Below are 142,557 nucleotides of genomic sequence, written 5' to 3'. Positions count from 1 at the left end.
TGCTGATCCTTGAACGTATATAGCTTGCTACTGAATCATTTCATGGCTGCATTGCCCTGATCAGCACTTTGGCTTCTGTTTGTTTAGGACTCTGTTGGGAGGTCAGTGAGCACTGCGGTGTGCTCACTGCCTCCCAGGGTAAACTCCTTACCCACCGCTTTAAATAAAGTGCCATTTGGATTGAGAAGCTCATTTCTTTTTGTGGGGAAGCAGTTTGCGCAGTAAACAAAGAGGAGAGAGAATAGATTCAGCCTTCATTTATGTGAAGACATGGAAACTATAGATTACTGTTCTGCTGTCTCATTGCTTGAAATGACAGACTTCGAGGGTTTTTTACATAAGAGATTCAAATATTGGCTCCTGAGTCCATATTTAGACACTTGCTCAAGTTTTAAGAGTACCAAATACCCAGAATCTCCCGCTGAGGTCAGACAGGATGTTTCTGGGGTGAAGAGAGGACCAAAAGGCTCAGTCTTTTTTTATAAACAGACTAACTATAGAAAAGGATTCTGACTTTTGGCTTGCTAAATTTTGTAGCTATAGTTTGGAAGCAGCTTCCTCTTCCGAGCTGACCTTGGAAAATGTGTTAGGAGTATTTTCTGCTTTCCATATCAGGAAATGTTATTTGCATCTTAGACTCCTTTTTCCTTTTTAAAAAAGAACAAAAAAGAACCAAATCCTGTAGCAACAAACTGCAAACTAAGAACTTTATTTCATATTTTATAACCAAAATATAACTTTTTACATATATGAACCTTCTTTTTCACAGTGGAGACACTTCAGTCTAGCGTCCAGCTAGTTCTGTGTTTAACTGTTGTAATTTAGTTAGTATAAGTCTGTGTAATGTATAAACTGTCTTTGTGCCTTTGCCATCGCACATACCAAGATCGTAAGTGTTAAAACACTTCTGCATTTTTGCAGGAATAGTCCCTCAGTGCTCTGGGAAGGTACCTCAGGGATCAATCTGAGCAGTGGAAACAAGCTGGCTTGCAGAGAGGCCAGCACCATGCCTGGTGCTTGGAGCCTGAACTGCCACATCAGCATCACTTGCGATGGCAAGTCCTAGAGGAAAAGCTGATGCTGTGGAGGAAGAGGGGTGACAGCCTGAGGCTCAGGGTGATGGATCTCAGGGATGCCCATGGCTGTGACACACAGCTGGATATACCCTGAGCCACATCCAGACCAGTGACATGAGCCACCTTCAGGTAGAGGAGCACATGGGATCATGGCTAACACTGCCTGGCACTGACCCAAGAGCTCTGCTTGTGGATATCCCCAAGTAGGGAGGAGGGATAAGCCACCAAGAGCTCTCCATGCCACATCCCAGCCCAGATGCTCCACGGGCTCCTGTGCCTTTCTGTGGGTGCCGGGCTAAAGTGAGACTGTGTACCCTGGCCACCTCCTCCTGATCCCACAAACGCCACAGTGAGGCCTGAGTTGGCTCCAAGACCAGCCAGACAGCAGATTGCTGTCTTGCTTTCTCTGTAGCACCATCATCCCACATGCTTCTTCAGAAGGTCTCATAGCTACTGTATGAAGTCAATATAAAACCCAGTTTTAAGAGCTGGATTCAACAAAGAAGAATCGTATTAGCAAGATCTAAGATAGACATCAAGTGTTCATCTCAGCCAATTAATTCCTGGCCTGTGCTGTATCTTTGGCAAGACAGAGCAGATCCAGCAAAGAATGTCACCACAAACTAGTATGTTTTAGCAGAGAGATTTTCCAGAGAATGTGGATTGGAAAAGAAGCTCAGAGCTGTATAGCAAAAGCGCAGTTCAATGTTACTAGAGATGCTGCATCATTTTGCAATAAGATGTGAAAAATTTTCTCCTGCTTGTATCACTTCATCCCAGAATTGCTATGTTACTCTCACATGGTTTTTGGGCTCCAGGTCCTAGGAACTGTGAATGTGAAGAAAAATTCAGCTGACACAACCATCTTGGAAATGTTGCTGGAATAAACACTCTTCCTAGTCTTGGATGACTTGCTCCAACCCCAAATGGGGTCCAGAGTTGCTCCAAAAGTTCTGGGATGATCTGATGACCACAATGAGCTGTTCCTACTTTCAGACTTGGCGCATTTTACCTAGGTGTAGTTACTACCTGCACAGGCTCGTACCATCAACCTGTCTGTGATGGCCTGGCTCCTGAGAAGTCCTTGCTCCCAGTATTTAGAGAAAAATCTGTCATTAGTGCTGCAGAATCCAGATGAGTCCAGGAGTTCTCCCTTGCTCTTTGAGGCATGTGAAGAAAGGTGTCATTAATGTTAATAATAATAAATTATGCAAGTCTTATTGCTGTTGAAAGGAGGGTGCTGAATGGACAAGAATTCCCTGAGCCAAATAGATAGCATTACTCACACCTGGGAATGCTACACATGGATATATTCCAAACAAAAGGAAAGGATACAGGATGAGATCCCTTGGAAGACATTCATGTGGGCTGTACATCCTCACTGAGCAGCTCCTGCATCCAGCCTGTCATTGCTGATTGTGCTGTAGCATATTTTCTAGAAGGCCAACAGCCACTCTTTCTGTTGCTATTAATGTTATGGAAAAATTTATCTTCTTTTTGAATTGTCTTAATGATTACCTAGCTTCATTACTAGCTATTTGCATCTTAATTTTAATTTTTGCATTTTAGGTCAATTTTAAAAGTGTTTGTTCTTGAAAATGCATCCTCACATAGGCAGACTGTGATCGAGTCACCCTCCTTTCTTCTCCTGGATAAATAGTTCAGCTCCATGCTGTCATGCTGAAGGTATGTTTCTAGATTGCAAATAATTTTTGTGGCTCTCCCTTGAACCTCTTCCAAGCATTGAGCATCCTGGAATCCATTTACATCAGAATGGGAGGTACTGGATTTTGTTTGCCTGTTTCTCCCCCTTCCACTCCCTCAGCTTTGTAGAGCAAACTTCTGCTTCATATCCACAAGTGATGATCCTGCATGGATCTCAAGTTCAAGTTACCATGAATTAATTTGTGTGAGAAAAGCTGTCTGAGCATGATCTGAGTCACTTGTATGCCTAGCAGGGAGTCATTTTGTTTCCTAAGGAGTTTCCACCGAAAAAGGGGAAAAGCATTTTAAAGCAGGACCTGAGGCTGACAATGAGGTTTCAAACTGCGCCAGCACAAGGTCTGGGTTTGCAGCAGTCTAGACAGCAGCCGCCACATCTTGCGAGGGTGGCTGGAAAGCACTGTGCCCTCAAACCAGAGCAAGTTACCAGCGGTCAACAACTCGACTTTTTTTTTGTCCCATAACCGAAGGAAATATTTCAGCACAATGACATTTAGCCAGGTCTAACAAATCACCTGCCCTGCGTGCCATTTGTCACCTCTTCTGGCATTTGCCTGCTTTACTAACAACCTGTTCTGAATCACACATGTGATGGAGCTGGTCAAGCAGCCATGAAACATCAGTGATGGGACAAGCTCAGCTGCTCCAGTCTCAGCCCACTGGGACTGATGGCAATGGGCAGGAGTGACTGCCCCAAGCTGAATGGGGCCAATGACTCGATGTCCTCTGTTATTTCATTCCTGGATTTCAGGAATTAGAAATGCTGAGTGAGTACTTTGTTAGTCTCCTTGTATTGCTTTTTTGCCTTGCTGCCTAGTATAGGCAGATGGAGAGGGTAAACTGGAGAGGAGACAGTTCTGGTCATTTCCTACAGTCCATGTTCTTGAAGGAAAGTGAAGCCAGTCGAGAGGTTGATAAGTTTTCAGGAAAAGGGCTTCACTGAGACAAAAAAAAAATCTTAACTGTTTGACAGCATATTTTAAAGCTTTCCAGCTCATTAGTGAGAAGATGACTATATGGCATCTGCAGGATTAGTTAATACTGATCTTCCATCACTTTTAAATCTCATTTCATTTTACTTTTTAGCAAAAATCCATAGAAATTACTTGCAGTGGCAGTATGGTACCTTCTCTATAGTTTTTTCTGCAGTAATTCTCCATTTTTGAGGATACTTCAGCTGTTTTTAGGATAAATTCCAGTATGATAACATTTCTTCTCTTTACAGTACACTGTATTCCAGCAACCAAGTCTTATGACATCTCCATAAAAGAAACAGCTGGGTGATGTTGTGGTGTACACTGGAAATGTTTGCCTGGTGTAAACTGGTGCTGCTTCATTGCCTCAAGCAAAGTTTTCCTCTTTTACAGCAGATGAATACTTGTACTTTTGTACTACAAGGAGCCTCCAGACCTGATGACATGGTTAAATTTTGCACAACCAGCACTGAATCTCATCTTAAAAATAAAATATGTCATAGTAGATGGATGAGCTGCTAGAAAACTGTGACACCTGCAGAAAATCCAGTTGATCTGGTAACAGATTAAGACTGTTTCAACTTGTGGTAGGTCTCAGTTCTGACTATACAGAACGACTATGAATATTGCACAATGAGTCTAATGAAGTTTGGGATTTTCATTCAACTCAAATCTTTCCTACAGCATCAATTGATGGTGTATGAGCGATTGGCCTGACCTAATGCTGCAAAATGTTCACTTGAGATGATATGTTCAACTAAGTGCATCACCTTGTCTTGTCCCATTTGTGCAAACATTCAAGCACGCAGGGCTTTGCTAGCATTAATGTTCATGGTGGCTGCTGCTCTGACAAATCAGGACATTTGTGAGACAGAAGGGATGATGGTTATTAGATGTCTTCCAGTATAAATGGGGTCAGACTGCTCCACGTTTGCTCCATGCCTGGCTGCTCCCTTCTCTTCTCTCCCAGAAACCTCTTAGGCAGAGATAGGCCAGTCCAAGCAAACAGCAGCTCACAAACAACTCACCATCTTGAGTACGCACAGGCTTTTTACTGCACAGTTACCGACAACAAGTACATCAATAAAAAAAGTACATGTTCATTTGTGGATAACTCACAGGCAGAGAAAAGCTGGCCTTATGTGGCCTGGTAAATTGTTTGCAATGAATAATTCAACCAATCAAAGTGCATTTGCTAATAAAAGAGAATGGGAAAGGAGATGTGCTAGCGGCAGCAATGTCAAGCCAAGATGACAATGCAAGCAAGAAGCAGGGCACTTTGCTGCCTCCCCTCTCTCCCCTGCATTAATACCCAAGACATTTTAGACCCTTTGAAAGCTTAAGAGTTTTGCACTCTGGCAGGAAACTCCAGAAATAAAAAAGAGGGCACCGTGTCATACTGTTCCTTCCTTGGGATTCTGGAGCATGCACAAATACATCATTTCTGTTATTGCACGTTTCCCTTCAGATGATACCCAAAGGCTCTGGTGGGGCTGGCTCGTGCCACATGAGGGGCTGAGCAGCATCTCCCCCCACAGCCGCCGAGGCTAAGGGTGGCCAGTGAACACGGCGGCTGTGCACAGCAGCAACTGGTGAGACCTGCCCCCTCTGCAGCTGTCAAGCTTCAGCCCAGCAGCAGGATTATGCAAACACTAACTGATTTCAAACATGCTCCAGAGAAATTTTGGAGCAGCTGGTGATTAAGAGGATGGAATTATCACAACAGGTTTCTTACTGCCCTGCGTGACATTATCAGCCGGACACAGCATGCTGCCCGCCAGCTGAATCAGCCAAGGCTGTCCTTAGCAGCTGGGATGCTGCACATTTTTGACCCAGTGCTGGTCAAGGTGCTGCCTCCACTTGGAAATGAATATTAGCAAAACTGACTGGGCATCTGCAGGACAGCATGCCTGGCCTGCAAAGAAAGGGACGTGGGAAGCTGACAGTTTTACAGAAAAGCTTCCAGGATTTTCTTTTCCCTTTTTCTCTCTTTCCAACTTTCACTTGAGCTGCAATATTTAGGATAATCAGATAATTCAGGGGGCATTTCAGATAAGACAGAAGGGACATTTCTGTGTGCGTGTTACATCTCAGTCTCAAAAGATGCAAAAAATAATCTTTGTGTATTCAATGTGCTGCACTGTCACCTTCCTTGTGACAACGTGCTTCCACTGTCATGGCTCATGGTGCTGAGGCTGGTGGCAGCCAGGCTGCAGGGAATATTAGGACTATGTAACTGAGGAATGCTGCTATTTTCATCACACTTTGGACCATATGTGTTGAGAATGAGGATTTTGCTACGCACACCTCTGCAATGGGGAGCGTGACATGGGACAGACCTTGGTGTGGGGCAGCAGTTCAGGCAGAGCTCTCTCCGTCGCTGAAGGCTGGATGTTTTTCCCCAGCTGAGCCTCAGTATTTTTATCTGTTCTTTGGGCACAAGGGGTATTAACCTTGTTGGTAAAGTGTTTGAGATCCACTGGGGAAACCCCCTTGATAAGACAAGAGGTTGTTATTAAAACATTTTAAATTCCTGCATGGCTGTTTTCAAACCCTGCTTTGCCACATAGTGGAAAAAATGTTTATTAATGTCTCTTTCTTCTCTTGGCTGCTCTGCCACAGCCCCGGGTGCTTGCTTTAATACTCTCCCCCTCGTGCTCCAGTCTCCTTCTGTAACCCACCACCTATATACTCCGTGGGCCACCTAACCACAGGGATGTCTTAATTTTTGCTATATGATCCTTGCTCCAAGGGCCACTAGAATAAAATATCGCTTGAGAAAAGCCCTCTTCTCATCCAGTTCTCATCCTGATACCTGGCAATGGCTGGTGCAATTCTGTTTGCCTTCCACAGGGCAGAAACTCCTTTGCAGTGTTTCTTGCTGCCCCATTCCCGAATGCTGCAGCCCCTCTCACGGCTGATGGCGCATTTCAGCACATGCAATCTCAGCTGGGTGGTAGTACTGACTGCTGACTGTTTTGGGCAGAGGATGCATATATGTCTGTCCAATGAGTAATGTGCTGTGTGCACAGCGGGGTACGTTAATTCTTTATTTTATGAGGGCTGGCAGTGTTTGCTGACTTCCTCTCCTGCGGAGATGAGAGTGGAAGTACCGTGTCTTCTCACCAAAGCCGGCCTCCGACCATCGCTGCTGTTTGTTATTCACACACCAGAGACCAAGACTAACAGTGATTATTACATTATTCAGGGGAAGGAGAGAGAAATTGCATTAAACAGAGTGTGGTGAAACAGTTCAACAAGGGGCAGCTTTCCTCAAATGCATCTTAAACATCTTAGTGCACTGCCGGGATGCCCAAAATGCTTCTGAATTTACCGTATGTATTTCTTTTCTTACGGGAGCCAGTCTTTTTCCTTGCAGGGCACACGGATTGAAAGCACTTAAGAGCAACAAAAGGAGGCCAGTTCATTTGCTGACTGAGCACAGGTTGCTGTTGTGAGAGCCAGAAATAACAAACCACTTCTGAAACAAAATTGCAGTCAGAGGCAAGGAAAGAGACATCATCCCTGTCAATTTAACTGCCTCCAGGAGACAGGCAGCAGATCCTGGCTCATGCCTCGCAAGAGTCAGTGTCTCACCAGCCCCATTTGGGGCCAGCCCTGACCTTGCTGCACAGGGCATGGTACGCAGCCCGGAGGACTGAGTCGCTCAGCTCCCTCCACCCATAGCATCCCATTTCCCCAGCTGCCTTTCTGCACTGCTGGTGCTTCTTGCAGACAGATGAGGGTCAAGGTGATCTGCTGGAGTAAGATTTCAAACCTTCTTATGGTACACTTGTTCTCAGTCAGGATTTACGTACCTGGCACGCTCGTTGTTTGGCCTCTGCTTTCTCTGTCACCATTAAAATTAAGGGACCTGTGAGGGTGGCAGCAAAGAAGAGAGCATTCAGCATCTATTATACTGGCTAAGGAAGAAAGCTATGGCAGGACAGCATATTCCCTCCAGGTCTGCAAAATATCGTGTCCCTGTTTGCCTTTGAGACAGCCCAGTGAAGCAGACTCTTCCCTGAGCATCAAAACTTATTGCCCCAAACTCGCAGTTCAGGCGAAGCTGCCAGCCTGAGCTACTTGCCTAACCTAAGCCTGAGAAGAGGCTGCTGTGAAGAGGCTGATTTGCACCAGGAATTGTCAGGGACAGTGCAGCACCCCGACATCCAGCACCCCGACATCCAGCGCTTCCCCCCAGCTGCGTGTCAGCGGCGGGGAGCAGGACGGCACTGGCTCGCTGTGGTGGTGTGGGCTGCGGAGCTGGTGTCCCACGGGTAAGCCTGTCACAGCCACGCGCCAGGACTGCCTGCAGAAGTACACGGTGTTCCCTTGCTCCAACACCACCTCTGCTCTGCTATTTCCTTCAATTAACCTCAAGGCAATTTCCCAGCTGGAAGCAGCTCCCTCACACCCAGCCTGGCCAATGGTTAGCACCATGTTCAGGAACACTAGCACCTAATGCCGTTCCTGCTTTCTCCTCTGAACTTTCCCAGCTTTGTAGCCAATCAAACCTGAAAAGGATGCTTTTTGTAGAGATGTCCTCCTTCTCGCTGGCCCCCTCCCCACATCCACCAGCCCGAACACACGGGCTGCAGAGAGGCAGAGCACAGTTTGTCAGAGCTGCATGGCACTTGAGTGCTTACGAGCTGGGTGGAAAAAATGTTGAGCTGTGGGAAGCAACGATCTTTCAATAACCACTGAAAAGTGTATAGTCAGACATTTAAGAGCAGCCCTGGCAGAAAAACAAAGAGAAACTCTGCGTGAACTAATCCAAAAACAACAAAAGAAGTTTTCCTTTGCCCCTCCTGGGTTAGAGCACTGCCTTTCCATAACATCAGCCTGTCTCGCTGTCTCTTTCTCACAGGCACCCCATCTACTCCTGCCCAAAAAGTGTTCAGAAAGGAAAACAGCTCTGCTGGGGGAACACTAATTTGCAGATTTTTCTGTACTGCAATGCAAGAGGAGGAAGAAGGGGAAAAAAAAGAAAGCCATGAGACAGAACACAGCACGGGGTAGGTCAGCCCGCGAAGGCAGCTGAGGAGCAGCAGAAGCAGTGCTGCGCGGCAGGCACATGCCCAGCGGCTGCACGCTGCCTGCGCTGCCTGCGGGCAGCTCTTCTGTCAGCAGATCTGCCCTGGAGAGAAGGAGGGAGGAGCAGCCACGGTGTGCGCAGAGATAGGCAGAGATACAGGGATGGTCCCTTCTTCCTCACCTCAAACGCCTCTGGGCTGCGGAGGGTAGATTTGCAGCGTGAAGGGGAAATGGCTGTTCAGGGAATGGGGGAACGAAGGGCATGTGGGTAACCGTTACTCAGTCGATCTTAGTTTAGTTACTCAGTTGAGCTTAGTTTAGTAACTCGTAATCATAACACATCATAAATGACACAGGGCATTGCTTCATGAACAGCTTGGCTTGCGCTCCCACCCCAGACTGGATGGGGTTTGGTCTCCTAAATATACATATTTGGCAAGGAAGGAGAGCTCACCTCCTGCCATCCTTTCACAGAGGCATGAAAATAAATGATCCTATTTGCTTTTAGGGTTTAAAAGGTTTTTCAAAGCAAGTCCCAGGAGGGCTGTGATGACTCCATCCCTAAGCATGGCTCTGCACCTTGACCCTAAGCCTATATCCTCGGGCCAGGGGCTGTCACCATGTGCTTCCTATTGCACCCGATAGGCATCTCCAGACAAACTCTGCCTCACTTGGAAAGTTCCTGCCTGCCTGCGGGTTATTTGCAACAGCGCTGGCTGCTGCAGAGCGCTGGATGTGAAAGGCAATGCCCTGGGGAGCGTCTTTCCCGTGGTCCAGACAGCTGCTTTCTGCACCAGGCTACGCCCAGACATCGCCACATCTCCTACACACCGAGGGAGCAACCTAGGGAGACGCCTGGCCATACCTCCATGGAAATGCCCCATTCCTCCTCCGTTTAGGTGTCTTAGGAATGCAGCAGGCATTGCTGCTCTTAGGCAACAGCTCATGTAGCGACAGTATTCACGGGGCAGTTCTGACTCCCTCGCACATATGCCTGCATCCCTCTGCTCCCACTTTAGCAGGTCACCTGCAGCTTGCTGCCTGTAGCAGACAGGATACAGGGGCACAATAAGCCTCTCAGCTCATCCCTCGCTTGCCCAACAATGAACAAGAAAAAAAAATTATTTGCTGTTTAATCAGACAAAATTCACTAGATTTGCAAGATTAGGGAAATTCTAGATTTTTATCAAAATCTTTTGACGTCTGGCCAAATGAACATGATCGTGTTGGAGCAAATCTGAAGATTTAGAGAAAATAGACTGACATTTTTAGCATCCTTTGCAATTACATTTCTGATTTTTGAAAAATGCTGACCACTTTAATCGATTTTTTTTTTTGAAAAGCAAAAAATAATTGCATATGAAAAAATAAGTTTCCTGGAATATTTTGAATCACTGTGGAAGATGAGTTTCCAGTTTCAAGAGCTTTAGAAGAGACAAATTCCTTTGCTCTTCACAGCAGCAGACACAGCTCGTGGCTGGGGAGCTGGAGCAAAATTTGTCCTTCAGGGCAGACAGCAGCATGGCTGAGCTCCAGAGCCTGGGTTGCATGGAGCTGCATGCCTCAACAGCAGATCCACAACCAATTAATAATTATTTCTGCATTAGTCTATGATGGCTATTGTAATATTTTCATTGTACATTTCTGCCTTTTTGCAGGCAGCAAAGCCAACATCATATAAATTAGAAGGAGGTGAACAGCAGGGAATAGCACGTTTCCATGCAAACTTCTCTTCTGTTAGAGAAAGGATGGTGTTGTCCAATGTCTCTGCATGTTTATCTGCTCCTGCCCCTTCCCCAGCTTCTTTCATGGTCGTTATTTTTGCACGTTATCTCTTTGTGCCATTTGTCAGCAGGGAAGGACGCTGGGTTTCCCTGCTGGGTGGGACCAGGCACGCGTGTGTACTCCTGCGAACCCCTTCCCCGAACGCATCGGCTTCTCATGGCAGCCCTCACGCCACATATCTTATGAAATAGTACAAAGATAGTCAGCACACAACTCAAATAACACACTGCTCTTTCTTCAGAAGTGCTCAAGACCTGGACTGGTTTGGGAGGAAAAGATCCTCCGGTGAACCATTTTCCTTCCCAAAAACTGCTCCTTTGAATGACTTCCCGAAATATCCACACGGCTCCAGGAAAAGCTCCAGAAATCTGAATTAGAGAAGCTTTGCTCCTCAGTCAAGACTTCAAACATTGCTATTTAGCAGTCTTCTGAAATACAGTATTTCGGTGTCTCTTTGCACAATAGCAGTAATATGAAGAAATCTCACAAGCACAGCTGGTCTAAATAACTATGTGTATGAAATATAAACAGACTTCTTGGGCCTGGTACATACATCCTGCTGTTCTGGATGATTTCTAAACACAGAACACAGTGAGCATCAATTGACAACTCATAAACTATTGAAAAGGGATGCTGGGCTATTTCTGTGTCCTGAAAGTGTGCACTGTGTGGAGAAAACGGGAAGGAATAGCTTTAGTTTTGAGCTTAGCTTTAGTGAAAGGATTTAGACAGCTAAGTACATTTAAAAATACCCTGGCCTGTAGTTTCTTTTCTTTTTCTGGAATACCTATTAAGTAGCAACTTAACCCTGTATTAATGCAAACATACAAGCAGCCCGAGCCCATAAATGCTCAGTGAATTCTTTCTTAAGAAGAAGAAAAAGGAGACAATCTATAGCTCTGAATTTGGGAGAGAGTTATCTCTCTGCTGGCTTTTCACCCCTCCACAGACTCACCTCCCCGTGCAATGGCCGTAGATGGCTGCAGAGCCGACAGACCGCTGCGGTGTGACGAGCTGCACGCCTCAGGCTGTGCCTGCTCCAGGCCTCGGACTTCTGCGTGACCCATATGCATAACCCAAAAAAATTAGAGCATTGCACCCAGGGGATCAGCCCTGAGCCATTTCTGACAGGAGTTAATATATGGCACGAGATCTGCTGAAGGACAGAGAATAACAGGCTCATTTGTCAGCCTGTCCAAAGCAGTTGTCTTCTGGATATATTTCAGCATCTCAAATATTTTGCAAGCTGCTATCTCACGCAACTGTACTAAATTTTTGTAGACACCACCGTGGTGGCTTCACTCTGGGTAAAGAGGCCACATTACGCTTCATTACTGTCACATTGTAAGCCTGGCACTGCCGCACACGCTGAAATCCTGGGGAGGGACTCTGTACCTTGTCCTGATGATACTATTGACACCAAAGCCAAAAACTATATGTGGCCAGTTATAGAGATGAGCTAAGTGAAGGCTTTAGTTCATTTCTTTCTGTCTTGGAATAGAGAGGGAAATACATATTATATATATTAATTATAATATATATTATAACCATATATATTTGTGAATATTTTCTGTGATTTTCTTCTCTCTCCTCTAAAAATGGTTCTTTACCAGTTCAGACGATCATTATTCGATTCTTAAAAACATGATGGCAGGCAGAGACATGTTCAACATGCATAAAAACAGTAGTTTTGATTTATATAATATACACAAAAATTCTAAGGATTTTGTTCACGTAAGTAAAAGTGATGCTAGAAATCCATTGATCTACTGAAATCACTAGATCTACTGATACATTGGGTGCTATAGTTGGGAAATCAGCTATCTATCTTTTTTAGGAACATAGTATTTACCAAGAAATAAAAGAGGCTGTGGAAGTGTCTGATAAGGGAGAAATCCTTGTTGCGGTGGTAAAGTCCTGGTAACCACATCATCTGCTTCCAGATACCAGGATCAGCAAAACCAAGGCAAATATTGGAACAGCATTTAATGACACTTTTCTATGTAAGGATTCAAAAAGACAGCGCAGTAGAAAAATATGCGTTTCCTTGAGATGTGCCAAAAGAGCGCTGGGAGTATTCCTGGTGTGACTGTGCACCATGCCAAGCGCACGGTGCGGGTACCTGCCTCCGGCACAGAGGGTCACGGGGCACGAGCCAGGGCATCTTCAAGGATCACATTGTCAGGAGGAGATTTCTCCATTCAAAGTGAGAATTCAGTGACTTTTTTGCAGCTTTTTGCCTCTCACCAGACTATTCCTGCCAGCAAACTTGTTTATTTGGATATTTGTGGAAGGTGAATCATAACAAAGGAATCACAGACACAGCTGAAACAGGCTGCTGCCCGGTCCTCGTTCTGGCAGCTCATTTTAGGAGAACGCCACCGATTTACTGCCATTGACATCCAAAATCCTACAGAGGAATCAGGCCTTCACTTCTCAGACACGTGTTTGATTTTTCTGGCTATGCTGGGTAACGGGGGTTATTATTTAAATGGAAACAGTAAGTACAATGTAAACAAAAGCAAGAAAAAGGGAGACAGCATCATGACTGCTGCGATACCTTCAGCCTCAGCAGCCTGAAAGTTGCATGGCATTTCTGCAGAACACCAGGCCAAGCAGTGCTGCTTGACCACCAGCTTTCTCTGGAGTGCTCTGGGAGACCTTTGCAGGGTTAAAAAGGAGAAGGCAGCACTGACCATCTCTCATCCCCCAGGCCAGGGTTGCCCCTGTTGTGCTGCAGGGTTGATACTGGCTGCTGATGATACTCTGAGTATGGACTGTGCAGGTTCTTGGTACTGTGGTCCATGTCCAAACAGCATCACAGCATCAGCCTACAAACCACTTGAACACGTCTTCACCTACTGTGTTGCAGCACCAGGAGAGTAACACGGTAAAGACTGCCAGGAACTCATCTGCTTTGGTGCTGGGTGCTAGGCAGGGTATTGCTCACCTGTATTTCTGGCTCAAAAGCCAACCTACAGTATCAGGAAGATCCACCTTAAACAGCACAGAGTGCTTCCTTATTTAGCTGATATATGCATGTTATTTTGGGGATCAGGCACCTTATTTATGACAGGAGCCATGGTCACTGCATAGTGCCTTCTGTAGAGCTAAGGAGGGGACACAGCAGGAAAAGCCTCTCAGACTGCACAAGGGGAAACTGGATGGCAGCGCTTGGGTTGTGTCCCAGGTTTGTGCATGCAATGGATTTTGGGGGCCAGTTCTCCAGCAGCGGTACAGGAGTGCGGGAGCTCCCCACCGCGTGGGAGCCAGCCCGTGGGTTGTGCTCCCAGGATCGCTGTGTCAGACAGTGGGAAGGGACAGGCGCTGCTGCGGGTGATTTCTCCTCTCTGCCACTTTGGTACCACGGGCAGGAGTTTGTCTTCCTGCTCAATGGTGTTGCTGAAGCTGAAAGATAATGTTTCAAAGAACTTCTGGCATATGATAACTTAAAATCTTATCAGGATCAAAATGCCTCTGATATAAAAAGCCATTACAAGGGGTTTTTTAAGGGCTTTACTTCCTTTGCTCTGCAGTGGATACAGTCCAAGGTAAAGTCCAAACTTGAGACTGTCACACTAGCTGAGGGACACTCTTTTTGCTAATGCTGACACTGCTTTTCTAATGCATCTGAAGCTTTGCTGTGGGGGGAGATGCTAACTCCAAAAAATGAGCCACGGTCACTGCTGCCATCGCAGGGTGGGACAGAATCTTTCCTGAGTGCTCCCCACCGGGCACCAGGGTCCTTGGGATGCACGGCTGGCAGAAGCGATGCCTCTGGGAAGGGAAAGAGAAAAAGCATGTTGTGCCAGGATCTGCCATTCCAGAGCCCAGCAGAGCGGCCCCTCTGCACGGCCATGCTTGCTCTTCTCATCTGTACTCTGGGTAATCAACTTGTGAATCGAAAAGCTGCTCCCCAAAACTCTTCATAACCAAAGATCCCCCTTAAATCAGTTGTTTGCTTCATGCTTTAGCTGTTGGAAAAGTTATATCCCGTTTCAGAACAGGGGCCAAAGTACTGTACACTGAGGTCCAAATGCTCCCGTACAGGGAACCTGCAAAACACCGCTACAAAGTCCACAGGCTGGGAGGCGTCCTGGCAGGGGGGCAGGAAGAAACGGTGCCGTATGTTGCACCCTTCGCCCTCTCGATGCACTGCTGCCCTCAAGCTGAGCCGTCCCTGACTTTGCCAGTGCTAAGGGACAAGTTCCACATAAACACTCAGAAGGAGATTTGGCCCCAGAAGGTGTGTCTGGCACTATCCTGCCCTAAAAAATATGGAAGCCAAAAACCCCAGGCTTCCCTGCTTGGCAGCACCCTTGGCTCCCCCTGGTACCAACAGCCTCTGAGCTGCTGAGCCTGTCTTGCTCCATGGCAAGGAGGCTCCATTTTCTTGTCACTGCCTCCAGCACTGGATACTCCAAAAACTAAGCCAGAGGGGGCTTATCTGGTAGGAACCAGATGCCAGGATCAAGGGCTGATGAACTATAGCCCCACTGCTATTTGCAGTCAGGTGATCGTATGTTCATAACAAATATGCAATCAGTTCAGTGCAGTCAGGAACCTGTTTCATCACGTGCACACCAGTGCACAGGTACAGGCTTGAGCTGCCTCCTTCTTTGTAAAGTCTTTAAGGATTTTCTCTTCTGCTGGATAGCCCCTGAGCTGCTGCCCACGAGTAGTTCACACATCTCCCCTTCACAAAATGAATGCACAAAGGCATTTGGGGAGAACAGAAATTACACATGATTTCGACAACAGACACAGCTGAAAAACATATTTGTTTCAACATCTTCTATTTTCCTCTTTGTTTCACCTTAGGACCTCTGTAACTATTTGGATTTCCAATGGAAGTTTTTAAAATGCATTTTTTCCATTACAAGTGACCTTAAGTATAAGGAGAGTTAAATATAGGGTTAGGAAACACAGCAATGTTCAGGTTGAACTAAGTGCTTTTGATTGCTCAAGATGAAATATTTTTCTCCTCCCGTCTTGCTAATCCAGACCTGTTCCCTTTTTGGTTTGTTCTGACCTCAGAGCTGACAAAAGCTTTCACTCCTGTGCTTGCTCGAGGGCAGCTGTAACACCAGTGCAGTAGGTGCACCTCGCAGTACGTTTCGTGCTTCTCCCCCCGGCGTTCTCATTTGCCTTGAGCTCTTCAAATTTGAAGCCTTCATCTCTGCTTTCCAGTACATTTTCTCCTCTGCCAGCTGAGAAAAGGCATGTTCAGCACTGCGACGGCGGAGGCAGCCACGCTGAGCCCTGCGGGCAAGGGCTGTGGCAGAGCAGGCTCACAGAGCTGCAGAAACCTGCTGTGCCCCTGAGTGCCAGCATCAAGGTTTCTCTTATGAGGAAGGAAGGATGCTTACACTTTTCCTTGGTGGATTTTTTAATTTGTGAAAGAGCCAATCTGACCTCAACAGGTCCTCCTGCACATCTCGCTTTGGGCAAAGCCAAGGCCATGTGTCTGCATGACCCTTCATACCTTTCTTGGGAGTACTCCAGCGGCAGACGGGGACACAGTCCTCTTTCATCGTGAGTTATATTTTGCCTATTCATCCGCTTTCCCAGGGCAACCTCCGCTGGCAACCCGACTGGGTGGGCAGCAGAGGAAGCGGCCCCATCCCCATCCATCATCCCACGTGGAGGGGCAGCGTGGGAGCAGCTCCAGCTCTCACCCCCAGCCGAGCGGCTGGCTGCCCTGCCACACCGACGGTGCCCGGCTGCACAGGTGGCCATCCCTTGCCACACTGCAGGTCAACTGTCACTGCTGACAGCATCCTTACTTTGCAAGACATGAGGATTCAGAGGATTTTGAGCTTGGCAAAGCATTTTGGAGATGTATCGTGGTACAATAAGATTCCTTGGTTTGTGGTTCCTTTGCTGTCTGCACTTCATTTCACATGGATTCCCAGTGCTGTTCACTTTAGGATGGATATTTATCACAGTTAAAGCCTGTTTCCAACTCACCAGGGACAACCACTTTATCCATACCAGCAGTTTGATGTGTGGAAGTTTCAACGTCTGCATCAGTGGCTTGTCTAATTCTCCTTCCCAATCCCCCAGCATGGAATATTGCCATCCCTGATCTTCCTGCCAACACCTGCTTAGGGCACAGAAATGTCATAGGAGAGTGTCCTCATTGACAAAACCATAAACACAGGCAGCTTTACGGGAAAGCTGGCATATTATACTTGCTGCAGATAACTGTGCTGCTAGGAGAGAGATAGCACAGACAATAAAATTCAAACAATGAGTGTTTGCCCAGCAGCTTGTGAACTCGTAGCAGGCCGCTGGAGGAAGCAGGGAGCAGCTCGTATCAACTACTTCACGGTCAAGGCCAGAGAAGCTGTAAAGGAGAACTTGGCGATGATCTGCTGACAGCCGGGATCCCATTGGGTAGACCTGAGTTTGTGGTCCCTTAGAGACAACTGCAGCCCTCCGATCCCAACCGCCCTGCTAAAACAGGCCATGGACCGACCGCATGTGCCTTCCCCTTCTGCCTGTTTTCTTCCACACTCAGCATTTTACAAGGAAAAGGGAAGAGAAAGCAGGTGCAGGTGCAAGCAGGAGTGTGGACCGTCCCCAGCTGAATCATACTGTTCATACAGCAAGTGAGGAAATACTAAACTCTTGCATGTGTGCCACTGAATAAATTATGCTTTTAATAATAGTAATGAGGCTGAAAATCAGTTTTGCACACACATGGGTGTGGAAGAGTGCCGACAGGAGCTGCCTCCCATGCAACAGGTGATTCCATAAGCTGCTCTGGCTGCCCACACCATAGGCAGCTGCCTGCACCCAGGGCTCGACCTGCACAGGCTGTTGTTTTAGTAGTTGTGTCTTCCTAATCCTTCCCACCATGTGTTAGTGCTCCCTTGGCATGCTCAGCGCTACCGGCGATGGCTGCAGCTCCGCTTGGCTGGAGCAGCTGGGAGTGTGAGGAAGGGTGGTCTCCGAGAAGTCTTTATTTTCATGCTGATAAAGATCAAAGTTTTTCTCTCCACAGCTTCACCCAGTTCCCAGCTGGGGAGGAGGGCTTGATTGGGAACTGAGTCATCCGTCCTGGGGTGAAGGCAGCTGCCACACCGATAAGGTAGGGTTGCAATGATGCTGAGGGCAAATCGCAAAGGGCAGTTTGGGACAGAGGGACTTTTAGCCCCCAGCGAATCTGTGTGCAGAAGGTAAAGCTGTTGTTAAAGGTCATTCGGATCAGAGCATACGTGTCACCCAGGGACTTGTCTGTAGAAAACATGGGTTTGCATTGCCATGGCCTTTCCCAGCCTGTCACCCTCCTGTATCCCTCGGTGGTATCACTACTGCCTCCATAATCACAGCTCTGAGAAATCCCGTGTGTGGACCAGCACCCCACTGTGCTAGATGGTACATGGGCACTGGACATGATCATCTTTATCCCAAAGCATCTAAATACTCTGAATAAAGAGTGAAATGTGGCAGATGATAGATAGATACACAGAGAAGTGTATTCAAGGAGGTGGCACTGTGGAGGAGGGTTGAAAATCTTAAAAATTGTGCAAAATGTTGCAAGCCTTAACAAAAATAGTTGGGCTGTGCCAAGGGGAATATCCAACGCGCAGGCCTGAAGGATTCAGCAGCTAGGTGGCATTAGGTAGGGTGGGACTTGATCAGGGACTCTTTAAAAATCCTGTTTTGCTCACTCGGAGATTATTACCATGATGAGAAGAAGATGCCAGGGTCTTAAGCTGAGATTTAAACCTGAGGAGCTGTGCATGCACCGGAAAGATGGATGTATGCGGAAAAACCTTCCTCCCAGCTGGGGATGAAAAACCATTACAGGCTTATTTGCATTGCAGGGCAAAAGGTTTATTTGGTATGTTTCCACAGAGTGCATCTTCCAGTTCCCAGGTCTGTGAGGCTGGTCCCCAGTGAGGAAATTAAATTCCTTTTCCCAGTTACAGGATGGGAAAATAAGGGTTTGGCTGGTGAAATAGAACAGGAAAAGGATCAGTTATAGCTGGACCGAAAAGAAATGCTTCATTTTGCATTGACTTGAACACTTTCAACACTTGCAGCCTCCTTTAAACGTTTAACCTCACATTCAACATGAAGTGTCAAGTGATGTTGCTTTAAAATGTTGCACTTGAATCTGTTGTTAGAATTTGTATTCCCCTGGATTTGGGGGTGATTTGCTGAGTTTGACCTGACTCCACACACTTTCTGTCACTCATCAGAGCCGACCTTTTGGGGGAAGTTTACTATCCACCGTACAGCTTACACCCAGCTTTTATGAGAAGGGCTGGTCTGATGCTGTTTGTGGTTGAGCAGGAGCCTAGAGGCAATAGCAGGGCAGTGCAGAAGGATCAACCAGGACCCATGGGGCTGTGAAACAGAGCCACAACTTTACACCTGTATTGGGTTTGTATGGCAAGGTTTTGGTAGCAGGGGGGCTACAAGAAGGGCTGTGAGAAGCTGCTAGAAGCTTCCCCTATGTCCGATACAGCCAATGCCAGCCAGCTCCAAGACGGACCTGCAGCTGGCCAAGGCCGGAGCTCATCAGTGATGGTGGTAGCGCCCCTGGGATAGTATATTTAGGAAGGGGAAAAAAGCCTGCTGCGGAACAATAGCAGTGGAGAGAGAGGAGTGAGAATATGTGAGAGAAACAACTCTGCAGACACCGAAGTCAATAAGAAGAAGGGGGAGGAGGTGCTCCAGGTGCTGGAGCAGAGATTCCCCTGCAGCCCGTGGTGAGGCAGGCTGTCCCCCTGTAGCCCATGGAGGACCACAGTGGAGCAGAGATCCACCTGCAGCCCATGGAGGACCCCACGCCAGATCAGGTGGATGCCCAAAGGAGGCTGTGACCCTGGGCACAGCCTGTGCTGGAGCAGGCCCCTGGGAGGACCTGTGGACCCACAGACAGAGGAGCCCACGCTGGAGCAGGTTTGCTGGCAGGACTTGTGACCCCGCAGGGGACCTACGCTGGACCAGTCTCTTCCTGAAGGGCTGCACCCCATGGAAGGGGCCCATGCTGGAGCAGTTCATGAAGAACAGCAGCCCGTAGGAAGGACTCATGTTGGAGAAGTTTGTGGAGGACTGTCTCCCGTGGGAGGGACCCACGCTGGAGCTGGGAAAGAGTGTGAGGAGTCCTCCCCCTGAGGAGGAAGGAGCAGCAGAGACAACGTGTGATGAACTGACCCCATTCCCCGTCCCCCTGTGCCGCTGGGGGGAGGAGGTAGAGAAATTAGGAGTGAAGTTGAGCCTGGGAAGAAGGGAGGGGTGGGGGGGAAGGTGTTTTAAGATTTAGTTTTTATTTCTCATTACCTTACTCTGATTTTGATTGGTAATAAATTAAACTAATTTCCCCAAGTTGAGTCTGTTTTGCCTGTGACGGTAATTGGTGAATGATCTCTCCCTGCCCTTATCTTGACGCATGAGGTTTTCATTATATTTTCTCTCCCCTGTCCAGCTGAGGAGGAGGAGGAGGGATAGAGCGGCTTTGGTGGGCACCTGGTACCCAGCCAGGGTCAACCCACCGCAACACCTCAGAGGAGTCAGCAATCCTTTTTGCAGCAAGTCAGTAAGTAAAAGCAGGACCTCTGGGCTCACAGCAGCCAGCCTCAGCATGGGGCCTCAGTGGTGAAAAAAGAAATCAGGAAGGTATAGCTGTGAGCCTGGGGAAGGAACGCGGGGCTACATCTGCCAGCATTGAGTATCGCGTCCCTGTTGGCGGATCACATCTGGATCAGCGGGATGGTGGGGAGCCAGCCTTGCCAAGGAGCTCACCAGGACCTTTCACACTCTGTGATTTCCAACTCTTTGTAAAACAGCTCTTTCAATATAATCTTTAAATAATTGCATTAATAAAGAAATGAAACGCACAGCGAACAAGGCCAGATTTTCCAAGCTGCCTACATGGCTAGCTGGCTTGACAAATCCATCAGACAATATTGTAGTCATCACCACTGCAGAAAGTGTGTTTCAAAAGGTAAAGCAAGTATTAGCTGCTTAGCAGCTACATGACAGAGAAACCTACCTCAGATTTTCTTCCAGTACCAATCTGATGGACCATAAGCATATAATGATTGGAAAAGCCTCTTTTTGTAGATCAGGAGGGGATATTTAGTGGCTGAAAAATGTTTTTATGTGTTAATGCCTTTGACAGTGCTTCATTCTCAAATTTCTTACGAGATACATGTGTGAACACAAAACTAAGTCAATTGTGAAAATATTTGGGGCAAAATCAAACCTAAGGCCAAATGTTGCTCACCCTGCTTCTAGAAGAAGTACCTTTTATTCACAGCTTTCACGCCGCTTGAAGTTGGTCTGGATAGGAACACCAAAAGTATGAAAAGTAAGGACAGATAATGCTAAAACAGCAACAAAAAGTGTAGGAAGAGATCAAAACTCTTCACAGTGCCGAGTTTAAACATGAGATGAGATCTCTGTGGGCCAGATATGTGTTACTCTGTCCATCAGAGGAGCTTCTTACTTCATCTGGGACATTTGGTGCTGGTAGCTCTCAACACTGTGTTTTGTCTCCATCTGGAGCACAGGAGATGCTGAAGTCGGGAGAGCTGTAACCACCGACACCACCCGTCCGAACCAGCTCCAGTGCCTGGAGGCAGACAGCTGGACTGTGTGCTGGTAAGCACATGGCCACGTCTCCTGCAAGTGTGGCCCTTGGAAATGTCTTGGACCATCTACCCCTTGTCAAAAAAGCTGGGTCTCTGAAGAAATGCAGCTTTGGGCTCTTCCATTGGAGTAGCTGCTGGGGCAGGGACACAAAAGAGGTGCAGAGACCCAGCCCTTAAACCCTGGAGTGATAAAATACCTGGGGCAGATGCTCTGGGAAATATCCTTGGCTTGGCAAGGCTGGGAGCAGGGCCCCACAGTGCCCTTCTGAGAACCAGTTTGCCCTTTCTGTAGAGATTAATATGGCCACGGCATGGTTATCTCGGGTATCCTCCACGTGCGGGACCTCTCACTGGTATGATCCACCATCCTTAAAAAAGCAGTGCCTGCTTCAGAAGCAGGAGGACGTGGAGTGCCCTTGTTTGAGGACAACACAGCCTGTTTTCTAATTCTGCCTGTGCCCAGCCCACTAGAGGACCATTTTTTTTTTCCACAAGAGTATTATTTTCTTCTGTTTTTAAGCCACGTTGCAGCTATGAATACCCTTCCATCCCATACGTCCCTATCAGCTCTAAGAAAGAGAGCGAGATGGGCTTCTGGGAGGAATGCCTTTCTGGAACTGATGCTGAGAAGCACTTTTTATGAGCTGTTTACTGTCCTTTTCCAGTAAATGACTTTTTTTATAGAGCGTGTTGGTCAAAACCTGCAGATTGTTGTCAGGATGGAATGTGAAATGCCAGGACAGCATCCAGTTAAAAGTTGCTGTGATGGAAGTTATGTGAGCTCAGAAGACGAGGTTTCTGCTCACCCATCTTAACTGGCACAAATGCTCTTCAATGTCAGTGAAAGCAAATATCCATGCAAAACATGTTTTGCTATGGATTCATAAAGAATTGCCTGTCCAAATGAATTTTTAACTTTATGCAGCTTCCTCATTGCTGAGCACTGTCCCCTCAGCCAGGACAAGGTACAGTCGTGCTCTGGCGGAAGAGCTTTTTTGGGACACAGGAGCTTTCCGTGAACTCGTCTCACAGACTGTCCCGAGGCTGCACACTCCTCGGAGGCGTTGGTGAAGTACTGTCTACAGGACTGGGCTTGCTCTCAGACCTGGCGACTGCTTTTAGAGAAAGGTTTTATGTTTTCTAAGGTGGTTGTCATCACAGTAGAGCTGTCGGTTTGTCCTCATCTCCTCCTGCCTAGGAAACATTAAACATCATTAGCTACAGACTACTGGCTGAAGAGGAGGCATATGGAAAAGACTTTCTGCACTACTGGAAATAAGTGTGGTAATGATTGCAGAATGCAGACCAGAGGGGAAATGAGCTGGGCTCTTGCCACGTGAAGGCCAATCATTTTACAACACGGAAATGCAATTTTCTTGTTCTTTTTGAAGAAAATAGACTTTGTTTTTAAAATGAAGCTTGCAGTTTTGATGCTGATTAGTCATCACTCCAAACGAGGTCTTTAGTGGGTTATCAGCCTGCAGCCCAATGCAAATTATTTCAGCAGCTGACAGTCACATACTGCAATGACCCAGCTACCTAATAACCTTGCCTAGAGTCAGGCACCAAGAGAAAAATTAATTTTAACATGTCTAGATCAGCAAAAACTAGAACAGCAAGAGCTAAGCACAGGGAGTACAGTGGTGGGGTCAGGAAGGAGAAAGCATTGTTGCCAGCTGGATCCAGCACTCCGCACGCTGCTGCCCTGAGGACTGATCCACACTCCTGTGCCAGGGCGGATGGAGCTGAGCACCACTTATGGGGTTGGGGATGAGGCTAACCCCATTGCACCTACATCCTGCAGCTGCTCCATGCACTGTAGCTGCCCCCTGCGTGCTGCTTGGGGTCCTGCACAGATGGGAAAGGAGAGAAACCCCAGCGTGACTGGCCCTAAGAGGTGTTTCCCTGCAACAAACAGGAACTGCAATAGCAGGAGATAAGGCTGGAAGGGCCTTGGAGAAGGTAACTAGTTGGTCCCATGCCCCACAGCAGGATGACCTGAACCTAAACCACCCTAGAATGATTTGTTTGCCCTGTCTCTGCAGTTCCTCATGTTCTTCTCATCCATCACAAGCAGTTCCTCTGCTCTCTGCCCCGTCCTGCACATCAGTTACCACAAAAGTCACATTATTTTCAGCCAATCTCTCTTTCCTGCTGTGACAGTAGCAACAAAGCTTAGGGAATGCAAAGCACTGATACGTGAATGGTGGCTGGCACCCACCAGAGCCTCCGTGTTTTGAAGCAGCAGGATCAGCCCTGCCCCAGGAGCACTCAGCTACCTGGAGATCCAATTCAGCTCAGGAGGGCGAAGCAGCTTCCTCAGATCTGCAGATCTGCCTTGCTGCAACACAAGCCTGTAAGATGAGGGCGCCTGGCCTGTTCTCTGCTCTGCAGGACACAGGAGGAGGCAATAAAGCCTTGCGGTTACTAGACCTGTAAGAGAAACTGCTCCGCTCAGCTTGTCCCGGCCACTGCATTGGATTTCGTGCATGCTGGGCCCAACTGGAGCCACACGGGGTGTTTAGTTTGGCAGGCGTGGTGCAGCCTGGCCTCAGAGCTGGGAACAGTCACCCCCAACCGTAGCCTGGCTGCAAAACTGCAAAGCAACGTCTGTACTGGGCAGGGTGCAAAGGAGCTGAGCGTGTGCCACAGATATACTTCAACACATGATCCTGCCGCCTTTTATACACGGCGTAGCGCCTGCGCAAACACATGTATGGCTCGATAGAGATGTGCATTTAAGGATAACCTATTTTTTCCCCTTGGTAAATATCCTTATCCAAAATCAGCTTATGGGAATTCTGTGAGTCTTATCTTGTTCTGCAATTTTCCTGCTTTACACAGTCACTAATAGTTCCCTATTTATTAGCACTGGCACGTATCCACGCCATCTCCCAAGCCCTGGGCTTGCAGGAATGTAGACAGCCCTGCTCTGCTTCCGCTCACCGTGGATTTTGGAGGCTGTGGGATGGCTGAGTTTTGTAGGAGCTGGGGAAGCTTGGTGCCAGCATGAGTAAAATGGAGGAGGAGGCAAAAGGTAGAGGGGCAAAAAAATAAGAAAAGCGAGAAGAATGTTCAGAGAAAATGAGAACGAAATATTCACAAGTGTATTATGGACTAGAAAGACAAAAAAGTCCAAATTAGTTACTAGCAAATGGGGAAATATTAGGAACACTAGAAATAGTGTCCTTGAGCAGCAAGAACACTGCCTCAGTTATTGAGCACAGCCTCCCGCTCTCATCCTCTAGCAGATTAATATTATTCATGAGCTGCCACACAGTATCTGTGTACCTCATTTTAACTTGAGTTGAGCCAAAGGAAGGCAGAGCAGAGAGAAAGAGGAAAGCGAGGCCATCGCTTGCAAGTCTGACCAACATGAAGGCCAGCGCTGTGCAGACAAGAGTCCTCCTTGGAGGCCCTCTACACTTCCCAGTTCATCCCATCCCAAGCTCTGTATACCATGCAGAAATGCCTGCATCAGCAGCTTTTTTGTTTCCTGCCTCCAGTCTTGTCCCAGTGCAGAACCAACTGCATGAAATATCGACCCGGTCCTAGTTTGCCAAACCACCAGGCTTTTCCCCCTCAAACCCTTCCTAAAAACTCATTCCAGGGTGACGTCCAGCTCTGAGCGGATTGCCAGGACTTAATAATAAGAAGCTGCATGCAGAACTTCAAGCTGCAGTAATAACCAGGTTACTGCACACCAAATTGTCAACCTAGATAAATGACCAAAATGACCTACTGTCAGCTGCACGGGCAGTGACTGTATTTTCCAGAGTTTGCAGCTAACTCTGTGTGGTTCTTCTGCCCGAAACTACCTATGTCTGACCTGCATCTTGTGCTCTCTGGAAACACAATTTTCTTTGGAGACAGTTGTTTGTACCTTACCTAGGAGAAAGGGAGTTCAGTAGCTTTTGAAAGTCTGGTCTTGATGGGTTGATAAGTAAAGAGAAGAGAGAAAAACATCTTCTCATTGCCATCCTGCTTTTTTTTTTTTTTTTTTTTTTTTTTGTCCACAACGATGAAGGAGGGAAGTTCACCCTGTTGATATGAACTGCAAATAAAGTCTCAAGTCACTCACTCTCCTGTGTGCTTCAAAGGTCAATGAGCCCTCTGGAAGCTCGGCCCATAAAAAACCTGTAGTCAAGGGCTGTACAAAGACATGACGTAAATGACTCTTGCTCGCCACTGCTGGGTTGGAAGCTCTCCTTACGCTGCATGGGCAATCGCTTAAGAACTCCCCTTGACAGGACAGAGCACAATTTCAAACAAATCAAACCTATACTGCAGAATAGAGACAGCATGAAACCCTGGGCAACCCCTTCGCCAAAGCACGAGCTTGCCTTACAGCAGAATAAACAGGAGGCACTGGTAGTTTCACAACACAGTCCAGAGTCCCACAGCGTGATCTGTTATCTGGCAGTCAGGACAGCGAGAGGGAAGGCAGCTGGCAGGCAGCTCGCCTACAGCCTGGCAGGCTGATAACTTCGGTGGGTAATCTGCATTCATGTGAGGAGTCTCACAGCCTTCTTTAGACTTTGAATACGGATTCCTTGCATGGGTCAACCTTGCTGGATAAACTCACTGATAATTATTTCCCAGAAGTTGTTTTTAAGTAAAGAAGTGCCCAGAATTATTTGAGTAAATGTTTCTAGCAGGAGGTAAATTCAATTTGCTGTAGTTCAAAATATTATGCAGATTTCCATCTGCTTTCTTGCAATGGAAAAAAAATAGTTCCAGCTTATTAATCTATTCATAGTGCCACTCAGTTGTTCTCCTTGACTGATGACAAGTGTTTTTGACGTTAATATCCTGGTTCTTAGATTCTGTTAATGTTGTGGGTAAGTATTTGCAGAAAACAAAACAAAAGTCTAGTTGAGAACAGATGCTCTAATTCTAATGGAAGAACTTCACACCAACTCCTTTAAAGCCCGTTTTTTTTAAAGGCCACTTCTGAACCCGTATGCTTACCACTCCCCCAGTACGTTTTGCAATTTCTCTGTCTCTTTGGCATACCGCACATCAGAGACACAAGTTTTTAATTACCCCACCAGGCTTCCTCCCATTCTTCGTGATTGTCACCACCCCTCACTTACCGTCTATGATGATCTTGATCCTTAAGCAGCTGGCTTATACATGGGATATCAGGCATACCTTGCAAAGATGCACACCATATGATGTTTGACAGCATCTCTGCGGGCCATTATTGCTTCTTGCGTACCCTTTCCAAAAGGCACCGCCTCCTCTTTAACAGACAATGGGCTTTCTTCTTGTTAGTGATGTTGGCAGGAGCTCTTAATCAGAAATTAGTTAGATTTGCCACTGAGAAGACAAGCATTATTTATCCTCATAGTCCCTCTCTAACTTTATTTCATCTGAGCATTGCCTCAGTACGACACTCTCCCAGGTAAGTGACCATAATTATATGTTAAAAACACATATTATTCAATAACCCAGCCAAGAGCAAAGATGTAACTTTTATACAATGGAAAAGCAGTACATGAGAAGTATTGCTAAGCTGCCAGATAAGAAGCTTACAATTAAACAGACATAATTAAAATTCATTTTACTTCTGTAGGCAGAGAGTCACACTAACATAAATCTGGCAGTGGCAAAGTCTGCTAAGGGCCGGTCCAGCTTCCACTGGAGTCAGTGGCAAAGTCATACTGGAGGCAGGGTCAGCCCTTCATCTGCCTGGTGATGATTATTACAATAAACTGCATTTATGGATTTTCATATCCTTGCAGTTAAAAATGTTCAACACACAAATCCAGCAGGCAGTCCTTGCATTGGGGCTCTATAGCCAGGGCATCTTCTGATACCTGTTAAATTCACCATACTCTGCTGAAGAAGGGAATTAATGAAGCAATGTTTAAATTCATCTTCAAAAAATGTGGCCTATTTCCTTCCTTCTAAGTTTCTATATGCTAGTAGCTTGTGAAGTCAGCATCTTATAAATGCATATTTTCTACAGAAATATTTCACTACAACTTCATTTAAAAGTCATATTAAATAAAACCAGCCATGGTGTAAATCGGGTTGGAAATACCTGTTGCCTGTCGGGCCCTAACCTCTCTGTTCATGCATGCCATTATGCAGAAAGTCCCTCTGTGTGAACAGTGCTCTTTCTTTGTCATTTTCTTCATAGCAATCGTTTTGAAAGGGCTTTAAAAATGTCCCACACGTCTTTTCAAACACTGGCCAACACTGATACTCCAGATCCACCCTGTGCTTCAGTCTCTGTTTAAGATCTCCATGGGACTTTTTATAAGGGCAGTGGGTTTCCCCTGTGACCTTTGCCAAAATTTCACCTTTCCTCTCCCGGCTACATCGCCTGTGGATGCAGTGAAATAAGAATTTGACTGCGTGCTGTCAGGCGCTCTTGAAAAATTTTGTTTGCTGTTTCATAAAGCAGTAATTGCAGAGCCTTGTGTTTATTTTTCACGAGAAAGGGAAGCTAGTATCTGTGTTAATGAGTGTTTTTAACCGTAAATAATCACCTAAGAATGTGGAGTTTTGTGTTTTTGCAAAGAAGGCATTTGCTAGTTATGCGTAAGTGAATCTCCACGTTTTGACATCCCACTCAGAATATAGTAATTATATTGAGTACGCAATAAAAATCTTAAAGTGAGCGTGATGACTACCTCAGGATATTAAGCGGTGGTTGTAGATGAATTAACAGATTTGTCTACTGTAGCTTAACTTTCTTTGTGCATGAAGACATGGGGAAATCCTAATAAAGAGGCAACTGGTAAATGTTCAATATGTTTAATACTTTGCTCCCTCATTTGGAGAACAAAGAGTTGCCTGTTTCATACTACTCGTTTGGACAAAAGCAGGGCACGGAAATGTGTAATCTGCATTTTCTGAATGGTCAAGATCTACAAAGATGATTTCATGTCTCTAGCTCTTTTATGTCGGCATGCTAGCGAAATCTGACAAAAAACAATCTAAAGTATATTTTTTGCTAAGATTTGCAACCAGAATCAGAAATATTCACAGTTCCTTTGTCTTTGTAATGCGATGTGAAGCACTGGCCTAATCTGAACACAGGACTACCACCACAGAGCGTAAAATTGAACTAATCCTTTAAATCAGTATAAAATTACTACTCCTATCTCCTGAGAGCTAGTTTAATAAACTGATGAATATGTAAGAGTTTCTGACATCCAATGAGAAATCCAACTGTATAAAAAGAATAAAAGGACGAAGGGAAGAGAGTCGAATTCTTCTCAGGAAGCTGCTCCTGCTAATGCGATGAGGAAACTCCCACTGCGAACCGTGTCACTTCCATCATGTGGGACCACTCTGTGCGACCTTGTCATTTTGCAGCTTTGGAAAATTAACTGCAAAATGACTTTTCCTGACGGTTTTGACAATGAGATGTGTTGTGGTTTATTCTGTAATGATCAAACTGACAGTCTTTCTGTAAATAATTCATACGAAGTCTCATAATGTGTGACTATGCAATTCAGATCCAGAAATGTGCACCTGTAACATTAGCAACATAGAGAAATAAACACTCATTACAATGGATTTTACTGGGCAGTTCTAGCGAAATATGCCCTACACTTATTTAATTTTTAAAGAGAAGAGAGAGAATGATCTAATGTTGGTGTGCACGTTATCTATTAATAGTTTGTTAGGTAACTGTCGCCTTTCTGCAAGTTTAATTTTTTTGACAGTGGTGGAAAATAGTTAAGCACAAAAAATGGGACATGTGCTATTACTTTATACAAGAGCTAGCACCTTGCCCTAATGTTCCTGTTTTATGTCTGAATTTATTACGTTGTGCTGTTCTCACCTCCAGGCACGGGAATGGCTCATCTTTCTGACCTGAAAAGAGTCTTGTGTGCCTGAAAACAGATCTGCTTTTCTCCTAGAACCAGAAGAAGGTATTAATACCTGAGCCCATGTTTTCTGCTGGGCCTGGTGGAGATGGCAGTGTGGGGCTGCTGGGGAGTGTAAGGTCCCTCATCTGGAGAAACAGCTTCCCCCTTTTCTGGCCCAGCTCTGCAGAGCAGCTCTGGTCCGTTCACCTCCTTCTTCCCCGAGCAGGTTTTTGCTGTTTCTTTCTCAGTTCAAGGCCACTTTAGAATTAACATCTGTTCTCCACCACTTCTATGCAAAAGCATCCCTAAGGCCCTTGGTTTCCTGAGCCCTTCTAGCAATTTTCAGTGTGAATGTCTGTGTGGCAAATGTAGAAATTAGGACAGTTATGAGGCCACCTATCCCAAATCGGACAGCCGGAGGCCGGGTGGGGAAAGGCTGTGGCAACGCTCCCTGCCCAGGAGCACGGAGTACAGGGTGCAAGGGCCCAGGCATCTGCACCCCACGTACTCCTCGTGGGAGCCAGGCTCTGGGCCAGCCCCTGGCTCCTCTGTGCAGGGAGCCCCTTGCCCGGTTTGCCCACCAGCACCAGCTTCCCCTGGGCATCCCCAGCACCACCCAGCGAGGTTGCTCCTGGCGAGACAAGGGGAGATTGCAAGGGGAGCCCAGAGCTCTTCTGCCTGGGCGGCAGGGCTGAGGGAGCCAAAGCTGCCCATGCATGGGAGAAAGGATGCGGTCTTGCATGGGAAGAGGGATGCAAGCACAGGAGGAGGCAGAGATGCTCGTAGGGAAGAAGGGATGCCTGCTTGGAGGAGACTTGCGTACAGGGGAAGAATGAGGGATTCCTGCGGGACAGGAGGAATGGATGCACGGGAGGCGGGATGCACGCAGGGGAGGAGGTGGGGTACGTGCCGGACACGAGGGATGCAGGCAGGGCAAGGCAGGGGAAGGCAGGGCAGAGCAGCCCGGCCACGGGCGGGGGGACGGCGGCGCGCCCTAGGCTTGGGTCGCCACTCCTCCCCGCCCTGAGTGACTCCTCGTCCGCCTAATCGCCGCGCCGGGACGCCGTGATGTGCAGGCGCACGGCCCAATCCGGCCGGGGCGGCGGGGCCGGGGCGCGCCGCGCCGAGCGCGGGCAGCGGGGCTGGGGCACGGCGCGGCAGGACGGCGCGGCGCGGCTCGGCTCGGCTCGGCTCGGCTCGGCTCGGCTCGGCTCGGCTCTGCGGGGCGCACGGGCGGTGAGTGCTCCCGGCAGCTCTTCCAGCGCGCTCCAACTTGGGGAAAGTTGCCGGCGCTCGCCCCGCCGCCCAGAGATGCGCCGGCCCGGGCGGAGCATCCCGGCGGCGGCGGCGGGGCGGGAGCGCCGACCGGCCCCAGCGGCTCCGCGGGGCCCGGCCCGGCCCGGCCCTCGCTGCCGCCCGGCTCCGCTCCCGGCCAGGCGTGTCCCCGCGCCGCCGCCCCGGCGGGGGTCCCGGGACAATGGAGCGGGGGAGCGGGCGCGGAGCCCGGCGCGGAGCCCGGCGCCGAGCCGGGGCGGGCGCGGAGCCCGGCGCGCATCGGTGCCCGCCAGGACGCGGAGTACGTGTCCGCTGGGCGCGCTCCTGCCGCCCCTTCCAGCCTCCCCGCGGCGATGAAGTGGCACTTGTCTGATTCACTGCCCTGGAAAACTTCACCCCCGGGCTGCGCCGGAGCGGGCCCGGCGCGGGCGCGGGAGATGCGCTGCCCCGCGGCCGCTGGTAGCGGGTTTGGGGCGGCCGGGCCGGGCCGTGAGCTCCGCCGCTGGGATGGAGAGGGGCGCGCAGAGAAAGCCCCGGCTTCTGCAGAACTTGAGGCTTTGTGCGAGTTGGTAGAAGCAGAGCCCGGCTGCAGGGGAGGGGAGGTGCTGCTTCCCGCTGCGGGAACCCGCAGAGAAAAGGGGATTCGGTTTGCATTTAACTTTTATCTTTTGTGCAGGATAGTGTTCCCAAAAGCAGAAAAAGTGAGGGAATTGGAGCCGACTTCTCGCCTAATTGAAGTGGGGTGAAATAAAATGAGTTAGTGGGAGAGCTGTGTGTGTTTATTTTTGTACATCTCTAATTTGGACTGGGAGAGGAAGTGTCACCCTGCTCCCCCGAACAATGGCTTCTTGTTGGGAGCCTGCGAAGGGAAAGGGAAGAGCAGGGAACTTTTCAGGAGGTGAAGCTTTAGACTTCCCTTTGCATAGGAAAGGCCAGGGCAGCCTGGCACTGGCTGTGAGTATTCTAATGGATAGCATCAAGTCCCGCTGCTCACAGAGGTAACAAACTCTGCAGGCATGACTGTCCTCCAGTTGTAAGTTTTTCTCTGAGTGGAAATAGCGGTGAGACATGAATGGGAATCTAACTTCCAGTTAGTACTTCCTTGGGACAGGCTGCATGTGTCTGCTCTGTAACAGCATCCATACCTTCAAGCAGGGCATCACTTGAACTCATTTCTTTCTTTTCAGGAGAGCTGTTGGTATAGCTCTGAGCAAATGCCATTGAATCAGCCTCCGAGGTTGTTATTGCTGTTACACAATCCCAGTGGAATGCGTGTGCACATGAGAGCTGGGCTTCCTGTTTTTGGTCAGTCTGTAGAAGAGACTATAAAAGATAATAGATATCTCAGATAAATTGCTTTTGCATGAGAACTTGGAGCCATTGTTCAACCAGTAACACTTGTGACTTCTCCAGTGAGCCTGGTAACCTGAGAAGAAAAACTCCTTAATGCTGGGAGACTTGCTCAGAGGAACTTTAAAGACAACAGCTGGAACCTGGGTATAAAGGGGAATAGTTACAGAGATCAACATATGTTAGTGCTGTGCATAATGATGTATAGAAATTCAATCTGTTTTGAAAAGAAATCTTGTGCAAAGAGGAGCTGCTGGTAGTTTGTCAGTGGGGAGAAGTGTTTCGGGGGGATTAGTGGACACAAGGCGAGTCCCCTGGGTGCAATATGCTGCAGCTGATTTCTGCCCCGGGGGTGTTGGATGGCCTTCTGTGGGGTGTGTGCATGCAGAGAACTTAAATTCCTGATCTGTTGGTTTGCATCTGAATAACTCTTTAAAAAAAAAAAAAAAGTTATAAAATAATTTGCTAAGAGAAATCTTTTTGAAACACTGCTGTTATCACAGCCCGTTAATCTTGCCAAAAGTTTAACAATTTGAGGATGTTGCTTGGTTGTAACCAAGCTCCTTTGAAGGAATTCTCTGCTTGTGAAAGATGAATTACTCCTCCTTTGTCTGGGTTAAGAGATCATAATGTGATTATTAAACTCAGTTATTCAGTCCTAGATATAAAGAATTATGCTTAACCAAGGTCTTTGTTCTTTTATCAAAGCTAATCTGACCAAGTTTCCCCTCCTATAAAGTAGGCAAATATCTCCCCAGATTAAAGAATGCCCAAAACTCCAGAAACCTATTTACTAGTTTTGGCTGGATTAGCGTCACAGTGGGGAGGGCTCTGGGGACTGATGACTGCTTTAGGTATTGGGCCGATGGATGCAGGGATTTGGGATCAATGCAGAGGAACTCCGTCCCCTGGGGCTCCCTCACTGAGGTCTCTGCTCCGGGTTTCAATAGTTGTGAGATTAAGATGGTGAGTGAAGGAATTGCAGCCTTGTTAAATGGGTTTGCTGCTGAATCCACTCATGCGGGATCTTCTAGTAACTCTTTCCTGTGTTTACTTGGCTCTCTAGTGCAGCGACTTAACTGGCTTTGGAGAAATGGAAACACGGCGGTTCTGCCTTGAAGGAAGCAAATGAGGGTGCTGCTCTGTGATTGATTGAAAAGGATGTTAGGGACAGTAATTCAGTAATTTTGCTTGAGCAGCTGCCAGTGATCTAAGTGATCCAAGTGCCTTGTGAATAGCTTTATATGTAAACTTCATGTTGGAAGTACTCTGTCTTTTGTGTAGTAAAACTGCAAGTGCTCCACTTCTTGGAGCATCAGTGCAGGAGTTGTGTTTTTGCTAATGTGTATAGTGTAATGCATCAGGAGAGGAGAAATGCTTTTCTTGTTACTTGATTGGCAGTGAGTTTAGGGAGGGTGTGCCCATCATCTTTCCATACAGATATTTTAATCCACTTCCTTATCAAGGTAGATGGTAGTGATCAGTAGTAAGTACACTGGATCACTTACGAGAGCTTCATTTAGCACTTGAGGTTGTCTTGGTGGTGATGTTTCAGGTGGTAGTAATTTGTTTGGTGACGTTGCCCAAGCACACCCTATCTGTATTCTTGGTAACCTATTTTACATAGCATTAAATGGTAGGTGGCGGAACACAAAGAGGCTGTGTTCGCAGCAAAACCAAAGGCCAAGTGAGTTCTGTTTTATAGCAAATTTTTCAGGTAGGTTTTTGTTTGTGTTATTTTTTTTTTTCAAGTTACAATGTTTTGCATCTCTTTCCTTCTTAAAATGCTGAGTGCTGTGGACCACAGTCCTCTGGGGACGTTTGTCCCTCTTTAGATACAGGCCTGTTACCTTGATTTTTCTTGCATGTGAACTGCCTGTGGCAGGGGGAGTGACGGGAAAGCAGCGCCCGACGTCTTTGCGTTATTCCAGCATGGGTTTCATACAGATCCAGCGCAGCCCTGTGAAGCGCAGGCCCAGCTCGCTAACGGGGTTCGACAGTGGCCTTCGAGGGTGGCTCTTGACCTGTCATGCTGGGAGGCAGGTTGACCCTAGGCAGGGACGCGGTGATGCTTCTGATCAAGAAGAGAGTTAGAAAGCGAACGTGGAGAAGGAAGGACAGGGACGTCAACTACTACAGCGTTGCTTTGCGGTTTGCAGAGAGTTGGACAGGTGAAATTTATGTGGCTACAATTTGGTTTTTATCTGTGTGCCACAGAGTAGCAGTAAACAGCAAAAGAGACACGGTTTTAGTTGGTGTTTTGTTCAGGCTTTGAATATTACCTTTGCCTCCATGTACTGTAGAGCAGTAATTCAGCACAGAAAAGCAGATTCTCATCTCTGAGTGCCAGCTGTTTAAACATGTGACTGACAAGCTTTCAGCCTGCATGCTGCAATAAACTAATTTTTAACTTATTAGTTACTACTGAGAAGTTCCTTGTCACATCGGGAATAGCCACAATATGATGTGTTAATATTTATTAACTAATTACTGACCTTTGCATACTCAGCACTTTTTGAACTAAGTATTGTCATGTGTTAAGTATTCTGTGTATCTTTTTGGACACTGAGCTCATGGAGTAATTAAAGTTGCTAATTACATCAAAAAAGCCAAACATGAATCCAGAAACTTCTATCACCAGATCTGTGTGAAAGGTAGAGTTCAATACTGAATTTAAAAAGTTTACCAAATAACCTTAATGCATATGCAGAGCAAAGCATTCCTGAATATCTTTTAATTTCAGGTATGTTGCAAAACTGAGACCAACTCTTGTAATGAGGGTGATGCAAGGTTGTATTAAATCAGTGTTTGCTGGGTTACTCTAATGAGTGCCACAATATCACCTTGCTCTTTCCTGTCCCTGGTCCCCAAACCCTTTGATAGGCATCTGTTGACATCTTTGCACATGCATTCCTGTTGGCACTTTGGGGATTGGATTATTGCACAAGCAGCAGTGGCTGTGTTTGTGGTGAGCAGGTCTTGGCAGAGCTCTGCCTGCTGCGCTGCTGGTGGGGATGCATGGAAGGACTGCTTCCCCCCGACCATCCCAGAGCGTGGCTCGGGCTCTAACACAGAATCAGCTTTCCCTTCTTGCACCACTAAAGCCCTTTCCCAGCCTGGAGGTACCTGCTGCTCTTGCTGCTGGTAGGTGAGTAGGTGGGAAGGGTGAGAGGTGTGATCTCATGATTGAAGGCAGTTGGGCGATGGTCTAACATCTGGGCTCTGGGTGGTGTGGCTGGGAGAAATGATGTTAACTCTCCATCCTGGAGGTCCTCTGAGCAGCGGCAGCTCAGCTGACAGTGACTGGGCGGCTGTAATCACTTTCAGCCATGTGACTGCTGGCCATGAATGTGCTACTGTTGTGTCCCCTGCTGCACGTACTCAGGTTTGGGTGTTCATATGGGTGTACTGTCTCTCTTGAATTTATTGGATGGCAGGGAATTAAAAGTGGGTATGGGGCGAGTGGTGTTTAGACACAGCAGCGTTTAGTACAGCTTCAGTCTTAGCAGCTGCCTACTTCATGCTCTTCAGTGCTGAAGTTGTAGGTGACAGGTCAGGATTGTCCTGTCCGCCCTCACTCGCGTTTCCTGCCCTGGATGTTCTTCCTGCCTCTAGGTCAGGTTTTTCTGAAGTGGAGTCTTCGATAACGCCTCTCCTACACGTTCTGTGCTGTGAGATTCACTTGGAGCGCTGCAGCGTGGCCTGTGAGAAGTCTCCTGGTTTGTGCGGATCCCTTTCCCGAGTGAAGGGCTAGGTTTGCTGTTGATTTCCTCCACTTTACCTGCAAGCAGCGTGAGCCTGGCTGGGTGGCATTGCCACACTGTGCCATCAGCCTGGGGACAGGGAATCCCAGCTGTCAGAAATCCCCCTTCCCCATCTTGCTGTGCTGCAGCCCCCAGCCCACCCCGTCTCCCTTGGCACATCACACCAGTACACCTCCCGGGGTGGGTGTGCTGTGGCACTGAGTCGATGCTGCCTGTGGAGGGTGTTGGATGCCCACCCTTTTAATTGGTGATCGAAGAGATGATTTGATTACAGCCAAAAGATGGGACTCATGAGTGTCTGTGGCTGCAGAGCCCAACCCTGGGAAGCAGGCACTGTGTGTGAGATGTCAGGTATTTGGTGTGACCCTGTGTAATAAGGTGTTGGTGTACCCTATGTGATCTGCCAGCCACGTAAAGAGCAACCTATCTTCTTGTACCGGCTGAGCAAGAAAACATGATGAGTTGATGAAGCTAGAAGACAGAAGTCTCCACTTAAAAGGGCTGGATAGTGGGGTGAGGAGGAGAGGACATGCCCATCTGCCCTCTGCTAATACCACGCTGTTTGATGCAGAGGTGGTGGCATTGGAGGTAATCGAGCCCTTCCCTGCTGTGGGCATGTCTGACGTCAGTGCTGCTAACAGGCAGCTGCCCTGACAGCAGGACTGCCTGCTTGGCCTGGCCTACCCTCTCCCTGCAGCTCTGTTCCCATCAGAGGGGTGTGGACCTCCCTGGACAGGGTGCTGAGCTGTGGTGGCCAGTGCTGTGCATGGTCAGTGCACTCAGTCGCTGTGGCATCCACCGGTCTCCTGGGAATCTGTAATCTGTTGGCTTTTTTGGTAATAGATTAAAAATGCCAGGAATGACAAGCAAGTCCTGTCTGGCCCGCTTGGAAGAATTATATCATGTGTGCTCCTCTAACAGCTAATGTTTCAGGTTTGGGTTTTGTGGGTTAACACTTGGGCTACTCAAAGCTGGTTTTGTCACTGCGTTTGTGAGTGGTATGATGATGAAGAGGTAGCTTCCATGTCCCCAGGAGAGTTGCTATCAGCAGAGATGGAGCTATCGAGAGCTATTCTTTCCCTTTTCCTTGTTTTGCCGGTTGATTCCTGTTAGTTTATCTCCACCTTTCAGCAGCCATGAGCCATGAGGGTGACCACTGCCTGTGGAAATGCAGCATCCCTGGCAGGTGGGCTGATTGCCTTGGGTTCCCTTCCTTGTGTCCCCCTGTGCTGGCTGGTCCGTGCTCTCCGACACCCTGTGCCGCAGGGCTATGTGCACGTTCTTGGGGGCAAACTGGCTCCTCCTGCACCATCTAGACTGTCCCCGCGGGGCACGGCGGCCTGTGCACTACTGACATTTGGGAATCAGTATGGAAGAAATAAAATAATTATTGGTTTGACGTGCATCTGAGGATGTGGGGAGCAGGACAACTGTCCGAAATGGGAAACTCTGGTTAGGACTGCTGCTGATTGCTCATGTCAATCCATATGGGCCATATGCTTCTAACCAGTCTCCTTGTCTCATTTCCTTCTCTGAAAAGCTTACAGCTGTTTTTCGTGCCTCTTCAGTAGGTTTTTTGTTCCTGTAAAAAGAGTGACAGCTCACAGATGCTGCTGGGAGTCCCCACTGCATAGCTGGGAAGAGAGACTATTACTGTGATCTTCAAGAGAAGATAAGGTGTAGTGTCTCTGCAGGAGGCCTAATTTCTGATGTTTTGAAGTAAGCTTTTTTTGTTTTTTCTTTTTAAAGTTGAAAATAGAGTTTGTCTCATTCACTGTTTCCCCATCACATACTGCCCTTAGTGATGGAAGTGAGAGAGCGGGTAGTTGGTGCTGTCACTTACAGGTGGAACAAGGAAGGAAGAAGTGATGTTGGCTGTGAACATATTATCTAGTATTAAGAGGCGTTCAGCATCCAGTCTTGCTGCTATGCTTATAAAATCTGGGTTGAACTTCACAGTGTTGCTTAAGTGTTGGCTTTTTTCCTAAGAAGTCCATGGCCGAAATGATAGTGGTGCTTAAGGTTCATCATTGCTGGTCCTCCACTCAGCCGAGTACACTGTCTCGTCTGTTCTGCCCTTTTTGCATTCTGCCAAGAGATGTAATTGCAGACTTCTGTAGTGGGGTTAATAATCCAGCCCTGGTCAGGTGAAGAAGGAGCTCTAGAGATGCTGATGCCTATGTGAGTGTTTCACAGTTTATGGATGGATGGATGGATGTTAAAGGGGCATCTGAAGACAGTGAGAGAAGCTATATGTACCCTCTTTTAGACCAATGACCTGTGTACTGCAAGGAAGGTGGGGTTAATATGGTGAAGTCAATGGCTGTGTTGAGTTGGCTTGAATGCTAAGTTGAGACAGTGCCTGTAACAAATAAAACTTAGTCATATGTTTATGTAGGAAGTCTGTGTGTTCTTGGGCTCGTTTAGCTGCTGAGAGCATACAAAACATGTCTGCTCTTAGTGGGTTGGTTGTTTGTTGGCCATAAACCCTAAATAAGCAAACCTTCTCTTATTTTCCAATCCTCACGTCACTTTGGTGGCTCTGCTTCGCTTTTTTGCAGTCCCAACATCACAAAAGATCAAGGTGTCCCAACATCTGTTGTATTGGTGTCTGAGATAGGAAACCTTTTATAGGATCCCGGTGGTATGTCCATGGCTGGTGACCATTTTCCTGCCTCGTCCTCTCAAGAGTCTCATTGCTGTGCAAGGAGCCACAGGTTGGCTCTTCCTCCTGTACAAGATATACTGGGGCTGTACTCTTCTCAGGCCATGTTATAAGTGATACTTTATAAATTGCTGTAGGAAATGGAAAATAAAGTAATCCTGATTTGTGTTCTTTTAGAGCCCTGTTCTTTAGACCAAAATACACAGGATAAGTCTGGCCCTTCCCTCTATTCACTTTTCATAGCCTCCTTTGTTTTTAATTTATATATCTTTTTATTCTAAATTCCTCCCATCCCCAAAATAGAACAGACATCAGCCTGCAAGCAAAGGTTGCCAGACATTGGTCTTGTGGATTATAGTGGCTTTTTGGCCTGGTTGGAGACTGAGCCCCACCCTACGTAGGCTTGGATTAAAAATAGGCTTTCTTTTCAGCAGGCTGAAAACTGTACACAACACGTTCACATCTTGGTTTCTGGGGCACTGGCAGCCACGGGAAGCCCTTCAGCTGTAAAATACCTCAGAAAATCTGTTTGCTGCTAATTCATCCAAAAGTGCTACGGTGACTGGTGTCAGGGAGGTGTACAGCCAAGTGTCTGACTGCCAGCCATGTAGTTATCGTAGATATTGAGTAAAGTTTTAGCCATGCTTCTTGCAGGACCTGAAAGAGTTGAAAACTGTAGACCACAGGCTCTGTAGTCCAGCAGCCTGGAAAGAGCTCCTGCTCCATCCTTGTTAGTGGAGAGAGCTGGCTGGATGGGATGAAGAGATGGATGCTGTATCACTGAGCCTCAGGGCTAGGAAGCAGTTGAGGCCTTTTTTGATTCCTTAAATGCCTATCTTGGCTTAGGCAGTTGTTAAGAAAATAGAGGCAGAAGCTCTTATGCTATCTCTCTAAGATGTTACCATCACAGGTAATGAAGTGTTTTGATGCCTGGCAAAAAGAACAGCAATGTTTTGGGGCTGCACTAGGCATTAAGCTGCCAGTTTAAGTATGCCCCAGCTCAAGTGCTGTGGGGAAAAGTACGAGGGCCAGGAGATTGCTCCTGCCCCACAGCCTCCGGGTCAGTCTTGTCTGTCCAGACCTGAGCTGCACACTCCTCCCTCTTCTTACAAAACAGGAAAAAACATTAAGGGCAAGAGGTTGACCAGTATCTGGTGTGGTGATCTCATTCCCCCACTGCTTATTGGAAAAGCCAAGACTTCTCAGGCAAGTCTGAGTGGTTGGCCGTGGCATAGCAAAAGGGAAGAGTCGAGTGTCTCCTTGCTCTGGGCATCTCTTCTCTGCCTCGTGAACCTCAACTGTTGACTTCTTGCGTTGTGTAATTTGTTTTCCACTGTCCTTGGCCATGCTTGTGTGAGGCAGCAAGTTGTTTTACAGGGTGGTAGCAAATGCCAGCGAGCTCCTGCCCGCTCCGTGGGGGAAGGCAGCATGCGGCTCATCCGGGATGTGAAAGCAGGCGGTGCTGCCTAGCAATTGAAGCCTCCAGCTGAGCCATAAGTCTCTACGGATGTTTAGGGCTGGGGTGGGAATAATTGAGCAGTGGAGTGCAATGGGAGGAGGACAGGGAGACTCTGCCCGTTGCTTGTTCCACGACTGTTTATGACTAGCATGCTCTGTGTGTCTGGAATGGTTTATGTGACCTTGTTGATCAAATGCCTCTCTGAAATGCCTTTTTCTCTTCAATTTTTGTAGACTTCGCCTTGGCCTGTTCTGTTTCTGGTTCTTCTATTCTAGACTAGACTGTAAAAAAACTTAAAAATTTGAAATGCTGTCTGACTGATGAAACTGGCTGTAGAAGGACACTAGAAGGATTTTATTTCTCCCAAAGCCTACGGACAGAGCCTTCAGCCTTTGTCTAACTCGGTTGCATGTTTTAACTTCAGCTGCGAGTGAGGGGGCTATTTGTTCATATCTCAAATTCTTAAGTGGAAAAAACTGACTCCTGCAGTTGTCTTCACTACAGACATTTTTTTACTAGAGGAAATGGAATTTTTCTTGAAAAAAATGCTAGCTAGGCTGCTTTTTAAAATTGTACGAATACAGGAACTTAAGGCAATGTGAACTGTTGCTCACTGCAGGGTCAGGTCAAGACAACGAAAAACCTCCAAACCACCAATTTGGGGAAAAAGAACAAAGAAGAAAATGTGATGCTCTGGGAGATGAGACAGGCTGAATGACATCCGAAGTGCTGCTGTCCTGTATCAGTGTTTCCAATAGCAGGTGCTGAACGAGGCTGTGGTTCGGGGAGATGCTGTGTTTTGCAGGAGGTGTCAGTGACCGCGGGTGCAGTAGTCGGAGTGGGCTCGCCTCTGGTGTGCAGTAGATAATCCTGCCCCTGACCTGGGTCCCGTTAGTGCAGCTCCTGCCAGAGTTTTGTTTGCTAGAACTGCTTCTGTTGCCTTGACTCCAGATGATAGGGAGACTGTCTTGCTAGGCGATAAAAAATGAATTAATTGCAGAGCTCTAGGGACATCCTCTTGGATTCCTACCGAAATTGTTGTGTCTCATTGAGGTGGTGGGAAATGAAGCTTAAGAAAATTCCCCTTTGTTCTCCCTCACTTTTTTTCCCCTGAAGATTGACATATGAAAAGTATTTTGGTACTAGAAGGAAAATAGGAAGGCATGTGGTTCTGCACTCAATTTATATATATGGGATTGATTTTTTTGCCAATATGTCAGGGATTAAATTAGGGCTCTGCAGAGCTGAATGTACAAGATGTTTAAAACGCAGGTTGAAGACCTTGGACAACAGAAGCTTGTACCTTCTCTGGATTAGATGGAAGTGGGTTGTTACTGAAACAAGGTTGCACGGTCACCTGTGTGACATTTACATGTTCTTCCCTGCCTGTTTTGTTGGAATCTGAAAACTATAGCTGAAGTCCCGCTTTCCTGTGTGCTCTTTCCCTCAAAGTATCTTTGCAGCTTGGCATTGCAGGAGCTGACTGGGCAAGCGAGGTGTGATCCTGCTTCTGCATGCTGGAAGTACCACGTAACACTCCGCATTGTTAGTGCCAGAAATAGTGGCTACTGGTGATGCAGTTTGTGCTAACATAGAGTGGTGAGATGAGTGATTTTGCTTCATGAGAGCATCCCACCTCTGATGTACCCATTAGCTTCCAATGGGAACTGGAGACTGGAGCACTTTGGGTTACCATATTCATAGCAATGTGTGTGTCTCTGTGTAAATTTGATCAGGTTTTCATTTTTTTTTTAATGTTTGTATCGGTCTTTGCCCCAGTGATGTTGCTAGTGTACGTGGTACTGTCCCAGCCCTGGCTGCAGAAGCCCACGGTGCCAGGACTTCTGCTTGATGGGCTGTGCTCAAAATAACAGGGGAGGGGGATTGCTGATCTGCTTCTCCCACTGTCTCTCCAGTGCTGTGATGTAGAAGAGTATCTTGCTCTACTTTCACAAACAGTAGGACTGAACTTGCTGCCTTTGACTCTGCCCTGCTTGGAAGGACGGGAATGGTGGATGAGGTCCCGTGCGTTTTCAGTCACTGTCCCCATTTTTCTGGGAGAGCTCACGCAGCCCCTCCTGGCAGGCAAACCTGCTGGGCGAGCACCAAAGTTCTCAATGTGTCCAGAACAGTGCTAACCAAGTGGAAACTTGAATTCAAGCTACCCATCCCTGTAATTGGCATTCATATTTTGTGAAGCAGTGCTTCAGCTGGGTCGCTTGCTAAACAATGCCTGAAAGATCGTAAATCCCGGGTCCTTGTTTACGCTGCCATCGCAATCTTGTGTTCCTTCCTGCTCATTAGCTGGGAAGGGTCTGTGGAGCGTTGTTTGGGTTTGGAGCAGGGCTGTGGTTTTGAGATTCCAGGATGCTGAGTCTTGTCCCAGGGACAGGCTTGGATGCTCTCCTGCCTTGGAGCCTCTGCAGCAGGACGCTAATGAGCAGGCTGATACTCCAGTCTGTCGCTGTTTTCCTTGGGTTTAAACAGTGTTTGCCTTCTGCCATAACTGCTGAGCAGCTGCAGTGCTGCGGTGGTATATACATATATATATTCCACTATAAATTTTGTAGTTAAACATTTCCTTGACCCAGCATAGAACAAGGTGCTTGTCTCCAGCTGGTCACAGAAATAAAGGAAGCGAGTTCTAAAGCAACATTGCAATTACCTTATTCTTCCCGAATTCTGCACAAAATGTTTTGCCTCCAAGAATGGATTGTGAGGACTTTATTTTAGGGAATACATAGGGTGTTTGTAGGTGTATGTAAAGTTATCCTGTTTTGATTGGTATTACGCAGACAAGCAGGGAGAAGGTTGGCCCCTGCTTTTAAGGACTGAGATAGCAACACTTTGAAGGAGGTCAACAGAGAACAAATGGAAATATATTTACAAATGCATTCATGTTTCTCATTGCTCCTGGAAGTAATAAGCAAGTTTCTGAATCCTCACTTAGGTGGAATTCACCCTTCCATAAGGAGAGAGGAGAAACTGGGCCTTGTGAAAACTGAAAATATTTTGAATAAGGGGCTTTAATGTCTAACCTAAACTTTAGCCTGTTCCTTTCTGCACTGTTTGGCCGAGGTCGGGACTAAGCTTTCCTTGGGGACACGGATGGGAGGTTCCAGTGTAATCCTGCCCCTGCCCTTCTGTTGCCCACCCCTTTGTAACATTGTTGTTGATCTAATTTCCAGCTGGGCTCTTGCCACTGTTTTATATAAACCAAATGCTCAAGCAAAGGCAGCATAGTCAGACTTCTTGTTGAAAACTTGGAAAACTTACATTGCTTCTGCCCATCTAAGAAGCTCCTGGAAGTTACTGTAGCTCTCCTGGACAGATGGTTATGGCAGCGCCCAGCCTACTTCAGTTAGATCCATCGCTAACTGCAAGACCTTTTATGTGTCCCTCCCCGCCTCCCCTTCTCTAAGGGGTATATACCCTTTTTCTGGGTTATATAGGGTTGTTTTAATTGGTCCCTTTGCTCCCTGTCTTCTTGTCTATATAAAGAGGTCTTGGAAAGCCATGAAATGGAGTAAGATCCTGCCCTGTACTAATGGCCTTGAAACCCCCTGTTATGCAAGAGCCTTTACAACTAGTATCAGTCAATAATTCACTTTAGCAATTAAGGCTTTGTGCATTGGGTTGATATCAGCTTGGCACATAGCAAGGTATTGCACTTTCTTTTAGTGCATTGCCCTTTCACATGTGACACTCGTAGCTAATATTCTTGATCAGCATGTTCACCTCTTTGGTGTAATCCATGTTGTACCTTGTGGTGTTATTGCTCCCAGCTGTAGATCTTCCCCTCCTGCCTGAGCTGCAGAGTTGCTTCGTGCCTCCTATCAAATAGCATGCCTTGCTTAGTCTTGGCTTTATGTAGGATCTGTAGATTTTTTTTTTTTTGAGTTTTTTTTTTTTTATACTAATTCATGAAGAATTAAACTCAGCAGCAGCAACAGACTTGAGAGTATAAGAAATCTGTGGTCAAAGCAAAGACTGGCTTTGCAGCATAGAGATCAGTCTGCTACTAGTAGCTGTTTTTTATGGGCTGGAAAATGTGAGACAGCTTACTAATTAACAGTGTAATGAGCTGTATGGTGAAGGGTGCACTCTAGGGAGCTGAAGGCTATGGGTGACAACTTGCAGTGTATGTGTGAGTGGTAATCCAGCTCTACCTCATCTTTCTACACATCTGAAAAGAGTGCAATAGTCATGGGAGCCCCTGAAGTTAGCCTCTCCAGCAGGTCCATCCCACAGAAGATTTTCTGTTGGGGTCTGAGACAAAAGGAGCAGTTAGGGGGGAAGCCAACAAATGCAGGCACGAGCTAAATACCAGGAAAAGCTTCAAGGTCCCTTGAGAGGAGATTCTGGACTAGTTCAACACAGCTGAATTTGTAGGCCCACTTGCACAACATGATGAGCCGCGTGCCAAAATCTTCTACCTCCAGCATCTGGCAGGACATCCAGATGAGATACCAGTGACTTCTTAAAGATCATCTTAGGGTGGGCTGGGTGTATGGGCTGCTGCCCAGGTTGGTCTGTGATTGTACCAGCTTTGCCTTGACTCCCCAGCACTTGAAACCTCTCTGATAGTGGGAGGTCACCTGCAGATGAGTTGTGTGGGACTGAAGAGCCACCCAGTGGCAGTCTCCCACAGCCTCCCCACTAGCCAGGAGCAGTTTGCAGCAGACTGGTCTGGACAGTGGTCAACAACTGGCTAAATGTCTATTTGCTGGTTGGAGTAGGCTGTGACTGCAGTGGTATAACCTCTTCTTGCGTATAGGTGGAAGATATTAAGCAGTCCCTGACCTCTGGTTCTGCATAATTGCCAGTCTTGCTACAGTCCACGGATTTATTTTTCGAGCCACATCCTTTTTGCTGTTGTAATCTTATTTTGAAGATTACACCATTTTTATTAGTAATCTAATAGACTGCTTCTGTAGGCAAGTCACTGGTGGTGCTTGGCATTAGAGATAGCTCTTGTTTGCTGTTGACTTTTTAAATCAAAATGAGGTACAGTGCTTGGCTTTGGTAAAAGTATTTATGTTTTAGTATTTGGAAAGTGAGTCTTCTCGGGGGAAAAGTCTGGCTCAAGTAGCTGAAAACTTTGCAGAGCTGTTGCTGCTGCTCAGGCTGCAGAGTATTTATCATTGACAGAAAGTGAAAAGGCTTGTGACGGACTTTTATGAAAATATGAACCTCTTGTGAACAAATCTGTACTTCTGTCATTTGTACTGTGGTACAATCTGCAGTTAAGATTTTTTTTTTTGCTGTCTCTTAAAACTTTATTTTTTTCTGCATGTCAAAAGACCTTAGCACAAAGAACTACATTCTTATTAAACTGCAGCTTTTGTAAGTTAATCTGAAGTTTATTCCATGAGGATGCAGTCCACATGAATGCTTTATACTTCTCAATTGTAAGTGTGTCTAAACTGGATGTTGCCAGAAAACAGATCAGAACAGCTCCCCTGTTCAGAAATTTTGGGCAGTCAACTCATGTTCCGCGGTAGTGCAGTTCTATTATAAAGCACTATTTCTTTGAGTAGTAACTTAAGGTGGATAGTTGTCTAGAGTATCTTCTCCAGGTGAGCAGATGATTGCCTAAGCCTTGTCAAGGACTAGCTTGGGTGATGGACAGACATGGCAGCTGAGGTGAAAGATGGAAAAGTATGTCTGTGCCTGCAAGACCCTCCTACCAGACCTAGTGCCACCTTTCTCCGGTGGCCTCATCTGTGGTGTGGCTGAGCTGGTCTAACGGGGGTGCTGTGCAAGGGTGGTCCGTCTCTGCTCTGCCCCTCCTTCCCTGTGCTCATGTCCATTTGACCCCACAGTGAGCTGGGATGGGGGGACTGAAACGCTGAGGAGGAGGAGGAGGAGAGGGACAGGGTGGCCTTTGGATGGCAGCCTGCAGTGATGTCTGCCCTACTTTGGTGCAGTTTTACTGTGTGTCCAGGTCAGCTCCTCTTTGCATGCTTCAGTCTTCATCAGCCTTTACCTCATTGCTGTTGTAATCACCCAAAGAAAAGTGTTTTCTTTGGAGCGTGACAGGTGCAAGGTGCACTTCATGGTGGGTTAGGTGCAGCTGCAAAACTGGCTTAAAAATATTCTCCGCTCCAAGTTCCTTCCAGCGGCCTCTGTTTTGGCTCAAAGAAGACGTAGCAGAAAGGATTGGAAAGTGCCTCAGAACTGGTGGTGCCCTGCTCAGGCCTGGGACCTGCCTGTGGGACTGACCGGAGCAAACCCCAATGGCACCGCAAACCCCTTTAGCATTTTCAGTGCTGGCTTCTGTCCTGGAAAGCGCAGCACATCTGGCAACTGCTTTTCTGGTGAAAGTGCAGAAGGGGTTTCCAGGGCATCTTTGGTTTCTCTCTCCCTTTACAAAAAAACCCACCCAACCCTAGGCTCCCCATTGCCTGTGATCTCAAGGGAATAACTTGTTCTTTTTTTTTCCACGTATCCCCTCCCCACACCCACCTTTTGTGTCTTTCGAATTTAATAAAATGGGTGACTCAGTACTAAATATAAAGCCTGCTTCCGGCATCATCTGCCTGTGGCTCATTTCCTGGAGCTGACATCAGTGGAGCCTCCAATTTCCTTATGAAATAGCGAGACATGAGATATCCTTTGCTCGGTGTTCTGGGCATACTTGCTGACTTCTTTGGTGACTGCATGGCTCCCTGCTCTGAGCTGGGAATAACTAGTCAGTTAATTATGGAGCTGAGCACTGTTGTAGCACAAGGTAAACTGGGTGAGTCTTCAGATCTGTTTTGCACTGCAAAATTGCACTCTAGTTTGCAAGCTTTTTTTAAATAAAGACTAACTTTCAGTCCCTACTGCATATGCAAGCTTTTTATTAAATAAACATGAGCCTGACTAATGTCTTGCTTTCTTCTTGATAACAGGCTCGCTGGAAGAGCAGCTCAGGAAGCTTTTAGAGGGGAAATCTAGCAAAGATGGATCTTATTTTCTTTAAAAAGACTGATAAATTGAGGAGTTAAGGTCAAATGCTTGCTCCTCAGTGGTCAAATCCTTCCATAGCTGTTTACATTGATGGAATGTACTCTGCAGTTGGTCACAACTGAAGGTGAAGGCAAGAAGTGCATAAAACCTCAATTTGTATTAAGCACAGGGGAGAGTGCTTCTATCCATCTCTGCATAATTTCATTAAAATATTTAAAAATTCATTAAATATCTTCAATAATCTTTAAATCTTTAAAATTCATTAATATCTTTAAAAGAGAAGGTGGACAGAACTGGAGGAGGGGAGTGTCTGACACATGGTAAACGGTCACTGATCCCAGTCTGAGATGGGATGGTGGCTGGCCACTCAGCTTTGCTCTCTAAAACCCTGGTTCATAAAGTGTTGTGTTTTCTTTCTGATGGAGTAGACTATTTAGATTACCTGGTTTCTCTTCCAGCTAGTTAATCTTTTGGCCCTGTCCCCTCTCTTCCCCCCTCCTCACTTCTTTTTTTCTTTAAAGAGGGGGATGCTCCTGAAAACGCTTGATATGCAGCACCAGAGCAGGCAGGGCCAGGCAGAGGCAGGAGGCTGAGCCACCTTTGCTGCTCCTGGAGGCCCACCAAGGTCCGCTGATGCTCTGCTGGCTCTGGGATCTCCTAGGGCTGATGTGGCCCAGCCCTCTGGCCGTAGGGATTTCTCTAGCATGGGGATGCTGGAGGAGGCCAGCATGCCCTGCACCCCCTTGGCTGGATGACAGTGGAGCTGCCTATATCCCAGCAAACAGCTTTTTTAGGCAGGAGCTAGAGGTGCCTGCAGGCAAAACCCTTCCCAAACATCACTAGGGCTAGTGTAGCATGCCCAGGGACTTGTGCATCGCCATGGGTTTCATTAGTTGTCTTGTACCACTTCCAATATTAGCATGGCATCTCTTGGCATTGCTGACTAGGGGTGGAAAAGACTACTTCTGGAGTGGGCAGGAAAGCCTGGTGTCCAGGAGCTGGTGGTTGTCCTCTTCTGGGCAGTGGGACTCACTGGGGAGAGCAGTGGGGCTGCACAGCCTGCTGTAGCCAGAGGCCAATGCATCAGATGTGCTCCCTTCCTCCCCTAGAGGTTGCCAGCGGGTCTGTTCTTGAGGGCTAGTGGTGAGAGGAGAGGGACAAGGTGACTCCTGGATTTACGCTCTCTGCTCCCTTGTCACCTGGAAGGCAGTGGCTGCCACTCCCACAGCTGTTGTTTAGTAACCTCTGGAGGGCAAATATGTATTAGTGGTCTCCCAGTGAAACTTGGCAGCTGGAGCTGGAGAGGAGATGCATCTTTATGCAATGATGTGCTGGAGGGATCCTGTCAGTGCCACAAGTCCTCCTTCTGTGTCAACCTTGGTCCTGATGCTCCATGCAGGGGAGCGGACATGTCACCTGAGCAGAGTAACTTCGGAGCACCTCTGGCATCTTGTGCTTCCCTAAAAGGCTTTCTTAAAGAGGGAGGAAGAGGAAAATACACTGCTATACTGGCTTGACCGTCAAACTTCCTATTTTGGAAGAGAATGGGGAGCGGTGTGTGACCAGCTGTGCTCGAGGAAGTGGGCTGGGGGTGCCCGGGGAGCTGCGTGTCCGCTGCCTGCCAACACCACACCCCGGCTTGGCAAGTCTCGGGGCATGACGCAGAGATGAGTAGTGCTGGCACTGCTGAAATGCTATTTTAGGTTTGAGCGTAATTGCAGGTTGGACTGACAGGACTGGGTTTGGAGTATTCAGAGAGCAGAGTGCTCTTAAAGCTGTGGCAGAACTGGCTATCGCTGATCCTCTGCAAATGTGGAAAACAGGTATTTCACGAGCACTGTGTGCGTATCAGTTAAACTTCTCCTCACGGTGGAGCCATTGAGAATCCGTGCTGACTGACACCACTGGGTAGCAATGCCCTTTCCTTTTAATAGCTGTTAGCCCTGTAGGATGCATTACACTCACCTGGAAAAAGAAAAGTGAGTAAGTGGAGGTTTGAAGACCCACGGGCTGGTGGCTTTTAGGTGCCTGCCTCTGCGGTGTGAATCTGCCACCTGCACACCTGCAGGTAATGCTTTTCTATCCCAGCAACATGGATGCCAGAGACAAGGAGAGGAGGTTTTTCTTTTCCATCCCAAAAGCAGACATTGCTACTGCAGTGGTTCTGCCGTTGATAGAAGAAGTCCCAACCTAGTTTGGGAGCTGGGCTTTGGCATGCTCTCCCCAGGACCTGTTAAGCCCCAAAAGCTCAGCACTTCCTAGACCTTACAGGATGAATTTATACTGTGCAATGTGCTCACACATGGAGCGAAAAGTGGAGGGACTAAACTTCCTGAAATAAGTTTCTTCAGTTTTGTTGCATGTTTGCCCCAAGACTTCACAGCCTGGACACAGACACTGGTTTGGACCAGAGCAGCCAGATGGGCTCCTTGCACCCAGGGGCTGATGCGATGCTGAAGCCGGTTGCTGATGCAAGTCAGAGCAGAGTCAGAGTTGCTCTCTGCTAAACCCCGACTGATGCGCAGGCAACCTGAGCTCGGTGGAGTGCAAAAGTGTTTTTCAAGCCAGCTTCTTTCCTTTTAAGTTGCAGCTGCACTTCTGGGCATAAAACCCTCTATTTTGGTTTCCATTATATTTACCATCCTGAGGAAGCTGGCAGGTTGTGGGTTTGGAGTTTGGTTTTGGGTTTTTTTTAAAACCTCTTTTGAAACTTTACAGCTGGAAGCTAAATTTTCAGGTGATACCCAAGAAATGGACCAGGCGATGACTCACTTTCCTGGCTGATGTAGTTTTTAAAAAGAAAGAAAAAAACCCAATGACCCTATTGGTCAAGAATTTTTAATTTTTAGAACAGTCACGGGTTCTTCAAATTCTTCACTAATTCAAGTATTGTGTTTATTAGTGACATCCTTTCCTTTTAGCGATAGGAGGGCTCAAACATGATAGACTTGACTTAACAGGAATAGAAATTTCTGAAATGTGAGTGTAGTTCGGAAATCCCTCTTAACCTTTTTGGTGATTGATTCTGCTCCTGTGCATTGCATCAGCAGCAACATAGTACATGATGTTTCTGTTGCTTGTGTCTTCCTGGTTGGTAGCAGATGTCTGTCCGTGTTTCCTCTAGAGCAGACAGGGATTAATTTGCTGAGGTAATGCAATATATTACAGTATGGACCAGCTCTGAACTCTGTATTTACCACCCATTCAGACCACTTTTTTTGGTTCGTTTTTTTTTTTTTTCTTCTTTTTAGGAACTGTGGGGTGAAACAGCAGGCAGCATCTTCCTTCAGTGCAGACTGAGGCCAGATGGGTCTGGATCTTTATTTGCTCTGTTTGTGAGCTTCTGGTGGTTTTAAAGACATCCATAAAATAAGTACATAAAACAAAATACAAGCTCCATGTTGCTGTTTGGCTGGACAAGCTGAGAGCTAACCAAGCAAAATGCATTTAATTTAAAATATTAAAGGTAAAAGAGTTCTTTTTTTTTAATAAATTAAAAAAAAATAGTTTGCTTACCAAAAAGCTTTATATCTTACCGCCTCCTGTTCCCAAGTGCCAAGCAATAAAAGAACAAAAGCTAGTTGTTGGGGGAGGATCCCCCCATCCCTGCTCCGTACGTATGTGATGCTTCGAATCGCCTGTCCACTCGCCTTTCTAAAAGCATCTTTTTGTGACACGACCACATCCCTTCTGTGGCTCTCGGGAAGCGACCTCGCATTTGCTGGGCGGGGATGGTGGGAGGAATGCTGGCTGTCCAGATCCGTGCTGTGGGCGTGGGAGACGCTTCAGCGCTCGGGCCGGGCGAGGGAGCGATTTGCCTTCCCGGAGAGAGGAGGAAAGGTAAGGGTGTCTGCTGCTGCTGGCTGACTTCAGGGTGCTGCTCGCAGTGCTGGCTGCTGCTCAGGGTTCTGGCTGGCTGCATGGATGCAAGCCCATGCCGGAGATTGCCCTGCAAGGACTTGTTTTCCTTTTCTTTTCTCTGCAAAATGTCTAGCGATTCCTAATGCTGTAGTAAAGGAAAATAGCTCTAGGCAGAACGAAAAGATTAATTTCAGGTTTTAATGCATTTTAAATTTGGAATGTATCTGTGCATCTGACTGAGCAGTGCATGCAAACAGAGCAGCAGCAAGTGCTGTGACTGACTTTGCATCACCGAGTATTTAATTTTTCAAGTGAGGACTGAGGGTGTGCCTTCCCAGAAATCTCGGTCTGGGGCATGTCTTTCACTATCTCATTCTGCAGCAGGCTTTTAAAAAGCAGAACTGCTTAAACTTGCATGTTAGAAGTGTTAAATATTTAAACATTTGCCTTGCAGAAAGTGTGAGGAGCTCCGAGTACTTTTGGGAAATGGCTGTAGGCTGCTGGCTGTGGTGGCAACTTAACTTTTTGGGGTCTCTCACCTGGAAAGTCTGGGCTCTGAGTGCTGCTTTGCTGTTCCAGTGGGAATGGCATGTGGCATCACAGCCTGGCAGGAGTTTGTTTCCAAACTGAGAAGTTTATCTTGCTTGCTATGTTTTCTGGTGAAGGCTGGCTATGCTTGATGCTGGAAGCTGGCGTAGACCCTCTCCACATGCTTTAGCAGTTGCTACTGGCTGAAATACTTGTATACCAAGCACTTTTAAATATTGGACTGAAATGCTGATTTTTTTGTGCTGAAAAACTTAGACTTAACATGTCTGAAAACCTGTAAAACCCATCTAGTGTAGCTTCTTCATGTCCTGATATTGTTTATACTGAATGTGTTGTTCTGAGGTTTTGCTTAGTTATATTTTACTCTTACTCTGCATTTATTCTGCAAAACATCTGGCTGTAAAGAGTGATTTCCACAGCTGGAGGACTCTCACACCCTCCTGAAATCTGGAGTAGTGATGAGGTTGTGTGCTGTTTACGATCCACACATCTCTTTAACGATTACATCTGTCCTAGGGATATCAGGCACTGGCTGAGCTGCTAAACGAAGGGAGGAGGAGGAGGCAAAGCAGCTTGAAGGGACCCAACGAGAAGTTAGTGCTCGGCTCCAGGAGTGCTGGATGCATTTTGGAGATCCGGCCTGGCCTTGAAACCTGCTAATTAGGGTGCATTTTGCAGAGATTATTAATGCTTGGCCAAAATCCAAGAGTCATGGAGTGGAGGTTGCCTGATCCTGGACTGGTGACTGCTACCTTTTGCTCCCTGTCGCTCCTCCCGGTAGTAAGTTAAATTATAGAGAAGTGTGGGGAACACCCTGCTGTCAGAGTAAACGTGATTTCACTCTCATGGCAGCCTTCTGGGAGGCAAAGACAGCCTCCTGCTCTTCTAGCCGTTTCACATTAATCTTTGAGATTAATGTTTCTGCTTTTGTTAAGGGTAGATAGGATCTGTACCATCTCCTCTAGAGAAAATAAGTGTTGAATTTACAGGGTTTTTTCTTCTTCCAAAAGCCGCTAGGACAGCTATGCAGTGACGCTGATTTATTGCAGTCTAGTGTTGCTTTCTTGCTCTGAATCAAATTATTTTGACTTCTTTCCATTTTTCCCAAGTGCTTTCTAAACTAGATTACAGGCAGTGGGGGAAGCATGGAAAAAGGTTTTCTTCTTTTATCAGTAGCTCTTTCTAGTAAGAGATCAGTTACTGAAATTCCTGTGTTTTAAGAGACTTTTGAAACATAATTCCACTGCTTAGAGTATGGTTTGTAGTTTCTAATGTTTTGTTTCTTATTTAACAAAACATTAGTTGATAGACTTCTCTGAATGTTTATCATCTGGGCAGCAGTGACTGGGCTGCAGGGATTTCAGCCCTGGCTGTGCCATTTCAGGACAGCTCTGTTTATCTTCAAACTGATAAAACAGTCTGCAAAATCACTCGACCGCAGCTGTACCTTCTAAAAGGTTGCACAAAACCCACCCTCCCAAAAATTAATTGCTGAAACTCCCTGTTGTCCAGCTTGCCAGGGATCGGCACCGTCACGCTGGGTGTTTGGCTTGCAGGAGCTTGTTTGCTGGCATTGAATAAGCAGTGACTGTACTGTGATTTAATTTAGGCATGGGGTTGATTCCCCCGCCTGGGCGGGAGGGAAGTTTAACAGATTGAGTAATGCTTCTTGCTTTATCATGGCATATTGAGTATCAGTCACTTTACCTGCCAAGCAAAGGCGCTACCTGAGAGCAGAGGCTGGAGGTGCTGGGGGGATGGAGATGGGTCTGGGCTGCGTGGCCTCTACTCCCTTCAGCCTTTGAAGGGCTTTCTCCGGCTGCTGGGGGCAGTTCCTCGTAAGGAACTGGGCTCCTTTTGGGCTGAATATTGGGAAATCGAGAGACACATGCTGAAAGCATGTTGAGGGTAACCTGCAGGCCTCAGCAAGCAGGTCCCAATTGCTTCGGGGGAAGGAAATTAGCACTGATTCAGCCTTGCGATCCTCATCCCTCCTCACTTACGCAGGCAGGGAACCCGTTGGCTTTCCCACCATCGCTCTGAGGGTCCTGTCGTAAAATGAGGGATGCCTTTTCCCAACTTTTGCGATGGGTGGTAAGAGGTGGGTCCTCTCTTGAAGTCATTTATTGTTAAGGTACAGAATAAGCAGAAGGAAGTGTTTAATGCTGTTCTTTATTTGGGGGACTACGCAAGAGTAAGAATTACGATCAGTGTAAGAGTTTCCTGAGAGGGTAGCATGATTTTTCTGTGCCTGAGCCAGGAATTTAAATTAAGCCTTCTGAGTCTCAGTCCATTAGCTGACATCTGACCCCCACCTCCCCTCTCTTTTACCTACTTGCAGTTAGGTTTAAATTATCTCTGAATGTTATTTGCTTTTGCAAGTTCCGGGCAGGGTAAGTGTTCAGCTCTTCCTTTCCTGAGAGGTCTTGAAGGGATCACTTGTTTCATGTTGTACTAATTAGTTAATGGAGAATATTGCTGTTCTGTTTCCAATGATTTGAACAAACTATTGAAATTCAAAAGTGAGTTAAACCAATCTAGCAGGTTATGATCTCAAATGTGCTCTAATCCTGGAGTAGTTGCTCTGCTAAAACCAGGTGTGCCAAAATGCAACATTTAGGAGAAGTACTTGGCAAAGAGGCTTTTAAGGACTGATTCATTGGTGCCTCGAGCAGTATTTTATCTGGTTTCTACTGTGCCCTGCAGATTATAAGTACTCTGTAGTTACATGTAATAGAGTTGGAGCAGCGAGGCGGCCGGTACGCCGTAGCTGTGAGTCTGCAGCGTGATGGGTGTGTGCGAGTGTAGCTGCAAGGTCTAGCAGGCAGCTGCTCTCCTCCTTGAAAGTCAGCACTGCCCCTGCTTTGACCGTCCATCCAATCCACTTGGCCCTGGTCTTCCACATCAGGAGCCTTCGGGGAAGATTGTAGGTCTGCAGAAAGCTTTCTGTGCTGCTCCCTTCCATTTGAGTCCCAAACCATTTTTACGTTTCTGTTGGTTCAGCCTCCTTGTAGTAAATGCTGGGTCATGAGAGTAAACAAGCATCCATCTACTCTGCTCCAGGATTGCATGTCACCCCTGTCATGCATGTCATCAGAGGCTGCTCTGGCTCATAGTCCTTCAGTGCTGGATGGGGATATGTTGGGGGCGACTGCACTGAGGACTGGGAAAGCTTTTTTTTCCCCTCGCATGTGCAGCTGGAGGCATTTGTGTTACTCTGACTTCTGCTCCCTTCCAGCCTTTGGGCAATTGGATATCACGTGGCCGAGCATCCTCAGCTGCTTGCTGTGTTGCTGTTTTCTGTATCTGCGAGATGGAGAGATTTGTGTACTCAGATCCCTACAAATTTCTGTGTCATATCCCCGGCGTTCAGTATTCTGGATGCTGCCCTGAAGGACATGGCTTTCCTGGGCTTTTAGCAAGGGGCTGATTCCTATTCCATGCTGTGAGTGGGTTTGATGCTGATTTGGGGTTTTCTGTAGGTACTGGCTACAGCTCAGTTCTGGGTCAGGATGCTGAACATGCTGACCGCTATCCAGACCTGGCTGCACCCCAAAAAGCCTCCTTGGGTGTGCAGGGGAGTCAGAGGCATGTGAATTGTCTGATGGGTCAGCAATTGTTTTTAATAAGGATTTAAGATGATTGAAGCTAGTGAATCTGGTTCTGCCTTGAGGCAGAGAAAACACTTTGACCAGCATGCAAAAAGTGAAGGATCATGCTGTCCAGGCTGTGCATGGATTTTGGGGCAGCGGTTGAAGTCTAAGCAGAAGGCATAGGAAAACTGGTTTGCTGCGGTTGTTCCCATACCGTTGGAGTGACTCTGCCTCTGTGCAGCCCAGATCCCTGCTGGGCATCTACCCAAACGTTGCTCAGAAAAATCTCTGACATCGTTCTACCCAGGTCTAGCTAGGAGAAACTGGGTTTTTAACCTGGACCTGCTGGAGGAAAGTGCATGTCCAGAGGTGGATGCCCTATAGAGACATGCCTCCAAATCTGGAGAGAGCCACTGGCAAGCCAAGTGCAGTGACTAACTCCAGCATATGCCTCTGCTCCTGATGGATTTGACAGATTTTTCCCCCGCAGCGGCAGCGAGCTGTGTAACAATGGGAGCAAAGTCTCACAGTCTGCTCCCAGGTGAAAATAAGCATAGCAGGGAGCCTGTCTCTCCGAACATGACAGTTTCAGGCATTTGAAAGAATATAAAGCAAAACCCACTAATGGGACTTTTGCTGATGTAGAGATGCTTCAAAAACACCATCTGGAGGTAAATCTCTCTATGGGATTGGGAAGAAGTGAGCCGTAAGGTGCCTATGCAGTGAGAATCTGCGGTCCTGTGTCCTTTCCCTGCGATGCAGCAAGTGGCTGTATAAGAGCTGGCGGGCTACGCAACCAGCATGGACGAGTCAAAGTGTGTGCTCTGTGCTGGATGTACTGTATGTAACGTAGCTTGAGGAAGCTGGAGAATTGGGAGGTGGGAGGTGGTCAATTCAAACAGCAAGAGAAGCTTAAAGAAATTCAGTATTAAAATTGAATTTTTGTGTAGTTGGTCCTTGGCCTGTTGAGGTGAGTTGTTTGGTGCTGTGCATGGATGAGGACAGCTGGATTAATAATGAAATAAAGCTGGGTTTGGGTGATTGCTTTGCAGGCGTTACAGCCCAGTGCTGTGCAACAGTTAAAGCATTGCAGACCTTGAGAGCAGAGCTGTACCTTCATCGGTGTTGAGCCTGATGTGCGTGGGGCTGGGAAAGCTTGGTTGAAGGGAAGAACCACAGATGAGAGACTCAGCTACTCGGCCAAGTCTGGCACTGCAAAGAAATACCTGCTCAGAGCCTCGTGTGCCCCTTTCGTCCCGAGGCAGGGGAAACAGCTACCTGCGTCGACAGGAATGGCTCCGTGTTTTGCGTGCAAGAGTACTGCATTCATGCAATGAGTAGCAGCAAAGTCATTTCTGGGGGACAGTGGTTTGTAGCAGTGTCACGCTGTTGGCAAGGTGTTAGACACCGCAGCGGTGCAGCCTCTGCGGATGGGGTAGCATCCTCCTAAGCACTGCTCTTATCAGGATGACACCTACCACCCTGTGGTAAGACGAAAGCGTGGTGAAGGTCTAGTTTCAGCCTGTGCCTCTGACTGGCGACTGTCTGGAAGGTAATTGCCAAATAAAAGTTTATGTGCTTCCAGCAGCCTGGTGTTTGTTAATAACCACATGTAATGAGTGGGTGCTGTCTTGGAGGAATTTGGTGAACAAAACATTGTTTGAAACGTACAAACTGATTATGAGCAGGAGAGGATGGAGTGCATGCTAGGTTTTCATTTACAGGCCATCAATCCCTAAACTTCCCTGCCTCCCCCCAAAGCAGTTGTAAGTATTTATCTTGGAGGACTCATCAAACCAAGTCTGTGCACCACAAGCTTTCACTTCCTCCTGTTGCTGTCAAGTTTGAAGATGTTGTCTGGAAAACCCCAAAGGCTTTGCTTGGACTGGACCAGAAAAAGGAGCCAGCAGAGCTGCTGGGTGTGACCGATGATGGACTGTGGCGGGGGTACGTGTGCCCTCTCCTGCAAGCATTTCCAAATGCAGCATGAGCCTAGGGCTGGCCGGTGCCTGTGGAGAAGGGTTCCTGCAGGGTCAGGAGATCTTGCAGCATCCTCTACAGTAACCCAATCACCTGGGAAGGGATGCAAAGAACACTCAGGCTTTCAGCCCTCACCAGTGACTTGCTCCCCTCACTACTTTGCCCTGAGCAGAGCTCGCACAGCCATGCCAGGATGGGCACGGTGGTGCTGGCCCTGTGGAGGGGGTCTGTGCAGCAATGGGGGAGAGGCCTTTGCAGCAGAGGGCTAGAAAGGACTTTGTGGTTACCAAGATTCACACAACATGCAAAAGGAGCTGGGGGGGGAATGGGGCAAAGGAAGCAGGGGAGTGCGGACGGCCGCTCCGTTCTCTGATGAGGCTCTTGGCAGGGCCCAGCCCTACCTACAAAACAGGGAGGAAGAGGAGGATGGGGTGAGCCACAGGAAGCCTGGAGGCCGGATCATTGTACGTCAGCTGAATCACCAGGATTCCCTCCAAATTAGCTCCAATTTAGCGAGGCGGCTGCGTCAGTGCCGTGTGCTGCAGCCCTGGGGGCTCTGGCACTTGCCGTGGGTTGCGGGTTGACCAAGTGCCTGGTTGTCCAGCTCGTTATTCCTAAACCAAGACTGATATTGTGCTGCGTTAGTGGTCGGAGACATGTGGGTTTTGAAGTATTTTTAATTAGCTAATGCTGACTGACTTGCCTTCTAATGTCTGGAGTCTTTGTCATGAAAATGCAAAACCACAGGTTCCTCTGAAAAGGGGAATACGTACAGGGTGAGCCACTGCTCCAGACTAGGCCTAGCTTGCTCTTTTTCTTTTAATCGGATGGAAAAAGGACGTATTTAATAGCTTTTTGTTGACACTTTAACGTGTCTCTGCGTTTGCCTGTTTGAGTAAACAAATTGATGCTGTTAATCAGTCAGTTGTAGAGATATTAAAACAGGGCGCGTCTGGGAGGGATGGAGAAGCTCGGTTTTCAAACTAACATGGAGCTGCTAAGAAAGCAAATTCTTCCATTTGGATCAGCAGCAAATTCCAGCTCTGTTTCTGTTGGAAGTGTTCAAGTGGCTGTCGGGAAATATTTGGTTGCCATGTGCTTTCAAAATTGAATTAATCCTCCAGCTTTCAAGGAGATGTGCAAATGCCTGAATTCTCCTTTCCCCGCCTGGGGAAGAGTCTTGGGGACTTGTTCTCTGGGCTTGAGTGTTTTTAAGTTGCTGTCTGAGCAGTTAATCCACCCAAACGTCCCGGTTAGCTTCTGGCACTTGTGCTGGACATGCTGAGCACTGCAGCAGAGGCATCCCTGCGGTGACAGTCGCCACTGCAATGGCGTGTCTCCAGGTGGCTTACAGCTGTTAAAACACACGGGCTGGGGCAGCTTTATTTGACCTGCCCGTATTGCAGTTCTGTCTGGAAAGCAAATAAACTAACCCTGATTCAGTGACTGCAGTGTGTTTAGAAGCTATAAAACTTGTTTGCACAGCAACTTTATATAGCCCTTCTCTGGGAAGGGAGTTGATATTCGAAAACCTGGGATGCACTTAAAGCAGCTCTGATCTGCAGCACAAAGTGAGGTCTTCAGAGGACAGAAATGGGCTGCACTGTCTGATAGCCACTGTCTTCTGTGAAGCTGCTTTTGTGCATCCGTGTGTTATGGAGCTGCCTTTGCTTTTCTTCTGTGGGGTGAGGGACGAAGGCAGGAGCAAAAGGGATCTGGAGCAGGAATTGCTTCCTTATACACCGTTCATGTGTGCATTGACCGATGGACCATCTGTCACCAGGGTGTAAAATGGGTGTGGGATCACTAGCTCACTTCTGTCTCCTCTTTTCCCCTCGTTCTCCCTTCCTCTCTCTAAAATGGGTCTTTAAATGTGAGTTTGTCCCTGGCTGTCATTGCATGCCCTGGCAGAGACTTTGCTCGTGGTAGAAGCGAATGTGCCGTGGTGAGGCGTGAGCAGCGTGGTGCTGGGTCCCCACAGGGCTTCGAGTCAGGCAGCTGATGTGTGATCCTTCTGCCAGTGTGATAAAAGGGCTTTTTATGTCTGTAAAGACAAAGCCTCTTGTTGAAAAATGCAACTGAATGAAAAACACGATTCTGAATGCCCTAGACTCAGCTACTAAAAACAAACAAATCAACCCACCCAACAAAAAGCTGAAAAGTTCCCCTGCCCCGCAGCCCAGTCTGCCAGTGTTGGTGTGATACTGCTCCATTGCAAAAAAAATCTGTAAAATTGCTTTGGGAGCTTAGTAGTCCCTGTCAACTTGTAACTTTGTGGCCCACTAACCTTTTCATATACTGTTTTATTATATCATAACGTACTTTCCCCTTCTCAAACAGCTCTAACAAGGTCAGGTGTCTCCTGTTTCTCTGTTGGTTCAAATTCTCCCTCTCCTCTCAATCAGAGAAACTGAGAAGGAAGAAGTGATATGAAAACTGAGAGGTAAACCTGTTTTATGGACTTACTGACTGAGCTGAACAGCATAGGGGCTGGAAGGGAAATTTTTTTTAAGTGAAGACCCTCACAAACAGCTGCAGGGCATATCCAGAGCATGATATTTCCCTGATAAAGTCAAACAAAGCAGCTTTTTTAAAAGCTCTCGGCTTATGGTGGTGTTTGCTGCTTGTTTTGGTGTTAAAGGTGTTAGAGATAGTCAGCAGCAAATTAAATTCCAGTGAAGTGGTTAGATAATGATACTTTTGGAAATCCCTTTTTAAGGGAAATCCTCATGGTTTGAAAATGAATTGGTGCAAATGAGGATTAGGAAGAAGGCGGTTGGAAAGAGGGTTGGCTAAGTTTTTGGTCTCATAGCTCAGCCTCTCCTCCCTGGCAGCTCATGCCACCTGCCTGCCTGCGTAGCCAAAACTGTCTCCATTCGCGAAAGTGTTTCCCGAGTGTTTCTGCCAGTTGTGAAATCCACCTCCCGTAGCATGCACCAAGCTTGCGCAGAGCTGATTTTCTTGCTGAGCAACTCCTTTACCCCTGGAAATAACAGCCAGGTTTTGACGGCACTGAGGCTCAGGCTGCGGGGGCACCCGTGGGAGCGCTGCAGGGAAGGGGCTCCTTCAGGAACAGGGGGAGGTCCCAGACTGGCAGACTGGGCATCCAGCAAGACAGGCAGTGCTGCACACAGCATTCCTGCATCTTGCAAGGACCTCCATGGTAGCATCTCCTTGGTCAACTAGCCTAACTTGTAATCTGTGAAACAGTACAAAAAATTTACTGTGGTGCTTTTTTTTTTCCCCCTGTCAGTCTGATGCAGCTTTGCTGCAGCTCCTCCCGCTGCCCCATTCTTGCAGTACGAGCCCAACGATGAAGGTGGCTGTCTTGTGTTTAGTGGCTTTTACTGACTGTTAAACATCTTGTCGTGTCCGCTGGCAGCTCTGCAGATGCTGGGAGGTGGGGTCCGATGTGTTTTCCTTCATGTCTCTGCAGTGATGCAACTTCTTGTTGACTTTCTCTGCTGCTAGCACCTGTCTGAGCTGCTTTCCCAGGCTGCCACACCTGCCCATCGCTCTCATCTCTAACAACTTCGTTCTTTCCAGACTGAGTGAAGTGTTACAGAAAATGAATATTTACGGCTACAGGCAAACTTGTGTTCTTGAGCTAACAAGTGCTTGTAAAGGCAGCTGAGAGCCTCAGACAAAAGAGGCTTGCTAATCAGAGCACAGGCATTTATGAAACTGAGCCTCTTGTTGCTTGAGCAGCGAGCTAGCCTGTTCAGGATCCTGTCTTCTGACAGTCTGTAAACCTGAATTCACCCCTCATCCTTTTGCTTACAGAGAAGGAGGCAGCTGTGTCTGTTCCCATAGGCAGAGGAGGAACCTTTTAGTTCTCAGCTTGCAGTGACTCTAGCTAATGAAGTGGGAGCTGGAAAATCTTAGGATGCAAACCTCATTTGAAGTTGCACTGAGCCTGCCCAGATCCCCATTTTTAAAGACCCTGAGCTAGAGCTAGCATGCGTGCTAGGATGTACTTATCAGTGCCTACCTTTTTGGTCATGCACAGGGATGGCCCTGTTCACGTTGTTCCATCAGTCGCTGATCTCTCTTGGTCATATTGGCCAAAGTGCCAACAGGGCATCTGATGTTGCCGTCATGAATGTTGTGGGAAGGGAACGTGGGCAGGTCACTGGCCTTTTCCCATCCTTATGGTGATACCTCCTGTCCAGGCTGGCTGGGTGGCACCTAATCAGTGCTTGGAAAGGAGAATTATAGCAGATGGGTGTAGGAACTGTATGCTTTGTCCTCTCTGGTTCTTAAACACCAAGCAGATCTGATCAAAGTGGAGTTTCTGCGTACTCAGGGTTTGAGCGTGGCTGATGCCTGCTGTTCTGCACTTGCTTGCGGTGTTCCTGCCGAGCCTCGCTCAGGAGGGTGGAGGGGTCAGTGGCAGTGCAAACAGCCTCTTGCTTACATGGTTTATTCAGAGACTGACTCTGGGGAAATAGGCAGGTGTTTTATTCAAACAGTTTTCTTGTAGGAAAGGTGCCTATTTCCGTTTTGCAAACAGTATACTACTTTGTGCAAAAAGACCTTTTTCAAGTACTATTTAGAATCTTTATTATTTGGGTTTGGTAGCTGTGTGCTCTCGGGGGACAGACAGGCAGGCAGAGCGTTCAGTATCTCTTGCATTAATATTTTAACTCTGGATTCCGATTTTATTCAAAATTGTCGAAAATCCCTGCCGATGTGAGCTTTCCTGACCTACAGAACACACTGGTAGCAGGTGCCTTAATGTGTGCAGAACAGCATTGCCCGTAAAATAAATACACAAAGCTAAATATTAACAAGGCTAATGGGATATTTGACTTGTTAAAGAGTGGATTTCCCATCTTCTGAGTTTTACATATCTGTTTTCTTAGTGGAAAGATAAACGTTGCTTCAAGAACTGTAGTGACCTTGGTACCGATTGTTGCTATACTGCTGTTCAAAACTGCATGCATTTGAATGCAGCCTGGTTTCACACAGTGTCCTTTTTCTCTCTTTAGATACTCCCTAAATTCATGAGATGGCCAACACCACGCAAATCTCCAAAGATGAGCTGGAGGAACTCAAGGAGGCCTTTGCCAAAGTTGGTAAGTCACAGTGCGGAGGGCATCTTTCTCCTGTTTGCTGTACCTTTGAAATGGGTTTATCCCACCCCTATGAGCAGCGGTGCCAGCAGGACGTGGGCAATCTGCTGCTCTCGTGATCTTCTCCATGCCAAGGAGTCCCTTGGCAGCCTTTCTGCTTCTAGCTTGTCACTTCTAGCCAAGGAGCACAAAGGAAGGGACATGGGCAGTCTGGCTGTTGGTGAGCACTGGCAGGCAGCCTTACCCTGCTGCTCCAGGGTGGGCTTTGTTGGCTCCTGATGGCAGAAGAAATATCCAAACAGGTATTGTGTTACTTTGGCCCTGGCAGCACTTAAGGGCTTGAACAGTGCTTGGTTCTGATGACGTTGGTTTTGGCAGATTGGCTGAGCCGTGCAGATGGTAAATGTAGGTGCCATGTTTCTGGTTTGTGCAGGTGCATTGAGGCACCGCATTTGGTGAGCTTGTAGGCAAAACCTAATTAGCGTTTGTTTACCTGGCCATTATGGAGCAACTTGCAGTGATAAATAAAACGCTTTGCGGCTGCACAGCATGTGCATTGCCCTCTGGTGGCTCTGTTTCTTCTCTGGTTCTCGCCTCCCTAGCAGCCTGCGGTGCTCGAGGGGTTGCACAGCCCAAACTGCTCCGCTTGCCTTCCAGCCTTCCCCTGCGCTGGCATTGCAGAAGCCTCTGGCAGGCTGCTTCGGGAAGCTGAAATGGGCAAAAAACTGACATAATGGAGAAAATAGTTTTCTGCTGGTTTAGTTTCCTGATACGGCTTACTGGAGGATCAGAGAAATGCCAGGGAGGGGCCGGATGGGAGCTGGACCGCAGCAGTGTGGGCTGAGGTCAGCGTGCGCAGCTGGGGCACCACACCCGGGGCTGGCACTGGCTGGGAATGAGTTGCACAAGTGATTAGAGCCAGTGTTTCGTTTTCCTAACTGGACATCGGCATCTGTTGAACACTGGTTATAAATACAAATTGGTAGTTGTCTCACATCTGTATTGGGTAAACTGCCCTCTAGAGCAGGGTGGCTCTTAAAAATCTCACTTGCTCTAAATTTGCAGTCGGCAGAGAGAAATATGAATTTCGAAGACAAGATTGTCATGGAGCAGTGTTCCCTGGTGGGACTTGAAGCAAGCTGCATTTTAGGCAGTTCCCTCTCCTGTCTCTCTCTTCCCGAGACTTTTCCAGCAGGTGGAAGTGAGCTGCCGCAGAGGGAGACGAGTGACCATCGTGGTTCTCGCTGCCTAACGTGCCTCTGAGGGCAAACCTTAATAAGGCTGGGATGCAGGCAGCCCATTCTGTCCTTGGATAAACTTAAAATTAACCTGGCTGGAATGTGGCTTTTTGTCATAAGTGTGGGGGGAAATTATTGAGATTAGTTTGGCTGGCTGCCTTTGCACTGGAAACATGGAGAAACCCAAGTCAAATCCTGGTTTGTTTTAGGAAACCAGCTCACCCTGCTCAGGAGGTGGGTCCCTGTTTGGTTTTAAATTATACAAGCACTGTCAAAACCTAGGTATTATTGAGAAATGTGATAATTAGCCGGGGCATACCCACAAGTAAGATGGGATCTGCTAGTCCTTTTCAGCTGCCTTCTGTTTTGTGTGCTTTAGGCATGGTACAGCCCGCAAGCCTGTCAGGAGTGTCTTTAATGCTAGCATTCCTTTTATTCTTGCCTAAAGGAGCCATATTTGCCCTGGGATATAGAACTGGTTGCTAATAGGGTGACTTTCCCTGGGAACTTCTAATGCCATCTCTAGTGAATGTGAAGAAAAGTTGGACTAAGGCTGCTATTTAAAATAAAGCCTTTTTTTTGTCTCCTGGCTACCTGGAAGACTTGGAACACAGCTGAGAAGCATGGTAATAGTGATGCTCAGCTGGTTGGCTTCTAGGATGTCTTAAAGGAGATGTGGGGAGGAGGAAGCATCTCACGGGGTGGTTTCTGCTCACCAAGACGTGCCTTGCTCCAGTGCACAGCTGCATGGGCTTCCCGGAGACCTGCTTTAACTCTAGCATGGGGCAAGTTGCTGCTCTGGATGTGTAGGTTGATGAGACTTTAAAGGTGTGTGTTTGACCAGCTTTTCTGTATGCACCTGGACTGGATCGAGACATCTGGTGATGCTGGAAGGCAGTGAGGTGTGTTACTATGTACTCTGTCACCACTTGCCTTCCATGCCACTTGAAGGTGTCCCCTCTCTCCCATGCTGACAGCCAGCAAAAGGCAAGGGTCCCCTAGACTACCTGTTGCCTACTAGAAGCAGTCCACAGGTGAGAAACCATGGTTTAAGGTTAGCACTGAAGTCAGCTACAGCTCAGAGAAGCAGCTCCCAGCATCCTACAACCAGATATTTGTACTGGATGTGATCCAAGTGGTAAACAGCAGTGGGAAAAAGGCATTTTAACATCTGAAAAAAGTAATTAAGTGGGGCATAAGAACAGTCTAGGCTTTGTACGATCCGCAGGTTAGTGGGAGAAGAGCAGGTTGCTCTAAATCTCAGCTGATCTCCGAATTTGTTCTGTAGAACAGGTGTGTGCATGTATGTACTTGGCCAAACAGTGGCACTTCAGAGGGGAGGCATGGCAGAACAAAATCTGCAAACTGGCTCTGTTTATTTGTCTTCCTACTCCCTGCCTGTGATAGCAGAGATAAGCATCTTTTCTGGAAACATGAAGTACGTAAAAATCGTAACCCAGCTGAACACTTTGTTCGCTGCTGTAAGGTGGTAAAACAATGCTCTGAAATGTTAGCTTAAGGCAAATAGGGATCCCTGATCCTGCTAGAGTGTGTCCTGCTGAGCATATAGCCTTAAAAGGAAACGTGTGGGTTACTTTCCCCTCCTGCATCCTGTTATTTAAGCTATTTTAAGTACTTGTCTGGAGGAAGCTGAGCCAGAGCTTGAAGCAGCTTTTGGGTTCTGTTTATTGCGGCTTTGCTGCGCCACCTGCATATGGGCAGAAGGTGGTGCCGTACATCACTGCAGTGACCTTTCCCAGGTTTAGTACGCTGGCATGCATGCATCTTTCAGTAGAAATAGGAAACTTCAGATGTGCTGTAGTTTCCTTTCCATCAGGCCGGTTATAATGAATCCAGGCTGTAGCTTGTCTGTTAAAACAATTTTGCTTTCTTCCATTAGTAATTCTGGGCCATACGCCGAAGGATTTCATTTGGGATAGCTTCTATTTTGACAGCCTCTTCAGCTGTTGAATACCATTTCAGATTTTGTTAGAGAGGGATTTTAGACCACCTTCCGTCTAAAGTCTGGCCCTGTGGCAGGACATCCAGCAAGGCAGCATATGGTGGGCCTGCAGTAATGCTGGAAATAAGTACAGAACTTGCTGGTACTGCAAAGGTGACTACTTTTTATTTTAATGTCGCTACTTTGTACATTTGACTGCAATGCCAGAGGGGGAACAGAGACAGCGGGAGGGGGAGCAGCTGCCCTGTGGGATACGGGTCTCAGGCCTATTTGTCATGTTTACAGGGCTAAAGGCTTTTTGACATGTTAAGAGAAGAATGGGTCCATATTCCACCACATAGTCAATCACTAGCTAAGGTTACTCGACTCTGCTACCAAGCCAAAACCACGGGCTAGCATATCCACCAGGCTTTAACACTTAAATCTGCCTTTCTGTGGCCAAGAAGCTAAAACTTGAAATGAGAGCATCTTTACTGCAAAACCAGTAACTTGGTGTGGGGTCTTGCAGTTGAACCAACAGACTTGTCTTGCTCGTAAATCCCACTCCCACAGTGTCTGGGACATAGACGCCCTTTTAATTTATGAAGTAAATCAGTGACTAATTTTTTTCCCAGCATACTATGGAAGAGTAACTCTTACAGGTGGGTGTTTGGGATGTTGTTAAGAGTTGGAAGAACTTAGGCCCTGAGACCCAAGGGTTTTGAGTGAGTTAAGGTGTATTACTCAGCAGTGTGTATCCTGCATGCTTGATTATGTGCTGTCTCCTGGGCCCAATGCAGGTGCTGAGAGCCTCTGGTGTGCAGCCCCTCCTGATGGGCAGCATCTTTCCTGGTGCCATGCTCCTGAGTCGCATGTGCTCACATGTGAGCGTGTGTTTCAGACGGCCCTTCGTGCTGCAGAGATGCTAATTTTTTTATTTTTTTTTTTTAGTGAGCAGAGGTAAATCTTCTTTGAACTAGGCACACCCAGAGGACTGGGAAGATGCTGCTTTGCAGGGGTGAACGAAACCCTCAAAATGGGCAGGTGTTGACCCAGACTGCAGTAAATTCCTGGTATCTGCCCTGCAGCCAGGTTTGATGCTTTCGTGCTGAGATTGAGGTCTGCTGAGCAAGTGTGGATGGACCAGGCAATGGCCTGGGCTAACTCCCCAGTTGCATTTCAATCAGTGTTTTTAAGTTATGGTTTCTGTTCTGCAAGCGAACCAATATAAATGCAAGGCTGGGGATTAATTCCTTGAAATCGGTTGTATCCTTAAAAGACTTGCAGGGCTTCATATGTAGAACTGAGCTCTAAACAGGTTTAAGCATCCTTTTACCCATGCATCTCTCCAATGTATTAGAGATGGGGGGCTTTGGAGCTTGGTTCCCTGGTGTCTCACCCAACAGGCTTCTGCCTTGTGAAATACTGCATGTTGTGTTTTTCCCTTTCACTTCTGAATAGGCTCAGACATGGCACATGCAAGCCTGGTTCAGAAGCACTTCTGAAAGCTTAAGCTAGACATGTCAAGAGGAAAATCTTTACCGAAGCTGACTCAAAATCACACCTGTGATCCTGTCAAGGATACAGTATGTATTTTGAAGTCTTATTTTTCTCTGGCCTTTGCCTACTAACATTTGGGTAGATGTAAAACTTAAGTTTTTTAGGTGGTGCATTGGTTGGAAGAAGGGATGAACAGGTGCTTCAGGATTTACCTGCTTCATTTGGCAGCATGGCAAAGGATTGTGGTCAGTTCAGTCAGGCATGGGCTAAAGCAATGGGTGCTGGTTGTAGGCATGCTGAGGGTGAAAGAAAAGTTTTGTTTTGGGTCCGTAGGCCCTGGAGATAAGCAAATCCCTTGTCTGATTTTCTTCACTGGCTGTGAGGCAGGGAAAAGATGCATATTGTGGAGTTAGATTTAGTAATAAGAAAACTGTAACAGAAGAAGCTGTGATTTATCTAGAGGGGAAATAGTTTGCTGATGACATCTCAGGCTGGACTGTTTAATAAAGCTTGCCTTTGTAAGCTTATATTTTTTTGGAATAAAATTCTAAAATTGAAGGCCAGACAGCAGCCTGTTGCTATCATTAATCATTGGCCCAAACTACTTTATTTCATCAGCATTATTGTAAACACTGACATTTCATAAAGTAGTTTAATGTATTTATTAATCCACTGGAATTGATGCTCTTCGTTAGTTTGAGACCTAGGGACTGGGGTGTAGGAGGGAGTACAGGTTTGCTCGGTGTTACTTTGGATGTTTGCCACTAAGCCTTTGAATTTTACTTTCTTGCTAACTTATAAAAATAATTTTTAAAATCCCATATGGATCTGGAAAATGAGGAAGGTTGGAGCGGTGGTGAAGACATGCTGCTTGCTGGAACATTGCTGTGAAATAAAACCTAAAAACTACCGCTGACACCTCATTAAAAGTAAATTGACTTTCAAAATTTGCTAAAAAAAATGGACTTTAGAGCTATCCTGATTGTTTTCATTTGTTCTTGAAAGTATCTTCCTTTAAGCATAAATACTGACCCCTGTGCCTGTGGTGTGGGATTCCATCTTGAACAAAACCAAATACTGGGGCTGGTGCAGCTCTTCCATTGCGCAGCCTGGGGAGCCGGCAGCAGCCCACAGTCTGCAAAGACGTTTGGGCAGCAGAAGCTGTTGCTTGAGTGGAATTTAACTCTACAGCCTTAGGGAGAGGCTGCTGCCTTAAAAAGAGCAGAAAAATCCTCCCATGGGGGATATGGGCAGAATGGTGGCTGGGTGAAGCCGAGCGGGGCTGGGTGCCTTGCAGCACAGTGTGGTTTTGATAGCCAGTGGTGGCAAGCAGCACTTGGCAGTGCACCATCACAGCACCAGGAGCTCTGGACGTGGGGGAGAAGGTAATGCAGCTGCTTGAATGCAGAGACTGCTCTTGTTTAGCCTTGAAGGTCTTGGCTGATGTCTTCAGTACAGGCACTGTGTTGACTTTGCAGAGCCTATGGTTGAATGCCTATCGTAGGAGACTGCCAAATCTCCCACCTCCTCAGCCCATCCAGGTATTCCCCACCAGCAGCGGTAATCCAGGGTTGGTATCTTCCCATGGCCCCAGCCCTGGGGAGGAGATGGCAACTCAGGCACTGAATTAACTTCCCTGGGCTGTCTGTACCACTTGCCTACAGCAAAGGGATTTTAACGTCACTACTGAGCTGGTACAACATGCCCTGAATCCCTGTCTCTCTGTACATGCTGGAGGGTCGTGCTTATGTCTTGGGATGTGAATCTGGGCCATCCGACTGCTTCAAATGCTCTGGCTGCTCATGAACCCAACGCTGCTGAAGCCTGGGTACCAGCCGTGCTGTGAACCACACTGCCTGCTCATCCTGGTTAGCCTGAGGAAGGAGGCACCCAACCCGTGCCTGTTCATGGCGGCAGCAAAACCTTGCTTGCCTGAAGAAAAGCTAGGGCTGCTGGATTTGCCCTCTGCAGTCAATAGGTGTGATGACGTCCCCAGAGGGTTTGGGATCTGTTGATGTGAAAAGCTCCAGATTCACACTAGATTCTCATTTTCTGTCTTCCCAAATCTACTAGGCGATAACGTCTCACTAAGCATGCAGTGCTGTTGTGGCTTGGTGGTTGACTGTCAAAGCAAGTGTCCTTGCAGAACATTCTTGGGCAGCATTAAAATATCTGGCTGCAATTTTCTGTCAGTGATAAATGGATAACATCATTATCAACATGATAAAAAAATGTAAATGCAGAGCTGACTTAGTGTTTTCAGTTCAGAAAGTAAGAAGTGCTGTGTTTCATTACTGTCTATTTTTAACACACAAAGCCAGCTGCAGTTAGATGTAAAAAGAAACGCTCTGAAGATCATTTATGAAAACACAGATGCTCAGTGGTGAAACTTTTACACCAGACTTGGTCGTGTGTGCTGAGAGCCATCCTGGTCAGCTCTTCTTCAAACCTGCCATTGCCCAGAGCCAGAGGCATCTCATGGCTTGCGCTGGGACCCTTTCTGAGGGTGTGCCGTGTGTATTTACTGCGTGTCTTTGATTCCTGGTGTATTCTTGGTGGTGTCCATTGAATAGTGTACTACTTGGTCTTGGTATTTTTGGTGTGGGCATCCTGCTGTGTATCAGTGTCCTGCATGGATCTTGCTTTCAGCAAAGATGAATGCTCTGCGCAATGTGGCCCTAAAACAGGTGTGCTGTGACGGGCCACACTAGGAGATTGCTCCTTACCTCCATGTCTTGTAGATGTCCCCAGCGCGCAGGTTGCTCTCCATAAAGCACTTCTGAGCGTCGGGGCTCTGTTTCTGCCCCGCTGTCTGGGGCTGGTCCTGTCGGGGTACTGGCACATTTCTGAAACCTTCTCCTGCCTCTTCTCTTCCTCAGACCTCAACAGCAACGGGTTCATCTGCGACTACGAGTTGCACGAGCTCTTCAAGGAAGCCAACCTGCCTCTCCCCGGGTACAAAGTGAGAGAGATCATCCAGAAGCTCATGATCGACAGTGACAAGAATAAAGATGGGAAGATTAGTTTTGAAGAGTTTGTCTATGTAAGTGGTATTTCTGAATTGCCAGCAGGCTGGGGGACCTCTTTTAGACAAAGCTAAGGAGGGGGGTAGAAGAGGTTGAACCTGACTTCTTGGCCATTTACCCTAATCCTAGTTTACTTCCTACAAACTGATCACTTTTGAGGACTTGCCATGTAAAAATCAGTTCTTTGTACAGACTTCTGCATATGACCCGTCTTTTGTGCTGTCACTGCCAGCCTTTAGATTTGGACAGAGGGGAAGTATGTTGGTTTTTAAACGAAAACCGAAAAGAATCCACATGCTTTTCCTATATGAAAACTTCCTTGGAGGCTGAAAGACCATTTCCACATGAGGTGACAACTGGAAAAAAGTTCTCCAAGCTTACAGTATTGACTGGAAGCTGCTCAGTTTTTCCAGGCACATAGATGAATGCTTGTTTTCCCAGTGAAGCAGTATAATTTCCTTTCTCAATTTAATGGGACTACAAGTATTTGCTAAAGATTTGAGAAGGCATTTCAAGACACACTTGGAGATTAGTCCTAGATGGTGATCTAGGAAAATTCAGATCCATTTGTTGCCTTAAAAGGGAAGAACAGGAGTAAGGAGGTATGAGAAGCTGGAGAATGTGTTTAACCTTCAGCCGCCTTCTGTAGAAACAGGTCAGAAATTTTAATTATTTTTTTTTATTTTTACAAAGGCACAACAGTTCTTCTGAGATACTGGTTCAATATCCGTCCCTTCATCCTTTTTATACTCTGACTGAATGCTGAAAGAGTAATAAAAGTATATGCAGTACATGGAGGGAGCTTTTTTCATGTCAACTATTTTTCTTGATATTTCTTAATTTATCTTCACCTTCTGTTCCTTAATTGTTTTCAGACCCTCTGAACTTTTGAGTTCGGAGTCAACTAGTAAGTCGGAGTTTGTTAGCAGTTTGTGAACACTTGCATGCTGGGTGCATGTTTCATCTGTTGGTTTGAGCTGGTCCATAACTCTAACTTTGCACTAGGAAGGAAGAAATAAATCTCTTCTGTCACGTTTGAATGGTACAAATGATCGAGTAAACATGAAGTGTCTTATGGGCAACTAAGCTATACAGTAGAAGCAATGGTTAGTTGTAGGATTTTTACAAACAGAACTGTTGCTGTTTTCTAACTCTGAGCACTTTTGCTGGGGTTTATGGTACAGAACATGAACTGACTTGAGGTTAGGGCCAAGTGACTTAGTGGTACCTCAGCATTAAAGATGTATTTTCAAAGAAGGTATGCAATACTAGTAATTAGTCCAGCAAATTTTAAAATAAATAAATCTGTATCAAAATCCTTATGTTTAAAACCAACAAACCAGAAAACCCCAAAATTTTGGGCTCTTGAGTCTTCATTCAGCTCTACCTAATCACTGGGGTGAGCAGAACTTCTGTGTGCCATCAGGAGATAGTTTAACTGCACTGCATCATCCTCTTGACTTGCCACCTTCCCTGTGTTTAAGGGACAGGGAGGATAAGGCATGACAGCCAGCAGGCTGGCCCTGCGGTGACGCCTCCACAGCCAGGTGGGCAAGTCCCCTCCTCTCTTTTTAACAGAAGCACTTTGTTCTGCTTTACAGTGCTGTTTCATTGCCTTTTTCTGGGTAGCGTCTAGAGAACCTGCATATGTTTCGTTTGTCTTTTCAATGTGGTTGAAATGAATTTGGTTGAGTTTTGAGGGAGTTACAGTAGGCTTTCAAGGCATTGAATGTATTTTTTCCTAATAGTTGCTCAGTTCTGTAGGACCTCAGGGCCACTAATATTAACATACAACCTGCACAAATGGCACATGTAATCTTTCTGTGCTAAAGCATCTCTTCTGCCCTCAAACGTGAGGGTGTTTTTTGTCAGTTAGCCCAAACCTACTGTGAGGGGTGGGGGGATCCTTACCTGGAGCTCTTGTTACACGTTATTGCAGATTTGACTGTTCTATGGTTAAAAAGAATTGTTTCTTGTGTTGTGGACAAAGTCTTTTGTGTGAACTAAAGTCACAGTCACATGAGCATCTGGCTTACACAGAAAGGTTAAAATTGCACAACAGCTTTCTCAACTTTGGTCCTGTGGAAACTGCTGCATGCGTACCTGCTCTCAGACTGCTCTCAGACCACGTTTTTTTCTCGTGGTCTCTTGAAATGTACTTGAAAAGGTAAATGTATGTGAGGTACTTCATGCCTAATGCTTCTCTTTCAATAGGCACTTGCAATATGTGTTTGAGAGAGTGGGACGACTCTCTGCCCACTGTCCTTGTTAAATTTAGTAGCACTACACCCTTGCTGGGCCCTTCACATTTGCTGATTTTACTACAAAGTTTGCTTTAAAGCCAAGATGAAATAGCTGCTTCTGTGGTCCTTTCATTTTATGAGGACAAGTTTTTCTTGTCTAACAGAGCACTTTAAATTGTAGATTTTCCAAGAGGTGAAAAGCAGCGATATTGCTAAAACATTCAGAAAAGCAATTAACAGGAAGGAAGGAATCTGTGCCATCGGGGGGACCTCGGAGCTCTCCAGCGAGGGGACGCAGCACTCCTACTCAGGTATTGCTCTGCCTTTCAGCTCCTCTCTTGGGTGAGTGGAGGCTGTATGCCCAAAATAGTAGATTTCTACTGTCCTGCCACATGCCGTGCTTTTGTTCTCCGATAGCTGAATGATCTCACGTCAAGGTGAGAGCAGGACAGAATTAGAGATTAGCAGTGTGTAAATTAAATGTGTTCTTATTTGTTTTGTTAACTGTGCTTGCTGATGAAGTCCTTGTGTCACACCTGAATATAATAAAGTTGTTGAGTAACGAGTAAATAACAGGAATATTCTGGTAGTTGGAAGTGAAAGTCATATTTCTTTAAACTTTGTGTGACTAATAAAGTAGTGTGGTAATGATAGTGGGGCTTTTATTTCCCTGGGCTGTTGTACACTGATTCTTTTGGAAAATCTTTGCTATGTTATGAAAAAGCCTGTATTAAATTTACAATTGGTTATCTTAGAGGAAGAAAAATATGCCTTTGTAAACTGGATAAACAAAGCCCTGGAAAATGATCCCGACTGTAGGCACGTTATTCCAATGAACCCAAATACAGATGACCTGTTCAAAGCTGTGGGAGATGGGATTGTGCTATGGTAAGTCATGATGGCTCCTGAATTTAAAAAAAAAAAAAAAAAAAAAAAAAAAAGACCAAAATAACTTGCCAAAACTGTAGTTAGGGGAATTTTCAGGCTGTTTTTGTGACTAGTGTGTGTGCATAATGTTGTGCACATATAAAAAGGGGCTCAGTCACCCAGGCTTTCATTGTCATTGCGTGATGCTTCAGCTTTGATGCCAACTTCACGAGCTGGTATTTTTGTCTAGTGTTTTGTTTGGGCTTGAGACTGAGTTTGCTAAAGGTGAGAAGGTGCCCTGCCAGAGCAGAAGTTGTCCTGGTGCAAACTCAGCCTGGTGCTAGGTAGCTTGGGGGAGGGCAGATGTGTTAAATAGCTCATTTTCTTGGATGTTTAGACAGACAGTAACCTCTGTGGGAATGTTGGTGACCTTATGAATTAACCCAAAAATGGATTTTCTGGGAATCCTCTTGTTGCTTTTGATAATAGTTGCACTAAGTTAGCAAAGTAACTTATTTTGCTGCATGGTGAAAACAGAAGGCATCCAGGACTGCTAAACACCAGCCACCTTCTATGTATGGGGTTTCTTTTGGGTTTGTTTTTGGTTTGTTTTTTAAATGTAAGGGAATTAATATAGTGGAGAACTGGATCAGCCTGGAATTTCAGTGACTCTGTATCAATACGCAAAAGATGTTTAGTGGGCTGCCCATTGCATTTCTTTTTTTTTTTTTTTCTTTTTTTTTTTTTATTCTTTAGCTTGTGGTCTGTGTGTCCCCCCCGCCCCTCCTTGCACAGTTTCAAGTAATTCAGGTCTTCAGGCAAAGACTGAACCGAGTAGGTAGTAGTTCATAATATAAAGTAAAAACTTGCCATGGTTTCTGTTGACTAAAAATCCATTGCGCTCACATGCTCCCCACTGAGCTCTCGAAGCGTTTGTGCTTTTTTGGGGGCAGATCTTTCTTGCCAGCAGTAGTACACCTTAACAAGAAGAGGAAGCAGGTTGTCTTCCTAGAATCTGCAGTGGATGTCAATAGAGCAATGAGTCTTCGCTAGTTCAGTGACTGCGCTGTGAATAATTCATGTGCTCCTTTTGCTCCAGCAGCTGAGATAGGTAGTGGCCAGTAACCTGTTTAAGGTTTCAGGCTTAGCTATTACTTACAAATACATTCTTGATAACGTAAATATTAACTTCTGATTTACACAACCTTGATTTTATTAAAAAAAAATACACAAAGCCAAACAGGCAAAAGGAAAAAGGTACTATGGTGAGTATTGTGACAGTGCATTGAGTTTTGTTGAGATTAAATACGAAATGTTGTTCAAATGTTATTGTTTTTCCTCCTGCCAGTAAAATGATCAATCTTTCTGTTCCGGACACGATTGATGAAAGAGCAATTAACAAGAAGAAACTCACACCATTCATAATTCAGGTATAGTACATTTCTGTATTTTTGCTGAAATTTGTATTCAGATAGAATTAATGAAAACAGCATGGTGGCTCGAGGCATTATTGTGGAACTCTGGAAAGGAGCGAGTTTTATAACTTGCATTTAATTATTCAAGGCAGTTTTGTACTGCGCATAATTGACAGTGCTGTGGGTATGGTTCGAAAGACAAAAACGCTAACTTAATGACAAAATGGGTAAAATTGCTGAAATGCTGTGTGCATCTGATATTGCTGCGGTGATTATATACAGCGCTGTCTTTTTAAAACAATATGGTTATTGGCGTTGGCTATCTATGAATCATTTCATGGTACAATAGGTTGTTTTTGTGAGGATGCCTGTGTGCGTGTGTTCGTATAACTTAACATTTCTCTAGCCTTATTCTTGACACCACTAGATGCAACTAACTCAGAGGCTGAAACTAAATACCAGAGGCTGAAATTAAACCCTGATGATGCCTGGTTCAGTTCTTATTGATTCAGCCTGCTGTCACCGCAGCTCCGTTAAAACATCAGCCGCAGAGTGGCCGGGAGCGTTTCCTCCGAGCTACTGCTGTTGGAGCAAGGACAAGGGGGAAATCTCCGCTCTGCTGGCGCTGGATGAAAGGCAGAGCAGCATCTCCCCTGGCTGTGTCTCACTCAGCTGTGCTGTTCGCAGGAGAACCTGAACCTGGCGTTGAATTCTGCATCTGCCATCGGGTGTCATGTTGTCAATATTGGCGCAGAGGACTTGAGGGAAGGGAAACCCCACCTGGTCCTTGGGCTTCTCTGGCAGATCATTAAGATCGGCTTGTTTGCCGACATCGAGCTCAGCAGAAATGAAGGTAAATGAAACTATAAGTGATTACTTCTAAAGCATGAACACCACATTGCTTGCTCTGTCACCTCCAGCCCCGTCGCTGCCTCTTCCCTCCTCTCCTCTCTGCTGAAAGGGGGTACTCGCCTTTGGGTTCATCAGGGCATGTGCCAAGCTGAGTGCTCTCCAGCCTGCTTGTAGCTGTGAAGCAGGTTCAGGCGGGTGGGTTGTGCCATCCTGGTAACGCATGTCAGCCTTGGAGGACTGGCTGAACACAAGTCTGTAAGTCAAGATGCATCTTGGCTCAAGCCTTGCGGAGCGAATGAGCGTGTTGCTCTGTGATGCCTTGGGCTGGGCAGGCTCTCCCGGTGTGCTTCGGCTATAGGTACGTAAGGGTGTTGGGAGGTGGCAAAAGCTGCTTACATCCTTTTAGGATTATAGACAACTGCACATCTTCCTCAAAAAAAAAAAAAAAAAAAAAAAAAAAAAAGAGGAGGGCTTCAGCTCTTCAGGAATGTTTTGCAATGACTTGGTTCTCCTAAAATCCTCTTTGCTACTGTCAGTGGTGCAGCTGAGCTCTTGCTCTGTTCTTGATGGTGGGAGAGCAGTGCTGCAGCTCGCCCCCTGTGCTCGCTTGGTCCTGCACGACAGCCTCCAAAATTTGACTTTTCAAATCATTCAAAGAGTGCTATTATTCCTGCATGGGCTATCAGAGCACCCAAATGGATGGAGGGGCTTCAGTGTCTTTTATTTAAACCTCCCAATCATGGAGTGGTAACATTGTTTGGCTTAGGTTGAAAATTCGTGGCAAGGGAAACACCGGCCAGCTGAAAGGGAGCTTATCTTTGCTTCTCTGGCTTTTTTTAACAGTGCATATGAAACTACTTGGAAGCAATTTTTCATAGAGATAGAAGTACATTTACATTTAGCTTACTGTCATCAGCTTAAAAGACTGCACGTACGATCCAGAGAATGTTGTTATACAAGAAAATGGAAAATATTTTTTACACACGGTTTTCTAGGTCAATCATACTCTTCTCTGTGTAACAACCAATTCAGGAAAGCTCCACTAATACCCAGATTATTTTGACTTAATCAGTAGTTGGTATTGTCCCCCCCTTCTCCCCCTGAAATGTTGCTGCAGCTCTAATTCTGGCATGCAGGTTTGCCTCTTGAAAACTCCTTCTTTCCCCTCACACACATTTTTCTTCTAGCACTGGCTGCCTTACTTCGGGATGGTGAAAATCTGGAGGACCTTATGAAACTATCCCCAGAAGAGCTGCTCCTAAGATGGGCCAACTTCCACTTGGAAAACGCAGGCTGGCACAAAATCAATAACTTCAGCTCAGATATCAAGGTACTGAGAGCTCTCCTGGCCTGCGCCTGTCTGGGAAAAGGCTGGGAGCCAGTCAGAGTTGTGTTTGCATGTGTAAATGAGGCCCTTCATCTGTAGACAGGACATTTCTTAACCTTAATACACTAAGCGGGCTTAACAGGGGTTTTATGGATGGGATATTTAAAGGTACTGCAGTGCTGCTTTCTCTTGCCATGAGGTTGAGCCCAGCATTGAACTGTCTGAGTGTTTCCTCCAGTGCTAGTGGGATCCTGCTGCAAAGCTGTTGCATGTTTTAATCAAGTAGGAAACTGGTATTACTCATGTGTTTTCAAATGTTCTTAATCCATCTTTTTTGATGGAAATAATTTTTCAAGGGCATGCAGCTTGCTCAGACAGGGTGGAATGCTTAACTGCGTCCCTGGAGAACATGACTTCCACACACACTTGGCAGGTGATGGCATTTCATCCAAAATGTCATGGGCTGGAGAGAGGAAGGGAAACAAGACCCCTTATTCCCTACACTGGCCTGCATAGAAACGGGAGTGGGGAGTCTTACAGCTGTTTTTCAGATGTGAGGGGGTGGCTCTTTTCTTTCAGTACTAGTGAGAAATGGAGGGTGGTGACTCCTTGTCAGTGTGGGGTTTTTGGATACTGCTCTCAGCAGGTTTCTGGAGCTTATTCGTGTGGCCAGCAGTTTTGAGGAGGAGAAAGAGGACTGAAGTGGATTCCAGGTTAAAGGACTGTTGAGGTAGAAAAAAAAATGGATAATTGAGGTGCATGGGGAGCCCAGAGCTCCCCTGTGTGTGTGCATGTGCGCACATACACATGGTCGCTCTTATTTCCAACGTCAAAATTACTTACAGCTTTGCTGATAGCTGTTGGCTTGTCTGGTGCAACCCACAGGCTGCCAGGATATGCTGAGGTCCTTCTTAGTGCTGCGGTCTAAAAGGACTTGTAGTTGATAAAATAATTACTGCAACTATTTGCTCCTCCTAGTCTGTGACCATCCCTGGCCTCTCTCCTTTTAGCTATTCTGGCTAATGGGCAGGCACAGGAGAAACCATTCAGACTTCTTATAATCATCTTTTTGCCTGAAATTTGTCTTCGCTGAGCCATTTTCATCGTTGCTCTAGCAGTAGGAATGGCTGCCTTGTTTAGGGGTTAGGGCCACCTTGGGGCATCTGACTGTGGGGGCCATGAGAGTGAGAGAGTGAGGGCCATTGGAGAGGAGGCTGCCACACCAGAGCTTCCAGCAAAGGCAGCCTGCAAACAGTTAAAACCCATAATTTTTATCTTAAATATTTCTAACCTTTTCCCTTTCTGTTTCCTTTTCTGCTGCCTGGATTTCTGCCATCATGCTCTCTTTTAAGCTTACAGATTTTGGTAATTCAGTAAAGGTACATAAGCCAATTATGCACAGTGACTTGTTAAAGATGAGCCTGAAATGAATTGTTATGGTGTATTCACTGCTGCGCGGGAGACTGAATTTTCTTTTTCATCCATTTCAGGACTCCAGAGCTTATTTCCACCTTCTCAATCAAATTGCACCCAAAGGGCAGAAAGAAGGAGAGCCTCAGATTGATATTAACATGTCGGGTTTCAACGTAAGTATTCAGGCCATCGTGTCCTCATGCTGTACAGTTGCGAACTACTGTACCCTGTAATTGCCCCATGACATCTAGGTAACCTGGTATCTTAATTTCTGGAGCGTGTACAGTGTCAGTGGGCATATGCGCACCTTGGGTATGTGCTAAATGAGTGGTAGGTGCAGGCCTGATCACTAACTGCCAATTAACATATATGATTGAGAAATTGTTTGTGGTTTTGCTCCATTTGGGAGCGTACTGGCTTCTGCTTTTGAACCACCGAGTTCAGAAAGCGTAGAAGTTGGAAAGCATATAAACTTGGAAAGCACCGTACTAGGAAAAAATACCAAGACAAACCGGGACAATTACATCCACAGCAGCAGGGATTAGCGTGCATGCTTCATCCCTTTTTTTGATTATCAACTGATGCCTAATGAAGGCAGGTGGAGTTGTGACATTGCTCCAGGTAGCAGTCAGGAGCTTCCCATCTGCTTTGTAGCGCAATCTCTTCCACGACAGCTCTTGTGTGTTGCATCCCCGGCAGGAAAAGGATGACTTGCGGAGAGCAGAGTACATGCTTCAGCAGGCAGATCGGCTTGGCTGCCGGCAGTTCGTCACGCCGGCTGATGTGGTCAGTGGCAACCCCAAACTGAACCTGGCCTTTGTTGCCAACCTGTTCAACAAGTACCCAGCACTTACGAAGCCTGAAAACCAGGACATCGACTGGACGCTTCTGGAAGGTGATGGCCATATCAGTCACAAAATTAGCAGGAGGGAAATATCTAAAGTAAACTCTTGTATCACAAGAAGCTGTGCTCAGAAGAGGTATCTCCACTGAAGTAACACTTGTGATTTGAGGCTTCAGTGCTGCAGCGGTTGTTTACTCATCTGGGGCAGATGAGAAGGGTACTTGACAGCCTGTTCAGCTGCTCTGACCCTGATGTGGAACCTGAACCTGCAGGAGCACTGCCAGCAGCCCGTCAGTCCCCATGCCAGGGCTGGGAAGTTGGTTTTGCCATTTCCTGCGATGGGCAGGAGCACCTCAGTAATGCAGTGGGATGTTCATGGGAGCACTAATTGTTGGCAGAACTGGGATTAGGGCTTTTTGGCTGCCTCGCTCCGAGGCAGCAGTTAGCTAACATCTGTGTGAAAGACCTTCCTGCTACTTTTTCTTGCAGAAAGTGCAAAAGGCATGCTCTTCTAAGGCCTGGAGAAATCAAACTGATATCCAAAACTAGATATCAGGGCAACCCTCTTCCTTGGAAAAAATTATAGTAGAAAAAAATACCATTTTTTTGCTCTAAAACCTAATTGATGAGCTGTGCTGCTCAAAGCTCCCTGCCTTGCAAGGTGGAAAACCCTGCACGGCTTTGGGCTTGCAGAAGTTGCATGAACCTGTTTTCTCTCATCTAGGAGAGACACGTGAGGAACGGACCTTCCGCAACTGGATGAACTCCCTTGGTGTGAACCCCCATGTAAATCACCTCTATGGGTAAGCGTTAGGCTCTTGGGAGAGACCCAGCTAGATCAGACTAGAGATGTGCCCGCACCAGCGTCCTGCTGCCACAGTGCCGAGCAAAGAGCTTGAGAAAGGGTGATGGTAGGGAGTGGGAGATGCTCGCTGTACCCTGCCTGCAGTCTGTAGCTTAGGGATTTCTGAGCCAGCACTTGACACCAGCAATTGGCTTTAAGGGCTGAAGACAATTTGTTTATTTTCCCTTAACTTGTGTAAATTGGTACTCTGAGATCCCAATACATTTAGATCTGCTTGAGCAACTGCTTTAGAGCAACTGGACCTAAATTCCCTGTCACCTAATTTTAGGGCTTAACCAAGACATCATAGCTAGGAGGCAAGATACTCTGGGCCCCTGTAGTCAGTGGAGAGAGGTGGCTACCTTTGGATTTTATGTGGCAAAATTCTTCCCTAGATCTGTTGCTGATTACCATGCTAAAAGCTGCTTTAGCTCAGCAGCTAGCTGATGTTAAGCACGGAGCATTTCTCCTGCCCTGAAAACTACAAAATGTTTTGAATTTTTTTCTTTTTAGGGTTGTTGCAATTTCAACAACCTGTAAAGAGTAGTAATTATTCATGATGTGACAGAGTCAGAGTGTATTTAAATCTTGAAACGTTAGGGTTAATCAGTGTTTTCCACTTCAGCGATCTCCAAGATGCACTGGTAATACTACAATTATATGAAAAGATCAAAGTTCCTGTTGACTGGAATAAGGTTAACAAGCCTCCGTACCCTAAGCTTGGAGCAAATATGAAAAAGGTAAGCATTTCAAGAGACTTTAAAAGAAGCCATGGACACTAAAAATTCCTATTTGAGGCTTCCAGTCAGATGAGTGTATTTGTGAGTGATTTTCTGTTTAAACTCTTCTTCTGTGTAGCTAGAAAACTGTAACTACGCTGTAGACTTGGGAAAGCATCCAGCTAAATTCTCCCTGGTTGGCATCGGAGGACAGGATCTGAATGATGGAAACCCAACGCTGACACTAGCCTTAGTCTGGCAGTTGATGAGAAGGTAGGACCTGTCTCAAACATGTAAAACTTGTGAATGGAGTACAGAATTTGGGAAGTTTTTTTGCCATGAAAGCACTGCAGCACTGGAACAGGTCACCCAGAAAGACTGTAAAACCTCTGTTCTTTGGGGATTTCTGAGACACAGATGGACAAAACTGTGGCAGAGCTGATCCTGCTGCACATGGGAGGCTGGAGCAGAAACCTCTGGAGAACCCGCTGGTGGATCTGTGAACATCCTGCTGACCAGGATCACCTCTCTCTTGCCTGCTCAAGTCTGGTCCACATGCAGAAACCCTAAGCAGGAAATATTTATGTTCCAATTTTTAATTGGAAATATATAGAGAAAAATTCCAGGGCTGCTTTATAACCCCCTTCTGCATTGGAATGGGGGGAAGGAGACACTTAATAGCAGATAAAGTTGATTGTCCTTTTCTTATCTATTTCTGCAGAATTATAAGATGATGCAAACATATATCTGCAAAATAGCTGCATGGTAGCTCCTTATTTGGCATTAGAGGTCAGAATGCTAACTCATGAGTTGATCCACACTTTTTAGGTAATATGTTAACCCTACGGAGCAAATGGACAATGGTGAAACAGATTAACAAGTGTCCTGAGTCCAGGCAATTTTGTGGTCTCATATTAAAGGACTTGGAAGGCTAGAAAGACTAAATGCTTTAACAGAAATCATACTTCATATAAGATAGATGATTCTTCCTTTTTGCTAAAGGAGTTTTAAAAAAAAAAAAAAAAAGCAGAGCTGAGACTATGTGAAGACTCTCCAAGCTGCTATGGGCTCACATTGCATCCTGGCTGCATGCTCACCAGGGCTTTGCCCACACTCTGAGCCTAATCTTGTTCTCTCTGCTGGTTCGCAGGTACACGCTGAATGTCCTCGAGGACCTGGGTGATGGTCAGAAAGCTAACGATGACATTATAGTCAGCTGGGTAAACCAGACCCTGAAAGCAGCCGGCAAGTCCACTTCCATTCAGAACTTCAAGGTGCAGGTTCTTCTCTTGCATCCAGAAGGAGAAGGGTGCCCAGAAACTATTTCCTTGGCTGGAGGAACAGCAGGGGCATCTTAGAAAGGGGTTTAAACAGGACAGGATTCAGTCTGTGCTGGGAACAAAGTGGCTTCAAGCTATCAGAAAGGAGACTTTAGGACTGCCCATGGTGGGGAATAGCGGAGGGGCAAGAGAGCTGATGGGGAGGAGGGGAGGGTGGTTGGCCTCTGGGGCAGAGGTGGGGGCTGGGATGCTGGCAAGCATAGGGGCTGGAGCTGGTGAGCATTTGTAGGTGAGCATCGTCCCTTGGGGTCTGGTCAGCGGGGCAGACCTGCTGCCTGCCCATTGGGTACTGCTTTGTATTTTCAGAGCACTTGCAGTAAATGGGCGTAATGATCTTGTACTGTTATCAAAGGAGAAGCAGCAGTTTGGTTTTCCCTGTGGTCCAGCTGGGAATAATCACTAACACTGCTGCTCTGAAATGGCCTGTTTAAAGCTTGTTTTGTTGCATGTTGCAGAGCAGCTGAATTGAGGCAAGAAGTATGCTTTAAGGATTAGATGTTCATCTTTACTTGTCTGTCCCCGCATTCTCTAGGACAAGACTATCAGCACAAGCTTGGCGGTTGTGGATTTAATTGATGCTATACAGCCTGGTTGTATCAACTATGACCTTGTAAAGACTGGTCATCTATCAGAAGATGACAAACAAAATAACGCTAAGTAAGTTTTCTATCTCAAAAGCTGTTTTGCATTGAAAGAGTGTGCTTTCTATGCGCTGGCCTTCAGCTGCAAGTGTTTTTACCACAGTTTATTGCTGTGGTTTTCAATCTCTTTTAACACTGCATTGTTTAGACAGGCAGCACTTGAAATCTAATTGCTGTCCTTGCCCATAACGCTGGAGGGAGTAGTTGGCTGGACTCTCTGGCTTGTTGAGGGAAATGCAGAACAGCCCAAGCAGTTCTTAGCAATGATATTCTGTTTCTCACCTGTTTGTTCAGGCATCTGAAGTGCTCAGGGTTTTGAAATTGAACCCTCGTATGTCTCATGTCTCACTGAATCATCATAGGTTGTCAAGTTTAAAGTATGCCTATTAAAACATGTCTTTGAAGTGTGTGTTCTGTCACTGTTCTGCGGTGGTAGAATGACAGCAGAGTTTCTTGCAGATAATAGTCTCGCTTGATTATTCCTAAAGAGCAAACAGAAGGGGAAATGTAAATGTTAGCTGATTAATCCTTGGTTATACATGCTATCTATTAGCCCTAACAAATATGAATTACAATTTTTTTTAACTGTTGGTAAAGTGGACTTGACATTCAAGGGTCAATTTGCACATTAAAGACACTTTACTGTGGAAAAGGAATACAGCAGAAGATCAAAAAAAAATTTATGAAACAAACAGATGTGGTGTGATTGGACTGTTGCACATCTTGAATCTTAATAAAGAGGATAATAGGTGAAACTGTGTTGGATAGGGCAGGAGCTGACTTGTCATTTACTGGTAGCAGTCTCAGTTCTGACCATTCATCTTTCCATGGTGAATAGGTATGCTGTGTCCATGGCAAGAAGAATTGGTGCCAGAGTTTATGCTCTTCCCGAAGATCTCGTGGAGGTGAAACCGAAGATGGTCATGACCGTGTTTGCCTGCTTGATGGGCAGAGGAATGAAGCGAGTATAAAAGGGTTGATCCATGTAAAGAAAAAAAAAAAAAAAAAAAACCAAACCGCAACAAAAACCCAACCTGCCACCCTGGGTGCATGAGTAAGCAGATCCGCTGTGACCACGTTGAAATGCTGTTGGCCTAGGAACTGTTGAAGTTCAAAGGACTTTGTTTTGCTTTGAAAGACAAACTCTTATCAAAATTCTCAGGGAGAGGAGTTTTAACCAACAGACGTGCTCTTTTCCCAAAGGAAAGTTTAACTTATCAAGAGCTCACAGAAATGCATTCATAACAGACCTGCATCTTGCAATACTGCTCTGGAGCTGTTTTCACCCCATTATTTCTCAGATATTTGGTGCATGTTTTTTTTACCTCTGAGGGCTATAAGGTGGTTAGTATGAGTTGTAATGGAAACAAATCTAATTTCTTTCTGCAATCCAGTTTAATTTCTGTCATACGGTCCAAGCATATTCTAGGTTTGTCCACTTCCTTAGCTTTGCAAGTAAAGCTACAGTACAAGTTGGGACCTGCAGGCCAGCTCGCAATGCTACATGAGAAATGTGTAATTAGGAAGATGGATCTTCCTCTGGTATTCTCTGTACATGGTGCTTTTTTATACATCTAACTATTTTGATTACAAATAAAGCATGGCAGTTTTTTCTCTTTCTGCCTTTTTTTTGTTTTTGTTTTTGTTGGTTTTTTTGGTTTTTTTTTTTTTTTTGAAGTTATACTATATATGAGAATACTACCATGCTTGGACCTCTCACAGTAACGTATCATGTTGCTGATGGCATGGTTACACCTGAGAATGGAAGTGAATGCATTTTTGTATGCATCTTGGTTCAGTTCTGTGCACCTAGAATATAATTTTTACAAAAATCTGCATGAAAACTATAACTTTTTTATTTAAAATGCTGTTGGATATAAAACCATACTACATTGTGGGGAGGTTTTGTGCGGGGAAGAGGCAAATGTTATAAACATCAGGGTTCAATAAACCGAACAGCAAATGTGCTGGAACATAAAACTATTTTTACAGATAAAAGGAAGTGGTGTCGCCAAAGAAGGAAGATGCTGTATCCATAGGATTTAATATTATCTTGCTTTGGCAAGCTATTTGCTATATTTTGAGATCATATTGCTATTCCAGGCTATTCAAAGTGATGTAATATGGTGGCAAAGCATTAGTTGAAATAAAAACATTTAAATACATGCTTCTCTCCTTATTTACACTGACCCAGCATGGCAGCCTGTCTTCAGTTGCTTTTAGCTTTGCTTTGGTTGATCTTTGTTTTGCACCAGGTCCATTGATCTGTGAGATACCCTAGAATCAGGGTGTGCTTGAGGAGCTCTCATTTTTTAAAATGGGCACTGGCAGTGCAGTTATTCTCAACCTGTGTTTTAGTGAGGTTTTGCCTTTATGGTAGCTTCTGTAAAAACTTGCTCTTGAAGTCTTGCTGTGTGCCCAAAGAGGATGTCTGCGGGTGTAGGGGAAGAGCCCTGTTAGGTCAACACCCGGAAGGAGGGAGAAAAATTGTTCCCTGTGTCAGGGATGTGTCATCCAGGCTCGTTTCCAGAAACCACGGGTCTGGGGGTGTAGTGGCAGCTGACACAAGTCGGGCATGATTTGGGTCTTGGGGTGCTGTGGTGGGAGAGGGGATGCCCAGCAGCCACCGGCTGTTGGGGGGGATTTGCCTCCTTGCTGTGTCCAGCAAGGCTGGACCAGGTCTGTGGGTGCTGGAGGGACATGGTGATCCTAATGCACCAATTCCTTCACTTGTGCAACCCATGGATGAGAGCCTGGGCGCCCAGTGAGCTTTGCCAGAACAGTGGCCTGACAGCGCAGAAGTCCCCTGAACCACCGGTGGCTTTGATGAAAATCATGAACAATTTGTGTGAGACTAGTGTCATGTAAAGAAACTTCTGTGACCTTAACTACATCAACATTGTCCCCCTCCTGACCTGTCTGGAATGTTTTGGGATATTTTTTTTTTTTTCACTGGTGAAAACAGGTAGGTGTGTTTTGTGCAAGAGGCGTGTTGCAGCTTATCTGCTGATGGAATGGAGATGAGTTTGTGGATCAACCCAGATTACAGGTTGGTGCCTGGCCTTCTCTTTGGGCATCATCTTGGGCAAACAAGGTGGCACAGCTGTGGGCTTAAGCCACTTCAAAACTCCCACAAGCAAAATGCTTCAGTGAGTGTGGAAACCCAGCTACCCAATATGTCATTCCCCATCCCATGCTCCAAACCATCCTATGGTGTGAAGGTGCTCTGTTCCGATGCTATGTTGTCAGTGCTCCTGAACCATGTACATGGTTGTGTCCTCACTTTTCTTTTTAAAGCAAGGAGGAAAAACAAAAACAAAAAACCCAAGCCCCTTTTACTGTGACCTTGTCCTCCATGAGAGACTGCTGCAGAAGCAGATCCTGCTGGAAAGTGATTTCTGTTGAAGCAGATGTTACATAGATCACGTGAAGCCCATGGTAAGAATTGCATGGCTTCCCTTTATTCCCCTCTTTGCGTTTTTCAGGTAATTAAGCGTAATTATATTAGCCAGATTATTTGGGACCCGCAAGGCTCGGCCTTGGCAGCGCGGTGGGTGACGCGGGTGTCGGTGTGCGCTGGATGAGTCCCGGTGCCGCAGGTGATGCACCGCCAAGGCCCAGGTCGTGCAGCAGAAGCTCCCACCCCACCAGAGCTTTATTTATTCCCAGCAGTGGCAGGCAGGGAAATGTGCCTCTGAGCCCGGCGCGCCAGAGCCCAGGCTGGGGCTGGGCTGCCATCCAGGGGCCGGCGCCCGGCTCGGCAGGCAGCGCCCGGCACGGCAGGCAGCGCCCGGCGGGCGGCGGGGTGACCCGCTGGGGCTCGGGGGGCCGGGAGGGAGTGGGGGCTGTTGGCAGCGGGGAGGATGGGGAATCACTAACGCCTGAACACGTGGAGGGCAGCGATGCTTTGGGAAGCGCAAGTTTGGGACAGGAGAGCGCGGAGATGCAGCTTCTTGGAGAAACTTTTGGGTTTAGCGCTTGAAAGATTATTTATCTATTTTCCTTGCTTGGTTTGAAAATGGTGGTCGGAGTGAGATGCCACCTCCTTCTCAGCCCCCCTTCTCTGGTCAGAAATCTTCCTGTGCCCCTCCTGCAGCCGGTGCCTCGGGGCTGCAATGCCACGTGCCATCTTTCCTCGTCTTTAACGGCCAGACGCAAATCTGCTATTGGGTGCTGGCCCTTCAAAGTGTGTTGAGAGGTTGGTGCTGCTGGGAGCACAGCAGGGAACGCTCCATTAAAAGCAAAGGAGGAACACACTTATTTGAAGCATCAGCTTCTTCTGTACTGTTGCGCCTTGTGCGCTCTAGAAATGAAAGTTTATATGAAGGCTAATTGAGTGATAGGAACCTAATTTTTCTATGTGTAGGAGATGAAAACAGGGCAGGTGAAAGGGAGGAATTTGGCAAGGAGCTGGAGAGGGGCTGGTGCACCTGAGAGGAGACATGCAGGGGTCCTGCCTGCTGCGGGGGTCAGGGCATGGGATGCGACAGCACCGGCTGGGAGCACTCACGGCTCAGAGAGCGCCAGGAGCACCAGCAAACCCTCTCAGGGGTTTATTGCACGAAGCCTCACGTACAGCCAGCTGGGAACTTTCCACTGGTACAATTTTTTCATAAGAAAATATGTAAACAAAGCTTCCCACAGGAAATCGCATATGTTTTCACTGAAGATGGAGCGATATACCGTAAGTAGTCACATCCATCCTGTTAAAACAGTGGTCTAGTGATTTATAGCTCTGGCTGGAGGTAAGGTCAAAATTCTTAAACTTTGGAAGTGACCATGTGCATCTTGTCCTTTCTTGCCTCTTTTGCCTCCTAGTACCAGGTTAAAGGGAGGAAAAAATGGATACTCTGACAATTACTGAATGGGAAAGCACCTCCTTGTGCTGGATGCATTTAAGAAATGGGCTAACTCAAAGAAAAGTTGTGGGTCAAAGCAAAGCAGAGATCTCACGGTGAAGGTCCAGTGCCAGGCAGGCAGGATAAACCCCAGGGCTTTCTCAAAAGCAAGCCCTTGGCAAGCAAGCTTTCAAAATAGTTTCTGTTTTGTCAAACACTCCTAAAACTTTCCGACGGGAGCCAGAGATGTAAGCTTTAGCACATTTCCTTGTTTCTGCAAGTCTTTTTGCTCTTTCATCTTCAAATATTTGTTTTTATTTCTTTAATCGCTTGGTTTTGTTTATTCAATTACATGCTTTTGTTTCCAAGATTTTTTTAGGCGTGTCAGCTTTGTTCATGCTGAATTTTTTTTTTTTTTTAACAGTTGAATTCCCTGCTGCCTTTGTGAGTGCGTGTTGTCCTTAATCTTGAGGATCTCCTTCAAATGGCTTTCCAAGCCCAGACTGCATCTTCAGGGCCTGTGTTTTTTGATGGAAGTTTTTCTTGTATTGCTTGCAAGTTTCATTTTTTGTGGATAAAATTGTATCCTCATGTTCTTCCCGAGCATGCTGTGTACAACTTGTGAGGTATTTCTATCGCTGCTTCATCATAGCACAGAAGAAGCAATTTAGTTGTGCTCCTGTTCAGTGTTTAATGAGGTGCTGGCGTAAAAGTCGAAGGAATATTTTCTGCAAGCATCCAGAGGAGACAAGGCTCTCCTTCATATATTTTCACCAATTTATATTTTTCAATGGAAAAAAATCTTATTTTGTAGGGACTTTGAAAAATTGCTAAGGTGGATTTTGCTTGCTTGTTTTTTACTTCTGCCTTTTTCTAGTGCAGATTGATAGCAGAGAGGAATGCAAAAGCCAGAAACAAACTGGAGAGTTTTTTTCACTACCTCCCAAAGTATGTGAAGCTGAGGAAAGTGAGGATGCTGCTGAATGAAATAAAGCATAAAGCAAAAATGTATTCACCACTGAATACTTTGCACAAATCTAATCACAAATCTGATAACCAGGGAGACACAGCGTGTGTGCTTTGGTTGCGCAGCCCCAGTTTGTCCCTTCACTGGTGCAACAGCAAAGGTTGGTCTTACTCTGCACTCCACGGCAGGTTTCCCTTGTCAAAATATGCTGGTTTGTGTGTTTTCAGCACTAAGCAAAGGTTTATTTCTCCCTTACCTCTTATCAGCTTGGGATAATTCCCCTAAGGACAGGGACAAACGTGGTGTGTCTGCCACACATTCTGTTGCTTCCTTCTGCGAGCGCTCAGTAAACATTGGGCATGTCTTGCGGCAAATCTTTATACAGTGATAATTGCTGAAAATTCGGTCACGTCTCTGTATTATTATTTAGCTGTTCTTGCTTTTAGAAGTCAGGTGAGAAATAATCACTGAAAGCATCTTGGAGAAAAAGGCCAAGAGCCATAAAAAGCGATGTTCCTTAGGCCTGGCTGTGCTGCCACCAGCCTGCATGGCCCATGGCAAGGTGTCCTGGTTTCGGCTGGGATAGAGGTTTTTTTTTTTTCCTAATAGCTGGTGTAGTGCTGTGTTTTGGATTTAGTATGAGAAAAATGTTGATAACACACCGATCTTTTAGTTGTTGCTAAGCAGTGCTTACGCTAGTCAAGGACTTTTCAGCTTCTTGTGCCCTGCCAGCGAGAAGCTGGGAGGGGGCACAGCCAGGGCAGCTGACCCAGACTGGCCCAGGGGCTATCCCATACCGTATGACGCCATGCCCAGTATATAAACTGGGGGGCAGTTGGCCGGGGGACAGCGATTGCTGCTCGAGGATGGGCTGGGCATCGGTCATCAGGTGGTGAGCAATTGCATCATGCATCACTTGTTTTGTATATTCTTTTATCATTATTTCCCCTTCCTTTTATGTCCTATTAAGCTGTCTTTATCTCAACTCACAAATTTTGCTTTTTTTTTTTTTCCTTTTTTTTCCAATTCTATCCCCCATCCCGCTGTGGGGTGGGGGGGTGAGTGAGCGGCTGTGGGGTGTTTAGCTGCCTGCCAGGTTAAACCACACCGGTCCTTTTTGGCACCCAGTGTGGGGCATGAAGGGTTCGAGATAACGGCAGATCTGACTAGAGCATGTTAAAACAAATTTGTGATAAGCATTCATTACATTAGTTTAATAGTCATTGGTCGCATTGTTGATTTATTTGCTCTCAGAGTTGTTGTGGTTGCTGTCAGAGTTGTGTTATGTAGCACCTTATTTGCCATGCACACGCCCTGTGGTGCTATTTATCACCTCTGGGGGCTGGATTTTTGCTGTATTGTGTAACACTGGCTTATGGAATGATAAAATTATTGGTTGTGAGATTGGACTCAGTACCACTGTCATCCCTGTACTGCAGGAGCCATCTCTTGGAAACTATTAATAATTACACTTTTTACCTCTTCTCCTCAGAGAACTAATCTATACGGGAGATGGGGGGGGCACCTTCCCCCGCTCCTTCACCTTCCCTTTCTCCTTCAGGCTAGTTACAACAGCTCTTGAGAATTTTGAATATCCTTGGGATGTTCAAACCAGCATGGTCCTATTGCTCTGTCTCCTGAATGTGGCTCAGGTCTTGTTTAGTGTTAAACAACTATTTAAGAATACCATCCAGAGATCTACCCCGGCGACAGGCACTGTGGCTACTCAAACCCCGGCGACAGGCACTGCGGCTGAACCAGCGAATCAGCCTGTGCTGGTATCAGTCGCCCCTATACACAAGAAGAAATACACAAGAAAATCAGCTTGTTGAGTAAGGGATGAAGATGACCCAGGGCCATCACAAGAACAGGAGGAGGAAGAGGCAGAACCCATAAATGAGATAGTAACCACCCAATCCCTATCCTTGAGTGAGCTGTGAGATACGCAAAGAGATTTCAATCGCCATCCAGGTGAGCACATCGTCACCTGGCTGCTCCGATGCTGGGATAACAGGGCCAGTAGCCTGGAATTAGAGGGTAGGGAAGCCAAGCAGCTGGGATCCCTTTCTAGGGAAGGGGGCATTGACAAAATAATTGGAAGAGGGGCACAAGCCCTCAGCCTGTGGAAGCGACTCCTGTCAGGCATGAAGGAAAGGTATCCCTTCAAGGAAGACGTTATATGTCACCCAGGCAAATGGACCACCATGGAGAGATGTATCCAGTACCTGAGGAAGTTAGCTGTGCTGGAGGTGATTTATGATGACCTGAACAGTGAGCAGTTACCCAAAGATCCAGATGAAGTCAGATGCACACGACCCATGTGGCGGAAGTTTGTATGGAGCGCGCCATCATCACATGGAAACTCACTGGCAGTAGTGACATGGAAAGATGGAGAGGAACAGATGGCGGATGAATTGGCTGGTCAGATCTGGCAATATGAAGAAAGTCTCTCTTCCTCCCTATGGGCCTGCGTCTCGGCTCTGGAAAAACTGTCCGAAAAACTGTCCGAAAAACTGTCCCGTGAGTCCCAGCAACTCAAAGAGGATATGTCTTACTCCTGACCTGCACGGACCAGTATCTCGGCCGTTAGGAGTAACTGTCCCTCTGCTCAAGAGAGAGGATACAGTGGATACACACCACGGGCCACCCTGTGGTTTTATCTGCATGACCACGGAGCGGACATGAGGAAGTGGGATGGAAAATGTACCTCGACCCTACAGGCACGGGTATGTGAGTTTCAAGGAAAAACAATCACAAAAGGGGGTTCTTCCAGGAAAATTGCTGCTCTGGTTTCCAGTGAGCAGTTCCCCAGACAGAGTAGAAGGGCTGATTTTACTTCTGATCTTAGTAAAGGGATTTTTGATGAGCATTTACAAGAAGTAAGTAACAAATACTATGACCAGGACTAGAGGGGCCCTGCCTCCAGCCAGGTGGAGGACAGGGATAACCGGGTGTTGTGGTTTAACCCCAGCCAGCAACTAAGCACCACACAGCCACTCGCTCACTCCTCCCCAGTGGGATGGGGGAGAGAATCGGAAGGGTAAAATTGACAAAACTCGTGGGTTGAGATAAAGACAGTTTAACAGGTAAAGCAAAAGCCGCACGCACAAGCAAAGCAAAGCAAGGAGTTCATTCACTGCTTCCCATTGGCAGGCAGGTGTTCAGCCATCCTCAGGAAAGCAGGGCTCCATGACGCGTAATGGTTACTTGGGAAGACAAACGCCATCACTCCGAACGTGCCCCCCTTCCTTCTTCTTCCCCCAGCTTATATACTGAGCATGACGCCATATGGTATGGAATAGCCCTTGGGCCAGTCTGGGCCAGCTGTCCCGGCTATGCTCCCTCCCAGCTTCTTATGCACCTGGCACAACACAATAAGCTGAAAAGTCCTTGACTAGTGTAAACTCTGCTCAGCAAGAACCAAAACATCAGTGTGTTATCAACATTATTCTCATCCTAAATCCAAAACACAGCACTATACCAGCTACTAAGAAGAAAACTAACTCTATCCCAGCTGAAACCAGGACACCGGGTTTACTGGATTGTGTGGATTCGATGGCCTTGGCACATCAGACCCATAGGAGTATAAGGCTCTAGTGGACACCGGTGCACAGTGTACCCTAAGGCCATCAAGCTACAAAGGGGCAGAACCCATCTGTATTTCTGGAGTGACGGGGGATCCCAACAGCTGGCTGTATTGGAGGCTGAAGTGAGCCTAACTGGGAATGAGTGGCAAAAGCACATCATTGTGACTGGCCCAGAGGCTCCGTGCATTCTTGGCACAGACTAGCTCAGGAGAGGGTATTTCAAGGACCCAAAAGGGTACCAGGAGGCTTTTGGTATAGCTGCCTTGGAGACGGAAGAAATTAAAACAGCTGTCTACCCTGCCCGGTCTCTCAGAGGACCCTTGTATTGGGTTGCTGAGGGTCAAAGAACAACAGGTGCCAATCGCTACCACCACAGTGCACCAGCGGCAATATCGCACCAGCTGAGACTCCCTGATTCCCATCCATAAGCTGATCCATCGACTGGAGAGCCAAGGAGTGATCAGCAAGACTTGCTCACCTTTTAACAGTCCCACATGGCCACTGTGAAAGTCTAATGGAGAGTGGAGACTAACAGCAGACTATCGAAGCCTGAACAAAGTCATGCTGCCACTGAGTGCTGCTGTGCCTGACATGCCAGAACTTCAGTACGAACTGGAGTCAAAGGCAGCCACGTGGTATGCCACAACTGTTATCTCTAATGCATTTTTCTCAATCCCTTTGGCAGCAGAGTGCAGGCCACAGTTTGCTTTCACTTGGAGGGGCATCCAGTATATCTGTAATTGACTGCTCCAGGGGTGGAAACACAGCCTTACCGTTTGCCACGGACAGATCCAAACTGCACTGAAACAGGGTGAAGCTCCGGAACACCTGCAATACATTGATGACATCATCGTATGGGGCAACACAGCAGAAGAACTGTTTGAGAAAGAGAAGAAATCCTTCTGGAGGCAGTTTTGCCATAAAACAAAGTAAGGTCAAGGGACGTGCACAGGGGATCCAGTTTTCAGGAATAAAATGGCAACATGGACGTCGTCAGATCCCAATGGATGCGATCAACAAAATAACAGCCATGTCTCCACCAGCTATCAAAAAGGAAACACAAGGTTTCTTGGGCATTGTGGGTTTTTGGAGAATGCACATTCCAAATTACAATCTGATTGTAAGCCCTCTCTATCAGGTAACCCAGAAGACGAATGATTTCAAATGGGGCCCTGAGCAACGACAAGCCTTTGAACAAATTAAACAGCAGATAGTTCATGCAGTAGCCCTTGGGCCAGTCCAGGCAGGGCAAGATGTAAAAAATGTGCTTTACACCACAGCCGGGGAGAACGGCCCTACCTGGAGCCTCTGGCAGAAGGCACCGGGGGAGACTCGAGGTCGACCCCTAGGGTTTTGGAGTTGGGGATACAGAGGATCTGAGGCCCGCTGTACTCCAATGGAGAAAGAGATATTGGTAGCATATGAAGGGGTTTGAGCCACTTTGGAAGTGATTGGTACTGAAGCACAGCTCCTCCTGGCACCCCGACTGCTGGTGCTGGGCTGGATGTTCAAAGGGAGGGTCCCCTCTACACATCATTCAACTGATGCTACGTGGAGTAAGTGGGTCGCACTGATCACGCAACAGGCTTGAATAGGAAACCCCAGTCGCCCAGGAATCTTGGAAGTGACCATGGACTGGCCAGAAGGCAAAGATTTTGGAATATTGCCAGAGGAGGAGGTGACACATCCTGAAGAGGCCCCACTGTATCATAAACTGCCAGAAAATGAGAAGCTATATGCCCTGTTCACTGATGGGTCCTGTCTTGTGGGAAAGCATTGGAGGCGGAAGGCTGCTGTATGGAATCCTATATGACAAGTTGCAGAAACTGCAGGAGAAGGTGAATTGAGTCAGTTTGCACAGGTGAAAGCCATCCAGCTGGTTTTAGATATTGCTGAACGAGAAAAATGGCCAGTATTTTGCCTCAATACTGATTCCTGGATGGTGGCAAATGGCCTGTGGGGGTGGTTGCAGCAACAGAAGCAGAGCAACTGGCAGTGCAGAGGTAAACCCATCTGGGCTGCCGCATTTTGGCAAGATATTGCTGCTGGGATAGAGAACCTGGTTCTAAAAGTACGTCACGTAGGTGGTCACGTATCCAAGAGTTGGACCACTGAAGAACATCAAAACAACCAGCAGGTGGATCAGGCTGCTAAGACTGAAGTGGCTCAGGTAGATCTGGACTGGCAACATAAGGGTGAACTATTTATAGCTCGATGGGCTCATGACACCTCAGGCCATCAAGGAAGAGATGCAACATATAGATGGGCTTGTGATCGAGGTGTGGACTTGACCATGGACACTATTGCACAGGCTATCCATGAATGTGAAATATGCGCTGTAATCAAGCAAGCCAAGCAGTTCAAGCCTCTCTGGTATGGAGGAGGATGGCTGAAATATAAATATGGGGAGGCTTGACAGATTGATTATATCACGCTCCCACAAACCAGCCAAGGCAAGCGCCACGTGCTTACAATGGTGGAAGCAACCACCGGATGGCTGGAAACATATCCTGTGCCCCATGCCACCGCCTGGAACGCTATCCTGGGCCTTGAAAAGCAAGTCCTATGGCGACATGGCACCCCAGAAAGAATTGAGTCAGACAGCAGGGCTCATTTCTGAAACAACCTCATAGACACCTGGGCCAAAGAGCATGGCATACCGAGACCACTGGGTATATCACATCCCCTATCACGCACCAGCCTCTGGGAAAATCGAATGATACAGTGGACTGTTAAAGACTACACTGAGAGCAATGGGCGCTGGGACATTCAAACATTGGGATACACATTTAGCAAGGGCCACCTGCTTAGTCAACACTAGGGGATCTGCCAACTGAGCCAGCCCTGCCCAGTCAAAACTCTTATGTACTGTAGAAGGGGATAAAGTCCCTGTAGCGCACGTAAAAAATACGCTGGGGAAGACAGTCTGTGTTATTCCTGCCTCGGGCAAAGGCAAACCCATTCATGGGATTCCTTTTGCTCAAGGACCTGGGTGCACTTGGTGGGTGATGCGGGAGGATGGGGGAAGTCCGATGTGTACCTCAAGGGGATTTGATTTTGGGTGAGAATAGCCATTGAATTAAATTTCGTGATGTTAATTGCTATACAATACTGTATATCATCACTTCTATGGTGGCTATATGCCATATCAATGGTCTTACAGCAAGAATCACCCAGATTAATGAAGAATGAACTTTGATGAAACTGAGCAAAGTGCAGCAATGATAGAACCAGACAAGCACAGCAGAACTGGCTTCAGCATGCAACAATCCAACACCACATACCATCTCTCCTGCCCTGAAGGACAGTTATGACAGATGAAGCCCCAAGTCATTGACTAAATGAACTCAACGAACATTTTATAGGGATGGACCTTAGACTAAGGGAATGATATCTGTGTGTATATATCAAAAGACAGGAAAAGTCTCAGTGATTAATGGAATGTATTGGAAAGTGTGGGACCTGGGCATGATGTAGATGGTATAGAATAAGGGGTGGATATAGTCCTGGTTTCAGCTGGGATAGAGTTAATTTTTTTCCCTAGTAGCTGGTATAGTATCAATACTGGCTGGAGGATGAAAGGATTGAGAGCAGCCCTTTGGAGAAGGACTTGGGGGTACTGGTGGATGAAAAGCTGGACATGAGCCGGCAATATGTGCTCACAGCCCAGAAAGCCAACCGTATCCTGGGCTGCCCAAAGAGAAACATGGCCAGCAGGTCAAGGGAGGTGATTCTGCCCCTCTACTCTGCTCTGGTGAGACCCCACCTGGAGCACTGCATCCAGCTCTGGGGTCCTCAGTACAGGAAGGACATGGATCTTTTGGAGCGGGTCCAGAGGACAGCCATAAAAATGATCAGAGGGATGAACACCTCTCCTATGAGGACAGGCTGAGAGAGCTGGGGTTGCTCAGCCTGGAGAAGAGAAGGCTCCGGGGAGACCTTATTGCAGTCTTTCAATACTTAAAGGGGGCTTATAAGAAAGATGGGGACAAACTTTTTAGCAGGGCCTGTTGCAATAGGACAGGGGGTAATGGTTTTAAACTGAAAGAGGGTAGATTCAGACTAGATATAAGGAAGCAATTTTTTACAATGAGGGTGGTGAAACACTGGAACAGGTTGCGCAGAGAGGTGGTAGATGCCCCATCCGTGGAAACATTCAAGGTCAGGTTGGACGGGGCTCTGAGCAACCTGATCCAGTTGATGTCCCTTCTCATTGCAGGAGGGAGTTGAACCAGATGACCTTTAAAGGTCCCTTCCAACTCAAACTATTCTATGATTCTATGATTCTGTACCAGCTTGAGGAAGGCCATGCCTTTGAACCTGTGCTGCTGAAGCTTTTACGACTTCTCTCCATTGGTGTGCTACCATGGGGCACTTATTTGCCAATTTAACAGACCTGAGTGGGATATTTGGAGTGGATGTGCAGGGGACAGTGAGTGAGGAGCAGGGAGAAGGTGAGGATGGAGATGAGACTGATCAGTGTTTAATCACTGAAGAGAGAGGGGTGAAGTTTAACCTTGGCTCTTATACTGTAAATGAAGTTCATCCCTGGCCATGTGGCTGCTTGCAGGTCTGATGCATAACATAGATGGTGCAAGAGCTTTCTAGTGGAGTGTCACATAGTCTGCAGCAGGATTTGGGCTGGTTTTAATATACCTGGAGAAATGGAAGATTCCTTGTGGGAAGATGGAGAAGGCTAATCTGTGTCAGGGAGGAAAGAAAGGTGAATACCACTGTGATGGAGGCATCATGATGACCTGTCAGTGTCTCCCAGCTGCTGGAGGGAGGTGGCTGGGGGGTATGGCACTGGTGTGATGCCATGCCAAAGCTCATCAACAAAATGCAGGGAGATACAACTTGTACAGGCCACTCCTGAGACAAATGAGCTCTTTGCAGGGGTAAACACAGGGTCACGTTAGCTGAGGCTCGATAGTGCGAGGAGCAGCTGGGTGATAAAATGTTTTACCTGGTGACATTTTTGCCCACTCCTGCAACACTGTCATATTCTAACAACAAAGCACCTCATATGCCAGCTGTGGGAAGCTACCACATGCTCGCAGAGATGCTAATGGACTGAGAGGGACTCCAGATGTGCTGGGACATGTGCAATTTATTCCTACTTCAGCAGTACTCATAATATCCCGAGTGTGAGCTGGGCTCAGGAAAGCAGCCCTTCCCTGAGAGATCACACGTGGTTGTGGTCAGTTGGGAAACGGGGAGGACAGAGGCTGTGGTGGGGCCACGCTTCCCAGCCCCGTGTCACCCAGCACAAGCCTCAGCCCTGAACTTGCTAATGTGACCTTCTCCTCTGCACGTGAACATTTACATTGAATTTTGATATTAGTATTTCGGATTTGAGCATTGCCCATGAATGAAAGCATTTATTCCTATTTAATAAAATCCCTCTATTTCCATATAAAACCCACCTGTAATGAAAACCATTGCTCATAAACAAATAGCAAGAACAGAAATAAGCGGCCTCCACTTTATAATTTAAACATTGTCAAAATGTGGCCACGGAGGTGGCCCTCGCAAAATACCATGCATGGCAGACAAGTACCAGCAGGATGACCTTGCCAGGGAGAACGGGAGGCCCAGGAGCCACGCTGGTACCAGCCACCCTGCACTTGTCTTCGCTTGCCAGCTCAGGTGGCACCGTGCAGTCCATCAGGTCCCCTGGACGGGAGACATCGAGTGCCGTCGTATTGTGAGGGCCCAGAAAGGCACAGTGCAGCCCTTCGATCGCTCCCCTGCGTGTTGCAGTCCACCGCCAGAACCAAAGCATCTTGCAGTCGCATTTCCAGGGGTTGTGGGATAAAAACACATACTTCAGTTTTGGCAGTTCAGCAAACAAGTAGATGGGGAGGGAGCTAAGGTTGTTCTTGCTCAGGTGAAGGAAGTGCAGCTTGTTTAAGTATGAGAAAGCAGAGTCTGAGATCGAGGAGATCTGGTTGTTGTTCAGGTACAAGTTTCTCAAGTTCAGCAGATGTCTGAAGGTGCAGTCGACAGCAGTGATTCTGTTGGCTTCAAGGTGCATGGTCTTGAGCTGGATCAACCCATCGAAAAGCTGATTAGGCAAATCAGCGATGAAGTTGTGTCCTAAATTTAACATGCCCAATCTGAGAAGCTTTGTAAAAGCACCATTTTGAATGATCCATATCCGATTCTTCCTGAGATTCAGATCGTACAGGGTTTCCAGGTCCTTCAGGGAATCTCTCCCAATGGCTTCTATGTGGTTGCCCTCCAGGGACAGCCTCGTGAGGCTGGAGAGGTTCCTAAAGGCTTGTGGGACATACCGCATGTTATTGGAAGCTAAATCAAGTCTTTCTAAAGAAGGCAGGTGTGAAAATAGAAGTGGGTGGATTTCGAAGATATTGCAGTGGGACAAATCCAGGCTGATGAGGTTTAATAGTCCTCTGAAAGTGTTTGCGTGCAGGTAGGTGAGGCGTGAGTTCCTGCTGAGGTGCAGCTCTCGCAGCTTGCTGAGAGTGTGGAAGGTCCCCGGGGACAGGAAAGTCAGGTTGTTTCCATCTAGCCAGAGGCTGTGGAGGAAAGTCAGGTTTCTGAAGGTGTTGGTGGTAAGAATCCGCAAATAATTATTGGAGAGGTTTAGAGAGACGGTGGATGCTGCTATTTCTCCAGGGAGGGCTCTCAGTCCGGCTCTGTTACAGTGGATAATCTCTTCAGGTGCACATTTGCACATGCTTGGGCATGAATCAGAGATATTCAGACTCAGTCCAGCCTTTGTTGCACAAGTAAATATAAATATAACAAGAAAGAACATGACCAGCCACAAGTCAGCCACCGCAGCTAATACCTGATGGATAGTAGAGAAGGAGGCAAGAAAAAAAGCATGTACCTTTTGGATAGGTGAACCGTGACCATTGCAGGGTTGGTTGGGCTGTGCGTTTAGTGCACAGTGAAAATAAATTAGCTGCCTCTTCCTGCTGCAGACCAATGGGGATCAAGACTTTAGGCAGATAAAAGCCGATTAAGTGCTGCCCTGCTGTAAAGAGCATTACCGAGAGGCAGGGAGATTTCTCAGCCGAGCATCAGGCTCTGACAGTGTTTTTTCCCACCTCCTGCCCTCTGCAAACTGCAGCAGGTAACAGACTTCCCTTGGGATCTGTCTGGGAGAAGCTCCTGCTCCTAGGTTGATGACCATTCTCAGGATCTGCTTGGCAGTTTGCTCAAAAACCCCTCTGTGTTGGGGGGGCATTTTTGTACTTTTCTTCAGTTAGGGCCTCAGCAAAGGCAGCTGAAAGCAGATCTGCCATCCAGATGCAAGATGGGGGCTCTCCCCCTGGTGTGGCTACACTTGCTGGCAGATGCCCTGGGTTTCAGGCTGTGATCTGGATGCTGAGGAAAGCGGAGCTGCGACTGAGCCCTGAGCACAGCCCTGTCGATGGCTGTGAATCCTCTGCAGTAAAACAGGAGACTGTCAGGAGCTGTGCAAGCCTCACGCTCCCTGCCAGCCAGGAATGTGCAGGGGAATGCTGCGTCCTGGTGGAGCCTCTTCTCGGAATAAGCCTTGAGCCATCTATAAGATGATCCCTGTGGGCAAAAGGCAGAGCACCCCAAGGGCGCGCTGCCCTTCCCAGGGTGCTGCCTGTCTCCAGCAGGTCTGGAGATGTCACTGAGCAGCTAGAGCTGGGCCTGGGTCCCTAAAAGCCCTTGTCCTTGGTCCCCTCCCTGGTTTTCATCCTATATCAAGAGGGCAAAGGAAAAGTGCAACTGGGGGGCTGATTGATGCACCCAGCACCCAGGGATCAGCAATCCACAGTTTTGCTCTACAATGCCAAGAGGAATATACCCAGACCTTGCTCCTGATGTGTCAGCAGGGCAACCAATGACATAGTTGCTGCTCTTGTTTTTTCTCACTCTTTTAATTTTTGTTTTCCCCCTCACGTCTCTCTGCTGGAGTTCTTATGTTTTTGATGTGCTTGAAGCACCGTCTCTCAGCCCCCTCCCTTCACGTGCATTTCCCTGCTCTTAATTTCTTGGTCTGTCTCATCTTTTTTCTTTTTTGTGTTTAACAGATTTGGGTTTCCTTTCTCTCCCCTGCTTTGGCAGCTCTGTCCAGACAGTGGCTAAAAACCCAAATACATGATATGCCCAATGATAAGTGTGAGTTGGACAAATTTGCAGATCCGGTGTTTTCTCAGCAGAAGCAGATTAGGTTTCCTGTGCTGTTAAATTGCTGTGTTGGCTTCAGATAGTTCTGTTTTATTCTTCATTTTTTCAAGCAACAACCTCCCAAAGAACAACTTTTCCCTGGAAGCTTGGCTGGGATGGCCATGTTGTGTAATGGAGACCATCTTCCAGCTGTAAACAACATCATTTATTTAGTAGACAGGCTTTGCCGCAGTGTTACTAGGGGCCAAAAGCTGGTTTTCACCCTGAGAGCAGAGGTGATGGCACCTTGCCACGGGGCTTGTCCTGGGAGCCCCAGAGGAAGGTGGAAGTGTGCGCTGCTCACCCCATCCAGCTACTCACGTTTGGGGCCATGCCAAATGTTTTAGTGGGTGAATCTTTGTTTTCTGTATTCCTGGCTCAGCTGGGATGGCTCCTTTGAGGATATCACTTCGGAGGGGAGTCCTGCTGCTGGGACCTCCACAGCTTCTCTTAGCTCCTGTTGCAGCACAGCTACGAATATCCATTGCTCCACGACTTTGCCTGTGCATCCCTGTGAAGGAGACGGGTTTCTGCTGGTCTCTGTGCAAGATGAGTGAGCTGCTCTGTGTCTGCTAGGAATGGTCTCACCTTTAGCTGAAGTTTTGTAGCTCAGACTGAAGAAGATGGATCGCTTGCTCTAGTGTCCTTTTCATTCTACACAGGCTTTATTTCTGGTTGTAATTCCAGCAGTGTTGCCATGTTCTAGCCCTGATTTAAGCCTCTCTAATTCTCCTTGATTTCATATTGGAAATTTTAAAAGACCAAAAACATGCAGCTCTTAGAGCTCATCGTTGCCAGATGTTGCTTAACTGGACTAAAACATAGTGGTGAAACAGGACCACACAGCTGCGGGATGTCTCCTTGCTTCAGAGCCTGTAGGCCCAAGGAAGCCCGTAAGTATCAAAATGACCAGATTTTTACACCTTGTCATAGGTTTGGCAATTCCAGCTGCTCCCAGTAACGATTCCTCGATGCACAGAGAGTGGCAGCTGCCTTGCCAGGATTTCAGCTGTGGCTGCTGCCTGGGCCACACTTACTGACGGCAGCTCTGGTTGCAGCTTCCTTTGGGGTGGAATCAACGCAGCACTGTACCATCGCTCAACACCGTGGAGAGCTAAACCTTTGCTGGTAGCTGAGTGTTGATCCAAGATAATGATCGCGGGTACGTCTTGTGTGTGCTGCAGTGCCCAGTGCTCCTTTGCAAGAAGCGCTCAGCATTGCTTGTCCAGCTTCACCTTCCTGAGCATCATCGCTGCAGTCAGCAGTAGCCAGCATCGCTACCACATCAGATGCTGCAGAGACAAGGTAAAGACATGGTCCTTGAGAAGAACAACCACATGATTTTTCTCTCTAGCTACTTTTTTAACAACTACTTTCCCACTATGGTCCGTTCAATTACGAGCATTCAGCTCTTGAGCTGTCTTTTCCAGGCTCAGCTCTTTGTGCTCCACGTGCAGGGATTTTGGTTGTCTCACTCCATCTGCTGGGAGGGTTTTCTGGAGTGCATCATGTGTTTTGGCTGAGGTAGCTCATCCTTCTGGCTTTAATGGAAATGCTGAGCCACTGCAGGTCTTCTGTTAAAACGTATTCCACCCATTGCATGACCATGATTGTGTTTTGTCTTTTCTTCAGTCACTGATTTATCTGACATTTGGGATTTAAAGCCCAGCACACCCACTTCAGAAATTGTTTGTAGCTGATGTCAAGAGCCATGACTGAAACTGTAGATTTTAAGGAGCTGTATTCTCTTTACAGGATCAAGGTTTGATACAAGCAGTCCAAACATCTACTTTGGGATGGTCTTGCTGGTCTAATGAGTTAAAGCAGCAAAGTTTGCTTTCTTTAAACTTTCTGGTGGGAAAGTTGGGGTGAGCAGAATCACTTTATAGCTTTATTGATTAAAAGAAGGATTAAATAAGTTGGAATACACGAGTGTCAGGAATATTCTGACTTCCCCAAAACTTTATCTAGCTGGTGAACTCTCTTTCATGTGTATCTCGGCTTTTTTGGTACATAAGAGAAATTCCTGACAAAAACAAAAACACTTAAAAAGTGGGAAATGATGCTTGCAGTGAGTATAGTTCAAAACGGCAAAGGAAGGAAGATTTTTATTTTTAAAGGATCTCTGGAAAGAGACCCCCTGTAGCTCTTTAAAACTGGCCATGGAGTCCTAGCTCTTCCTAAAAAATCACTTTGAGACTCTAAAAAGAAACGTGAAGTATGCTCCCACATCCTTTAAATGCTAAGTTATATACACATATACTAACACTAATAAAGCAGAAGTTAGGCAGGAGGGAGCTCTCTCCCACAAGCTCTGGGCATCAGTCATGACTTCTGCTGCTCATCACAGCAACTGGTCTGGGAGAAGTGAGCGGGAGGAAATTACCTGTGATTGTTCTTTATGAAAGCTGAATGTGGGTTGCCTTTGCAATCTGGCTGAGCAGGTCGCATTTGCTGAAATGCTGTGCTTCGGCCATAGCAGCGTCAGCAGGATTTAGGCTCTATGGCTGTTGTGGGCAAGCCCTGGTGCCTGGTGGTTTATCTTTATCTCGGGCCATGGCTGAAAGCTGTGCAGCACTTGGGAACGCAGCTCTGGCCAAGCGCTGCAGTGCTCGCCCCAAGAGCGGGCAGCGGTGCCAGGGCGCATGTGCACGCGCTGCCTTTAATAGCAACGGGTGCAGCAGGTTTTCAAAGTCACTTATGGGCTTGTTTTCTTTACTACTTTTAGTAACTTGTAAAATGCTTACGGCCAATTATTTGAACAAACAATGTCATGGAGGATAATCTCAGAATTGGCAGTGCTATCTGCTGGGCACAAACGTCTCATAAAAGAAATGCTTTGGAAAAGTTTTCTGCATGCTGGAGGTGGAAAGGGCATCCGTCTTCCCTCCAAACTGCCTCTGCCACACTCTAGACACTGAACTGCTTCAAAAGCTGACTTCTTCCAGCAGATGAATGGGACCAGAGCTCTCTGATACTGTACCCTGATGGGTCCTGGCTGGATGGCCTTTGTGTCCACCGCTGTGCTGCTGTGAAGTGGAAAAGCAGGGCTTTCCCCAGGCCTGCTCAGTGCTTCCACATGAAATCATGGCTCCAGGAGGCAAAGTGAAACACTGACCAAGGTCTTCCCTTTAAAAATGCTAGTAGTTCTCCCTCCTGGACAAACCACTGGCTTTGCAGACACCCACTGTCAGAACTGATCATGCTTTAGAGGTCCGTGAGACAGCGTTAAGACCCAGCATGCCAAGGCAAGAACCATGGATGCTGGGCATGAGCAGGACTCATTGCCTCAGCCATCAGTTTTCAGCTGGTTGCTGCTCACAACTTCTCTTCTCCCAAAAAGGTTGCAAGAAAGCAGCCTTCTCTGCAGGAGTGCTCCAGGGCTGGGGAAAGACGAGGTAGATACTCCAATCTTACTGACTGAACAATTAATCCCTAAAGAAACCCTTAAACAAACAAATGCGGAAAGGAGGAATGCATATAAAAGTTTATGGAGTGCTAGGGGAGCCCAGCTGCAGGCAGGACGGTTTCGGTGTGTGTGTACAAAAGGCCTGTCATTTGGCACAATGCAAACGTGCCATCTGGCACGACGGAAATCATCGCTCCCCAGCAATGTGTGGGTGCCGGGTCCCCAGCTCCTGCCCCCAGCCCTGGAACAAGGGAGTCAGGGCATCCTGCTGTAAACCAGCACCAAAGGGGTTGGAGCCATACTGACCTACGTTGGGGTATGCATCCTGGGGAGCATATTTATGAGAGATTTTTTCCCCTTTTGCTTTCTTCAAAAGGAACAAATCAAGCCCATGAATACAGTCTGCATCTGGATCCCACATTGTTTTGAGGATTTGGCAGGCTGGCAAGGGTTAACCTCAAGAGCTGGCTCTGGCAGTCTGCTGGCCTGTTCGGAATATTCCATCCCTGACAGCAGCACTTCCCTGCAAAAAACAAGACCTAGGACTTGGGGTGCACAAATCCATTTTTTTTTTAATTTGCACAATTGATCAGAAGTTGCTATTTGAATTGTGTGTGTGTGGTTTTGTGGAAGTGATTTTTTTGATTTTTAGGGTTTTTTTGGGTTTGGTTTGGGGTTTTTTTAAACACTTCTCCTGACCTCTTTTGGTGCATGGGCTTGAGGATAGAAAGGTAAACCTGAGTGCTGTGTGTGAACATGCAGCAAAATTTCTTGCTTCTCTTGAATTGTGATTTTTTTCTTGATATAAAACACATGCATAAAATCCTTCCTCAAATACATGTCCCAGGAAGCACTAACTCCTCACCATTTAACATCAAAAAGGTCTTCTTGTGGTGAAAACTCCCCGCTTTTGTAACTTTGCAGCCAGATGAACGGTAAAAAGGCCGAAGACTCTGCCTCGGTGCTGAGCTGTGTGCTGGGCTCTGATGCAGCAGATCCATGTGCTGGATTTACCAGCCTGGCTGTGGAAGCTGGACAAACATGTCCTGCAAGCTCAGGGGGCCTTAGCTCAGCTGCAGCACTACATGGCACAAGGTTGGCTTGTGCATGGACAGCTTGGGCGTCCGTATCGGGTGTACCTTCTATTTCACAACCATTCGTGTACAGGCTATGCTCAGAAATAGTGGGAGGAAGAAAGAAATAGTGGAGGAAATACAAGAGGGAGGGGGTTTGTACATTGGCTAAATGGAGCTTTGGAGTGAGAACTTGGGCTCAGATAAGGAATGTGATGCACTGAACACTGGCAGGGCGAAGAATGGGAGCAGGATTTGGCAAAGTGCAGCCCGAGGTATGACCCCCATTGCACCAGGTGCATTAGGCCCATCTCTCATCTACTAAGAGTTATGAACCCAGCACAAAGTTTCAAACAGTTTTGGAGGTAGAACAGAGTAGACACAGTCAGTATCTGTGAGGATCAAAAGTGCATCTGGAAAGGAAAGCATCATATTTAAATTTAAACAATTTGTGTTTGTTATCTTTGCAAAATAAACATTCTCATGCATTTGACTTTTTCCCCTGCTTACAAAGCATGCTGGATGTTTGATGAAAGAAGGAGCAAGATCTTTCACCAGTCACGTGCAAAGCAACTAGCAGCTAGAATTCCTGGCTGATGGTGTCCTGTCACATACTGTTAGTAAAAAACTGAATGACTATGGGTCAGAGTGAGTGCTGACATCTCAGGTCACTCACCTGAGAGCCAGCAGTCCTCTGGATCCGAGCCAGGGTATATACAGGGGGCATTGGTGGCAAAAGGTGCATTTCTTCTCCTTTGCAGTAGGACACGTGACCTCTGCACTTGCACGTCCCACGTGCTCCTACTGACCTGCTTGGTAGACCTTTGGTTCGAAGAAAGGACAGAGTTCTTGCAGCGTGTCTCTAGAAGGTGCTGTTTAATGCCTCTTGAATAAAACAACAAGTCTCCTGGTAGTGGTTGTAGTTAGTCGGGAACTGAGTGAAAATCTTAAAGCTTTTTGGTTAAGTCTTGACTTTTTCGGCTCCCAAGCTATTATGGATGTTACTGTTTTCTTTACAAATTTTCTTTATTTTTTGTTGAGTGATGCAAATTTCAGTGGTTCCAGGGTGTCTCCCCTTGTCCTCTGCCTTTTTTCATGACAACCTCAAATGAAGGTGGGGAGGAACAAGCAGGAAAAGGAAGAGGAAGGCATGCCCCAAAATCAAACTAAACATTTATGGAAGGGTGAGTGTTTGCATTGGGGAGGTTCACATATATCTCGAGATAATAAGGATGTGCTGACATGTATGTGCTGATATGCATGTTGTCTAACTCTGGCTGTGACAAGCAGTGCTTGAGCCTTTGGGGCAGATGAGGTCTCCCATCCTGTGCAGTGATTTGGTATCACCCTCCCTCAAGATACCTGTGATGTCTGGGTCTGCTTCTGTTTTATCTGCTCTCAGCATGCCATTTCACTGAGCTATTTCAGCTTGCTTTCCCTTCCAGTGTTTGCCCCAAGCGCAGGCACTGTGAGTGCTTGCAGCCTGACAGTCCTGACCACTGACTGCTTTGTCGGTGTTTCCATGAAGCAGTAAATCAGCTGCACTGTGATAAATAGAAATGCTGCATGGGATTCCCCTTCTTTAAATAGCCCAGTCGCCTTTTGCACAGAAAAGGCCAAGAGCTGGACTCTTAATATGAGGCAGATAGATAAAGCCAAAAGCTGCCAAGGACTCTGCTCCCTGCCTTGAGAAGTAGTACTTTCCTCCAGGTGATGTATATGAGTTTGCTGATGAGCTTTTCCAGCACTCCCTGCAGCTCTTTCTGGGTCAAAGACACAGCTGGGAAGAAAGGTGAGTTTGTTCTCCATAGACTGCTTAGCCCTTGGTTCCTCTAAAGATGGTGGTAAAAGGCTATTTTCCCTGTTTCATCTCTCTTCTGGGTCACCTTGGTGTAAGCAGAGCTGGTTACAGAGCCCGTGGTGCCTGTTGCCTCCGGTGTGCTGCACAGTCCCAGAGCAAGGGCAGGCACTGCGGTTCCTCCAAGCCGCCACAGTTGGATACCCTTCGCTGCAAGGCTGTGCCAGTGTTCAAAGAATGGGATGAGCTTGGGTCCAGCTCCTGCTGGTGATGGACAGCCAGCCAGCAGCACCTGGCTGGGGCAAAGGGACATGTCATTGGCAGGGACTTCTGTGGTTGCTTTCCATCTGGCACGTGCAGCCTTGCCTGGAGAGCCCAGCACACGTCCCCAGTAGATGGGCTGCTGCTGCAGAGATCACACTCAGGGTATCAGGGAAAAATGTTTAAGGCTTACGGATGCTTACTTTGTCCCAGTGCTTATCCTTCAGCAGCCCCCTTGGAGCTCCTTCCAGGGAGGGGAGGCTGGGGCCAGGCGGAGCGTGTGACGCGAGGAAGAAGATGTGAAAACTTCAGTTTTGCGTGAATGGGAAGTCGGAGTGAGCATACAGCCTTGCCGATCTGCTTGCTTTGGTCGTGTGCTACCCCAAGGCAGTCTCAGAGACAAGCCTGCTGTCTGCCACGTGGATTTGTCCTGCTGCCCTCCTCGGTTTGAGCAGTGTGCATGTCTTTGCAAGGATTTGGGCAGTGGCTTTCCCGTCCTACTAACTGGGAGACAGAATCAGCCCCCTTACGCAGGCAATGCTGGTGTGAATACTGTGATGTTCCTCTGTTTTCTGTCTCTGTGTGCTCGCATTCTGGTCAGCTCTGCCAGGACTAACAGCCTATTCCACTCTCAAATGTGTTAGCAAGTGCTGGGAGTCCATCGAGTGCATGGGAATCCCCCTGCCCTCAGAGGTGCATGAATCCTTGCGTGGAGGCTAGCACGTGTTGCATGTACACCCTGGGGGGCAGAAGGGGTTGCATGTGGGTGTATCCTCCTGGCCCAAGAGCTGCAGTAGAAACCCACAGATATATTTGTGTGAATTTCCTGTTTCTTGCTTGCTTGCTTGCTTGCTTTCTTTTTTTTTGGGTTGTCTTGTTCCTCTCTCCTGATTTACTGCATGTGCTCACGTGGCCTTGGAAAGGGGGGTTCTCAAACTGTTTTGCTTCCAAAAGGAAAAGAAGCTGGCAGGCATTCATATTTCAGTTCTCGAGTTATGTAGGTTGAAGTCTCCCAGTGGGAAAATGGAAGATATGAGAGAGCAGATTGCTGGTGGTGATACTCGCTAAAAGGAAAACAGAAAAAAGGAGCGTGTAATTCTAGAGCTACATCCAGATGAATGTGAGGTTTCAGAGGTATGTTTTCTATCTACTGTTAGAACATAATTTCCATTGATTTGATTTAATTTCTGATAAAATGCCTCATTGTGTCTTAAGTAATAGTAGGAATGACTAGTTTAGAAGCAGATTCTAAGCCACTGGTTGTTCATGTGCAGAGGGGGAAGCATGTTTGCCAATGAAACCTTGTTCTCAGTAATGTAGCTAAAATTAATTATGGTGTGGTCCCTCTATGAGGATTAAGTCAGATACAAAATGCTTTATGACTAGTTCTGAGATTTCAGCTTCTCTGTAGATTAAAGTGACGGGTTCAGGACATAAGAATTAAGGGCAAAATGGGGCTCCAAACCCTCTCCTGAATCTTTGTCATCCCCAAACAAAAAGCTTTCCTCTGGTTTAAGACCTGTTTGATTACAGAATGCAGGCTTGTGATCCAGTATTTGGGACTTTAAACACCGGCACTCTGCAGAAATGTGCATTAATATTCTCCTATTGAATGTTCATTGTTGAGACAATATAATTAAAATTAATTTTTTTGTCAGTATATTCAAAGTAACATATTGCATATTTTGCATGAGGAAATGATAAGCTATGGTAGACTAAACTGTTAAAACAGAAAAATATGTTTGAAATTATCAGTTGCCTTCTGTTAAATGAGAGATCATTACCTAACTCTGTGTCTTGTCTCGGTCAAAATTTCTGTTATTTTTAGGGCCCGTTGAGAATTCTTAAATGCCTGATTGGTTCCATAAGGACTTAATTAAAAAAGAATTGTCTCTTTCTATTATGTAAAATAAATATTTGGGTATGATATCTTCTTTATTGACTATAAAGTCTTAAAGTTTGAAAAATGTCCTGCTCAGAGTGCAGACACGAGCTGTTGAACTGGAACAAAGACAGACCTCTCTACTAACTCTCCTATTTTAGCTGTTTTGCAGCTACATTTTCCCCTACTGAAACCCAGTCCTGATCTTTCTAAATGAATGGCAAATACTGTTGTTAAATCCAATGCCTGCAAAGACTGAGTACTTGACTGTCTATTGCTGGTATCTACATTGAAAATATTTCTTTGACTGTCTATTGCTGGTATCTACATTGAAAATATTTCTTTTACTTTTCTAAGTAAAAGCTGTCATGAGAGCAGGAGATGCAGATTTGCTTTGAAAAGGACTCTGACAGTAAATGACATTTCACAAAGACCCTTCAGTGTCTTTGTATCCAGCCCTGTGAATTAAAAAAAAAGTCAAAGCTTGCTTTCCTAATAGCCTGGTTAAAAGCCTGCTTTCATGCCTGTGAAGCCCCAGGAGACTCTCATGTGTGAAGTACCTGATCCCTACTGGTGAGTGCTGCCTTTCTACATTATTTTAACTATGCAGAGTGCTGAGAATAGTATGAGAAAGCTGAGAAAAGGATTACAAGGAGCTTCGGTGCTGCCTTTGGTCACAGAAGTTCCTGAAGTGTCTCCAGCTCCTGAGTCAATAATCTTTCAGCTCTGCTGGCCACAGAAAGCACCATCTGTAATCACAGACAAAACCCAGCTGCTCGCTTCTCTGCCAGTCTAATTAAAAAGTGAGGTGACCTCCCTAGGGCTAATTGTGTCCTGTCAGTGGGACGGAGGAAAGGAGTCCAGCAGGGTTGCCTGGTATTTCAGCACTCAGCTTACGGACATAATTTTAAATGGTTTTTATTTTATTGTGACTGTGTGATTCCAGAGCTAAGATGACTGCAGAGTGCATGTCTAACACACGGTTTCTGATCTGCAGGTGAGCGATGTGAAAGAAAAGTGCTGCTAGCACATGAATTCCCTGCAGAACCTCCCTTTCCACCAGCACCAACATGCAGAGCAACTACTCCCTGGTCGTCACCACCAGAGAAACTCTCAGAGTCCTCTATACAGCACCGACAAACTCATCAGCTGCATTGTGCTCACCCTCTCCCTGCCCACTTACCTCTTCAAATTATCAGTTTTCACTAATTCCAGCACTCTTCTCTGTGGTTTTTGTTCTGGGGTTGGTTGGCAACAGCGTGGTGGTTGTAGTGCTTTGTCGGCACAGTGGCCCCAAAACAGTTGCTAATATCTACATTTTCAACCTGGCCCTGGCAGATTTGCTGTGCCTCACCACCCTTCCCTTCTGGGCTACCTACTATGCGCAGGGGTACAACTGGCTCTTTGGGTCTCTCATGTGCAAAATCTCCAGTTCTGTCCTGTGCTTGAACATGTTTGCAAGTATATTTTTCATTACATGCATGAGTGTGGACCGCTACCACGCTATTGTCCATCCTATTCGTTCTCAAAGAAGAACTCCACAACAAGCTTATTTTATAGCACTGGTTGTGTGGGGCCTTGCCTGTTTGTCCTCCCTCCCAACTTTTTATTTCCGTGACACTCGCTACATTGAAAGCTTGGGGGTCAATGCTTGCATTATGGCCTTTCCTCATGAGAATTATGCAACGTGGTCTGTGGCAACAGCCTTCCTGAAAAATGCACTCGGCTTCTTCATCCCCTTGATAGTGATCACCACGTGCTACATCTGGATCAGGAGGCACTTGCTCAAAGCACAGGAGTTTGGGAAAAACAAGCAGAAGAGGGACAAAGTCCTAAAGCTGGTGGCTGCTGTTGTTGTGGCCTTCTTAATTTCCTGGCTCCCATTCCACATTTTAACGTTTTTGGATGCCTTGGCTCATATGGACATCATTAACAACTGTGACGTGACAGGGACCATTGACACAGCGCTGCCGTTTGGCATCTGCATGGCATTCGCCAACAGCTGCATCAACCCTTTGCTGTACTGCTTTATTGGGAACCAGTTCCAGGAGAAGCTCCATCGCTTGTTTAAGCGACGGGTTTATCAGTTCAACAGCCATCAAGAGAGCTCTTCTTTGAGGAAAGGGAGCTGCTTCAGAGATGCTGAGACCCCCATGGGCAGGGAAGGGGGGCCCGAGTCCTTGCTATAGGCACTGAGGCATGATGTGGGGCGATGTCAGTGCAGCTGGCTGTCCCTGCAGTGGTGACACTCCTCTCTCCCATTCGCTTTGTTTTGTGCCCATTCATTCACCAGCTGTTTGAAGGAGAATCTGTTTTTCTCATACATGGGGATTTATTCTTCCTTCCTTTCTGCAATGAGCACTTAAGTTTTATATAGAGGGAAGATTCTGGCAAATAAATATATTGATGGCATTTTAAATATCAGCTTGTGCGTGGCTGAGATCAGGCGAGTGTTTAGTGTTACACAAAAAGACAAAATATACCAAAGGACCATTGCACAATAGCTACAATTGTGTAGATGCTGAGTATTATACCCCAAGCTGATTTTCTAAAAGAGATTCTCAATAGAGAATGTGTTAATAAAGCAGTGCAGATACTTCTGTACTTATCTGTAAGAAAATATTTTGACCTTTATTTTATATATATATATATTATTTTTATTAAATTTATGGCTAGAGATGTCGTATGTAAAATGCATCAAATATACCTCCTGTTTCCTTAGGCATGGGATCCTGAGAACAGGTGGAGACACAGTTCTGCAAACTGCTGGAGGCAGGAGAGTATTCTTGGGGGAAAGTACAACCACAACCATGTTTTTGTACATCTTTTATAGCAGGTAACAGGTTTGCAGGCCAGATGGTCCTTTGCTTTGATTCAGTGTGGTCACTTTTGACATTAATGCCCCAGGAACTGAACATGCTATGTCCCACTTCTACGTGGGCATGCTGAGTCCCACGCACTGTCCAGCACCCTTCGGGGAAAGGACTTGCTGATTGTCTATACTTTTTGCATTTTAAATGTCCATTACTACTGTAATTTTGGGGTACTATGTACAGAAAGCCTAAGTGACTCTGTCTTGACACCCAGAAGCAAAACCATGGTGTGACTCCTAAGACTTACCCACATCTCAGTATGCGAGTTCACTCATTGGTAAATAAAAGAAAGGCGGGGGGGGGGGGGGGGGGGGAAGTATTTGGCAAATACTGATTCTACTTTAAGGTTGCTTTTGATGATTATTTGAAATTTTCTTTTGCTGGAGAGATACTGGTCCTTTTGGACCCTTCAGAAAGGATCATATTTGATAGGCTCAATCTAAAAGAGGGATCTGTTAGCACCTTGCTCAATTGCCAGCAGGATGTCCCCAGGCTGGGTGGCCCAGGGTGACCGAAAGATCATTAGCTTCAGGGAATTTGCTCTGACAAGTTACTCTTGAGGCTTGCATTGGCAGTTTTGGGTCCATGGGTCAGAAATTATACCTGCCGGTTGGGTAACCAGGAATCTGGCCTCCCTGTAAGTCCCAACACTGGCTGGTGCCTGGAAGTCGTGGGAACCTGGTGCAGGAGCCATCCTTCACTGTTAGGGTGGGGGTAACTTTCTTCACTGGTGCCTGTGAAAATGGGATTATGCAAGAAATGTACCAGTCTCAGAGTGATGTGAGATGAAAAGTTTATGCAGAACTTGACAAAATGGGGGCTTGACCACAAATAACCCCTTCTCCCTGTCCTGGTCTGGTGTTCTGTAATGGGGTATGTAGCTGGAGAGATGCTTGTCCCAGAAAGTGGAAGAGCTGCTAATGCATCTCCCCTGGAATGTTTTTGTTGAAAATGTTCCGAGGAGCTAATGGTGTCTGTGGCGTCAGATATTTCTGGAAGGACAAACTGTTAATTGCTTAGCAATGAGCACAACAGCTCAGTCATGCTACAGCAAAACAAATCATCATACTAAGAAAATTACCAGGTGTTCAAGTGGCAGGCTCAGTGGAGTAATAAGAGGTTGTGGAGGCTTTTTACCTTTGCTACAATACAGGTCAGTAATAAACACAACTGTGTCATTAATTGGCATCTTTGTAGTCTCAAAACAAAAGCTAAACTACACCATTTGACCCCAGCGGTACCTGTGCTTCAGCTGTACCCATCCTGAGCATAAGCACAGACTGCACGTCTTCTACACGTCAGTTTGGACCTGCTCAAAAAGAACAGGTTTTAACAGGTATCATGCCTTCTGCCTGGTGTGCAGACCTGTGCAGATAGGGAAATACTACAGGAATCTGAAATCCAGCTCCAGTTACATTTACACTTGTGAGAGGCTAGAGAAAATGAGGACAAAGCTTTTCCGAGGAGAGAGCAGCGATGCAGCATCTCCCACTGCTGCAGCTGGAGGGCAGGGCTTAATGACCTCTTGCTGGGGCTGAGGCAGCTGCACTCTCCTAGAAACAGGGAAACAAAAAAATAGTATGAAATGGGAGGGAAAGCTGCGAGGAGAGGAAAATTCCTTCTTTCAAAATGCAGTTTCAAAAGAAGTCTACCCTGAAGGTCATACACTGCAAGAGTGACAAACCAAGTGACCCCGTGAGCTAAGCAGTGTGACATTTCTGTTTGCCTTGTACCTCTAATAGGTCATGAATTTGAGTAGCATGGTTAAACAAACACCCAAAAAACTCTGTCTGGAGAGGAACCTGAGATGGAAGTGGGGGAGGTGCTGTATCAAGGGGTTTGTTTTAGTTTTAGAGCAAATTGAATAATATTGAGCTCTATGAATTTCTTCCATCATGCTCGAGTTTCTCATTGGATTTTTCAGGGATTTTTAATGGAAAGGCGGGGGGGGGGGCGGGTTTCACAGTTTTGGTGTGTTGTGTTTATTTTTTCAGGATTTTCCACAGAAGAAAGCAGCTAAAAATTTAAGTAGGTTTTTCTCATTGCAAATTTAGAAGCTCCTTTTTTCCTTCCAAGCGAACATTTTGCTGGTATTTGCAAATGATACTAATAGTTGTGCAGTGCCACATCCTCTCTCTCAGACCCCAATTCCCCCTCCCACACCAGTCCTTTCCCTGTGTTCCCTTCAGCACTCCTAGAAAATGCAGCCAGCCTGTTGGAGGCAGGAGCCCTGCAGCCCTTTGGCAGAGTGCGCAAGCCCAGGAGCCCCGCTCGGGCCAGCCTTGCCATCCCGCAGCCCCCTGCGCCTGCCCTGAGACAGTGCCCTGTAGCGATTCACGCAATTTTGGCAGGGGCATTGGGAGTGTGTGTGGTTGCTTGAGGTCTTGTTCACTCTGCAAGTATGACAAGGTGAATTTATGAGCAACAGCTGGATTTTGGCTGGGGCTGCACCCACTCTGCCCTGCCATGGTGCAGCCAACAACAGTGGAGAGGAAAGCCGGCTGGGGAAGGGGTGTGTTGTGATCTACGAGGTGGAAATGCTGATGGGTTCGGAGTCAAAGCTGAGAGTGGTAGCTGGGTTTCTTTGGAGAGGGGAATGTCCTGGACCATTTCTAGGCCTGTCTGTGGGTCTTTCCCCAAAGAGGGATGGGAGAGATGGTTTCCTAAAAGGGTCAGTCAGTCTCTGTCATATTTGCACAGCAAATCCTGTTTGTGGCTTCCTTTTCTAGCTGTAGTTGATTACTCTCAGCTTAAATGAATTGCAGAAAGAGTCTCAGTCCAAGCTGACCATCCTGTGTGTCCCTGAGCTGACTTCAATCTGTGAAGCAGAGAGAGTCACTGGCATTTATTAGCATGAGCTAGCGCTGGGTGGTGAGCTAAATGCTTTGTTTATGTAAGATATACAATAAGAAATGTTTGGTACAGCATGTTCTCCCTGAGAAGTCAACACAGCCTGAGCCTGTGCTGGCACCCACTCAGCACACTTGTCCCATTCCTCAGGACAGATTTTGGGCAGGAATATCATCTTGCCACCCTGCAGCCAACTGCCACAACCTGGCTGCCCTTTACAACACAGCCCCTTGTCCTGGCTGAAGGGCGAGGAGGTGCCATGGAGCAAGTGAACTGCTCACATTTCCACATGAAAATGAGGACTCTTGGATACTGTATTTGAGTGGTCCTAGCGGGAATGCAGGAAACCTGAAGCGTGGGGATTGAGGTGGTCTGGCAGCCTTTCCTCCATGCTGGCAGACTTGCTGCTCTCGTCTCAAATCTCCTTCCCTTGGAGGAAAATGAGGGCTGTTGTTGGGAAGGGCTGCTCCATTCGGCAAGGATGTGCCTTCCTCACGTCTCTCTGCTGCAGGATCCAGCTGGGTGCAACAGAGAGGGGCTTGTTGCTCTGACCCGTGGACTCTGCCGGGAAGGGTTTGAGAGTCTCCTATGGCTTTGTCTTACCAGATACCTGTCTACAGAAGGAGCCTAGGGCTGCTGTCTTCAACATCACATATCCTCTGGTCTGGGTACAGTAGTCAGCCGATCGCCTTGCTGTTTGGCAGAGCATCCAGTGAGGTACCTGGCTGAGAGCCAATGCTCCCCCCAGTTTGCTAGGTTTCATTAGAATCTAAAGAGGTAAGGAAAAAAACCCAAAACCTCAGAGTAAAAATTGAGATTTGTTTATGGAAAACAGCAGGTTTGTGTGTGTGTGTTTAAAGGGAAGTAATACCTAACCCTGTGGGATACCCCGCTGCCAGCAGCTAGCCTGTGTGCATCCACCTCACCTAATGAGGTGTTTGCAGACCTTCTCCCTCACCGGCATTTCCACATCTGTAACTACCACTTTGCAGTATTGCGGTGCCCTCGGCTTCACTGCCCCTGGGAAGCAGGGCTGCGGGGTGCTGGGCCTGTGTTTCAATGGGGGCACACCTGCTGCTGTGGACAGTAAGGATGGGAATCAGGGGGGCTTATGCCTCTTCTGCATGGGAAGCCCAGAGGCACCTCCCCACAGCGCTCCTGTTCTTGATAACCCATAGGACATCCATCCATCCATCCATGCCTCCCTTCCTCTCCGTGCCTAAGCTGTAATCTTGCGCACTTCAAATGTCAGCCCTTACATCTGTCAAAGACCATAGATCGTGGTGTAACTCCTTCAGCTTCCAAAACCAGCTTTTTTGGCTTTGCTGTCTGTCTGCCTGTCACTGGGAGTGATGTGGGGCAAGAAGCCAGGAGACGATTGCACAGGCGTGGCTAAAATGTTTCTGGACCTTGGTCTTGGAGTGGAGAGCCCTGGGACAGGGAGCAAGCCAGCCTCTCTCATTGCCTCTTTCAACTGTTTACTTTCCACTTCCTCTTCAGCTGAGACAGAATCTGAATTTGACACTATAAGCTCTGGATAGAACTCCATTAATCCCCAAAACATTTCACAGGGAGAAAGCAGAGTAATATGGAAGCGGATGAGGGTCATGACATTAATTTCCCTGCCGTGAGATACATTTGAACTTACCCCCGCTGACAACCAGTAGCTCTTCAGTTTAAGCAAGCATAAGTTTGTGAAGCTCTTCTCCATGCCTGTCAGAGAAGCAGTTATGGGAAGCCAGGATCCAGTGTGAGTTTTGGCTTTAAGAATCGTAAATGTAAGTAAGTATTTTATTGTTTTTACAACAAATAAGAAAATCAACAATATCCAACCCAATGAACTGCAACAGTGCAAATGCGACTTATCCAACAACAGCTGCCAAATCAACATGACAGACAGCTAAAATGAAACAGAGGACAAGGCTGTCTCTAGAAATCAGACTCACCTTGTGACAAATATAAGAAGCCTTTCCAGCAGGAAGGAAAATGCTATAATCATTAAATGCATTTAGACAGAGATTTATTGGGTATAGAATATACAATTACTGCTGAATGATGTGTGGGAGAGCTTGCAGAAACTTAATGCAATGAAATGTAAAGATGTCACATTCATATAATATATCCATAAGGAAGCAGAAGCAGCACATAATCACTGCTGTTTAAACTTTGGTTTAACAGTGTCTTCTGCATTCCCTCGGGATGCCTCTGAGGTTGTGCTCTGAAGCTATCTGCCCACAGATAATGCAGTTTATTCATCATGGAGGAAGTACATGCGTGTAAATGTGTTTGCTGTGCTGGAAGCATGGGGCTGAACTCTGAAATAACTTGCCTGTGCCCTAAACTTGCTCCTTTGTGCTTTGCTGCAAGCTGGCACGTGGGCAGCTGGCACGTGAGGCCTGAGGCTGGGCAGTGGGGAGTCATCAGCCACAGCCATCCCTGCCCCAGGCACGCTCGGGTGCCCTGCTAGCTGGGGTGCAGTGCCATACGCAGCACACAGCCTCCTTCAAAAAGCACAGCAAAACATCTGCATTAAGTGTTAGGACAGCATCCAAACATGCAGCTCTTTCGCAACGACAGGAAAGTGAAAATTATGAATACAGCATGTGCTAGGCACACAGCTGTGTCCTGACAGAGTAGAAAAAATGCAGCAACTACCACTGTCTCTGGAGAAAACGAAGCACTCATCTGCAGTCTTAAAATCTGTTGCTTCCCAAAATCTTTGATGAGATGATGTTTACGTGGCATGCAACTGTTAGGGTCTTCACTTGCAGGGGGGAACATGGTAGCTTTTCTTTGCAGATGCTGAGCAGCATGACTCTGTATTGTTTGACTTGCTCTGGTAAGTGCTTTAAGGAGTTTTATACATAATGAAATAGATCTCATGACCCTCACGCTGCTAGCCGCTTACCCTGCAAACACCTTCACTGACCGCAGCAAGGCTTCTTCCAAAGTAAGGACAGTGCAATTTGGCTTTCTATATTAATCTCTACTGTTGTGAACTCCAGGGTTTTAGAGCATCATGAATCCCTTTTTATCACAAAGTGCTGAATGTCCTTGTTTTACTGTATTAACTGTCTCCTTTTAGATGAGCGTGGTGTGCAGAATTTGTTCTTCAAAGTGCTTGTGCTTCTTTGGAAGAGGATTCCTCCATGTGCAATTCAGTATGCAGTAAATATATTTGACAAAGGTCTACTTAAGAATGTACTTTCAGACCCAGATAAACTTTGTAATGTAATCAACATGTTTAATAGTAAAAAGATTTGTTTTTCTTTCAAATCTGTGGTAATAGACTGCTGCAGTTCGGAACATGTGGGCTTTTATTAGGGAAATGATACAACCCAAGGGAGTTGTTTTCAAGGACAAGTCTAGGAAAAAAGACTTTAGAGTATGATACAAAATGTGCTATATTAACGAGGGAGACCCCCACGGACATCACTGGCTCTCAGCCTGGGATCTGGCAATCTTTCATCTGATTTTATTTTGATCTTCATCCCCTAAAGGAATGCAAAGAGATCTTTCTTTCATCCACTGGAACACCCAAAAAAGAAATTATCAGAAGAGTCAGGAATGTTTATTCCTTCAGCTCTGAGTCCAGCATGGATCTGAACTACAAGACAACTAGCTGCTTTTCTAGCTATTAGCTACTTTTCTGCTGAGATTTGATACTTTGCAGGTAACTCTCCCTAGGATGAGCTGGAAACACAAACAGGTAATGAAAACAGATAGGAAAGTTCTTGATGTTGGGCCACCCTGTAGCTAATTCAGCTGCAAGAGTACCCAGAGCAGACTTTATGATGAAGGAGGGAGCAGATTTTATCCATACCCAAGCTGGGTGGGAAATTATGTTGTTGTTGATTGCTAAGACAGCACTTGGGTTAAGCAAGACTCTTAAGGCATACCATCAAAAAAAAATCTGCCATTTGAAAAAATGTCAGAAGTTCATGTGGAACAAACAGGGTGGATTCAGCATGAGGGGCTGTTGAAAGCCTCTGAATAATTACTGAGGAATGTTCACAGGTTTTCCGTGGGTCGCAGAGCAGGTGACAGCGCTGAGGACTTGTTCTGGTGCATTGGGACACTGGTAACACGTGGCCCAGTGAATCAAGCTAGATACGGTTGGAGACACATGAAGAATTGAGAGGTTGTTCCTGGAGCTCCCTCCTACTATGGGTCCTGTCATAAATCTTTGCTGTCTTCATGTTGCCACCTGTGCCTGTCCTATAATCTTTGTCATAACATTACTGCAGGCACACATGTTAGACCAGCTGAAAATATAACAGTAAATTCAGTAACATTTAACATACTTTCTGAACAGCTCACAATAAAGTAGCATAATGCTGGCAGTTAACATCTACAGTGGTCATACAGAGCATTTCCTTTGCCCTTGCTCCCTTTGTGTCTCCAAGCTCTTTATAGACCCAATATTTAATGAAAGCACATAGCGAAAATCTGTCTTCAGCTTCATTGGGATCTTAAACCCTCCCTGTCACTGGTTCAAGAAGAAAAATACTCCAAAGAAGCAGTGGAGCTGTCAGAGGTACAGCAGCACAGCAGGGTGAAGGGAATGCTCTGTGTTCTCCATGTGGTGACCAAAAGAAGTCACTAACCACTTCACGGGGGTGTCCATATGACTGCCCAGAGAAGCAGCCTCTTGTAGATCACCCTCGTCCTGGCTCTTCTTTTAGTGGTTCTGCAGGCTCCAGTCGTCGTTCTCTGCCTGGCATGAAGCATTTACCTGCTCTGTAAAACAATTCATCCCATTTCTACTGATAAAGAAAGATGCTGTTCAGCCACACCATGGCAAAACATGCTTTATTTCCTCATATGATTTCACATAACAGCACATACTGCTCTAGAGGCTGAACGTGCTTGCAGGAATTTGTTTAGCACAAAGCTTATTCTGCAGAAGCACAGCAATTTTGCAATAAAGTGATTGTGCTTTCTGCGGTTGGGAAATACTGAAAGGCAAATTAAGAACCCCTGTCCTAAAACTGCTTTGCCAGAGTGCTTTCTTGCTGAAGGCAATGCCTCATTTCCTCCTTAGCCTCTTCAAGAAAGCTAAATGCTCCAATTAAACCATTATGTGCTGGTCTCTGCATTAGAAACCTCAATTGCATTAGATTGTTTTACCATCCATGAAAATTTCTTAAATGCTTCATGATTCACCACAGTTTTCTGCTTTTGCAACCCACTTGGCAGCAAGAGGACGCACTACTTGAGTGCATGAGCTTCATTCAAATGGGGAGGTGAGGCTCTGAATGCTTTTTTGGATCTCACCTGGGAAAACCTAAGCAGAGTAACTATCTTCACATCCTCTTCCCTTCTGTACCCTCTTGCATCTATGAATTGGATGAAGGGACATTGTTTTTTTTTTTTTTTCAGGAATAAAATACTATGTGTACCTCCTTGGAAGTTGCTATGTGGATAAAACATTGTTCAAGGCTCAGGCTGCAAGCCAAGTTACAGATATTCAGCTCTGTATTCTGAGTTACAGTGAATGCATTCCAGTTAGGAAACAATGAGCTGTTTTGCAATATTCACCTTAAAACCCTACTGAACAAAGTTCTGTAGATTTGCTTAATGATATTTTTACTTTTGGTTAAGTCCTTAGGTGATATAATGACATATCAGACCTTCTCTGAAAGAAGAAAGAGGCCACCTAGTGCCTAATTATAGGCTGCTGCAGAAAACCATCTGCTTGGAAGGTATGAAAACATAACTTCAGTGTAATACTACTACTACTTGTGTTTTTTTTTTTTTTTTTTTTTAAAAGAGAGTTAGACATTGAAAATCAGATTGCAATCAGCTGTACTTTAAAAAGTTCAGCATGTCTATTTTATGGGTGGATCTACTGCGTATCATAAAAGACTGAGATTTGGCAGTCTTTAAGTTACTGAAAGTTCAGTGTAGCACTCAGAAGACCAGTTCCTCTCTGTTTGGTAACTATACTGATATATTTGTGAAAACCCCACTACCGCACAGAATACTATCAAAGCCGAATGAGAGGTGAAGGGTAATTGAACAAGTGTTCCTGAAAGGTAACTGGTGGTGACAGAGCAGCTGCTAGGGCACTACAGCAAATCCCTGTGGGCTGCTCTCATCTGTGAGCAGAGGTACCACCGGCACTGCAGGACCTCCGGCTTCCTTTATATTCAGTGGTGAGAAAGGTGCCCCAGCAGTTTGTTTCATGTCTTATAAATCTGAATTGCCTGCTGGCATTGCTCTTCTCTCTGCATTGACCTTTTAGGGAGTTTAGAGTTACTGGTATGTTTGCACAGGGAAATGGGGCTCCTAGCTGGCTGTGCTTAATCTCATTTGGATAACTAAGGTAGGTGACACGAATAGCTCCCCAAGGCATGTATCAAGCATCTCTGTTAAATATTGGTCTTGCACACTTTAGGTGTTCAGTCAGGCTTCCAGTGACACCCTTGCTTTCAAAGGGAATCTACTGCATAGAGAGTGCAGGGTGATCTGGATACATACAACCACTGCAGGGAAATGCCTGTATCCATCTGGAATGAGTCTGTCTATATAACATGAAACAATTTCCCTGGGAGGAAAAAAAAACCACTTTTCCATGTTCCCTTCTGAGCCACGGTGCTGTCCAAAAAGATGGCTGAAATAATTAAAGTTCTTAAATTTTAGATTCGCCATATTTTGGTGCTTAGTGTTTCTTGTTAGTCACTGGTAGCTGGAACCTTCTCAAAGATTAGTACTTTCCAAATTAGACTCTAAGTATCTTCTTTGAAGCACCCAGAAATGGAGGTGCCCAAAATCAGTGTCTCTGTACTTGTGTCCATTTTATTATATTCAAGCAGTATCATGAAAATACTTCTCCCCTGCAAATATTCTCTATGCACATCAGGACTTTACTTTAGCAGTGCCTGCAAGCACAGAGAATGCTAGCATGGGACTTTACAAGTCATTGTATGTTGCCCATATTACCCCATGGTCTCTGGTGGCATTGAATTCGAGTAAGGTCAGTTTTATTTTTTACGTAGCTATAAGAGTAGAGTCCTGGTGTACGTGACTTCTCAAAAAAATTCTGTGTAGAAGTAAAGGGTAAAACAGAAGACAAGGTAAGAGTCTATCTAGGATTACACATTGATGAAATCAGCTTTGTTCTGTGTTTGAGGAATTTTGCTGCAGGCATAAGTTGCTGTTTTTGCAGATTAGATGGGAATAGTAATAATAATAATAATTTTTAAAAAGTTGCATAACTTCAGAGAAAAAAACCACATTCAGAGGACTCAATGTGACAATATCCACAGACATGAATATTACTTGATACCTAAATGAAATATTTAATATGTTTGGAAAATGCCTGTAGTAGTTTCATGTGGCAATTCCAGCCCTTTTACATATTTCAGTAGAAGCTCTAACTCACTTTGGCACCTCTGTGGGTATTAAATTAATTTCAGAGCAAAGCAGTTTGTTTTGTATTTTCTGGAATCTAACTTAGTCATAACTTCATAGGAACAGAAGTCCTCTGTGCCTGGCTTTAATGCCTCCCAGTTATTTGACTGATATCAAGTCTACCCCAGGTGTGCTGTTAGATGTGTGCTCTGTTGATGACTAGGACGGTTCACATAGGCTAGTGTAAGCACAGGTTTTTCTCTATGCCTAATATCTGAAATTCCAAGATTTTAAGACAGGAGCGATGTTTATAATTGTCTACTCTTTTCTCCTGCACAGGAGCCTGGTGAATTAAATCTTTCTTCAGCCAGGGCTTGTTTGATTTTAATCAGTGGTTTTCTCTCTCTTTGGATATATGAATCCTAAAAAAAAGTCCTATGAAAGTGCAAGCCCAAGAGAGTACTAGCAGGCTGTTGTTTTGTAGTTGTTCTTTGTAGACCCTTAGAAGTAGTCCACTGATCTGCAGGGGATCACGGGCAAGAGACTGCAAACCACTGAGCTGCGTTTTCCAACAGATAGAAAACCGACTTATGTGATTGAATATGATTTTAACATGCTGAAAACAAATGTGCATGTGCCAAGATGTGCACATGCAAACTCACACACTTTTAAGTCAGGAGGCATCATAGGCACTAACACTGATGCTCGTACGTCTACAGAGTAGTGCCTCCATCCAGGAGCCATTGATATCAATATTGTTTACAAATCAGTTAGATTGATCATGGAGTAGGAAAAAACCCACTGCATGGAGGTCATCAAAAGCTCTCAGAAAATATTTCCGGTAAATATGGCATTCTTTGCTGGTGATGGTATATCTGGTAGGAAATTTTGTTGGTGGTTCCTTAATTTTTTTTGAAGGCAGCAGCAGACTATATTTTCATGTCCCCTTCCAAAACACAGTCCAGGAATAGTGCACTATAATTAGAGCCTACAAATGGTGTGTTTGACAGTGTGTTCATTGCAATGAGCAGTCCCTCCTCAGGGGAACTCCTGGGCTGCAACTAAACAGCGGAGTCCTCTTTTCAATACGTACAGTCACAAGCAGCAAATCTCCTGCGTCTTTCTGTTGTACCTTTAGCAAAAGCTGCTCCCTCTTCTATCTGAAGTAAAATGATTGCTTGAGTAAATAAATACCACCTGGCAGATTTATCAGCAGCTCTCTTTCCTTTCAGAGTGCTAACTTTTACCTGTAGAGTCCTCCAGTGCAATTGTGGAAATGTCCATAAACCCTTAAGATATGAGAACTGAAGGAATGCTCCAGAGCTTTTCTCATAAGCTCCAAAATTCCCTGGTAGTATTAATGTCTTAACTTTCCAAACCTGAAGAAATAATACAGATAAAAATTGCATACAGAATGAACACACACAGACAAAAATGCCACATTTCAGCCAAGAGGGAACATTCTTCTGTAAGGTTCTTTTTAACAAGATACTACCAGATTTTTTGCCATTTTCAACAAAACCAAAGCTAATATTGAGAAATCTGATGCTGCCCATTAGTCTTGTTCACTGCAATAACTCTTGATGAAAGAGAGAAGCACCCAAAGCTTCACTTTGCTTTCCCTTTTCCCCCCTTCGCTTTTGTGCAAGCCTACCAAAGCAGTCTTTTAAAAGCTGTCAGGTCAGCGTTTCAGAGCTGAACCTGACCATGCTTGCCCTGAGTAGGGCTGGAGTCAGTCATCCTTGTTAGTAATGATTTTGCCGGTTCTACTTTTCTTTTTTTAAGCTTACCTTTTCTATTTTGCAAATCTCCGAACATCTCTACTCATGCATCTTCCTATCTGGCTCACAGAGCTTTAGCTTACAGAGCTTTAGGACTGCATTCCTCAGAGCCCATGTTAAATTTTCTGTCTGATTTTACTCATCTTTTTTCTCCTGTGCCATGGTTACTTTCTTTTCTCTGACCTTCCTTGGTTTCAGGAGAACTGGTTAAGCTTTATTTTTGTTGTTGTTCTGATAGAAAATGCATTTTGCTGAGTGATTTTATTTTTTAACGCAACAAATTGCAGATGGTCAGACCTGAGAGTTGGTTGTTTACATTGAGTTTCTTCCAAATTTGTTAACCTTGTCCTCTTCCTTCCCTCAAACCCCATTACACAAATGACCAGAGTAGTGCTGGGATGCTCCTGGCATACGTAACTGTTACAGAACTTAATACAGGCATCCTGCCTTGTACTCCATTAAATAAACAGGCACATCACCTCCTTCAGCTGTCGGAGTTTGCTGCTTGATTTACAAAGTGGGAAACTGTGGCTTCTTTCTTTCCTTCAGCTCCTTCCTTCATTTCAGCTTCAGAAACTGAAGCTTCTTGCTGTTGGGAATGCTTGGCAATACCAGTAAAGCCAGTAAGTCTTCTTTTAGAAGAATGGGTGTGGGTGGGCTGTCAAGGTACCTTCGACCTCCAGCATCAAACCCTCTTTCTCCCTCTTCCAACATGTACAAAAAGCAGAGCTTCCTCAGGGAAGAGGATGCACTCCAAAAGACTTGCAATGGGAATTTTCTTACTTTTTAGCAACACATTTCTTTAAACGACTGCACTGAGATAAATCCAAGGAAAACCCTAAATCAGCCATCCAATAATTATGCTGCATCTAAATTTGTCCCAGGCTCTGTACTGGAGAAGAAGACACCTCCCCAGAGGACCTTTCTTTAGTTCCTCCTAATTGTCTTTCTGTGTTACTTTTTTATTACTGCCTGATGTAGGAAACCTAGGGGTGTTTGTCCAAGATTTCTGATTTAACAGTGTTCTAAGGGTCAGCTCTTTTTTTCACAGCCTTCTAAACTTCTTGTGTGAGCCATAAAAAGCAATTATTTGTGTAGCTGTAACTCTGTCGATGTTCCTCTGGGTGCCTACACAGAAAAATTGCCCCCCAAAATTATGCTATGAAAAATCTGTGCCGTACTTCCTGAAGAACTGGTCAAGTATTGCTTCAGTGTAATCCTCTCAACTTTTTCCTGCAGGCCTTAATCCTCTAAACAGGTATTTCTCTAATTCTCAGTAATGTGCTGTGGTACACCATCCAACACAGTCATTGACAGTGCTTCCTTTTCTTTCTCCCACTGGGCAGCAGGTCAGAGGTTTTACTGTCACTTACTTTTTTGATGGGAAGGAAACTGCTGCGGGGAGCACCTGGGGAAAAAAAAAAAAAGGCTGTTGTTGTATTTACCTTTGGATGGAGGGAGGGAGAGGGACGGGTCAGTGCTTGTTTTTGATCTGGCAGCCAACGGGTTTCTCGTTTTGTTCCAATTCTTTGCAAGTTTTGTCTCATACAATCACAAAACTCTCCCTATTAAGCAACAGCAACAGTTTTGTTCCTCCTCCGGAGTGCAACTACCTTGGAAGGCCCAGCTGGAGCACAGAGTAACCACAGGGCAAGGGACTGCAAGTCTGACATCTGCCTCAGGCTGTTCAGGGGGGAGATCTGCCCGGAGCAGTTTGGAGGGGACGACACTCTGTGGTCCATGCCTGGCTGCTGCGCTGCACCCAGCTGGGAGGTCTCCAGCACCAGCTAAGGAGAGCTGTGCTCACCAGCCCTGGGGCTGCGAAAGCAGAGCCCGTTCTGATCAGACTGGGTGTGATTCCTAGACCAGCCCCAGGTGAGTGGGAGCCCTTCTTCCCAACTACAGCTATGTGTGAGTCAAAGAAGGACCCAGGGGTGCTTATTAGTTGAGCAGTCTGAGGGGAAAAGCATTTAAGGGAGGAAAGTTTCCTCCTCCTACGCAGGAGGAAAGTTGTCCGCATTCTTCTCGTTGTTGCATTACAGCGGGGAAGTTACTATGCCTTGGCACTCTCAGTGCACGCTTTGCCAAGCTGTACCACAGACGTGAGACACGACATCAGATGCAGCCCGTGTGGGTGGGCTCCAGTCTGGTGGAGGCAGACTGTGGGGTTTTGAATTTCCTGAAGTGCAGGGCCAGAGGGGAGTCCTGAGAGGGGGTCAATATGGTGCGATAGGGGCCTGGGAAGAAGGAGGAAGTCTCAGGCTCACCTTTACTTTCTGCTTCAGCAGAAACACATTTATCTTGAGGTGAAGTCCTCCTCCCCTTCCTCCATGCTTTCAGTGAGGTCACTGTAGCTGAGGAATGTCTACATGCATTTTGAGAGAGAGAAAAACAGCCCTCTCCCACACCCAAATATAGCCCTTAGAGCCTACACTGTCCTAAGACTTAATAGCATGTCACCTCTTGGTATCATGATAATTTAATGAAAGATTAAACAGTGTCTTCTGTTGCTAGTACTCCTCCGCAGTCTCGTCTGGGTCTGCTATGAGCTTCTGAGAGACTGCCAGTAGTTCAGCTTTGTTGTCTTGAAGGTCTGCAGAGTCCATGGACATTCCCCTTGTACGTGGTCTTGACAATTTTACCCTCAGTGTGACCCTCAAGCGAGCATCAGGAAGCAAGCTGGTAGCTGACCAAGCTTTGCTTTCAGACAATGTTCTGCAAAGGTGTGCCAGCGTCCCACAGCCGATCGGGTATCTGTGCCCAGTCTGGGCCTGCAATTACAAATTCCAGGGCAGATTGGCTGGTGGGTGAGGGGAGGAGGGAGGTTAAGGAGATAGAGCTTTTGGTTGTACGATGGAGAACATCTGCCTCTTTCCTCACTGCACTCAGATTCTGGAAGGGATGTAGCAAGGGCTCTGGGCTCTGCCTGTGTTAAGGCACACCAGCTATCAGGACTGAGGAACACACACCCCTATACACACAGCTTTTTGGAATCACATAATCTTTAATACTGTATTAGTCCTACTGATAAATCAAATGGGTGCAAGGTCTTGAGTTGTTCTGCACTACAAAATGCTACGCAAGGATAATCTTAGGTTTGATACGTAGCTTAGTAGTTATCCCAGTTTTATATAGGAGGAAACAGAAAGCTGAAATTGCCCTCTCAAGCCGTGTGTCTGCATTCCAGGCATATCCCAGCCTCCCACAGGCTCCCTGACAGCTGTGGGTGAGAAAGAAGATGGAAACTGGTCAGCAGAGAGTCTATGTCAGACTCCGAACGTATGTTTGTAGTCTTGAGTTCCCTGTTCTGTCTGGCAAGCCGTATGGTCTCTGCTTTAGAATTTGTAAGAATGCACTGTAAGCCACGAGACAGAGATGATGCCAGTAATTCCATTTATCTCACCTGCTTTTACAATGTAATAAAAAAAGAAAATTTGTCTGTCTGGAAATTCTGTGAATTCTTTTCTTTGGAATCATTATGAAAAGTTGAATTTTTTTAGTTTACTATAATAAAATTTTTCTGATAGATTTTACTTCTAAAAGATCAAAGCAACCTGATTAAAAATAATTTTTTTTGCTAGATGAAGGTATTTCATGATTTTATCATTGCAGCAATGTTAAAACCAAGATTTTTAATTCTATTGGACTGAAATGAACACTAAAATTGAATTCATTTACATTGAAACAAAATATTTCTGTAGAGAACAGATAAAAAATTAATGCTCCCAAAGACCCTTTGCACAACTCTACCAAGTTACTGCTCTTTTGGAGAATTCTTCTGTGGGTAAATTTCCAGCCAGTTCTAACAGCAGTTGCAAGAATGAGACTGGTGGGATTTTTCCATCACTCCTAAGTCTCTAAGGCAAACAATTTTTACAGAAACATAAAATTAGGGGCATCTTTTAATGAGAAGTGCCACAGCTTTTCATAGCAATGTGGTAAATACAAATACAAAATTACGAAACAAGTAGAACATCTAGTTCAGAGGATTTAATTTAGCAACTGCCAATTATTTTCACAGTAGTTTCTGAATTCACCCTTGAAACTACCATGGGCATGGCGTTACTGAGAGCTGTCCATGCCCCTTATGGGAAGGGCAGATGATTGGTTTCTCTACAGCACTTGTCCTCTGCAATTGCCTTGGGTCCAGTCACGTGCATGTAGGGCAAGAGTGACTGTTTTGGTATTCCCCGTGGGAAGGCTCAGACTGTCTTTTCCTGGAGGTGACGAAATCCTGATCCTGCAGTGCCAGTTCTGTTTGCAGCCTTCTGGTGTGTGCCTTTGTTTGCCATTCCCTGGCCTTTAAGCCATTTGCACTGAATCAGGTCGGGTTATTACTACACTGGGGAATTCCAGTTCTCAAGGGAACGAATGGTTCTGACCTCACAGTTACTTCTGGTCTTTTCCCCATTTCTTTCCTGGAAGCCCTGATCTCTCCCTGACTTTGGCATTCATTCTGTGATCATTTCTGACCTTTGGAAGTATTTCCTTGCGAAAAGCCAAATCAAATTCACCTTACTGGTTCAGTAACAGTTTCTTCAGTCAATGTAGCGCTTTAAAGAGTCAGTAGTCATTATCAGTTTTGTTTTAAGCTGCTTTCTGCCCACGACTATGCACGTGGCTTCATACAATATTCTTGATCAAATACAATTCCCTACTAGATTTCTAATCTAATTGACATATTCTATGGAAGAACACAGTATTTTACCTATGACAGATTGAAACTCGGCCCCAAGCTCTGGGTTGCAGTTCAGAGCTCTGGTTCTGAATTTGTCCGGTGGCTCCACTTCTCAACTTGACCTTGTTTCCTAGTTGTTGTTCAGATAAACTGGCCTTCCTGTAACATTTCAGCCCTTCAGAGAATAAGGGAGCTTATAGTCTTTCCTCTATGTGCAGTCCCAAGAACAGCTTTTGAATCCAAAGCTTAGCTTTCTTTATAGTCCTGACAGCCATCCTAATGAATTTGGACATTTATTGGAGTGCTTTCAAGATGAAAAGGGAGCATTGTACATAAGCAATCATAAATTCTGTACTCAGTAAACTCTGGGACACTGATGGGTTTATTTTTTTTACACATAATTCAACTCAGAAAACTATACAGATAGCCTTTCAGAGGATGTTCAAAGTACAGAAATATTGCTGTATTAATAATGACCACAAAATGTCTTCACAACATATTCACAAATCATCACACTGTCTTTACATGAAGAACAAGTACTCAGTGACAAAGTACGCTTTGGTCTGAGAGCTGAAATATTGGCAAACTTCACTGTAATCGGCAGCCAAAAGATCTATATGCATGTAAGACCCAGGCAGAAGGTGAACATTGCATCACAGGAAAGAAGGGTTTTTCATTACTGTTTTGCACAATATATGAGTTTTCACAGACTGTAGATCATTGCTTGAACAAACTGTTCATTGTGCAATGTGAATGCCCAGTCCCGTTTCCTAGTTTAACTCCCTGTATCTTCAGCAAAAGTGAAATATCATTTTAAAGTTTTACTAAACCTTAAGAATTTTCATCTGTCTTAGAAATAATAAGATTTACAAATAATATGAAGCAGTACCTTTGCATTAGAACAAGATATTAAAACTGAAGTTACTAGGAGCAGTTGGAGCCTTTACCTGTGAAGTTGATCATGCTGCTAGATTCCTGGTCCATAGTGAGTTGTACCTGGCTAATGGGGCTGACCTCCGTGTACCTCATGATATTGTCAGGGTCTTCTACCTCAGAGGTTTATTTCTGATGGTGTTGCTGTCAGCGATTGTCCCAGTCAGAAAGCCTATATATTGAAAATCCTATGGAATAAAATTTGGGAGGGTTATAATTAACAATGAACTTAATGACTAAATAAGCTTGATGGCAATGAAAACTTCCTGATTAAGAATACTGCAGCAACTTATACAAGACATTTCTTTTTGTTTACACATTCTACTCTCAATAGTGTGTGTGCGTTTGTGATCTCATATGATTTTTATGGTACTTTGAACAAATTATCTTTGATTGTGTTGCATTGACATCACCATTTAAGTTCATGTAATTCTTTTCCTGCTATATGTACATACAGTATAAACAAAAATCAATGTCAGAAGCAGAAATGGAACTAAAAGAGCAAACAATTAAACTCCTGTAACTGATGTTGTTACGTTTAGTAAGACAAAATCGAGACGCATACCAACCTTGACCTGAATGCCACAGTGATGGTGATGAAAGACAGTAGAAGAATGGGTGCCTCTCCCACGTGAGCTGACACTGAGCACTGCCAGATTGTCCTACAGCCTCCTTGTATTTCTGTGGTGAATCTGCTCCTGCTGTCCATATCTCTTTAGCAGCACAAACACAAAGATATTTTTCTTCCTTACAAGAATGTCTTTTGTTTCATCAACTGCAGTGTCATCACAGAGGTTTTAGAGAATTCAGGAATTGATATGCGTTATACACGCATCAGCATTTTCTAAAAAATAGGCAATAAGCACCCCAAAACATTTATGTCCTTTCAAAGTCCTTATATCCTTATATGATAATTGGGCTGCAGTTCTTGTGAGAGCAAGCTTTCTTCTGAGAAGTTCAGGATATCTTTTTTTTTTTTTTTTTTTTTGTGGAAAGTATCTTTTATTGGCTAGTTTCAGAACCCAGCAGGAGCTGGGAGTAAGGCACTTTAGCAGTTGTACAGTACTTTCCTTTTTTAAAGTGCTTTACAACACTAAGTATCTCCTTCCCCTGGATTTTATTCCCCCTCTCCCAACTGGACCACCACTCTGACTGAATGTCTGCTGTGCCTCAAATCAGTTTTCCTGTGTAGGTCTGTTTCTCAGCATCTGTCTGCCTTTAATCAGCATGCTCAGCAAGCTCTTGGGGACCAGGACCATCCCTCACTACAGCTGCCACGTGGGCTGAGTCTCTTTGACCACCATTACCATACCAATCAAATAGCAATAAAATAAAATGGTGAAATCCTACACAGACTTCTTTATGGATGGAGTTATCTAAATATAAGTCTTCTAAAAACCTGCATGAATTAGTGGCAAATATATGGGCAGGGAATAGCATATGTGAAGAACAGGGTGGGGAGGCTCTCTGAGGGAGGGATGTCACAGTGAGGGAGCTACTGCAGGAGAGGGTCCTGTGCATGCTCTTTCCCAGGTATTACATGTTTGCTGCATATGGAAGTGTAACAAATGAGCCTTGCGTTGTTCCAGCAAGGGAAACGTGGCTTGGATCTCTCATCTCAGTGTGTGTATCTAGTACCTAACTTTGTTCTGATTTGGATACTTTGGAAGATGATGATTCATACTCAAATGTTCTTGCTCTTTGGTCAGTCATGACCTTGTGGTCCCTTTTCCTTCCAAGGATCCTAGCTGTGGTCGTGTGCTCTGTCTTGTGTGAACAGCATTTCGCTACGTGCTCACATGCCCTGGTTTCACCATGATAGGGTTGGGTATTTTCCGGTCAGTGTTGTAGGCACTGCAGAAACACATGCACAGAAAGTTTTTATCTATGCAAATAAAGGGATCTGCAGGTAAAGGGACGACTGCTCCCTGGCCAAGATAACAGAGTGTTTTGTGCCAGATATTAAATTTCCTCTACCAGGTGCCAACTTCTCAGCACCCTCAGGCAGCAGCTGCTGTCCAGTCCAGCTCCTGTGCACTCACTGCCAAGCTGTCCAAGTCCAGGCAGACTGCAAGTGAGAAACGGTAGCTTCAGCGGTGTCTGTATTCCAAAGCATGTGATTTCCAAGATCCTTTGTGTTCGGTAGGATTTTGGACATGTTATTTTTCAATACTCAGCCTTTCTCTAGCAGCAGTAGTTAAGCCTCTATTGCAGGCCAGTTACGTACAAAAAGAAACAGATTTTAATTCTGGGAAATCCTAGGGCCAGATCAGGCCATAGCAAGGGCAGTAAGAGAAGGAGAGACCAAAATGAAAGCAAAAAATGGTTGAACCCTGCTGCTGACACTTATGGAAGAACATTGCAGGTCTTTAAGGCCGTGCTGTATGGGAAGAGGAGGCTGCTGGAGAGGGTGCAAGGAGAGATTTCTTTGCAGATGTAGGACATAATTCCTTGTGTTAATCAATACAGGAGCTTCCTCTTATCTGAAAAGAAGGAACTTGCAAGAAAGACAGGCCCAAGCAGTAAGTGAAGTCCCACCTTACTTAAGTCAACAGAGTATCCTACTCCGTGTGTGTGTGTGTGGTTTCCATAAACCCACAGGATTTTCTAGGCTGATGGAAAGTTAGTGAGTTTGATACTTCTATACCTTGAATCTTCATAAAATACCAGTCAGATCCTGTTTGAAAAAAAGAAATTGCTATTTCTTGCATATCTTTCAACACGTTCCTGTTAACTCTGGAGGCATTTTACTTCAGGCAGTTGGGAGTTATTACAAGAATATATTGCAGTTTGGAGTTTGAAAGAGAGAGCTGTGGAAAGATAATCAAGTTGTTAAAGATGCTCATAATGTTGTCAAAATTTTATTTATATTGTGGCATTGTCTGCCTAGATTCTCCTGAGAAGAATCCAAACTGAAAAATTACTGATTTTGAGTCTTGCTTTCAGACTTGGAGTGCTGGTATGAGCTTCCAGTTACACAAACAAAGCTGAATCTAATTCTCAGCACTGTAATCTCTATTTGACCCAAATTTAGGCATGATCTTTTTGCCCATTCTTGAAGAAAAATGCAGCAAACACTGCATACAACTAAGCTACAGACAACTAGAAACAAGTTTGTACTGAAGTGCTAAATACACAAAGAATGAGCTGCAAGAGACGTACACACTTTCATCTTTGTTACTACAGCTATAGCCTAGCCCTGGTAAGGTTATGTCTCTGAATGGGGTGATATAATGGCCTTCTGCATAATTGTTGTTATGACACTGTTCTTCACCTGCAGAGTACCTTTATTGCAGAAAGATGCCCTATTAAAACAGGAGACTGCCTTTGAACAAGGGGCTATAATGATTTTATGGTTTTGAAAATGGCATTAATCCAAAATAACTGAAACTGAGCACCAAAAAAATTCTGTTGGACATTAAAAAATATAATTCTATGGAAAGTAAGCTAAGGAAAAAAAAAAAGTCAGATCAAGCAAGACACAGACTAACTACACTAGTTCAATACTTTTGGAGTGGTAGAAGTATGAATGAATATGACAGATGAAGCTATAACTTAAGACATGCTACAAATTAGAAGCAGATGCTCATACCAGCTTGCCACAGGATGTTACCAGATAAAAACAAACTTCAAGTCTAATAAAGGCAAGCTTGGTGGTGTAGTTTTTTGAACTTCATCATCATTAGAAGGAAACATGAAATTATTTAACATCAGAAGCGACCAATAAACAAGAATAGTTAATATGGGCTTGCTCAGACAGCATCCAAGATAGCCAAAGATGTTTTCTGGTGGAAAACAACATCTCAAAATTCAGTGGAGAACTCGGTTTTTCTCTTTTCCACACAGGTGATCTGAAAACAATTTTCACTTCAAAGTGCTAGTTGAACTAGCAATGCCATTGCTTTTGATTTCTTTTGTCTGCTTGGATGAGGATTTTTAGCTTCAAAATAAATTTATGAATTTCAATTCAAAGCTAAAGTTTTTCAGTGTTTTTTTTTAAACAAATGTCCAAGATTTTTGCCTTAGAAAAAGAGACTTGGGAATTCTTTACCTGTCCAAGATCACCAACAGTACAAAATAGTACAAACGGGTACAGTACAGGCCTCTTCACAGCCTCTGTCACCCAGAGCTACAGCAGAGGCTTAAGCAGAGAGAGAACTGAAGGGCCAAGAGCTGCCTCTTGTGCCCAGGGTGGGGACAGAGCCAACCCTCCTGAGCGCCACTTGTGCTTTTACTGGAAAGGAGATAAAAACTTGCAGTTAGCAATACAGCACATTCCTCCTTACTGAGCTTGAGTATTTCCTCTCCTTGCGGTGTCAGACTCAATCTTGTTTTTGGCTTTTTGCTTCAACAGCTGGGCCAGCCCCATGCTGCACATGTGTGTTTCACAAGGCTCTGTTGACCTGCTCCCTAGACCTTTGCGGTATGGCGACGTTACCTGCTTTCTTGAACTTTTGACTGGTTGGCCTTTACTCTGTGACTGCTGCAGGTGGAACTACGCACTAATCCATTTATGCCGTTTTCCTGCTCATAAGTCTATGGGAGGAGAGGGTTCGATAAAGGCTTTGTGTAAACTCTTCTTGGGTAAAACGGAGAAGGGGAGGTTATCTTGGGTTATCGTTGTGTTTAAACTCCAGCCACTCCTACGTAAATAAATTACCTTCCTCAATGCCAGGCCAAGTAACTTTAAGGAAAGTGCAAAAAATAAACCTCACACCTTTGAAACAAACCGGCGAGAAAACAAAACCAGAGCCAAACAATTGATAGTATCTGGGAGTTGCCTCTTTACACAGCTCCATGACAGGTATTAAAGCCTTCTACATTTCCACCTGCCATGGCTTTGCTGCATGATATGTGGTTCTGGGAATCTGTGAGCAGGGAAGAGCAAAGTGGGGACACAGCAGGAGGTGTGCTGCATGCATTTAACACCTTCCTATGGGCGGTCTCTCTTGTTACATGGGTTGAAGAGCATGAACAAATAGAGCTCGTAGCATAGTGGAATTGACATTTCTAACTAGGCATCCCTGCTCCTCAGGCCCTTCATTTTCTGAGTTTTTTAACTCATGAGTCCTGCAGTGTGTGTGGAGGCGATAGCCGTAGCTGGAGGGCAGACAGGAGCACAGGAGGCTGTATTGAGTTTCAGAAGAGAGGCATGGCTGAGCAAGGACAGGGAGTGCATTTGGGACACTGGATGCCACCATTCTCCTGCCATCTCCTCCCACCTGACAACACGAAAGTGGGAGCAATGTTAAGGCCTGATGTGCCCAAATAAAACCACAGCTTCGGAGGATCACAATCATTGATACTGTCTCTCACAGTATCCTTCTGGATAAACTGTCCAGCACACCGCTAGGCAAGTCTGTAATACCTTGGGTGAGCAATTGGCTGATGGATCAGGCTCAAAGGGTTGTAGTAAATGGGGTTACATCAGGCTGCCAGCCAGTCACCAGCGGAGTTCCCCAGGGCTCAATTTTAGGGCCAGTGCTCTTTAATGTTCTTATAAATGGTCTGGATGCAGGAATGGAATGTACATTAAGTAAGTTTGCTGACGATACTAAACTAGGAGGAGCTGTGGACTCCCTCGAGGGTAGGAGAGGCCTTACAGAGAGATCTGGATAGACGAGAGAGCCGGGCAATCACCAACCATATGAAATTTAACCAGAGCAGGAGCCAGATTCTCCGCCTGGGACAGGGTAATCCTGGTTATACACACAAACTGGGGGACGAGAGGCTGGAGAGCAGCCCTGCAGAGAGGGATCTGGGGGTTTGGGTTGACGGCAAGTTCAATAGGAGTCAACTGTGTGCCCTGGCAGCCAAAAGGGCCAACTGTGTCCTGTAGTGCACCAAGCACAGCATCGCTAGCCAGTCAAGGGAGGTGGTTGCCCCAATCTACACTGCACTGGTGCGGCCCCACCTTGAGCACTGTGTGCAGTTTTGGGCGCCTCACTACAAGAAGGACATCAAACTATTAGAGTGTGTCCAGAGGAGAGTGACCAAGATGGTGAAAGGCCTTGAGGGCAAGACTTAGGAGGAGCGTCTGAGGTCACTTGGTTTGTTGAGCTTGGAGAAGAGAAGGCTGAGGGGTGCCCTCATCGCAGCCTACACCTTCCTCAAGGGGGGCAGCGGAGGGGGAGCTGCTGATCTCCCTCTGGTGACCAGCGATAGGACACAAGGGAATGGAATGAAGCTGCATTAGGGGAAGTTCAGATTGGACATTAGGAAAAGGTTCTTCACTGAGAGGGTGGTCGGTCCCTGGAGCAGGCTCCCCAGGGAAGTGGTCACGGCACCAAGCCTGTCAGAGTTCAAGGCATGTCTGGACGATGCTCTTAGTCATATGGTTTAGCTTTAGGTAGTCCTGTGGGGAGCAGGGAGTTGGGCTTGATGATCCTTATGGGTCCCTTCCAACCGGAGATATTCTGTGACTCTCCGATTCATTTAGCTCAGCACGGACTTGCAGGGGAGGAGGCTTTTAAGTTTTCCTGTGTCCAGGACTTGCTGAGAGAGTCAGAAATACAATTATTTGGAAAAACAAGGAAAAGACATTAGCCCCCCAATTTGCAACCTAAAAGATTTGGCTTAGCTTGGCAGGAGGTTACTGCAATTTTTAAAGCTTCATAGGGTCCATTTAGTAGGTTCTGTGAAAATATATATAATTAAATGTAACCTAAACCAGTCTCTGACAACTTCCATGGGGACCTCTGTGTCCCATTTGGGAAACAAAAGGAATTTTATGTAGCCTTTTGGAATCCAGTTCCCCACCTGGCCTACTGCTCTCTTTGCTCATACAGAAATCTTTTGATCTGAGTGTAGCTGCAAATAAAAAAGAGAATGGCTGTTACATCTGTTAGGCATCGCACCTGACAGATGAATAACAGAAAATTAATTCTTTAACAAAGAATTTAAACAAGTTTGACATATCCTTAGACCAACTATCAGTCCATTGCTATCTAACTTCTAGCTTTCCTCTTAAAAGAGAGACGGAAAAGAGAGAGGGAAAAGAAAGTTTTCTTCACTGAGTGAGACTCTACCTCTGATTGTATCCAAGTGTTTTGTCATAAAAAGAGCTGAAGGGGGACAGGAAGAATAAAATATATAGAAAAAGGTGTTTTGCTGTGGATTGCTCCACATGATTTTTAGGCGGTACTGGCATTTTATCCAGATGCTGACTTTTGTTCATAGATACAACCAAACTGCATACATGGGACTTTTGTTCCAAAGCAGAATGTGGCTAATGAATAAACAGCTTTATTCTCAACTACCTCTGAAAAAGCCTCTCGCTAGAGCAAAGAGCCATCGTTCCCAACACTGAAGGGTTGCCCGTGTGCAGGTGCCTCCTTGGCAGAGGACACACTTAGCACACTCCTTTGCAAGGTGTTTCGAGTCAGATGCCCAAGAAAGAAGGTCCCAGATCATTGCTGAGGTTTGAAAACTTGGCCAAAGAGGAGGACTGGTTCCATCATCAGGAAAACCACCCTGATGGGTTTCAGCACTGTTAACACAGCTTGGTTTCTTCAGCAGTTGGAAACACAAGTAATCCTTCTATAGAAAATTGTTGTTGTGGAGCTTCTGGAAGAGGAAGAAGTAGGTATTTATAGAAATGGCTTGGAGGTTATCTGAGTGTCTTTGACACAGGCTCCAAGGCTCATGCTCATCTCAGCTTTGCATGTACACAAGCTAAGCTTGGCATCTCCTTAGAGGGGTGGGGAATGGAGATAGTGTTAGTCAAACAAACAAGTTATGCTTGTTATCCTTCCACAATTAAGCTTGAACTTTGTCTCATTTTCACCATCCTGCTGTGAAATTGGAATTTCTGTTGTGATTGCATGTGGCTTAGGTTTTGTGTATGTTGGTTAAATGGTGTCTGGGTTACATATCAGTTGGTCCAAACTAGAAGAAACAGGAGCAGATGCACAAGGAATTGGTTGAAGAGAGAAAAGGAAATAGCCAGTACACACACACAAGCACATCTTATCATCTACTGCAACTGCAAATTCTTCATTCATGACACAAAATAAGTGTGGTCAAAAGCCTTAGAGGCTGGCAGATTTCAATAAAGGTGAGAAATTAGATGTTGTGATCTCATAAAAGAGCTTTTGAAATATATTTAAATCCAATGAGGATAGATGCAGCAGATTGATTCATAGAGAGACAGCTGCAGAGGGACAACTGCAAGGTTTGGATGACATCACATAGTTTATTATTTCATTATTGTGTCATCACAACATTTGTGTATATGATGGATCCACCATATTGTCTAGGCCTGGGATAGACAGCAGTGACTCTGGAGCTAATAGTTGCTGTGGTTTCTTGTTTTAATGGCTCCTGTCAAGTCTTCAGTTTCCCACGTCATCTCAAACGCCATCTCAGAAGAGCTGAGGGGAGAAAATGCTTGGGTTCTTCACGTTTTTTGTTTGTTGTTTTTTTTTTTTTCTCAGAAGAAAAGTATCTTCTATTTTCCTGGCATTAGTCTGGCAAGAATTTGTGTTTCACAGGCCTGAGGAGATGACCTATGTACTTCTTTCTACCTGCTGAGCCTGTGAAGTGCCATGCTATATCCAAACTGCATCTCCAGGCTTCAGAAACATTACTATCTTCTATCTGCCTTTTCCTGTTCAATTGTTTCTCTAAGGCTGTGAAAGCCTTGTTTTAAATTTTTTCCATAACTTTAAATGATTTTTGGGTTTTAGAAGCCTTTAGTTGTTCTATTTCACTATATTTTCTTTCTCTCATCTCCAGCAGGCTTTTGCTTTGGTGTTGATTTTTTAAGCACTGAACATTTTTCTGAAGTTTTCTTTTTCAGGAGTCTCACGTGTATTACTACTGGTGTTCACTAAAGTAGATCTCAGGACTTTCAGCAGAAATGTTGTGGTAACAATACTAAAACAGGACACCTCTGCCTCTGTTCAGTCTGGGACGAGGATAAGCTATTTCTCTTGTCTAGCTTTTAAAGGAAAAAACAGCAGAAAGGCCAGATAAAGCATGACCCGAGTCCTTGCTTCAGCCTAGATCTCCATTCTCTTCAGTGGCATGACAATATGCAGTGGCATGACAATGCAGAGGTTTACTTCATTTCATACGAAAAAAGCAAAAAAACCCGTTCACCTCATAGGCAGGAGGCTGGACTAGAGGTACCTTCCAGCCTGAGTTGTTCTGTGATTCTGAATAGTGTATTTCTCAGTTCTGCGGCAGAACTAATACAAATGCTCAGGTTAAGTTGCAAAAAAAAAAAGAAAAAAAATGGCAATTACAACAAAATTTAAAGAATGTTTTGAAAAGGAAAGTTAAAAAACTATGTTACAACATTTTCCCACTTTTTTTGAAATGCTCAAGATTTTTGCTGAATTTGAGACTATTTAGTCCTTTGGAAAATCAGTTCTGATGAATTTGCTATTTAACAAAGGCATGTTTCCCACCTTCAGTGACTTCCTCCTAGACACTTTTCTCACTATAAAACAGACTAATATGATCTAATCTTCTGCAAATATAGTTTAGCTTATTTTGCCTCCAGTGGGAAACTACTTTCAAACATTAACCAAAGAAACAGCTTAATGAATAAATGTATTAAAGTGATAAAAACTTTAGACTTACTAGTTCTGCTTTATCACCTTGCTAGGATCAACAGCTTTTCAAATGGCTGGAGAATGTGCCTCTTCTGTTTGGGCTTTCATGTAAACATGATGCTTAGATTGTCTTCAAAGGTTGCATCCTTGTCCTCCCCACTCTTTGTCCCTGCCTGTGGTTACTCATGTTCAAAGCAGCTTAATCCAGACTGGAAGAGGTGCAGAGAAGGGATGTCAGAATGACCAGAGGAACTGAGATGTGACTAGAGGAATTTGGTTTATTTACCTTAGAAATACCAAAGACTGAGAGGAGATATGATAGGTCTCAACAGACAAAGGGCAAAAGGAAAGATGGGAGAAAAGAAGGGGAAGGGGGGGAGAGCAGCAAAGGAGGAAAAGAAAGCTAATTAAGCAGAAGTACAGTTGTTAAAAAAGTACGTTTGATCTTCAGAGGTGTCAGATTGTGGAACAATGCTCTATCTGGAGTAGCAGGGGGAAAACCTTAACTGGTCAAGTTGAGGTTTGATCATTTTGAGGGGGCAATGGAATGATACTACTGTCCATAGCATATTGGATTGCATGACCTAGATCTGCCCTTCCTGAAACTCCTGCTTTGTGCCTTCTGACACCACAGTGACCCTTCCTACTAAAGAAGCTGACTAGGACAAACCCTTGCATTCTAACAAATCTTTATGGAAATGTTGACTTTTTTTTTTTCTGACGCTGTAATAAGAATGCTTGATACCTTCTTTTGGTAAAGAAGAAGATCCAAGTGCCAAGTTGGTAAGTATCCATACTATTTTGGAGCAAAGCTAGCAAGTTAGCCATTTGCAGTCTGTTTCATCATTTGTGACCTTAGTGTGCCTGTGAAACCCCTGACCTTGTTCAGAGTGCCACGTGGTGATTGTATTCTTGTGTTTGCAGTCTTTATCTTTCTAAGTGAAAGGCCTAAAACAGGTGTCCGTGTCATTAAATATTGTGCTTGAAATATTTAAACCAGTGGAGATGTTATCTGGCCTTGATTAAGGCAGATAAGGAAGGACCAGACCTCGATCTGTACATAAACAGCCAGCAGCATAGCAGTAAATCTGTATGCCAGTGTGGCAGATCAAACTCTTCTCTAGGTTCAGTTTCTTCTCGTCCATCCACACCCACTTTATCAGCCAATACATGCCCATGGAGAAAGCATATTCATCATCAGGTGAGACAGAAAACCCTGAAAAACCTTAGGAAACAGTCAAGATAAATGTACCAGAATTTCTGATTGAATTGGTATCACCAGTCTTTCAGTCTTTGATCAGAAAATGTTTCTTTCACAACACCATCAACCTCCTTATAATCTTGTTGAGATTAACAAATGAGAACATCTATTTGTCTAGTGTCTGAGCCAGTTACCTCACACACAGCCAAGAATAAGCCCCAAGTGCATGTCATTTGGATGCAAATGAAAAAACATGATTGTCTTCTCATCAGTTAAGCAAGCGGGTAAATGCAGCCCTCTTTCTTTGGCTTTATTTTCTTCCACAATATTTCCTCCCCCGCCTTCAACATTCACTTAGCTAGGAAGCGTACTAGTTAAAGAAGTTTGAACACAAACCTGTAATTTAGCCTGTAAACCAATACAATATATGGGCAAAAGCCAAGAAATGGGAAGGACCAAAATATCTGAAAGAGAAAGCCAGCCAATATTAACCCTTTGTTGGAAGGACTCATGCCCACATGTTGTCCCTTCTACTACCAGTGCCTAGTTTAGTATCAGTGTCATCGTAATGCTGCACACATACCCGGAGCCCTTCCCCAGTGTCCCAGTAAAGAAGGCAACCATGATTTACACCCTAGGAAGATTCAGGTAACGTCTCGTTCTATTTCCATGCACGCATATCAGAATAGAAGTGACCAAGTTACATGCTGAACAATTCCTTCTTTCTGGAACCACATTCCGACATCAAAGCTCATTTTCCAGAGAACAAATGAAAAACAACAGCAAAAACACCCTCACTCCAAAGCAGAAAGCAAATTTTCATGTAACTAACAAAGCTATGCCTTACGGGAGTGTCTCCTACCCACAGAATCTTGTATAAGCAGGACTGGCTTGTCTTGCCAAAGCTGGATGTTTGCTGGCACCAGAACAAACACCACTGGAAACAATGCTTGTAAGGTTACCATTTGGTTGATATCTACCACTAAACAGCTTACACGAAATGCTACCTTGAAACATCTGTAGAACAAAGTGACATGGGATTAGTTAATGAAATTCTGCAAAGCGACGATCAATAAACATAGAATCTTACAGTTTGGAAATGAATCATCAATTTTCGAATGAGAATTAACACTCAAAAATTATTGTTTCAAATGAATCTAATTTCTCCATACTGCAACAGCTCTGGAGTGTTTGTACTAAGTCTTGGAGTATCAGTTCAGACGTGCTTGGAACTGAATGCAATAACGGAGGGAAGTTTCCCAGGATGTTTCCCAGACCTCCTGGCACTGCACTGTGCAATTGGGAAAACGATCATGTTATGTGATTGCCAGTAGGACAGGGCCTGCTTTGATTAAAGCATCTAATCGCATCGGATGATTAGATTCTTTAATTGAGGCAGGTCCTCTCCTTTCAATAGCCTGAAAATATAATGATGTGTTTTAACTGCATACCTCAGGCTGCTATAATATGACAAATATGCCTACTTAAGCTGGAGTGGGAGGTATGGCTGCAAAGCATATATCTGAATATGCAAACAAATACAATCTCTGTGCCTGTTTATTGGGTTTGAAGTAGCCGTTCTTCAAACTCTGGGGCTTGTTACTATTTTTAACTTCTTACTGGCTACCAGGACTCAGCAATAAATCTGTACAGCCTCTTTACATGGTCCTAAAAGCAGTTTCTTATGCTCAGTGCTGCACAGAACAGTCCTGGAGACTTTCCCATCACAGACAGAAAATCTGGTTCTCTCCTTCAGCTTTTACAACTGCTTGTAAAAAAAAAACCCAGAGAGAAGATGAGCCTTTGGCGATAAGAAACTGAACATCATACAGCCATCACAACTAGATTTTCACTATAAACTGGAGCATTTCTTACAGCCAGTCTTCTATGGATCAGTATTTGCTATCCATCACAGATTATGTGTTAACTTTCCAGGGGCTGTTCAACCCCCCTTTTTCAGTAGTCACTGCTGCTGTGACGTGTCCTGGTGTTCCCTACCAGGTGCATAAGAGCAGGTTTTTGTGTCTTGCTTCATCGCATGGAAGGGACGTCAATGCAGTTTCTTACTTTGCGTTCCTGCACTCCTGAGCAATATTTACTTCCTTGCTTGCTGGTCAAGGAGAGGTTTGTAATGAGGAATGCGGGAGATTACAGGATTGCCAGACCAAGATTATGCAAAGAACCTCATGACTGAAGAAAAGTTTGCAAAGCTTCACAGTCCGTAAGTATCTGGATGAGTGCTATCAGATGCTGGTAATTGCCCCAGCTTGAAGGAAAAAAATGTACCTTCATAATACTTTTTTCACTTGAACATGAAAACCAGCTACAGAAAATGCAGGTTCTTTGAGAATTAAAAAAATAACAATGTAAAACTCAACACATTATGAAGAAAATTAAACTTCTTCAGCTTTGAGGAAAGTGGAGTGTATTTTTTTTTTATCCTATGGAATAAAACATTTGTAGAAGCAGGCATCCTTTACACTGCATAGCAGCTGTAACCTGGTGGAAGCAGGTTGTTAACATTGGGTATACAAGTATTTTTAGCAATTCAGCAGAGCTGAAAGTGACAGCATTCTTGTAAACTCTTCCCAAAATTTAGGAATGGTAGATGTACATTTTTTCTGCTAATTGTAGCAGAACTATATCTTTCAACCTGTTCTTATATCTGAAGTAAAAAAGACAAAAAAGCTTTCTCTGTTCATTGTGCAGTGATGCTTGCCATGGAGGGAGAAGAGGTAAAACTCTCTTTGTTCCACCTAGAGCCCCGATCCCACATAAATCATGGACACTAGAATGCTGAAATGAGATGTAAATGAGGAGCTGCCAGGAAAGATGAATTTTTACTCTGCATAACTAAGAGCAAAGTGTCTTCTGAGAAATTTCTTTCAGATGCATATCTGCACTGAGACCTCACAGCAGGACTGTACTCAGTCCCTTACCTTTCTGTACTGAGACTCCTTTAAGTCTGATAGAGACTTTGGCCCTTCCCCAAAATAAATTACCAGCCCAGAGTGGCAATTAAGCGGAACTGTAATCCAAAACTGTAATCCTAGAAGCCTCATGCTGGGATGCTGCCTAACCCTAACATGTTTAAACACTGTGGGCCCTGAGTTTAGGCATGGGAAGTCAGGCAGCCTGGAAGACCCTAGGATTCCTCAGTGTTGGCAGCTCTGAGTGGTTTAATTAAAAATCAGTGTTTTGGCAGAAAATGGCATCCCTTTGGCTGTTGGGGCAGGTGCTCTGGGAGCGTGCTAAGAGGATGCACCTCCAAGCAGGTGTTGCCATTGCCACCTTGCTAATGGCATGGCCATGTGAAGGAGGGGGAGTTGCCTTCACACCCCTTTCACCCAGCCAAGGCTCTGGCCCTTTCACTGGGCTTTTGGGGCCAGATATGGCTGTTCCTGATATTGCTGGAGAAGAGGAGGTGCTGGACTGTGAGGATGGGCTGCTCAGAAGAGCCTCAGCCAGAGGGAGAGAGCCTCAGGGGCTGGAAAGGAAAGCCAGGGGAGTGGCCTGGTTTGTGGTAACTAGGGTGTGCATTATGGGTATTAAAATAACTC

At 45.9% G+C, this 142,557-nt stretch overlaps 3 protein-coding genes across 6 annotated transcripts; 2 read left to right on the top strand and 1 right to left on the bottom strand.

The window, feature by feature from the left end:
* The first annotated feature begins 30,184 nt into the window (after positions 1-30,184).
* PLS3 (plastin 3) lies at positions 30,185-83,930 on the top strand. 3 transcript variants are annotated; one of them, XM_082323401.1, is made up of 16 exons: positions 30,185-30,275; positions 61,481-61,567; positions 69,124-69,287; positions 71,695-71,824; positions 72,269-72,401; positions 73,729-73,810; positions 74,483-74,648; positions 75,835-75,977; positions 77,465-77,560; positions 78,087-78,282; positions 78,956-79,034; positions 79,701-79,815; positions 79,934-80,067; positions 80,945-81,068; positions 81,667-81,791; positions 82,614-83,930. In XM_082323401.1, the coding sequence occupies exons 2-16, from the start codon at positions 61,501-61,503 to the stop codon at positions 82,744-82,746; spliced, it is 1,887 nt and encodes a 628-aa protein (XP_082179527.1). In that variant the 5' UTR covers positions 30,185-30,275; positions 61,481-61,500; the 3' UTR covers positions 82,747-83,930. The 3 variants fall into 3 exon arrangements, with proteins under 3 accessions (XP_082179527.1, XP_082179528.1, XP_082179529.1); XM_082323402.1 differs by lacking the exon at positions 30,185-30,275 and adding an exon at positions 46,209-46,294; XM_082323403.1 differs by lacking the exon at positions 30,185-30,275 and adding an exon at positions 50,304-50,346.
* A 12,740-nt stretch (positions 83,931-96,670) lies between these two features.
* Positions 96,671-97,951, bottom strand: LOC309595702 (uncharacterized protein; the record flags this gene model as incomplete). The annotated part of the gene is made up of 1 exon (XM_082322961.1): positions 96,671-97,951. One exon carries the CDS (start codon positions 97,949-97,951, stop codon positions 96,671-96,673), a length of 1,281 nt encoding a protein of 426 aa, XP_082179087.1.
* An 8,905-nt stretch (positions 97,952-106,856) lies between these two features.
* AGTR2 (angiotensin II receptor type 2) lies at positions 106,857-110,352 on the top strand. 2 transcript variants are annotated; one of them, XM_082323418.1, is made up of 3 exons: positions 106,857-107,017; positions 108,265-108,338; positions 108,763-110,352. In XM_082323418.1, the coding sequence occupies exon 3, from the start codon at positions 108,836-108,838 to the stop codon at positions 109,952-109,954; it is 1,119 nt and encodes a 372-aa protein (XP_082179544.1). In that variant the 5' UTR covers positions 106,857-107,017; positions 108,265-108,338; positions 108,763-108,835; the 3' UTR covers positions 109,955-110,352. The 2 variants fall into 2 exon arrangements, with proteins under 2 accessions (XP_082179544.1, XP_082179545.1); XM_082323419.1 differs by lacking the exon at positions 108,265-108,338.
* Positions 110,353-142,557: the final 32,205 nt, after the last annotated feature.

The sequence above is a fragment of the Platalea leucorodia genome, assembly GCF_965183815.1.
Source record: "Platalea leucorodia genome assembly, chromosome: 10".
Lineage (NCBI taxonomy): Eukaryota > Metazoa > Chordata > Aves > Pelecaniformes > Threskiornithidae > Platalea > Platalea leucorodia.
Note: the sequence above shows the minus strand (reverse complement) of the source record. Positions and strands in the feature narration are given on the sequence as shown.

Excerpts from the sequence above, each read along its gene's own strand:
- AGTR2 (XM_082323419.1), top strand. The coding sequence starts at position 108,836 with ATGCAGAGCAACTACTCCCTGGTCGTCACCACCAGAGAAACTCTCAGA.
- PLS3 (XM_082323401.1), top strand. The coding sequence starts at position 61,501 with ATGGCCAACACCACGCAAATCTCCAAAGATGAGCTGGAGGAACTCAAG. Across the intron at positions 74,649-75,834 it reads CGAGCTCAGCAGAAATGAAG|CACTGGCTGCCTTACTTCGG; the intron begins GTAAATGAAACT and ends TTTTTCTTCTAG. Across the intron at positions 79,816-79,933 it reads TTGGAGCAAATATGAAAAAG|CTAGAAAACTGTAACTACGC; the intron begins GTAAGCATTTCA and ends TCTTCTGTGTAG.